The sequence below is a fragment of the Rhinatrema bivittatum genome, chromosome 2 (assembly GCF_901001135.1).
Source record: "Rhinatrema bivittatum chromosome 2, aRhiBiv1.1, whole genome shotgun sequence".
Lineage (NCBI taxonomy): Eukaryota > Metazoa > Chordata > Amphibia > Gymnophiona > Rhinatrematidae > Rhinatrema > Rhinatrema bivittatum.
Window position 1 is genome coordinate 5,879,499 of NC_042616.1, and position 142,133 is coordinate 6,021,631.

The 142,133-nt window shown below is 48.4% G+C and overlaps 5 protein-coding genes across 8 annotated transcripts; 2 read left to right on the forward strand and 3 right to left on the reverse strand.

The window, feature by feature from the left end:
• Positions 1–2,189: 2,189 nt before the first annotated feature.
• Positions 2,190–31,202, reverse strand: LOC115083449 (oocyte zinc finger protein XlCOF20-like). The gene is made up of 4 exons (XM_029587268.1): positions 31,018–31,202; positions 21,070–21,196; positions 16,936–17,052; positions 2,190–6,911 (listed from the first exon to the last, which is right to left on the reverse strand). The coding sequence occupies exons 1-4, from the start codon at positions 31,042–31,044 to the stop codon at positions 5,734–5,736; spliced, it is 1,449 nt and encodes a 482-aa protein (XP_029443128.1). The 5' UTR covers positions 31,045–31,202; the 3' UTR covers positions 2,190–5,733.
• Positions 31,203–44,928: 13,726 nt separating this feature from the next.
• LOC115083450 (gastrula zinc finger protein XlCGF64.1-like) lies at positions 44,929–69,110 on the reverse strand. 3 transcript variants are annotated; one of them, XR_003854339.1, is made up of 4 exons: positions 68,958–69,110; positions 67,045–67,171; positions 47,066–50,278; positions 44,929–46,973 (listed from the first exon to the last, which is right to left on the reverse strand). XR_003854339.1 is itself a non-coding variant. In XM_029587271.1 (3 exons), exons 1-3 carry the CDS (start codon positions 68,982–68,984, stop codon positions 49,314–49,316), a joined length of 1,116 nt encoding a protein of 371 aa, XP_029443131.1. In that variant the 5' UTR covers positions 68,985–69,110; the 3' UTR covers positions 44,929–49,313. The 3 variants fall into 3 exon arrangements, 2 of the variants coding, with proteins under 2 accessions (XP_029443131.1, XP_029443129.1); XM_029587271.1 differs by having other exon boundaries at positions 44,929–50,275; XM_029587269.1 differs by having other exon boundaries at positions 44,929–50,278.
• A 17,402-nt stretch (positions 69,111–86,512) lies between these two features.
• Positions 86,513–100,304, reverse strand: LOC115085998 (zinc finger protein 585A-like). Its single transcript, XM_029592578.1, has 3 exons — positions 100,293–100,304; positions 98,997–99,123; positions 86,513–94,186 (listed from the first exon to the last, which is right to left on the reverse strand). The coding sequence occupies exons 1-3, from the start codon at positions 100,302–100,304 to the stop codon at positions 91,629–91,631; spliced, it is 2,697 nt and encodes an 898-aa protein (XP_029448438.1). The 3' UTR covers positions 86,513–91,628.
• A 2,015-nt stretch (positions 100,305–102,319) lies between these two features.
• LOC115083447 (zinc finger protein 585A-like) lies at positions 102,320–122,938 on the forward strand. 2 transcript variants are annotated; one of them, XM_029587265.1, is made up of 3 exons: positions 102,320–102,470; positions 109,661–109,787; positions 116,980–122,938. In XM_029587265.1, exons 1-3 carry the CDS (start codon positions 102,444–102,446, stop codon positions 120,540–120,542), a joined length of 3,717 nt encoding a protein of 1,238 aa, XP_029443125.1. In that variant the 5' UTR covers positions 102,320–102,443; the 3' UTR covers positions 120,543–122,938. The 2 variants fall into 2 exon arrangements, with proteins under 2 accessions (XP_029443125.1, XP_029443126.1); XM_029587266.1 differs by having other exon boundaries at positions 116,983–122,938.
• A 10,823-nt stretch (positions 122,939–133,761) lies between these two features.
• LOC115085999 (gastrula zinc finger protein XlCGF7.1-like) lies at positions 133,762–134,754 on the forward strand. Its single transcript, XM_029592579.1, has 2 exons — positions 133,762–134,087; positions 134,253–134,754. Exons 1-2 carry the CDS (start codon positions 133,762–133,764, stop codon positions 134,752–134,754), a joined length of 828 nt encoding a protein of 275 aa, XP_029448439.1.
• Positions 134,755–142,133: the final 7,379 nt, after the last annotated feature.

Here is a 142,133-nt window from a genome sequence, read left to right on the forward strand (position 1 = left end):
TACCCCTCACTCCCTCACAGCTAAGGATCCTCTGTGCTTATCCCAGGCTTTACCTCTCACTCCCTCACAGCTAAGGATCCTCTGTGCTTATCCCAGGCTTTACCTCTCACTCCCTCACAGCTAAGGATCCTCTGTGCTTATCCCAGGCTTTACCCCTCACTCCCCCACAGCTAAGGACCCTCTGTGCTTATCCCAGGCTTTACCTCTCACTCCCTCACAGCTAAGGATCCTCTGTGCTTATCCCAGGCTTTACCTCTCACTCCCCCACAGCTAAGGACCCTCTGTGCTTATCCCAGGCTTTACCTCTCACTCCCTCACAGCTAAGGATCCTCTGTGCTTATCCCAGGCTTTACCCCTCACTCCCTCACAGCTAAGGATCCTCTGTGCTTATCCCAGGCTTTACCCCTCACTCCCCCACAGCTAAGGATCCTCTGTGCTTATCCCAGGCTTTACCTCTCACTCACAGCTAAGGACCCTCTGTGCTTATCCCAGGCTTTACCCCTCACCCCCCCACAGCTAAGGATCCTCTGTGCTTATCCCAGGCTTTACCTCTCACTCCCTCACAGCTAAGGATCCTCTGTGCTTATCCCAGGCTTTACCTCTCACTCCCTCACAGCTAAGGACCCTCTGTGCTTATCCCAGGCTTTACCCCTCAATCCCCCACAGCTAAGGATCCTCTGTGCTTATCCCAGGCTTTACCTCTCACTCCCCCACAGCTAAGGATCCTCTGTGCTTATCCCAGGCTTTACCCCTCACTCCCTCACAGCTAAGGATCCTCTGTGCTTATCCCAGGCTTTACCCCTCACTCCCCCACAGCTAAGGATCCTCTATGCTTATCCCAGGCTTTACCCCTCACTCCCTCACAGCTAAGGATCCTCTGTGCTTATCCCAGGCTTTACCTCTCACTCCCTCACAGCTAAGGATCCTCTGTGCTTATCCCAGGCTTTACCCCTCACTCCCCCACAGCTAAGGATCCTCTGTGCTTATCCCAGGCTTTACCTCTCACTCCCCCACAGCTAAGGACCCTCTGTGCTTATCCCAGGCTTTACCTCTCACTCCCCCACAGCTAAGGATCCTCTGTGCTTATCCCAGGCTTTACCCCTCACTCCCTCACAGCTAAGGATCCTCTGTGCTTATCCCAGGCTTTACCTCTCACTCCCCCACAGCTAAGGATCCTCTGTGCTTATCCCAGGCTTTACCCCTCACTCCCTCACAGCTAAGGATCCTCTGTGCTTATCCCAGGCTTTACCCCTCACTCCCTCACAGCTAAGGATACTCTGTGCTTATCCCAGGCTTTATCCCTCACTCCCCCACAGCTAAGGATCCTCTGTGCTTATCCCAGGCTTTACCTCTCACTCCCCCACAGCTAAGGACCCTCTGTGCTTATCCCAGGCTTTACCTCTCACTCCCCCACAGCTAAGGATCCTCTGTGCTTATCCCAGGCTTTACCCCTCACTCCCTCACAGCTAAGGATCCTCTGTGCTTATCCCAGGCTTTACCTCTCACTCCCTCACAGCTAAGGATCCTCTGTGCTTATCCCAGGCTTTACCCCTCAATCCCCCACAGCTAAGGATCCTCTGTGCTTATCCCAGGCTTTACTCCTCACTGCTAAGGATCCTCTGTGGTTATCCCAGGCTTTACCCCTCACTCTCCCCACAGCTAAGGATCCTCTGTGCATATCCCAGGTCTGACCCAGCATGGCAATTTCTTATGTTCTTATGTAATTTAGGAATCCTGCCGGGTACCTGTGACCTGGATTGGCCACTGTTGGAATCAGGATGCTGGGCTTGATGGACCCTTGGTCTGACCCAGCATGGCAATTTCTTATGTTGTTATGTAATTTAGGAATCCTGCCGGGTACCTGTGACCTGGTTTGGCCTCTGTTGGAATCAGGATGCTGGGCTTGATGGACCCTTGGTCTGACCCAGCATGGCAATTTCTTATGTTCTTATGTAATTTAGGAATCCTGCCGGGTACCAGTGACCTGGATTGGCCACTGTTGGAATCAGGATGCTGGGCTTGATGGACCCTTGGTCTGACCCAGTATGGCAATTTCTTATGTTCTTATGTAATTTAGGAATCCTGCCGGGTACCTGTGACCTGGATTGGCCACTGTTGGAATCAGGATGCTGGGCTTGATGGACCTTTGATCTGACCCAGCATGGCAATTTCTTATGTTCTTATGTAATTTAGGAATCCTGCCGGGTACCTGTGACCTGGATTGGCCTCTGTTGGAATCAGGATGCTGGGCTTGATGGACCCTTGGTCTGACCCAGTATGTCAATTTCTTATGTTCTTATGTTCTTTGGTCTCTCGCCCTCCTCTGGTTCATCTGATTTTTATTTGTCCCATTGCTGTCTCCCCGCCTGGAGCCTTTCCTAAGGTGCCCTGGGATTCTTGAGCATGGTTGGCTTTGTGGAAATGCAGGAACATCCGCCTCATTCACCACCAGAAGATTGGGACTGAATGACATTAGAGAAAAGGATGGATTCGGTGACTCGCCTGGAAGAGCTCCTTTTGGTTATTGGATAACCTCCTTCCGTTGATGGTGACCTGGGTACAGAGGAGGTGACACTTTATGGTGCCACAAATGCATCCTCGAAGATTCGGCTCTGGGGGTTTTCCTTGGCTTGGTTTCCAGCTCTTTTATTCTCCCTTTCGGCCTTTTCCATAGTCTCCTGGGTGCCCTGCCCCTCTTCCTTGTCTCTGATCTGTGTTGGCTGCTGTTGAGAGCCGTTTGATCTGCACGTCCTCTCTTCCCCAGCTCTCTGTTCTCTCTGAACCTTTTCTTTGGTGACCTTCAGTTTGTTATTTGAGATCTTTCTGTTTCGGCAGTGAGCTTTAGCCTGACGTTTTGGATCTTTCGTGGAGCTTTTGTTGTTCAGGCAGCTTGGAGGTCCTTGTCTAGTAGGGAAGGTTCACTTCATTTTTCATTCTATAAATCCTTTCCTTGATTGGCCATTCTTGCATTCTGGGAAATAAACTGTTCTGAGTAATGATGCTTACTGCACATGTTATCCAATTTATTTCCGTGGTATCCCTAGATGGTTCCCTCGTGTAGGTCACTAATGTCTTGCCTTGGGGGGCAGGTTTATCTTAGGTAGTGTCTCTCTCTCTGTGTCTCCGAGACACCAGCACACCTCTCCATCTCCACACTGTCCAGGAGCTCAGCTTTCCCTTCTTCTCTCCTGCGTTGGTTTCAGTCTCCTGTGCCTCACCCGTTACATCTTCCAATGGCTTTGGCTGCTCCAACTATTCTCTCCTGGGTCTTCCCTTTCTCTGTCTCCCTGTGGGAAGGTGATTTCACTTGTCCGTTGGTTTATCCAATTAAAGGTCTTACATTAGCACCGGTTACTTTTTGCAGTTTTGCCGTTGATATTATTGCCTGTTCCCTCCAGGTTTTGGCATGCTCTCTAGATTTATCACCCAGACATGGCCATCCATTCTCTTCTTTATACCTTCAGGGATCCATGTGACTCTATTCAGTCCCCCTAAGGTTTTAATTCTCTGCTCTGCCCCCTGCCACACTGGGTCCATGAGCAGGAGCCTCAGGGGCTGTAACTGTGCAAGGCTAGTCATCTTCATCCAGAGGAGACTGCACTATCCCAACCACTGTAATTAGCTCTAGGGCTGAGGCAAAGAGAGGACGTCTTGTGATCCCGGGCGATGTGCGGTCATTATGAACGACTTTTTGCTTCTTTTCATACTCCAGTGGCCATGGTCTCTTTGCTGAGATTTGGTGTAGATGTTACGCCATGAGGTCACCACAGGGAAGGTACTTGGCAAGGCTTGGTGAGAGAATTGTGCTCTCTTGGTGGGCAGCATCTTCCAATGGGCTTGTGTTTGCACACATCTGGAGAGGAATGAGCCTTATTGGTAAAGGCAGGGGATACTGGAAATGATCTCGCTCTCAGATTGACTGCTAGTGCATTGCACCAGAAAGTCTCCTTCTAGAGTTCCACAGGGCGTCATCCTAAGAGGCAACAAGTCAAGGTGCACTTGGAAGAGGGCCATCTTTGGGGGACCCCATGGGGTCCCATGCTGCTGTGAAAGCTGTATCCCTAACAGTATAATCCTCAGTCACCTTGGGCATGGAGCCAACACTGCAGGCACCTCCTATGGTTAATTCACTTTCCTAAGGTCAGCCCTGACTGCGACGTTCTTTCTACTCAAGTCAATGGGACCATTCAGTGATTTCTGCCGTATTTCTTCACCCCCATTCAGCCTTTAGTAAAATGAGGAGATTCTCTCTTTCCCTCTGCTGTACAGAACAGTCGCTGGATGCTGACACTTCTACCAGCAATGCCCTTCTTGCGTGTTTTTCTCCTTTACCACAATGTCTGCTTTTCTTGCATTGATCTTCTTAACGAATGGAATGGGAATGTTCCAGGTGATCACGACGTCTTCTTTCAGGCTCGTGGTGCCAGTGCTCTTCCGTCAGTGATATTGTAGCATTTACACAGTCTCCAGTGGATGAGCCCTGCCACCTTGTTGTGCCTCTCTGTATGGAAGGCTTCTTTCATCAGCCCCTCACAGCCAGCGACGAGATGTGTAACCATTTCCAGTTCTGTGCTACACACTCCTCGTTTATCTCTTTGACCATTCTTTTCCTGTCCTATGCTGCCATTATCCATCTCGCATCTTTACGCTTCCGTTTACGTCGCCTTACCCATTCCTCTGTCACACTCTGGGTCTACGTGCGGCTGCTGCACCAACTCTCTGTATTTACCATTTCTTTTTCCTCGTTTGCTGTTCCAGCGCATTAAAGAGTTTATTTTTCTTGTTTTGAAAGTTCTGCTGTGCTTTTGCCACCCGTGCTGGTGGGATTCTCACTTATTCAAGTTGAAGGATGGAGGCTGTTTCTGGCCATTCACTTTGATACTTTGGCTGTTTTTGAGTCTGGATCAGTTGATGCTGTCAGATATGCCTGGAGGCCTATGATGGTGGCTCTGTATGTGTAATATATTTCTATAAGATCTATGCCACCTGCAGCTCTTGGGACGTACAATCTCCATTTACACTGAGTCTTCTATATTAACTGTAGGGCATGGAGGAGTTTCCTTGTTCTTACATCCAATTAGTTGTGGTCTTTCTGGGGCCAGTCTACATTTCCAATGTAGTATAAAAATGCAGGAGTTATTCCTTGCTGTTAAAACACTTTTCAATAACACTTTCAGTCTCTTTTAGCACCCCTTTGCTAATCTTTTCTCTAAGTGATTTGTGCTGGGTTGTTGCACTTTCATCGACTCCTTAGAATTTAAAAACACACTCCTGCTCAAATTTCTTTATATTACAGTCTTCAGACACAAAGATGTTTATGGTTTTGCTTAATTTTGCTCTAAGGAAGATCACCTTACCACATTGGTCCAGGCCAAATGTCATCCTGATATCATCTGAGAAGTTCTTCGCTGCTCACAATTGTTCCATTAAACGATGATCACAGGAACTGTGAAGCTTGAAGTCATCTACAAACAGTAATTGCAAAATTACCTGATTCATTAATGTTGGGATTAAGGCTTAATCTGTAGCCCAAGATAGAGTTAAAAGTACTTGGTGAATTCCATGCCAGACAAAACCGAAAGTGGTAACAGGGAATCTTCCTGAAATATTCCTCGTTGGATCTTGATTTTAGGAAACATAAATTGACCAACGGAATGCAGTTTGCTACATTTTCATGGTGAACTTGATGTTTTCTATCAGTCCTTGCTTTAATTTGTCCATTTTCAAAGTACTTTATAGTCCAAGAGCGTGAATCCTCCAGTGTATTCTCAGATTTGTTATGTTACTGAAACTTTTACCACAATCAGTACATATAAATAACTGTTCTTCCATGTGGGCCCTTTTGTGTTTTTTCAGTGCTGATTTTAAACTAAATACTTTATCACAGTCAGTGCATGGAAGTAGCTTCTCTCCCATATGAGTCCTTTCGTGTCTTTTTAGCTGTGAATTATCACGGAATAATTTATCACAAATACTGCATTTAAATGGTTTCTCTCCTGTGTGGGTCCTTCGATGTATTTCCAGTGTCGATTTTTCTCTAAATCTTTTATCACACTCCGTGCATACAAATGGTTTCTCCCCTGTGTGGATCCACCTGTGCCTTCTTAGTTGTGATTTGTCACTGAATAACTTATCGCACTCAGTACATTTAAATGGTTTTTCTCCTGTGTGAGTTCTTTGATGCATTCTCAAATGTGATTTATATCTGAATAATTTGTTGCATTCAGTACATGTAAATGGTTTCTCACCAGTATGGATCCTCCAGTGTATTTTTAGAGATGTTTGGCGACTGAAGCTTTTGCCACAATTTGTGCATGTAAATGGTTTCTCACCCATGTGGATCTTTTGGTGCCTTCTCAGCTGGGATTTATCACTGAATAATTTATTACACTCAGTACATGGAAATGGTTTGTGTCCTATGTGGATTCTTTCATGCTTTCTCAGATATGTCTTGTGAGTGAAGCTTTTCTCACATGCAGCACATGTAAATGGTCTCTCTCCAGTGTGGGTTCTTTGATGCAAGATTAAACATGGCCTCTTATCAAAGCCTCTTCCACAAGTGTCGCACAAAAAGGCTTTCTTCCCTTTCTCATCTCTCTGGTGGGGCTCAGAAATCATTTGTTCACTATTACTTTGGAGGGGTCTCTCTGCTCTTGGCTGTCTCTGCTGGTCAGGGATGCTGGTGAGCTCTCTGTCACTTCTCCCCCACTCACTGACTCCATCCAGCCTGTTTCCCGCAGGGTCTGTGGGCGTCTTCTCTGATTCCTGCCGACTTCTCCTGGTTTCTCCCCAGTCAATCCCCTTGGACACCGTCTCACAGACACTTCCTAACTGGAACTGGAACTGGTTCTGAGGCATCGGCCAGTCTTCTGTGTTCTCCTCCCGCATCTCTTCCTGCTTGACCTCGTTATCTGCCGAATATAAAAAGAAGACATTAATCAGATATTATTGATTGTTGAATGTTAGTGGTGACCATGGATAAGACTGTCTGGGATCACACAATTGCCACAGGAGAAGAAGTGTACGTATAGACTGGTTCCCGAACCGGCCTGACTCTCTCCCACCTCTTGCTATCAAACCCCAGGAAGGCTGACTTCAAGAGGATGAGTGAGAGTGCTGAGGATAGCCCTGAGTGAGAGAAGCAAAGACCGAAGCAGAGAAAAGGAGATAAAACATTCCCTAGACAATGTGAGAGAGATGTGGGAAAAAAAGCAATGGGAGGTGAGAGAGAACGGGGGTGGTGAGGAGAAGGATAAATAAATCCTTTGGTTCAGCATGAATGGTAGAGGGGGGAAAGCAGATGGATGTGAGAAAGGAGCCACCATGAAGCAGTCCTGTAATGACTCAGACCCCCAGGCTGGGAGGCAGGACGGTGTGAAAAGGTATTTGACCTTGTGAGTAACAGGGTGAAGCACTGGAATGCACCAGAACTCTCCTCAATGTCTTAATACGGAAACGAGACCTGTGCCTTTAAGAACAAACATCCCCAGGGAGCTGCTGCTGCCGCCGTGGTTCAGATCTTGGTTGTTTTCCAGTTAAGTCCCGAGTTTTATAACATTTCTTTCCACCAGAGGTGGATCTAGACCGATTGGAGGCGAAGATACGGGTTCCAAGCTGCTCATTTCTGTAAACCCGGGTCATGGACGTGCCAGTGCCTGCCAGAACAACGGCTGAGACAGACAGAGAGGGATTCCTGCCGGTGCGGTCCAGCATGGGCCAGATCTCTCTCTCACAAGAAGGGAGAGATGCATCTCTCTGCGAGAACGGACAGCGAAGAAGTGGATTTCCAGCAATGGGCTGGGAACCAGTGAAGCCTGGGCTCGAATCCCACTTCCCGATATTAATGCCGACTTTCAGCATTATCCTAGCTAACCTAGCTGACCAAGTTTAAAGCAGGCGAAGAGCAGTCTTACAATAGCTGGATAAACTTATCTAAGGCAGCTGGCTGTATCCAGCCGTGCAGCCACACCACGGAAAACCTGAGATAAGTTAAGTTGGAAACGTTTATCCAGCCGCCCAGCAGCTGGGAATGGACTTCCCTACCTCTCACTGCCTTATGTTATTCACTTAGCTTGAACTGTAATGCTGTAAGCCATCTTGGGCATCGTTTGGAAAGGTCAGCTAGAAATGCAAACATTATTCTGTGAGTCTCTTCCTGTTAAAGCTGACAGCACGCACTGTGGGTCATAAGAACATGAGAGGTGCCCTGCTGGGTCAGGCCAAGGTCCATCGAGCCCGGCATCCTGCCTCCGACGGTGACCGGTCCGGGTCACAAGCACCCAGCAGATCCCCCAATACTTGTATCTCATTCCCAGGGATAAGCGCCGGCTTTCCTATGTCCTCCTGACCAATAACCGGATATGAACTTTTCCTTCAGGAGCTTCTCCAATCCTCTTTTGAACCCCACTACGTTAGCTGCCTTCACCACATCCTCTAGCAGCAGATCCCACAGTCTGATTGTGCGCCGAGTGAAAAAAAACAACCTTCCTATGATTTGTTCTAAATCTGCTAATTGTCAGTTTCCTGACCTGTCCCCTAGTCCCAGTGTTTGAAATGGTAAATAACTGTGTCCTATTTGCTCGTTCCACCCCACTCATGATTTTATAAATTTCCATCACATCCCCTCTGTCGTCTCTATTCCAAGCTAAAGAGCCCTGACCTGTTTAACCTTTCTCCATAAGGAATCCTTCCCAGCCCCTTTATCATCGTGGTCGCCCTTCTCTGTACCTTTTCTATCCCCTTTATCATGAGATGGTGGCGACCAGAACTGCACTCGGTACTCAAGGTGTTGTCGCGCCATCGGTCTATACAAAGGCATTGGGATATTCTCAGATTTGTTTTCTCTTCCTATAAAAATAATTCCTAACTTGCTATTTGCCTTTTTGACCACCACCGCCACACACTGAACTGAGGATTTCAACGTCCACAAGGACTCTGAGGTCCATTTCCTGGGTGGTGACTCCTAACTCGGAACCCAGCATCGTGCATCTCTGGTTGGGATGATTTTTCCCTACGTCCATCACTTTGCCCTTGTCCACATTAAATTGCATTTGAAATTTAGAAGCCCAATCTCCTATCTCTCCAACTCCTTCTGCAGTTCCTCACAATCTGCTAACTGTTGTTAACTTGAAACAATTTTGTGTCACCTCCCTCGTTATTCCTTTCTCCAGATCATTTATGAATATGTTAAACAGTACAGATCACAGTACCGATCCCCGATGCACTCCACTAACAACCTTCCTCCATTCGTAAAACTGACCTTTTAGTCCGACCCTCTGTTTCCTGCCTTTTATCAAAGTTACCAATCCACAAAAGGACACTGCCTCCTATCCCATAATCTCTCAATTTCCATGAGGGACTTTGTGAAACGCCTTTTAAGAATCCAAATATACTCTATCATCTGGTTCACCTTTATCCTCGTGTTTATTTATTTACATCCTCAAACAATCTAGTAAATGGTAAGGCAAGACTTCCCTTTACAATATCATGTTGACTCTCCCTCATTAAACCTTGTCTGTTTATGCAGTCAGTAATCTTGGTTTTAAGAATAGTTTCTACCATTTCGCCCAGCACTGACATCAGGCTCACGAGTCTATATTTTCCCTTGTTCACCCCTGGAACCCTTTTAAAAAATTGGAATCACCTCGCCCATCCTCCAGTCTTCTGGTCCCATGGCTGCTTTAAATGATAGGTTGCAAACCACCAGAAACAGGCCTGCAGTTTCATTTTTTTAGTTCCTTCAGAAATCTGGGCTGAATGCCATCTGGTCCCAATGATTTGCCATTCTCCGATTTGTCAATCTGCGTTATTATGTTCTCTGGTTTTATAGCGATTCCATCTAGTCACTCATTGTAATCGCCATCAAAAACTGTTTCCATTGTGAGTACGACTCCAACATCCTCCTCAGTAAAGAGAGAAGCAAGGAATTCATTTAGTGTTTCTGCTATTTCCTGGTCCTTCTTGAGCACCGCTTTCACCCCTCAGTCATCCAATGGCTCAACCGACTCCCTCGCAGGCTTTTTCCTTTGAATGTACTTTAAAAGGTTTTGCTTACTTGTTTTATATCAAGCTTCTTTTCAAATTCTCTCTTAGCCTGCTTAATTACTTTTTCATAATCTATCTTGCCAGTGCTTATGTTCTTCCCTATTTTCCTCATTTGGGTCTGCTTTTCATTTTTCTAATGATGCCCGACTGACTTTAATGGCCTCTTTTACCTCCCTATTAAACCACGCCAGCAGTCATTTGGACTTCCTTCTAACTTTTTTACAGCATTGAATACATTTTATCTGGGCTTCAAAGATGGCGATTTTAAACAATGTCCATGCCTCCTGCAATTTTTCAACCTTGTGAATTGCTCCTTTTAGTTTTTTGCTAACAAATGCCTTCATTTTAACATAGTGTCCTTTTTATAGTTAAATGATACTATAGTCTTTTTCCTTAGTGTTCACCCACTAGTGATTGTATCAAATTTAATTACATTATGATCGGAGAAAATTCTTTTTCACTCAACGCACAATAAAGCTCTGGAATTTGTTGCCAGAGGATGTGGTTAGTGCAGTTAGTGTAGCTGGGTTCAAAAAAGGTTTGGATAAGTTCTTGGAGGAGAAGTCCATTAACTGCTATTAATCAAGTTTACTTAGGGAATAGCCACTGCTATTAATTGCATCAGTAGCATGAGATCTTCATTGTGTTTAGGTTATTGCCAGGTTCTTGTGGCCTGGTTTGGCCACTGTTGGAATCAGGATGCTGGGCTTGATGGACCCTTGGTCTGACCCTGCATGGCAATTTCTTATGTTCTTATGATCACTGTTAGTACTGATGGTGTATAATGCATTTCCCTCACTCTTATAGAACAGAGAATGTAATCAGAGTCAGACTAAGCAGCTGTGTAAGGTCTGTAACTCAGGAGAGGGGTGTGTGGCGGATTGGAAGTCTGTCCAGCACCCAGGTCATTACTTTGGGTAACTGTTGATGTATCATTGCAAGGGAGATTTTCCCTGGCTGGCTATGCTGGCTGCAACAGCGGGGAATTCCCTGACAGCCCCCCACAGCCCGTAAGATCTGCAACCTTAGAGGTGAGCTGGGCTGGCTGTGAAACCTCTGCTGCTGTGTGTAATATCTGTCTGTTATTGTTAGAGCTGAGAGCGGGTATTACGTAATCTGACTGTTTGCAAAACTAAAAGAACGTGATCCAAGTAAAATCAAGCAGTATTTGAAAGCTGGGGGTGAGGGACTTTATCCAAGAATGGACGTGATCAGGCAGGAATGTTTAACAGAAGAAAGCATTGCACCTAAGGACATAAGAACTGATATTCTGGGTCAGACCGAGGGTCCATCAAGCCCAGCATCCTGATTCCAACAGAGGCCAATCCAGGTCACAGGTACCCGGCAGGATTCCTAAATTACATAAGAACATAAGAAATTGCCATGCTGGGTCAGACCAAGGGTCCATCAAGCCCAGCATCCTGATTCCAACAGTGGCCAATCCAGGTCACAGGTACCCGGCAGGATTCCTAAATTACATAAGAACATAAGAAATTGCCATGCTGGGTCAGATCAAGGGTCCATCAAGCCCTGCATCCTGATTCCAACAGAGGCCAATCCAGGTCACAGGTAACCGGCAGGATTCCTAAATTACATAAGAATATAAGAAATTGCCATGCTGGGTCAGATCAAAGGTCCATCAAGCCCAGCATCCTGATTCCAACAGTGGCCAATCCAGGTCACAGGTACCCGGCAGGATTCCTAAATTACATAAGAACATAAGAAATTGCCATGCTGGGTCAGATCAAAGGTCCATCAAGCCCAGCATCCTGATTCCAACAGTGGCCAATCCAGGTCACAGGTACCCGGCAGGATTCCTAAATTACATAAGAACATAAGAAATTGCCATGCTGGGTCAGACCAAGGGTCCATCAAGCCCAGCATCCTGATTCCAACAGTGGCCAATCCAGGTCACAGGTACCCGGCAGGATTCCTAAATTACATAAGAACATAGGATATTGCCATGCTGGGTCAGACCAAGGTCCATCAAGCCCAGCATCCTGATTCCAACAGTGGCCAATCCAGGTCACAGGTACCCGGCAGGATTCCTAAATTACATAAGAACATAAGAAATTGCCATGCTGGGTCAGACCAAGGGTCCATCAAGCCCAGCATCCTGATTCCAACAGTGGCCAATCCAGGTCACAGGTACCCGGCAGGATTCCTAAATTACATAAGAACATAAGAAATTGCCATGCTGGGTCAGATCAAGGGTCCATCAAGCCCAGCATCCTGATTCCAACAGTGGCCAATCCAGGTCACAGGTACCCGGCAGGATTCCTAAATTACATAAAACATAAGAAATTGCCATGCTGGGTCAGATCAAGGGTCCATCAAGCCCTGCATCCTGTTTCCAACAGTGACCAATCCAGGTCACAGGTACCCGGCAGGATTCCTAAATTACATAAGAACATAAGAAATTGCCATGCTGGGTCAGACCAAGGGTCCATCAAGCCCAGCATCCTGATTCCAACAGTGGCCAATCCAGGTCACAGGTACCCGGCAGGATTCCTAAATTACATAAGAAGATAAGAAATTGCCATGCTGGGTCAGATCAAGGGTCCATCAAGCCCAGCATCCTGATTCCAACAGTGGCCAATCCAGGTCACAGGTACCCGGCAGGATTCCTAAATTACATAAGAACATAAGAAATTGCCATGCTGGGTCAGACCAAGGGTCCATCAAGCCCAGCATCCTGATTCCAACAGTGGCCAATCCAGGTCACAGGTACCCAGCAGGATTCCTAAATTACATAAGAACATAAGAAATTGCCATGCTGGGTCAGACCAAGGGTCCATCAAGCCCAGCATCCTGATTCCAACAGTGGCCAATCCAGGTCACAGGTACCCAGCAGGATTCCTAAATTACATAAAAACATAAGAAATTGCCATGCTGGGTCAGATCAAAGGTCCATCAAGCCCAGCATCCTGATTCCAACAGTGACCAATCCAGGTTATAGGTACCCGGCAGGATTCCTAAATTACATAAGAACATAAGAAATTGCCATACTGGGTCAGACCAAGGGTCCATCAAGCCCAGCATCCTGATTCCAACAGTGGCCAATCCAGGTCACAGGTACCCGGCAGGATTCCTAAATTACATAAGAACATAAGAAATTGCCATACTGGGTCAGACCAAGGGTCCATCAAGCCCAGCATCCTGATTCCAACAGTGGCCAATCCAGGTCACAGGTACCCGGCAGGATTCCTAAATTACATAAGAACATAAGAAATTGCCATACTGGGTCAGACCAAGGGTCCATCAAGCCCAGCATCCTGATTCTAACAGTGGCCAATCCAGGTCACAGGTACCTGGCAGGATTCCTAAATTACATAAGAAAATAAGAAATTGCCATACTGGGTCAGACCAAGGGTCCATCAAGCCCAGCATCCTGATTCCAACAGTGGCCAATCCAGGTCACAGGTACCCGGCAGGATTCCTAAATTACATAAGAACATAAGAAATTGCCATGCTGGGTCAGACCAAGGGTCCATCAAGCCCAGCATCCTGATTCCAACAGTGGCCAATCCAGGTCACAGGTACCCGGCAGGATTCCTAAATTACATAAGAACATAAGAAATTGCCATGCTGGGTCAGACCAAGGGTCCATCAAGCCCAGCATCCTGATTCCAACAGTGGCCAATCCAGGTCACAGGTACCCGGCAGGATTCCTAAATTACATAAGAACATAAGAAATTGCCATGCTGGGTCAGATCAAAGGTCCATCAAGCCCAGCATCCTGATTCCAACAGTGGCCAATCCAGGTCATAAGAACCTGGCAAGATCTCAAACAGTAGATAGATCCCCCATGCTGCTGATGCCCCGCAATAAGCAGTGGCTTTCCCCAAGTCTACCTGGTCAATAACGGTTTATGGACTTCTCCTCCAGGAACCTGTCCAAACCTTTATTAAACCCAGCTATGCTGGCTGACTTCGGCAACAGCTAGAATGGCACAGAAACCTAAAACTCTGAATTGTAGAACTAAAATCTGCCCCCTGGGCATAAAAATTGAAGACAATTTAAGGAAGGCGCCATCAATTGTCCAGCGCAGGGTGTTGCACCTGAGACGTGCCATGGTTCTGCATCTCAGGACAGGATAAGTCACACAGGGGTCAAGTCACACAGGGGTCAAGGAAGAGTCCAAGGCAAATCAAGGACTCTAGGCTTGTAAGGGTGCTTAGATTCTATCAAGTGACTCTTTAAACATACTCTACGGATATCACCAGAAGGAATCTGTGTATTTTGTCACCTGGTGACTCTATAGAAAGTTACACAGCTATGAACTCGATTCATTTTGGAATAGCACAAGCTGCAGGAGGTGTAATGTGTAGCAATAGCCCCAAGGACCCTTAAGCAGACAGAGGAACCCGCATGTGTTATATGATTGACCCGATGTGCCCCCTGTCTGATAAGATAACAATTAAGCCCATTATAAAAAAAAAAAGAACCTAGACCCTAATGAGCTGAACAACTACCGACCCATATCAAACTTATCCTTCCTAGCCAAACTAACAGAATAGGTAGTCCTGAAACAATTAAATGAACATCTAGAACTAAACAACATTCTATACCCAACATAACATGGCTTCCGGAGACAACACAGCACCGAAACATTACTCCTCAACCTATCAAACACAGTCCTAAGAGGTTTCAACAAAGGCCAACAATACATTCTCATCTTACTAGATCTATCCGCAGCCTTTGACACGGACAAACATAAAACCCTAATACACAGATTATCTGAAATTGGTCTAACTGGAAAAACACTAAACTGGTTCATCTCTTTCCTCCGCAACAGAACATTTCAGGTAAACATTAACAACTCCCTCTCAGAATCAATTCCACTAGAAACCAGAGTGCCGCAAGGATCCGCCCTATCTGCCACACTGTTTAACATTTATATCCTACCGCTATGCCAACTACTATCGAATCTCGGCATCACCTACTATATGTATGCCAACGACATCCAACTAATCATCCCTGTAACAAGCACTGTAGAGAATGCCCTTAAACTCACAGCCACACATCTCAACAACATAAAAAAAAATCCTAAATCAAATGAAACTATGCCTTAACATGGACAAGACCGAATGTATACTACTTGAAAGAAAAAGCTCACTAAACCACCCTAATAACACAATTCAAATTGACAATACAATAATGAAACTGAGAGAAAAAAAGATCTTGGTATATGGCTCGATCCTGAACTGAGCTTCAAAAAACACATAGCCATGAAATTCAAAGATGGTTTCTACAAACTTTCTACAAACTACTTAAACTTCTAAAACCACTTCTAAACCAACCTGAATTCAGAACCATACTTCAATCCCTAATATTCACAAGCTTTGACTACTGCAACTCACTACTGTTAGGCCTTCCCAAAACAGCCACACACCCTCTCCAAATATTACAGAACGCCACAGCTAGAATGCTCATCGGTCACAAAAGAACAGAACACATCACCCCTGTACTAAAAGAACTGCATTGGTTACCCATAGAAAAATGAATAGAGTACAAAATGTTATCCATCATTTACAAAACCGTACATAACAACAAAACCAACTGCCTAAATACTATATTCCAAAAACATAATCCTCAATGAAACACAAGATCAGCTAATAATGCCCGACTAGCAGTCCCACCAGTCTCAACCGCAAACCTCACAATAGAGAAAGAGCAACCTCAATAGCCAGACCAAGTCTATGGAATTCATCACCAGAAAACCTAAGGCTACAAAATGACACAAAGCTCTTTAAAAAACTACTCAAACATGGCTATTTCAACAAGCCTACAAAGATGGCATTGGTTAAAATATGCACGCACTTCCCCACTATTGTAATGTGCATTTACCAAGCTCTTCGTAGACACATGAGCCATCTAATTCTATTGTCCACCCCCCACATCTCACCAGATGTTCACCAGACAGAAATGCACACCTTCTAGACTATTATTTATTTATTTATTTATTTATTTATTTTTAACTTTTCTATACCGATGTTCCTGTATAGAATACATATCGCACCGGTTTACATAGAACTGAACTGATGCCATGGGGCGGATACAATGAACATGTGGTACAATAAACATGAGAAAACAATGAACAAGTGGTACAGAAGGATGTACTGTAGTATAATAGAACCAAAGGGCTATACATGATGACATTTAAAATAATGTTTAGGAAGAAGCCGTCCTAACGGGAAGAACTAGAGTAACTGATAGATAACAGGTAGAGCTAGCTTAGCTAGCGGGCAAGTTCAAAGGGAAGAGATCAAACAGAAATGCATTAAGAGCGTTTGGCTTAAGGATCATGGAGGGACTGAGAGAGACTACTAGCAGCGTATTGATCAGCAGCTAGGTTGAGGAATTAATGTAGACTTTGGCTCCTGGTGTAGTTAAAGATCTGGGGGATCTATGGAGAGCAGGTATAGTTAAGAAGGTTTAGAGTCGAAGAACTAGACTATAATTGGACATGCCAAGGGGGGCCTCGGTGAGAGACTACCCAACCACTCCACTCCCCTCCTTCCCTCAAACCTCGTACCCCTCCATCTTCTCACTACATGTCACCCATGACTCCCCTCGAACCACCCCTATATCGACGCATTCCACGACACTCCTAACCAGTAAAACCCCATCATGACCTAATCAAGCTAAGAGACAATTAGTACTTAAAATGTTAAATAGAAAATGTTACAATGTTAAACGTTATATTGCTGTTAGTAAAGCACAATCTTTATCTGTTACCAATGTACAAAATTATCTGTTATGATTTACTGTAATACGTTGTTATATCTGTAGACCAGAGTGAAGGCTTGTACCAACCTTTGGTATATAAAAGCACACAAATAAATAAATAAATAAAAATAAAAAAGATAACAGGAATTTATTACCCACCTCTGTAGGACTGCGTAAACCCTCCATCTCCTGACTCCTGCGTATCCGGGACATGTGGATCCTCCTCTTGTTTGATCCTTGATAATATTTCGGGATTAAATATTCGATATTCTCTTTCTGGGGATACAGAGGAGAACTGAATCACATTCCCCTCTTGCATTTCCAAAGAAGGATCCCCCAGCCCCTCCCAGCCCTGCTGAATTTCCCTTCGGAGCCAGGGGGAGGAAACATGGAGGATGCAGGTAACCACTTCCGCAGGGTAACTGAGCGCGAGCCACCCAGTAACGGAGGAATCCTCTCGCCTGCCTCCAGATTCCCAAAGTCATGTCCCTCCGGGGCCTGCCCAACTTGTCGCTAGAGGTGCGAGTGCTGGGACTTAACAAATAAGGGAGTCAGAGAGCAGCAGGCGAGGATGGACAGCTGGGTTTGGTTTCTTGCCATCACGGACTCTTCTAACAGCAGTGTTGGGGAGCGAGGAGTTAAACTCCTCTATACACACTGAATCCAATAATGGCAGATCCCTCCCCCCCCCCCCCCAGAGCTGAGGATCCCCTGTGCTAATCCCACACTGCTTGTGCCACCCCCCCCCCATGAGGCTGTCCCAGCCACCCACCGGCCTTTCTGGGTGGGAAGATTTTCTAATGCGTCAAGACCTCATAATCTAGAAACTTCCTCTCCTATGAAAACAGTTTGCTTTCTGTGCCTTATTAATACTTTTGAGGTATTTGGATGTCTGCATCCTAGCTTCCCCTCTCTCCCCTCTCCATGGTATTTGTAAAGCACCCTCTTAGGCAGGACCTCCTCCCACCACGGGGTCCTTGGCCGAGAGTGAAATGCAGGAGATCCCTGGTGTTATCCTAAGAGGGGGGGGTCACTGCCAGAAGCCCTCCCTCCTATCCACACGATCAAGTCTCCCGGTGGTAGGGAGGGGAGAGCAGGGATATAGAGAAAGGGAAAGGGGACCTGTGGATGTCAATGCCACATTTATTTCCAACCCCAGCTATTCTGTCACGCAGTAACAATGTTTATTATGCCGCTTAAACCACTTGCAACACTTAAACTTTTCTTGTATCCGTTTCAGAACTTGGCAATCCAAGAACACAGAGAAGTACAAGGTTTTGCAGTAGCAACTTTTGTTTCAGTTATGTCTGCCTCGTTACTCTAACTCTAGGAATTGATTCATTGTGTCCCACTTATATCTGACTGGGTCACAAGGGAGAGCGTACTGTGTCTTCAGGAGCCTTCCTGGGTAAGTAAGTATGGTTTGCTTGGTTTTTTTTTTATATACCTTTCTTTCTGCTGTCTGTCTCTCTTGTGTCTTATCTTTCTTATCCCTTTACTTTTCTTTCACTGTCCTTTCCTCCCTGTTGTGTTCTCTCTTGTCCTCAATGACCGGGCCTGGATGTTGAGCTGGCGGGTTCACCCTTAACTTTACTTCAGGTCCTGGCAGTTGTTCCATGAGCTCGCAGCTAGAGGGCGCCGGCTGGAACTCTTGACACTTAGCTCTGTTGTTCCCCACTAGCCTATCTTAAACAAAATCAAAAAAAGAAGACTACCTCCCTGTACCTACAGATCTCCCGAAAACTAAACATGTACCCTAAGGTGTCGAGTCTTTGACGGCTTGTTGAACTTTTCTGCTAGCTACAAAAAACAAAGGATAATTGTATTCCCTAACTAATGCTGGTCGGGAAAAATAGGGCTGATTAATACACTTATGCCTGTTATTCTCTCCTCTTACAAACGTTTTCCTTTCTTTTTCTTCGGAGTGCTACCTCCTTTCTGCCATTTGAGGAAAGTGAGGTTGTATTTTCCCAGACTACGATTATTCTCCCTTGGTTCTGAGACTCTTTATTTTCACTTGAAATTTTCAAGGTAATGCGAAGCTAGCAATTTCCTATTCTGAGCCCTGTTCCAAGAAAGCTTTCCTTTCTAAACTTACATGCACGACACTCAGAACATGAACTTCAGCTTTGTGCTTTCCCCTCTCAGGGAGCCTCCTTGACTCACTCACTCTCTCAAACAGTATTTGATTAACAGTAATTTTTCTAGTTATCAAAGCTGACAATACTCAACCGCGGGTCAGCTGTCTTTTACTATTAAATGTAACTAACCTAAGCCTTACCTATTTGACTTTTTTTTAAATATAATTAAGGACCTCTCATTCACACCCTCACTCATTCCAGAGTGTTTAACATTGTTCCTGCCAGGTTTTACAATGTTTGAGCAGCTTTTACACTTTTTGGAGAGTCCTAGTGCAGAATCCCTTCTCCGTGACGCTTCAGCTCAGCTCTTTTTCAGATACTAAGCTCTCTGTCCTTCCGAGCTTCTCCATATCCACGCTCCGTGATGTCATCGGGTCTCAATTTTTTTTTATTGCTGGATGGGCATTCCCTTGTTAGACAAATGAAGGTCCTCCCAACCCCTTGGGTCAACTATTCCGGTCTTTGGGACATTCCCTGCATCTTTTTCCTCTTCTTTCCGGTGTTTAATAATTTTAATCGTACCTGGGCTTTGATTAGGCTTAGTGATGCTACGCCTGCCCCATCGCTGGATGCTTCTAAGCAGCTCTCGGATGTGGCGCCATCAAGCCCTTCGACGCCACGGCGGCCCTCGTTTTTCAGGAATGCTTAGGAACGGACGGATGCTACCATTTACTAAAAATGGTTAATTTTCACCTTATTGCGACTCAAAAGGCATTTTTCCTAGCGGTGAAAATATTTCCCAGGTTCATCCGTTTTCTCCGGTGCCACCCCGAATCCTTGCAGGGCTCCGTAGTTCTTCACATTTTTTCATTTTAAAAACTTATTTTTCCTGACCAGGTTAGGGTTGCCAAGTTCCCGTTCTAGGAACATCACCAAAATTCCCCTGTTTCGAAATGTTTTGGGAGGTTTTTAACCCCGAAATGGGCAGGGCTGGCATTTGGGCCTTTACCTCCTTTTAAAGCTGGCTTTGGAGCTGGGGAGGTGGGGGGGGGGGGGGTGTCAGTCAGCTGGGCCAGGGTCTTGCTACCTGGTCACAACCTTTGTTTTATTTACATTTTATTTAATTCCTGTAATTTTTAATAAAATTCATGGTACTCCCCCCCCCCCTCAGAATCGCAGGGAGCCCCCATGGCCTAGTCGGCTGCATCGTGTCGGGGGCCTCCCAGGGGTCCTCTGACCACTAGTAGTGCCACAGGGCGCTCACCGTACAGGTCGGCTAGGAATGTACAGGGGGAAGGAAACCAACAGCGGCGGCGATCCTTCTCTACTTCCCACACGGCAACTCTGCTTAGGCCTAAAAAAACGAATTGTCAGAAGTGTAATCCGAATTCAGGCCTCCCGGTTCCCAAGCCACTAATCGTAAGTAGGAAACTAGCGAGGGAAGACTTATAAAAACTGAATTATGTGCGCTGTAAATAGGGGTAACCCCATACATAAATAAAAACGGAGTAGTTCCCGGGTCCTGGGAGCTGGCTACGTCCCTGGAAGCTGGAGGCAAGGTGCAGGCAGGGTCCTGTGTGTGCGGCCACAGGACTTCTCGGGGCCACAGAGCTCGGGACGGGGCCCTGAGCAGGAGACAAGGGCCTGCATTGGCTGAAGCGGTTGTAGGCCGCAATGGCTGGGGAAGGAGCAGAGAGCTGATTTACCAGGGTAAACAGGTTTCTTACCCACGAGGCTCCCTTAGAAAATTGTCCCGTCCGCTCAGATGGCGGCTTTTTATGTTTCTGTCTCACTGCGGCAGTGTTTCCAGTTCATTTTCTAGGAGATGCCGATGGTTTCCCCAATAATTTTCTTCTCTCCCTAACACATTTACCCAGAGAAGGTTCGGGTAGGTAATTGTTGCTTCAATAAATCATTGGCTCCCTTCTTTATCCCTTAAATATTTTTCTCGTGAGATGCCACTGGCCCCTGGGTTTTGCAGCCCAGTGCTCTGTCACCTAAGCTGGAGGAAACCTGAAACAGATACAGGATTCATCCTACAGTGCCTCAAGTCCTGACCCCTCTGCTCCCAAAACAGAGAGAGGGCTGGGGGAAGGTCCTCGTTACGTTTTGAACTCATGAAAGTGGAGGAGACCCAGAAGAGAGGGAGAAATGGACCCTCAGTGACATCAGTCCCGCAGTCTGATAAAGATTCAGATGACGCAATCCTTACCCAGGGAGAGCAGGGTCTCGTAATTCTCCTTCATCACCTCCCTGTAAAGCTCCTTCTGCCCTTCATTTAAATACCCCCACTCCTCCTGGGAGAAGTGGACAGCGATGTCCTCAAACGTCACCCGCACCTGAAACACAAACCAGAAACCCATTCAGTGACACGTGGAGGGGGCCCAGCGTGCATCGGATCTCAGCCGGATTTATTCTCCTAATATTTTGAGATGGAGACAAGAGATGTCAGGAGCCCTCTGCCCCCAGGAACTGACCCCCCGCTGTGTATACCCTAGAGTGAGTTTTCTCATTGGATCCCAGGGTTTGCAAGTCTAACTGTGAAAAGATTCTCCAATAACAGAGACTGAGAGGATGAAAAGTCATGAAGATAAGCACCCAGGGCTTGCTCATCAACTCTCTCTTATTATCGTGTATTACACGTACAGAACTGTTCTCATAGGCGTCCCGCCATACTCGCTGCTCACCACCCGTCCTGAAATGAAAATCACTAACGCGGTTTAGGGGACATTCAGACCCTGTAAACTGACACTGCTACAATCTGACCCCAAATGCTCAATAAATAGTACAAATTAACTCTGAAAAAACATGATTTGTTTCATTACATTATTTAATTAAAAAAAAAAAAAAAACCCAAACTCCCAAATCCTTTATTTCACATGAACTCGCTTTTTTTTATTTTTTATAAACTTAGGAAAAAAAATCCCTTTTCTCAGGAATAAACTTTTTTCTTTTTTCAGTGACTCCGACAGACTGAATTAATTAATAATAAGACAAACGCATGGACATGAATATTATTTAATGAGCAAAATCAGAGCACAGCTTTGGGAATGTCCTGCACTCTTCGCACACTCAAGCCTTTTGATTTGCCTTCTGCTGCTCTGGGACAGAGAGCACAATGCGACCCTTTTTCCCTCTACACCTGCCGTGCTGGAGACTGGGAGTCTGTGGTCTGAAGCTCTGATTGGCCTGGTTACATTATTGGGATTCTGTAGTTAACTTGCATGGAGTGGCAGTTACTACCCTTAACAGAAGGCATGGGGGTAACCTGCACAGAGCGGCAGTTACTACCCTTAACAGAAGGCATGGGGGTAACCTGCACAGAGTGGCAGTTACTACCCTTAACAGAAGGCATGGGGGTAACCTGCACAGAGCGGCAGTTACTACCCTTAACAGAAGGCATGGGGGTAACCTGCACAGAGCAGCAGTTACTTCCCTTAACAGAAGGCATGGGGGTAACCTGCACAGAGCGGCAGTTACTACCCTTAACAGAAGGCATGGGGGTAACCTGCACAGAGCGGCAGTTACTACCCTTAACAGAAGGCATGGGGATAACCTGCACAGAGCGGCAGTTACTACCCTTAACAGAAGGCATGGGGGTAACCTGCATGGAGCGGCAGTTACTACCCTTAACAGAAGGCATGGGGGTAACCTGCACGGAGCGGCAGTTACTTCCCTTAACAGAAGGCATGGGGGTAACCTGCATGGAGCGGCAGTTACTGCCCTTAACAGAAGGCAGAGGGGTAACTGCATGGAGCAGCAGTTACTACCCTTAACAGAAGGCATGGGGGTAATCTACAGGGAGCAGCAGTTACTACCCTTAACAGAAGGCATGGGGGTAACTGCATGGAGCAGCAGTTACTACCCTTAACAGAAGGCATGGGGGTAACCTGCACAGAGCGGCAGTTACTACCCTTAACAGAAGGCATGGGGGTAACTGCATGGAGCAGCAGTTACTGCCCTTAACAGAAACATGGGGGTAACCTGCACAGAGCAGCAGTTACTACCCTTAACAGAAGGCATGGGGGTAACCTGCATGGAGCGGCAGTTACTACCCTTAACAGAAGGCATGGGGGTAACCTGCATGGAGCAGCAGTTACTGCCCTTAACAGAAACATGGGGGTAACCTGCATGGAGCGGCAGTTACTACCCTTAACAGAAAGCATGGGGGTAACTGCATGGAGCAGCAGTTACTTCCCTTAACAGAAGGCATGGGGGTAACCTGCATGGAGCAGCAGTTACTTCCCTTAACAGAAGGCATGGGGGTAACCTGCATGGAGCGGCAATTACTGCCCTTAACAGAAGGCATGGGGGTAACCTGCATGGAGCGGCAGTTACTACCCTTAACAGAAGGCATGGGGGTAACCTGCATGGAGCGGCAGTTACTACCCTTAACAGAAGGCATGGGGGTAACCTGCATGGAGCGGCAGTTACTACCCTTAACAGAAAGCATGGGGGTAACTGCATGGAGCAGCAGTTACTTCCCTTAACAGAAGGCATGGAGATAACCTACATGGAGCAGCAGTTACTGCCCTTAACAGAAGGCATGGGGGTAACCTGCATGGAGCGGCAGTTACTACCCTTAACAGAAACATGGGGGTAACCTGCACGGAGTGACAGTTACTACCCTTAACAGAAAGAATGGGGGTAACCTGCATGGAGCGGCAGTTACTACCCTTAACAGAAAGCATGGGGGTAACCTGCACGGAGCGGCAGTTACTACCCTTAACAGAAAGCATGGGGGTAACCTGCACGGAGCAGCAGTTACTACCCTTAACAGAAGGCATGGAGGTAACCTACATGGAGCGGCAGTTACTGCCCTTAACAGAAGGTATGGGGGTAACCTGCATGGAGCAGCAGTTACTACCCTTAACAGAAGGCATGGGGGTAACCTGCATGGAGCAGCAGTTACTACCCTTAACAGAAGGTATGGGGGTAACCTGCATGGAGCAGCAGTTACTACCCTTAACAGAAGGTATGGGGGTAACCTGCATGGAGCAGCAGTTACTGCCCTTAACAGAAGGTATGGGGGTAACCTGCATGGAGCAGCAGTTACTACCCTTAACAGAAGGTATGGGGGTAACCTGCACGGAGCAGCAGTTACTGCCCTTAACAGAAGGCATGGAGGTAACTGCATGGAGCGGCAGTTACTACCCTTAACAGAAGGTATGGGGGTAACCTGCATGGAGCGGCAGTTACTACCCTTAACAGAAGGTATGGGGGTAACCTGCATGGAGCAGCAGTTACTGCCCTTAACAGAAGGTATGGGGGTAACCTGCATGGAGCAGCAGTTACTACCCTTAACAGAAGGTATGGGGGTAACCTGCACGGAGCAGCAGTTACTGCCCTTAACAGAAGGCATGGAGGTAACTGCATGGAGCCGGCAGTTACTACCCTTAACAGAAGGTATGGGGGTAACCTGCATGGAGCAGCAGTTACTGCCCTTAACAGAAGGTATGGGGGTAACCTGCATGGAGCAGCAGTTACTACCCTTAACAGAAGGTATGGGGGTAACCTGCACGGAGCAGCAGTTACTACCCTTAACAGAAGGTATGGGGGTAACCTGCATGGAGCGGCAGTTACTACCCTTAACAGAAACATGGGGATAACCTGCACAGAGCAGTAGTTACTACCCTTAACAGAAGGTATGGGGGTAACCTGCATGGAGCGGCAGTTACTACCCTTAACAGAAGGTATGGGGGTAACCTGCATGGAGCGGCAGTTACTACCCTTAACAGAAACATGGGGATAACCTGCACAGAGCAGTAGTTACTACCCTTAACAGAAGGTATGGGGGTAACCTGCATGGAGCGGCAGTTACTACCCTTAACAGAAACATGGGGGTAACCTGCACGGAGCGGCAGTTACTACCCTTAACAGAAACATGGGGATAACCTGCACGGAGCGGCAGTTACTACCCTTAACAGAAACATGGGGATAACCTGCACGGAGCGGCAGTTACTACCCTTAACAGAAGGTATGGGGGTAACCTGCATGGAGCAGCAGTTACTGCCCTTAACAGAAGGCATGGAGGTAACCTGCACGGAGCGGCAGTTACTACCCTTAACAGAAACATGGGGATAACCTGCACGGAGCGGCAGTTACTACCCTTAACAGAAACATGGGGATAACCTGCACGGAGCGGCAGTTACTACCCTTAACAGAAGGTATGGGGGTAACCTGCATGGAGCAGCAGTCACTGCCCTTAACAGAAGGCATGGGGTAACCTGCATGGAGCAGCAGTTATTACCCTTAACAGAAACCATGGGGGTAACCTGCACGGAGCGGCAGTTACTGCCCTTAACAGAAACATGGGGGTAACCTGCACAGAGCAGCAGTTACTGCCCTTAACAGAAGGTATGGGGTAACCTGCACGGAGCAGCAGTTACTGCCCTTAACAGAAGGTATGGGGGTAACCTGCACAGAGCAGCAGTTACTGCCCTTAACAGAAGGTATGGGGGTAAACTGCACGGAGCAGCAGTTACTGCCCTTAACAGAAGGTATGGGGGTAACCTGCATGGAGCGGCAGTTACTACCCTTAAAAAATATATAGTCGGACAAACTAGATGGATCACTTGGATCTTTGCTGACATTTACTTTGTTTTTATGTTAATTTTAGTTTTAGAGGAATCAGGAAGATTCTTGATATCCTGAAGCTGTTCAAGCAGTCAAGGAGAGGTGGCAATGAAGATTTCTGAGGGTAGAGGTAGCACAGGGTTCAGGTGAGGTTAGTGGCTGATGACAGGGCAGACGAGCAAGCTTTTGTTTCCTGCAAAAAGCCACTTTGCTTCTAAGCAACGAGAAACAAAACTGATGAGCTTTGAGCAGACCTGGACCATTGGTCAAGCACAAATCAACCTGTTGCATTATCTCTGGAAGCAGAAGCGTAAATCTGATTGTAGTACTGAGTATTGTGCAAGTTAGTAGTGCATAAGAAAGGTGAGGGTACAGCTGGACTGCCTGCAAGAGTGCATTTGAACATCACTAGCTTTTTTTTTTTTTTTCAGAATTTATTTTATATTTATTGCAGTTTATAAATGCACAAGTATAGAAAACAATCAGATCCAATCATGTAATAAAACAAAAATTAATGTATTCTTTCATGAACCATCTTTGCAGAAAACCAGAAATCTTCATAAATACAATAAAATATAATTAATCATCAGAACAGGTGCAGCGCAGAGCTAGGGCAATTCACATTACAACTAACATGAAAAAAAAAAATTCAAATTCTGGTGTCATCTCAGCAAAAAATAACCCTCCGCTGCTATTTTGTTCCATTTACCATCACAACAGGTGATGGCAAATGGAACCTACTCTGAAGAGAGAATGGTGTTAAGTGGAGTGCCACAAGGATCGGTGTTGGGACCGATTCTGTTCAACATCTTTGTGAGCGACATTGCGGAAGGATTAGAAGATAACATTTGTCTATTTGCGGATGATACTAAGATCTCTTGCAAAGAAAGAGGCATCTAGAACCTTGCTATACAGTCACAGCACTGACTCTCAGGATTCAAACAACAGTATCCTTATGAAAAAGCAGCAATGCAAATACTACACCAGCTTTAGAACATTAATACGTCACCTACTGGAATAACAGAACAAGCTGGACTACTACTACAGCGAAACTACACACTAGCAGAAATACTGCATTTCTGTCACACACAGGCAAAACTGAGACTGACCCTCACCTAATTTATGTGAAAACTGTTTTATTAATTTTATAATAAACCAACATACATCTGGGAGACGGTTTAGTCTGCATCCTCTCCCAGCCAGTACTAAAACATATGTATAACAGTATAAACCATCACTTACTCCCCCCCCCCCCCCCAGAGCATTCTTCAAAAATTAGAGTCCAGTCCTCCATGTACTCTGCCAATCCCAGCTTGCCAAAACCAGTCCTCAGCCCGATCATGGTAAAGTGAAGAAAGTGATGAAAGTCACGCATTCACTAGCTTTTTAAATGCACAAGCCAAACGATTTGCAGTAATTAAATGAGACTGGGAAGTATTGTGTTACATAGCTAAACAAAACATTTTACTAACAATGTGGACTTCAAATGTCCCCCATAATCGGCAGGACCCCAAAACCCAGAAAGTGCTGAAGCGGAGGAGTGAATGGCCACAAGCCGACTCCCTGCATTCTGAGGAAGCGAAGGAAGGAGTGAGACTCCACCCGCACGCAGGCAGAAAGAAGCAGCAGAAAAAACCTTTAAAGGGCCAGGCCAGCAAACAAGGAGGAAGACAGCACTGAAAGCACAAACACAGCCAGAAATACAGAGACTGAAGAGGATCACCTGGGACCAGAGGCAGTGCAAGAATATTTGTCGCCCTTGGCTAACCTTTGGTCATTCCCCTCCTATCCCCAATTTAACTATTGGCAGTGGCCCCAGCACAGTGCTCCCTCCTATTGGTGGCAGTGGTTCCAGCACAGTGCTCCCTCTTACTGGCGGCAGTGGCTCCAGCACAGTGCTCCCTCTTACTGGCGGCAGTGGTTCCAGCACAGTGCTCCCTCATACTCCTGACAGTGGTTCCAGCACAGTGCTCCCTCTTACTGGCGGCAGTGGCTCCAGCACAGTGCTCCCTCTTACTGGCGGCAGTGGCCCCAGCACAGTGCTCTCTCCTATTGGTGGCAGTGGTTCCAGCACAGTGCTCCCTCATACTCCTGACAGTGGTTCCAGCACAGTGCTCCCTCTTACTGGCGGCAGTGGCCCCAGCACAGTGCTCCCTCCTATTGGTGGCAGTGGCCCCAGCACAGTGCTCCCTCTTACTGGCGGCAATGGCTCCAGCACAGTGCTCCCTCATACTCCTGGCAGTGGTTCCAGCACAGTGCTCCCTCTTACTGGCGGCAGTGGCTCCAGCACAGTGCTCCCTCTTACTGGCGGCAGTGGCTCCAGCACAGTGCTCTCTTCTCTGGTTGTAGTGGCTCTGATACAGCACCACTCTGGACCTCATGCTGCAGGATTTTGCTGTCCCAAAAATCTTGGCACTCTAGATGATTACTTAATGGAATCACCAGCACTGCCTGGGATGTTCTTATTCCAACAGATAAAAACCTCAGTGCCAAACAACCAGACATTGTAATAAAGGAGAAAAATGCAAGAACAGCCATGCTGATAGATGTGTCAGTATCCAGCGACTCTGCTGTACAGTTCAACATATGGAGAGAGGGATTATCTTGGAAGAGGGAAAGGACACTGTGGTCCTCGAGTGCCACAAACCTGGTGTGCTTTCAGGCATCCACGCCGATGATTCAGGAGATACAGTTGCATGCGTCACCTCCACACTGCATGAGAATGCATCTCCTGCCTATTCCCTGTGGACATCCCAAAATAAAATCCTGAACAGCATGTGGCATTTGAGGATTGACATTGCCTATCCTGAAGTATCAAAAGAAGCAAATCGGACGCCAAGAAAATGTAGCACAACGATTCAGAAATAGTGGCAACTGAATTTGGTGCCACTGGTCTGATTGAAAAAGCTTCCAAGTATACTTTGCTGCGTTCCCTACACGTGTGACATCCTATGAACTTTAGCAGGAAGCTGTCAGGCACAAGGGAGGGCATTAGCAGTAAATTTATAGATCAGGATCATGCTCAACATACTCTGGCTGCACATTTCTGTCAAGCTTAAGCACCAAACCAACTCATTTAGAGGCAGTGCCCTCCAGAGATTGAGATCACAACCACCGTGTCCAACACCCAGCTGCCCTATGAGTGCGGTTCACGCCCGTCGCTGTATGCAGAACACTAACCCTTTTGGAGACACTAAGCCAGAGAGAGACTCAGAGTGTCATACACCAGAAACGCAGAGATCCAGAACATGAAATAGTAATATAAATACTCACATGAAATATTACTGCACAGGAAAGCATGAAATGCTCTGAGGACTGGGGAAAGCTCACGGGACTGTTGGCTTTCTCTTGTTATTTTATATTAGCAACTTTAGTTCTGGCAAAACTATTTAACAGGCGATTTGATTATAGGACTGACTGCAGGGGATGACACATCCAGTAGCAGCAGCCCTGGCTGGAAGGGATGCGAGCCCACTGGCTGACATTTACATATGTGCTGGCGATGTGGCATCAATAGACTTTCTGGGATGGAACTGGCGTTACGGTTTCTCTTAGCCCATCCACTTGTTTGCTTGGGTTACTACTGAGGCGGCGTAACCTTTCCCTTGGCACGGATCAAGCTTCTGACCCACTTCCTGCAGATTTTGGGAAGTTGGTTCCTAGACTGGACTTTTGGAATTGCTGTGGTTCCAGCCTGGTGAGTGCTGAGAAGCAAAACTCTGTTCTCCGAAGTTACAACGGTGTCTGGGATCCCTACTGGAGCGAGAGCCATCAGACTATTCCCTATTTCTGCTTCTTGCTAACTTTCCCCTCCATTTTCTGCTTCTTCTCTTTTTCTCTGAGCAATATTAATTAAGTTACTATGCAATATTCCATATATACATAAATAGTGTTCCTGCTTGGATCAGTCAGTGAATAAGAAAACCTGAGCTGTAACAGAGCGCTGCCCTGAACCTCAGGAACATCTGGCTCTGCTACATCAGGAGACGTCACTGGGTGCTAAATCCTCACAGGAGATTTGCGCCCTGAGCACTAAACCTGTCTCCCATTCCCAGTTACTTTCACGGTCCACAATAGTTGTGCTGAGGGTTCATTTTAATGTAAAATTCTACTGTGCAGAGGTTGAAACAAAACCGAGCTCAGGAAGAAAAGGTGACAGAGAAGCTGAGAGCGTCAGAAAGCTGGACCAGCTGCTACTGTATGATAGAGAGAATAATAATAATCTCCTATTACAAATACCACCTTTCCAATTTTAGATCAAGGCAGTTAAAAATATGTTTTTATGTAGGATAAGTCCCTGCCATGAAGAGCTTACAATCTAAATGGGACAAAGTGACTTGCCCAAAGTCACAAGACATGGCACCGTCAGTGAGAGAAGTGGGATTTGGATTCTGGTTCACAGCCCCAGTTTTTTTGGTTTTCGTGCTGGCGGTGACCCATGCACGTGCCGGGGAAGGTTGCAGATCCCTCTGTAGCTGACCCTTTCCTCCCTCCCCTCATCTCCCAGCCACAATGCAGGAGCATGGAGCCATCCTCCAGCGCTTCGTCCCTCCTCCTCCTCTCATGCCTGTCCTCTCTCCGGGGTTGGCAGCTCAGTTTACAGATCAGCTGCTCGCATTCTGTGGTGAGAGAGAGCAGAGGCAGCAGCAAGAGAGGGGCCAGCAGCTCTGATCTCCTGCCAGTGGGGAAGCTCTGGGGAGGGTCACGACAGCTGCTCCACAGCCCATCAGGCCAAGTCAGGAGGGGGCAGTGGCGCATGACAGCACAGACCTCGTGCCACGAAAGCTGGCTCCGTGCAGCCCATTGCTATAACCACTAAAATAAAATAAATATGAGGGGAATTAAAGGCATGGAGTGGCTCAAGGAATATATTCAGTGTATGTGTGTGTGTGTGAGGGGAGGGGGCCAGTCCCAGGCTCTTTTCTTATGCTGCTGTATCACAGGCTGGATGGCATCACCTGGCACAACATCCCCTGCCCCCCTCCTGCCAGTCTCCTACCTGCTGAGCAGAAAGCCCTGCAGCCATTCTCCTGCCCCTTCTCCAGAGCAGGATTTCCAGCCCCGGCTCCCTCCCTGCACGGTCCCTGGGGTGGGGGATGGGATCAGTCCCAGGCTGCATCCCCTGCCCCCCTCCTGCCAGTCTCCTACCTGCTGAGCAGAAAGCCCTGCAGCCATTCTCCTGCCCCTTCTCCAGAGCAGGATTTCCAGCCCTGGCTCCCTCCCTGCACGGTCCCTGGGGTGGGGGATGGGATCAGCCCCAGGCTGCATCCCCTGCCCCCCTCCTGCCAGTCTCCTACCTGCTGAGCAGAAAGCCCTGCAGCCATTCTCCTGCCCCTTCTCCAGAGCAGGATTTCCAGCCCTGGCTCCCTCCCTGCACCGTCCCTGGGGTGGGGGATGGGATCAGTCCCAGGCTGCATCCCTTGCCCCCCTCCTACCTGCTGAGCAGAAAGCCCTGCAGCCATTCTCCTGCCCCTTCTCCAGAGCAGGATTTCCAGCCCCGGCTCCCTCCCTGCACGGTCCCTGGGGTGGGGGATGGGATCAGTCCCAGGCTGCATCCCCTGCCCCCCTCCTGCCAGTCTCCTACCTGCTGAGCAGAAAGCCCTGCAGCCATTCTCCTGCCCCTTCTCCAGAGCAGGATTTCCAGCCCCGGCTCCCTCCCTGCACCGTCCCTGGGGTGGGGGCAGGGTTGGGCTGTGCTGGATCAGGGCACTCAGCTTCTCTCCTGATGGCTACAAAGGGAAGCAGAAGGGAGGGAGGGAGGAAGGAGGAGGGGAAAAGAGTGTAAAAGAATGAGAGAAAGGGAGGGAGGAAGACTACGGAAAGCCATCTCTGACTGCTGCCCTCTCCCGTCCCCGCCCGGCACTGACAGCAGGAGCTGAGGCTGCTCACAAGGCTGCAGGATTCAGGATCAGCTGGGACTGCGCTCTCAGGAATATTGGGACCGGGAGCTCAGATTCAGACATTATCTGATTTATAGAAATAAAATCCGTCAACTCACAGTGCACTCTGGGAGCTGTAGTCCTTCCTAGGAAGGATTACTGTATGTAACTGTTACAGGGCACTCTGGGAGCTGTAGTTCTTCCTAGGAGGGATTACTGTATGTAACTGTTACAGGGCACTCTGGGAGCTGTAGTTCTTCCTAGGAGGGATTACTGTATGTAACTGTTACAGGGCACTCTGGGAGCTGTAGTTCTTCCTAGGAGGGATTACTGTATGTGACTGTTACAGGGCACTCTGGGAGCTGGGTTCCTTCCTGAGAAGGATTACTGTATGTGACTGTTACAGTGCACTCTGGGAGCTGTAGTCCTTCCTAGGAGGGATTACTGTATGTGACTGTTTACAGGGCACTCTGGGAGCTGTGATCCTTCCTAGGAAGGATTACTGTATGTGACTGTTACAGGGCACTCTGGGAGCTGTAGTTCTTCCTAGTAGGGATTACCTTATGTGAGTGTTACAGGGCACTCTGGGAGCTGTAGTTCTTCCTAGGAGGGATTACTGTATGTGAGTGTTACAGGGCACTCTGGGAGCTGTAGTTCTTCCTAGGAGGGATTACTGTATGTGACTGTTACAGGGCACTCTGGGAGCTGTAGTTCTTCCTAGGAGGGATTACTGTATGTGACTGTTACAGGGCACTCTGGGAGCTGTAGTCCTTCCTAGGAGGAGATACTGTATGTAACTGTTACAGGGCACTCTGGGAGCTGTGATCCTTCCTAGGAGGGATTACTGTATGTGACTGTTACAGGGCACTCTGGGAGCTGTGATCCTTCCTAGGAGGGATTACTGTATGTAACTGTTACAGGGCACTCTGGGAGCTGGGTTCCTTCCTAGGAGGGATTACTGTATGTGACTGTTACAGGGCACTCTGGGAGCTGGGTTCCTTCCTAGGAGGGATTACTGTATGTGACTGTTACCTGGCACTCTGGGAGCTGTGATCCTTCCTAGGAGGGATTACTGTATGTGACTGTTACAGGGCACTCTGGGAGCTGTGATCCTTCCTAGGAGGGATTACTGTATGTGACTGTTACAGGGCACTCTGGGAGCTGTGATCCTTCCTAGGAGGGATTACTGTATGTGACTGTTATGTGCACTCTGGGAGCTGTGGTCCTTCCTAGGAGGGATTACTGTATGTAACTGTTACAGGGCACTCTGGGAGCTGGGTTCCTTCCTGAGAAGGATTACTGTATGTGACTGTTACAGGGCACTCTGGGAGCTGGGTTCCTTCCTGAGAAGGATTACTGTATGTGACTGTTACAGGGCACTCTGGGAGCTGTAGTCCTTCCTAGGAGGAGATACTGTATGTAACTGTCACAGTGCACTCTGGGAGCTGTGATCCTTCCTAGGAGGGATTACTGTATGTGACTGTTACAGGACACTCTGGGAGCTGTGATCCTTCCTAGGAGGGATTACTGTATGTGACTGTTACAGGGCACTCTGGGAGCTGTGATCCTTCCTAGGATGGATTACTGTATGTGACTGTTACAGGGCACTCTGGGAGCTGTGATCCTTCCTAGGAGGGATTACTGTATGTGACTGTTACAGTGCACTCTGGGAGCTGTGGTCCTTCCTAGGAGGGATTACTGTATGTGACTGTTACAGGGCACTCTGGGAGCTGTGATCCTTCCTAGGAGGGATTACTGTATGTGACTGTTACAGGACACTCTGGGAGCTGTGATCCTTCCTAGGAGGGATTACTGTATGTGACTGTCACAGTGCACTCTGGGAGCTGTGATCCTTCCTAGGAGGGATTACTGTATGTGACTGTTACAGGGCACTCTGGGAGCTGTGATCCTTCCTAGGATGGATTACTGTATGTGACTGTTACAGTGCACTCTGGGAGCTGTGATCCTTCCTAGGAGGGATTACTGTATGTGACTGTTACAGGGCACTCTGGGAGCTGTGATCCTTCCTAGGAGGGATTACTGTATGTGACTGTTACAGGGCACTCTGGGAGCTGTGATCCTTCCTAGGAGGGATTACTGTATGTAACTGTTACAGGGCACTCTGGGAGCTGGGTTCCTTCCTGAGAAGGATTACTGTATGTGACTGTTACAGGGCACTCTGGGAGCTGGGTTCCTTCCTGAGAAGGATTACTGTATGTGACTGTTACAGGGCACTCTGGGAGCTGTAGTCCTTCCTAGGAGGGATTACTGTATGTGACTGTTACAGGGCACTCTGGGAGCTGTGATCCTTCCTAGGAGGGATTACTGTATGTGACTGTTACAGGGCACTCTGGGAGCTGTAGTCCTTCCTAGGAGGGATTACTGTATGTGACTGTTACAGGGCACTCTGGGAGCTGGGTTCCTTCCTGAGAAGGATTACTGTATGTGACTGTTACAGGGCACTCTGGGAGCTGTAGTCCTTCCTAGGAGGGATTACTGTATGTGACTGTTACAGGGCACTCTGGGAGCTGTGATCCTTCCTAGGAGGGATTACTGTATGTGACTGTTACAGGGCACTCTGGGAGCTGTGATCCTTCCTAGGAGGGATTACTGTATGTGACTGTTACAGGGCACTCTGGGAGCTGTGATCCTTCCTAGGAGGGATTACTGTATGTGACTGTTACAGGGCACTCTGGGAGCTGTAGTCCTTCCTAGGAGGGATTACTGTATGTAACTGTCACAGTGCACTCTGGGAGCTGTAGTCCTTCCTAGGAGGGATTACTGTATGTGACTGTTACAGGGCACTCTGGGAGCTGTGATCGTTCCTAGGAGGGATTACTGTATGTGACTGTTACAGGGCACTCTGGGAGCTGTAGTCCTTCCTAGGAGGAGATACTGTATGTGACTGTTACAGTGCACTCTGGGAGGTGTAATCCTTCCTAGGAGGGGTTACTCTATGTGACTGTTACAGGGCACTCTGGGAGCTGTAGTCCTTCCTGAGAAGGATTACTGTATGTGACTGTTACAGTGCTATCTAGAGGGCCGATGCAATACAGTGTGCTCAGTCGAGCTCACTGTATAACCCTTCTTATGGTTAAATATCATACACTATTTGCTTCAATTAATTTATTCAATGTAAAAACTTTGCTTACTTAGATTTGTTCAATGTAAAAACTTCTTTTATTATGTTCTATGTTCTATGTAAACCGCTATACTTTTTAGCGATAGTTACTGTTCTTTGTAAACCGGGGTGATATGTATACTATACAGGAACCTCCGGTATATAAATCATTTAAATAAATAAATAAATAAATAACCCGCAGTCGGACGCTGGGTAAACAGGTGCTAATCCACTCCCCAGTGCAATAGGAGGATTAGCGCCTATTTAACGCGCGGCTGACGGGGAGTGAATGAGATAGCGCTCATCACATGCAAATTCATGTGAATGAGCCTATTACTCATTCACTCCGAATGCAAAAAGATAAATGTGCGTCTCAGATATTAACGCCTGCCTGGAGCAGGCGTTAATAGCTGAGCGCAGGTAAAAGAAATACAGAAAAGCAGAAAAAAACTGCTTTTCTGTACTTCTTTTTTAAAGTAAAAAAAAAAATAAATAAAAATAACTCAGCACACCGCCGAGTTATGAAGGGCGACGCCGGTAAACTCGGCGGCCGTTTCCATTACTGGCAGACAGGCAGGTTACAAAAACAGAAGCCGAGTTTGCCGGCGTTGGTCTTCACAACCGGCAGCCGCGGCGCGTCAGCAAGGAGGCGCTGAGCTCACGCAAGCGACCCTGGCGCCTCCCTCCTAGCGCGACCCCCTAATTTACATATTGCATGCCGGCCCCCCCTTGCGGGCGCGTTAAGAAAGCGGGCGCTGACGCGAACCTTATGGCATCGGCCCCTGGGAGCCGTGGTCCTCCCTGGGAGGGAGTAAGGGCTGAGAGCTGCTCCTGACCTCTGCTTTTCTCTACCTCTTTGAATTTCGGGGGAGAGTTTTTCTTACCTGGCTTCCTTCTTCGCTTCGGAGACTAAGAAACTCTCTCTCTCTGTTGCTTTTCATTTCTGTTTTCTTTTTTCTTGAGAGGAGACCTCACGCTGCTCATTTCTTTACCCAATGTAAAGGCTTTTTTAATTCTGTCCTAACAGGAGTAGATATGGTATTGGATTTAGTTGTACTTGCCCCTTGGGGGGGAGAAAAATAATTGTATTTTGTATTTCAGTATGGTGTATTTCCATATATTGCTGTTATTTTGTTGCTTTTTTGGAGGAGGGTGGCATACATATTGAAAATGGAATGTAATATAATGCTCGCTTCTGATCAAGTACCTAGTCTCACGAGGTACTTGATCAGGTGCTTTTTTGGAGGAGGGTGGCATACATATTGAAAATGGAATGTAATATAATGCTCGCTTCTGATCAAGTACCTAGTCTCACGAGCCACACCCTGGTGATTTCTAGGAATACTGCAACCCCCCCACAAAACCTAGGGGTTACAAGACTCCAAGAAATGACACTTCCAAACTGAATGCAAAGAAAACTACTGGGATCACCCAGCAACTCACGTCTGTAGATCATTGGTCAGTCACAGACACAGAGCTAACAAACTAAGTCATTTATTAAGAAACAGTATAAAAAACAAATTCAACTTGCACATGACAAGAAAAACAGGCAAGGAAAACATTACTACTAATGGCTATTTATACACTGCTACAAGACTTATGCAGTGCTGTACAGACACATATGAAAAATAATCCCTGCTCAAAGAAGCTCACAATTTAGTCAAGAGAGGCACAGACAAAATAGAAGAGAAAATTCTTTTGTTTTCATAGAACGGTTACATTAGAGAGGGAGTGATCAGTGAGAACTGGGGTTAAAGTGTTAAAATCGGCCTAATAAAGTTGAGTTTTTAGGTGGGATTTGAACATGCTAAGAGAAGGAGAATAATGCACCAGCTCAGGATGACTATTCCAGGCATTCAGTGCAGCGAGATGGAAAGCACGGAGCAGAGACCTGGTGATGACAGAGATAGAAGCAGGTTGCCAGTTAAATGAAGTTTGGGAGGAGGGAGATAAGGTGGGAGAGATAATGAGGAGCTGTGGAGTGAACGTGATTGTAAGCGAATACACGAGGTAATCCTTTATCAAGAACAACTTGCGATACATAAAAGTCAATGCAGCACGTTCTAGTAGTTTAGATGCGAAAAGGTGGTGAGGGTGAGATGGGATGACATTTAGCAGGGCAGGAAGGATCCCAGTGAAGGGTTTTTGAAAGTGGCTTGACCGTGTCATGTTTGAAGGCAGCAGGAAGAGCTGACATGGAAAACAATGGACTGAGGATGTGACAGATGGGGAGGAAGGTGGCAGGGGAGATAAAACTGAGGAGGGGAGTAGGAATGGGGTCAGAGGAATAAGAAGTTAGTTTGGAGAAGGAGAGAAGATGGCCAGTGTTCTGTGATTTCAAAGGAGAAGAGGTGACAGGGCTAAGGGAAGGTGAGAGGTGGGAGAGACCAGATGGAGAATTCAAGAGTAATATTCCGAGTCTTGTTATGAAAGAAGTCAGCCATAGCCTAGGCAGAGTGAAGAGGGGCTAGCGGGTGGTGGTCTGAGGATGGAGTTGAGAGTAGAAAAGGTATGGTGGGGATTGGAGACATGGGAGATAGAGGAATATTGTTGTTTTGTTTGGTGAGAGCAGTGGCAGGCTGGAAGAAGGTGAGTATCCAAAAAAGTACAAACCTCTGCTTTATATAAACATGGTAGCACAATTAGTGCTTGTAAACACTACGGGCCCAACAGTCAGAGTTATGTAAGTTAGCTGGATAAGTCTATGCACGTTATACTGCAAAATATCCCTTTATTCAGCGCTAATTAGCCGGATAAGCTACATCCAGATATGTTAGACCTACTCTATGGCAAGTCTAATTTATCCGATTAACTTAACCAGATAAGTCTCAATATCGGCACTTTTCCGGTTAATTTAAGCAGATCTGTATCCCTGCCTCGATCCACCCATTGTCATCACCCAAGGCATCCGGCTAAGTAGCACTAAATATCGGCTGCTATGATTTGGATTAGACAGTGGAAGTTCGGCATGAGTCTGTCCACAGGAAGATGTGCGGAGCTGGGTTAGGATCCTGTCTGCAGCCCTGCACTGCTCCACCTTATTTATTTATTTAAAATCTTTTCTATACCGTCGTTTAGTAATGCACTATCACAACGGTTTACATATGGGCACATATATTTGGTTTGGTTACAAATGAAATTTACAAAAAGTACCATTACAATATCGGTACATGCTCATATAAAATAATGTATAAGAAATGTGGCATGGATCTAGTCCATGTAAATGATTAATATGGTAATCATACAAGGGTTATGCTTAAGCTGGAGTTCTCTAACTTAATTATCGAGTATAAAATAAAAGTTGTGGGACCACGCATCCAGTTAACCTTGTTCTGTGTTTTTTCATTCTCTGTTCTCATTATGAAAAGCTTTCCTGAATAGCCAGGTTTTTAGACTTTTTTTGAAAACTTTTGGGTCACTCTGTAATCTTGTCTCTAGTGGTAATGTGTTCCATAATGTTGGACCGGCCAAGGATAGTGCTCTCTCTCTAACTTGTGTTAGTTTCGCTGTTTTTACCGATGGGATTGTTAGTAGCGCTTTACTGGCTGATCTCAGATTTCTTTGTGGTACGTGTAAGCATAGCGCTGTGTTTAACCAGTCAGCTTTATCTTCATTGATTAGTTTGTGAATTATGCTGTTTTAAATTGCACTCTCTGTTCTATTGGTAGCCAGTGTAGTTCGGCCAGTGTTTGAGTAATGTGGTCTCTTTTGCTTTTGCCGGTGAGTATTCTGGCGGCAGAGTTTTGAAGGACTTGTAGAGGTCTTATTGTGGAGTACGGTAATCCCAGCAATAGTGTGTTACAGTAGTCAGTACTTGAGAAGGTAAGTGTTTGGAGGACTGTCCTGAAATGTTTCTGGGTTAATAACGGTTTCAGCCTCCTGAGGATCATGAGTTTGGCGTAGCCTTCTCTGACTTTCAGTGATATGTGGTGTTTAAAGCTAATTTCTGTGTCAATTATCACTCCTAGGTTTCGAGCTCTCTCGGCTATATCCACTTCCTGACCATTTTTGAGTTTGATAGGATTTTGCATGTCTGCAAACGACCATTCTATCTAAACTGGATTACTGCGATTCCCTTCTTTTAGGCCTCCCATCATCAACTATTAAACCCTTGCAAATACTGCAGAGCTCAATGGCGAGAATCATAACCAACACCCGCAAAAGGGACCACATCACCCCCATTCTAAAGGATCTGCACTGGCTTCCCATCCCTTTCCGCGTTCAATACAAAACTCTCACCATCCTACACAACACGCTTTACAAAGACAACCCTCCCTGGCTCGAAGAACCGCCACGTTTCCGATCCTCTAACCGCCCCACCAGAACCTCCCTTGCAGGCACCCTTCACACCCCAACCCTCAAAACTGCACACCTTACCCTCACTAGAGAAAGAGCCTTCTCCATTGCTGGCCCCTCCCTCTGGAACTCCCTTCCTACTGATCTCCGTCTAGAACCATCCTTACGCAACGTTTAAAAAGGCATCAAGACATGGCTTTTCAAACAGGCCTACCCAGATACTAACCAAACCTAGACAAGGCCCACCCTGCCTCGCAGAACTCGCCTTACAATATATTTATGTACATAGCTAGCCCAGTTACTTTATGTACTCTCCCAATGATGTAAATATAGTAAGTTTCTATAGCTATTTTGGTTCCTCTCCACTTTCTCCTCTTTACTTCGTTTCAGTATTCTACTCTTAGTCCCTCTCGTTCCCAGCCCTTCTTTTCTCCCTTTTCTTGCCTGCTCCCCTCACCCCACCCCCGTTAAATGTAATTTTCCTTTCTTTGAGTTAATTGTAAACCGGTGTGATGTGTTCTACGAATGTCGGTATATTAAAAGTTCATAAATTAAAAAAAAGTTCATACATAAATGTTTTTTCATTCTAGGTGTATAAATTCAGTTTTTTCAATATTTATCACTAGCTCCATTTTGTTTAGTAATTGCCTAATTATGTCTAGGTACATCATTGCTAAGTTTAGTGTTTTTTCAATTGTTTCGTCTATGGGCAAGATTAGTTGAATGTCATCTGCGTAGATGTAATGTGTTATACCGAGTCCTGCAAGGAGGTGGCATATGGGTAACAAATAGATGTTAAACAGTGTTGCTGATAGGAGTGCCTCAGGGCTCTGCACTGTCTTTAGTTTTATTTTATCTGATGTTGTGTTTTTTATCTGTACTTGAAAAAAATCTATTGTTAAGGTAGGATCTGAACCAGTCCAGTGTTTTGTTTTGCAGACCTATTTCTTCAAGCCTATTTATAAGTATGGAGTGGTTTACTGTGTCGAATGCTGCTGATAAATCCAATAGAATCATTATGTGTTGTTTACCACTATCAAATCCTCGTAGTACATTATCTGTGAGAGAGATTAGCAATGTCTCAGTGCTGTAGTGTTTTCTAAAGCCGTGTTATGAGGGATAAATTATGTTATTATTATTATTTATTTTTTTTTATGACTTCCCAGCCAGCTTTCTCCAGGCCATTTTTTGAGGGACCAATCCTAGATCAGAGCATTGGCTCCTTAACCGATAACACTACATATTAACCACTCCTAATCATCACCACCATGTTTCAGCTTTCTCCGGGCAACCCTTACAGCCCTGGCTGCCTGACACAAAGGGAAGTGTACAGGTATCAGAGACTGGACTGTAATTTGTAAGGGAAAGTAGCTCTCATTGGGGAAGATAACAGTTTGCAGGACATAACAGGAATCACAGTGACCCATGAAATTCCCCTCCCCCACACACACACTGCATCTCAGGGTAGATGCGCCTATAAATCCCAAATGCAACCCAACATTAGGAGGCCGTTCCATGCATCCACCCCCTCTCTGTAAAGAAATATTTCCTAAGATTATTTCTGAGTCTGCCCCCTTTCACCCTAATCTCCTAACCCCTCGATCTAGAGCCTCCTTTCCATTGAAACGATTCCCCTCCTGTGCATGGAAACCTCTGAGATATCTGGATGTCTGTATCATATCTCCCCTATCTCCCCTTTCCTCCAGGGTATCCTTGTTTAGATATTTAAGTCTCTCCCCCCATATGCTTTAGGATGAAGACCACTGACCATGTCAGCAGCCTCCCTCTGGAGCGACTCCATCCTGTTTATCTCCTTTTGAAGGTGGGGTCTCCAGGATTGTACTCAGTATTCCCAGTGAGGTCTCACCAGGGACCTGTACAGGGGCAGTGTCACCTCCCTTTCTCTGCTGACCAGTCCTCTCCCTATGCACCCAGGCATCTTTCTGGCTTTTACCGTCGCTTAATTCACCTGTTTGGCCACCTTAAGATCATCAGATAAGATCACCCCCAGATCCTGCTCTTCCTGTGTGCTTAGAAGAATTTCACCTTCAATACTGAACCTCTCCCCTGGGTTTCTGCGTCCTGAATGCATTGCTCTGCATTTGTTAGCATCAAATCTTAGCTGCCAGACCTTAGACCATTCCTCGAGGTTCGCTAGATCCCTCCTCATGTCTTCCACCCTGTACAGATTTTGGTATCATTGGAAAAGAGATAAACCTTTCCCGACAACCCTTCCATTATGTCGCTCACTAAAATGTAGAAAAGGACCGGTACAAGGTCCGATGCCTGAGGTGCAGCGCTGGTAACAACACCCTCCCCTCTGAGAAACCTCCATTTACCACTCCCCTTTGTCACCTCCCGTGCAGCCACTTTTTAACCCAGTCACAGTCTCTCTGGGATCCACACCAAGGGCGCACAATTTATTTATAAATCTTCTGTGCAGAACCGGGGCAGAGGCCTCGCTGACATCCCAGTGCCCTACGTCTCCTGATCCAACTCTTTCCTGATGCAACCCTCTGCTCACCCAATCACAGAAACCGATCCGATACGTCTGACAAGGTTTAGCTCAGGTAAAACCCTGCTGCCTCGGATCCTGCGATCCATCGGATCTCAGAAGCTGCGCTCTCCTCTGTTTTACCAGCGATTCCATTAGTTTGCTCATCACGGAGGTCAGACTGACGGGCCTGTAGCTCCCAGCCTCCTCCTTACTTCCGCTTTTATGAATAGGAACCACATCTGCTCTTTTCCAGTCCTCAGGAACTACTCCCGACTCTAAGGAAGCATTGAAAAGGTCACCAACGGAGCTGCCAGGATTTCTCCAAATTCCCTCAATACCCTTGGACGTCTCCCATTCGGCCCCGTCACCTTCTCTCCTTTGTTTAGTTGGCGCCTCACAAACACGCCGTTCTGAAAATCGACTGAGGTTTACCTCACTTCCAGTCTTGTCGTCATCTTCAGATTTGATTCTGATAGGACCAATGCTTAATCCATCAACAGGGCCCCTTCCGTGTCTTGGATGCAATTTTCAAAGTATTTGCAGGGATAAATAATGTGCGTCTGCCTGCAGCATAAAAGCAATGGAGGTAGATATTCAACAGGAAAACGCCTAACTTATCGGGGATATTCATCAGCACAGCTGTACTGCTGAATCTCCCCGAATACGTCGCTGGTTAGCGGGATGCGTTTTATCTGGATAACTTATCTCGTTGACTGAACCGGACTGAGCCAGCTACGAGGAAAGCGGGCGCTCAGTGCCGAGGCACCTCCTCCTGGGGTGCGCGATGCAATATGTAAATGAGGGGGGGGGTGTCACCTGCCCCTGGCGTCTCCTCGGCAGCGGGCACCCAGGAGAGGTCGGCTGCCCGCGGGTCAGGGAAACGGACGCTTGTTAACCGAGCATCCGTTTCCCGGACCTGACCGCCAGCACTCTTTTATTTATTTATTTTTTTAACCGTTTAAACTTTTGGTTCCTCCGACTTGTGCTATCGCCACGATATTAAGTCGGAGGATGTACAGAAAAGCCGGATTTTCTGCTTTTCTGTACGACCTTTCGGGGCGCTCAGAAACGAGGCGTTCGATTTCCGAGCGTAAACACACGCGGGTCGGGCGCACATTTTTTTTTAAGCATTTGGGGGCGAATAACTAATAGCCTCATTAACATGCATTTGCATTGTGACGAGCGCTATTAGTTTTGCGGGGAGGCTGGACGCGCTAATCCCCTTATAGCATAAGGGACTGTGGACGCGCGTCCAGCCACGGGTTAAACAGTGCGCTCGTCTGAACGCTCCGTGGTGCATCAGGCCCCTGTGTTGGCTGGATAAGTTGCCCCTCCCCAAAACACTCACGTCCCGCCCACCACTTAAGCCAGGGGAGGAGGAATAGCCTCGTGGTTAGAGCAGTGGACTATGAACCAGGAGACCAGGGTTCGAGTCCTGCTGTCGCTCCTTGTGACCTTGGGCAAGTCACTTTACCCTCCATTGCCTCAGGTACAAAAACTTAGATTGTAAGCCCTCTGGGGATAGAGAAATACCTACAGTACCTGAATGTAAACCGGTGTGAGATCTCAATTGAGATCGAATGTCGGTATATAAAAATAATAAATAAATAAAAATAAATAACTCCTTACTTATCCGGCTATAAAGGTCCGACGTTTGCCCCGTTAATGTGGGTGCAATTCGAGCCGCCTGGGGGGGGTTTACCACTCGTGCTTTCCACCTGCTTCATGGGGGTCTCTCTAAATCGTAGCTCGCCCTGAGCACGCGTCTGGGAGAATGATGAAATGAAAACCTTGCACCATCCCTTCTGGGCTGCAGCCACTGCCCTGTGCAGGTCATTACGCCAAGGACGCTCTGAGCTTCTCCACTGCTGGTTTTCAACTTCATTCCTCCTTTTATCTTCACCACTTCCTCCTGGATTTCAGCTGAGGCATCTCCCACCCTTTTTGCGGAAAAAAAACGTCTGATGTTGTTCCCTAGTCTACGCCCCTGAGCCCTGCACCATGGCCTTTGTGTTCTAGAGATGGTTTGCTTCTTCTGTCCGATTTATATCTTTGAAGCATTTAACGGTCTCGATCACATTCCTCTCTCTCTCTCCTGCTGGTTAGGGTCCTCCCTGTGCGCCCGAGCATCCCTCTAGCTATGGCCACTTAGCACAGTTTTGCTCCCTTGAGATCATCTGAAGCGATCACCCTGAGGCCTCTTCTCTCCTGGTCGGTGCCCATCCAAGGTGATAATGTCTCTGTCCCGGTCCCTGGTGAAACCTCAGCTGGAATATTGTGTCCCGTTCTGGAGGGGAATCCTCTGGCAGCGGTCCCGAGACACAACAACACAATGGTGTAGGGTAGGCAACAAACCGAGCACCCCAAAAGTCTGACTGGGAAGCTGCGAGGAAAGGGGGGTTTACAGGGATCGGATAATCTGAAGGTGGCCGACGACTTCAAAAGCCAGGATACTTGGCCACTTGAGAAAGATAACTAGCTAGCAGGAACAAGGCGGCGATGTCGCCCCTTACAAGTCTCTGGTGAAACCTCCTTTGGATATAAAATAGAGAAGGTCGAGCCAAAAGGCACCTTCTAAAATGTCCCAAATACGCTTCCCTGGAGAAAAGGAGGGAAAAGGCAGATAGGATAGAGATCGTTTAAGTATGTTATTGTATTTTTATTATGTTATTTGACTATTTTGTTATTTTGATTGTGATTATATCGTTTGTAACCCATTTTGATGTTTTTATGAATGGAAGGATATTAAGCTTATTAAATCATTTAAACTCAACCTATCTGAACCAGCCAACTATTGACCTATCTCAATCCTACCCTTCCTAGCCAAACTTATGGAAAAAATAATAAACACCCAACTCTCTGATCACCTTGAAAAACATAACATCCTATACCCCTTCTCAATTTGGCGTCTGCAAATTCCACAGTACTGAAACCCTCCTAATCTCCCTCACTGACACTCTCCTAAAAGGCATGGACAATGGGCACTCCTACAGCCTTGCAATGCTTGACATCTCCTCTGCCTTCGACACCATCAGCCACAAGAGTCTTCTAACCCGCCTCTCTGAAATTGGCATCACTGGCACCGCCCTTCGCTGGCTTGAATCAAACCTCCATAACAGATACTACACAGTCAAAATCGGTAACAGCGAATCTGAGCCTATTAATTTAACTCGAGGGGTTCCCCCAAGGCTCCTCACTATCCTCCACCCTTTTCAACATATACATGCTGCCTCTCTGCCACCTTCTATCCAGTCTAGGACTCACCCATTTCATCTACGCAGATGATGTTCAACTCCTTATCCCCATTACCGATTCCATCTCCAAAACCCTCAAAATCTGGGAAACCTGTCTCTCATCTATCACTCTCCTCCTCTCCAGTCTAAACCTCTCCCTCAACTCCTCCAAAACTGAGCTTATTATTATTTCACACAACCCCAACACATTGAACACAACTGACATCAACAGCCTCCCCCCCTTCAACCCCCTTCTCCCAACACGTAAGAAACCTTGGCCTAATAATAGATTCCCTACTCAACCTCAAAAAATTCATAAGCTCCACCATTTATTTATTTATTTATTTTAAGTTTTTTTATACCGATTTTCCTGCATAAAATGCATAATCAAACCGGTTTACAATGAAACAGAATGAGCAGGAAGTAAAATTCCTTAGTCTAATACATTTAAACGTCAATAATGAAATAATTTTAAACAAAGCAAAAAGCTAAATAACATTAATAAAAGTTAAATTATTAACATAAACATAAATATAATTATATTAGAAGGAGCACAAAGGTTAGCATGAAGGGGAGCACAAAGGGGAAAACACCTTTGTCACGCCCGGCACGCAACGCCTGGTGTAATCGCGCCCTTAATCGGGTCGCCGCTGGCTGGTCGTCATGACATCGGGGGGGGGGGGGGGGCGAGTCTTCACATCGCTGATTTTCTCTTTTAACATCTCAGTTCATTTTTACTATTTTTTTGTGTCTTTTTCTCACATGATGTAGTTTTCTTTAAGTGCCCGAAAGAATGTTACTATAAACTTCATGTCCTCAAAAAACTTAAAGCCCTCCTCCACTTTAATGACTTCCGCACTGTGCTACAGGCCATAATATTCTCCATATTAGATTATTGCAACTCCCTCCTGCTAGGTCTCCCTTCCTCCACCATCAAACCCCTTCAAATGCTACATAATGCCACTGCTAGAGTTCTCACTAACACTTGCAGGAAAGACCATATCACCTCCATCCTCAGAGACCTCCATTGGCTCCCTATCCCCTATAGAAGTCGTTACAAGAATCTCACTATCATACACAAGACACTTCACAACCCTGACATACACTGGCTCAATGACTCACTACACTTCTACACAGCCAATAGACCCACCAGATCTGCATACAATGGCACACTGCACATACCTTCCACTAAACCCACCCGTCTCTCTAGCACAAAAGAAAGAGCACTCTCCAGAGCTGGACCTTCAAATCGGAATGCTATGCCACCTGACCTACGGCTCGAACCCTGCCACCACAAATTAAAAAAAACAAAACAAACTAAAAACCTGGCTCTTCGAACAAGCATTTATAATCCAACCCCACCTTACACTCATATGTTTCAACACCCCCACATATGCCTCAATACCCCCCTTCTCCACCCCCATGTTATATTGCTTTATGTTACATCATATTAAATTATACTTCCATATGTTGCCTTAAATTGCATTATATTGCTCTGTCACATTATAAGCTATATTATTTTGTTATATTTTTATTATATTATATCCTAATTTTTTGCCCTATATTCATGTTCTTCTTTAAATGTAATGCACAGTTACGGTTTTGTTATACTGTTTCCTCCACGTGTTACTTGTAAACCGATGTGATGCTCTGCGAACGTCTGTATAGAAAAACCTTAAACTAACTAAATAAATAAATCTAATTTAAATACCTTCAACGAATAAACATAGAGGAAGCCGGCCTTTCTCAACAGAAGGGAGCAATCATGGGCTGAAGGTGAAAGGGGCAGACTGAGGCATATAATCTAAGGAGATATTTCTTTACATAAAGGGTAGTGGATGCATGGAACGGTCTTCCCGAGAGGAAGGACTGCATCGGAATTAATGAAAATATGAGACATGCACAGGGGGTTTCCAAGGGAGAGGAAGGGACTTTAAAGCTGAGCAGGAGGTCTGAGAGGGCAGGCTGGATGGGCCCTGTGGTCGTTATCTGCCCTCAGGCGCTCTATCTGCACTGAATCTTAACTGATAAGCATTAGACCGCTCCTTGAGTTTTTTGGGATCCTAGCCTCTTGTTCCACTGAGAAATGTTTGCCATCTCTTTGAGGTATCTGAATGTCTCCATCATCTCGCCCTCTCGCTCCTCTTCTCTGTTCCACATACTTAGGGCTTTGCGTGTGGACCCTAGGCCTTTTCTGGCCTGCTTGTACTCTGTGACTTTGTGGAGCTGGGACAATGCTCCAGCTCAGGTCTTACCAATGACCTTTACAGAGGAATTATTCCCTGCTTTCATTCCATTGGTTAAGCCTTTTCCTATCACCCCAGCCTGTCTCTGGCTTTGGCTCACTCCTTGGTAAAAGTATTTCACTGCCTTGAGATCTGATACGATCACCCCAAGCACTCCTCCCTCCATGGAGGATAACAGCATCTCACTCCCATCATGTACTGCTCCCTCAGATGTCTGCATCCCACTGCATAACCCTGCAAGTGTCGCATCGCTACTTGGTTGTTGGACCTCTTGACCACTCCTCAAGCTTTCCTACATCACTTCTCAGTCTGTCTACTCCATTAGGAGGGTCCACTCAGATCTTAGTGTTATCTGTCAACCTCTTGACCACTCCTCAAGCTTTCCTACATCACTTCTCAGTCTGTCTACTCCATTAGGAGGGTCCACTCAGATCTTAGTGTTATCCGTCAACCTCTTGACCACTCCTCAAGCTTTCCTACATCACTTCTCAGTCTGTCTACTCCATTAGGAGGGTCCACTCAGATCTTAGTGTTATCTGTCAACCTCTTGACCACTCCTCAAGCTTTCCTACATCACTTCTCAGTCTGTCTACTCCATTAGGAGGGTCCACTCAGATCTTAGTGTTATCTGTCAACCTCTTGACCACTCCTCAAGCTTTCCTACATCACTTCTCAGTCTGTCTACTCCATTAGGAGGGTCCACTCAGATCTTAGTGTTATCCGTCAACCTCTTGACCACTCCTCAAGCTTTCCTACATCACTTCTCAGTCTGTCTACTCCATTAGGAGGGTCCACTCAGATCTTAGTGTTATCTGTCAACCTCTTGACCACTCCCCAAGCTTTCCTGCTTAGTGTCATCTTCTTCTAGTAACCCTCCTGCAATACCTTCCACTAAGATATTGAGCAGAGTTGGTCCCAGAGCAGATCCTCAGGCACTCTACTCATTCCCACCAATATTTATCATTCTATAGCATCACTAAACGTACACAGCACTGTACACTCACAAGAAAGCCTCTACTCCATGGAGCTTACAATCTAGTCGAGACCACGTATACAGGAAAAATAAGAGGCTTTGGGAATTTTGTTGTAGAAGACTGGAAAAAGCCAAGAAGGTTAGAATGAGGAGAACTGGGTGGTGGAATTTTAGGCTCCCTTTCTCAGCGTGAATGGCATTTATCACTCACACATGCCTAATTCAGCCCATCACCTTGGCTCCCATCTCTCTGAAAGCTTTGGTGAAATTAAAATAAGCTGCACTCAGTGCATGACCGTCTCCAGTCACCCAATCAAAGCAACTGCCACGATCTCCCTCTGGTAAGTCCATTCTGTCCGAGATCCTACAACCTCCTGAATTCTAGATACTTCTCTATCCTTTCCTTCAGTAGAGTCTCCATTAATCTCACCGCTGAAGTTAGACTAATAGGCCTCCTCTCTGGTTCCATTTGATGAAGAAAGGCAACATTTGTCCTTGGTCAATCCCTTACCCAAAGGTCTGTTGAGCAGATCCTTGAGAGGAGCTGTCAGAACCTCTCCGAGTTCCTTTAGTGTCCTTGGTGTGTATCCCATCCATCCCTATCCCCTTGTCCACTTGCGGCTCTGCTACTTCCGATACAAACTCTCTCTTCTGTGAATGACAACATCTCCCCCTCCTTCCGCCATCCCTCCTTCAGTGAATATTTCTGCTCATTCCTTGTCCCCCTCCGTTCTTCTCTCTCTGATATACCAGAACGCCTTCCCAGCTGTTTTACCTCCGAGTAGCGTTTCTTCCACTCCTGCCTTTCCTATCCTGATTTACTTCCCCTGTGCTCCTCTTGGCGAGAAACTTTGTGCTCGCTGAATGATTGGACCTTTGACCTTCCTTTTTCCGTCACCTCTATTTCTTCTTTTATCGACCTTCCTCCTTGCTCTAGCCTGCTGCTGGTCCCACCCTGCCAGTGCCCCATCAAGGTCCTCCTTCTCCTATCTTAATAAAGCTGGCATTGCCCTTCTGCTGCTCCTCTCCAGGCTTCTCTTTCCAGAGCGGCGCTCCGCTGGTTTAAGATAAATATCACTAACATACTTCTTTGCGTTTGATTGTCCAAAAAAGGGATCTTAAATTAGCATCAGCTATTTGTTGAAGCTGCTCTCTTTTAACGCTATTGCCTGTTTAGATATAAATACTGAGTTTATTACTCAGACACAGCACTATGTTCTCTCCTTTATACCATCAGGGGTCCATGCAACTGTACCCAGTCCTCTTAATTTTTCAATTATCCACTGTGCTGTCTCCTGCTGCACAGGAACAGCGGCACCATGGGCTGTTAACTGCGGCAGGGGTTCTGTCTTCTCCTGAAAATTTGGCCCTGTCATTACCAGCATCATTAGCCCTGGTACTGAGACTAAAAGGTGGGAACGTCTTCATCCTGGGTAATCTGCACCCAATATAGATTTGCCTTTTTGCCTCTTTTCATACCTCAATAGCAGCGCACGTCTGGCTGAGATTTAGTCCAGATGTTGTACAACAGGGTCACCAATTGAAGGTACTCAATGAGACTTGATGAGAGAAATTTACTCTCTTCAGTTATCTTCTCCCTCTTCGGACCTCCAGGGTGGGTTCTCCAGTGTAATCTCAGATTTTTGCTTTGATTGAAACTTTACCACACTTAGTACATGAAAACGGATTTGTCCTCCTGTGGATCTTACGGTGCCTTCTCAGCTGCGATCTATCTCCAAAAAACTTATCACAGTCAGTACATTTAAATGGCTTCTCTCCTGTGTGGGTCCTTTGATGAGTTTCTAGGGTTGATTTTTCTCTAAACCGTTTGTCACACACAGTGCATGGAAAGGGTTTCTCTTCTGTATGGGTCCTTTTGTGCCTCATCAACAATGATTTAGCAGTGAATAATTTATCACATTCACTGCATTTAAATGGTTTCTCTCCCGTATGGCTCCTCCAGTGTATTGTTAGATAGGTTTGGTTACTGAAGCATTTGCCGCACTCAGTACATGTAAAGGGTTTTTCTCCTGTGTGGGACATTTCATGCCTTCTCAACTGTGCTTTTTCAGTGAATACTTTATCACAGTGCAAACACTGAAATGGTTTCTTTCCCATGTGAATCATCTGGTGCCTTCTTAGATATCTTTTATGTCCAAAGCTTTTATCACATTGAGTGCATTTAAATGGTTTCTCTCCTGTGTGGGTTCTCTGGTGCAATAATAAGCTATACTTCCTATCAAAGCTTTTTCCACAGGTGTCACACAGAAAGGATTTCTTCTCTTTCCCGTCATTCTGATGGAGCTCCATATTTTGGAAAGGTCTCTCTGCTCTCAGGTATCTCAGGTACTCGGTGATATTCGTGAGCTCCCTGTGGCTTCTCTCATATGCAGGGACTCCATCTGGTGAGTCTGCTACGGCTCCTCTCTGCTCCTCTGATTTCGGATGGCTTCTTCCAGTGTCTCCCTTCTCTGTCCTCCAGGAAACAGTCTCGCAGCCATTTCCTGATGGTCTCGGGATCCGGCCCAGCCCCATTAGACATTCATCTCTCTTCTCCACCGTTTCCTCCGACATATTTTCCTGCGTGGCATCATAATCTACTGGACATAAAAAAAGAAGAAGATGTTGATGGATTAATGACCATGGAAAGCTGCCCATTGTCCAGGAATCAGGCACTGTCAGTAACCATCTATCAACATACAGCCCCCTGTGCCAGTCCAAGTGTCCCCCACCTCCCGCTGTCAGCCTCCTGTATCTGCCTGACTCTCTCCCCCACTCCCGCTGTCAGCCTCCTGTATCTGCCTGACTCTCCCCCACCTCCCGCTGTCAGCCTCCTGTATCTGCCTGACTCTCTCCCACCTCCCGCTGTCAGCCTCCTGTATCTGCCTGACTCTCCCCCACTCCCGCTGTCAGCCTCCTGTATCTGCCTGACTCTCTCCCACCTCCCGCTGTCAGCCTCCTGTATCTGCCTGACTCTCCCCCACTCCCGCTGTCAGCCTCCTGTATCTGCCTGACTCTCCCCCACTCCCGCTGTCAGCCTCCTGTATCTGCCTGACTCTCTCTCACCTCCCGCTGTCAGCCTCCTGTATCTGCCTGACTCTCCCCCACTCCCGCTGTCAGCCTCCTGTATCTGCCTGACTCTCTCCCACCTCCCGCTGTCAGCCTCCTGTATCTGCCTGACTCTCTCCCACCTCCTGCTGTCAGCCTCCTGTATCTGCCTGACTCTCTCTCACCACCCGCTGTCAGCCTCCTGTATCTGCCTGACTCTCTCCCCCACTCCCGCTGTCAGCCTCCTGTATCTGCCTGACTCTCTCTCACCTCCCGCTGTCAGCCTCCTGTATCTGCCTGACTCTCCCCCACTCCCGCTGTCAGCCTCCTGTATCTGCCTGACTCTCTCCCACCTCCCGCTGTCAGCCTCCTGTATCTGCCTGACTCTCTCCCACCTCCTGCTGTCAGCCTCCTGTATCTGCCTGACTCTCTCTCACCCCCCGCTGTCAGCCTCCTGTATCTGCCTGACTCTCTCCCCCACTCCCGCTGTCAGCCTCCTGTATCTGCCTGACTCTCTCTCACCACCCGCTGTCAGCCTCCTGTATCTGCCTCTCTCCCCCACTCCCGCTGTCAGCCTCCTGTATCTGCCTGACTCTCTCCCCCACTCCCGCTGTCAGCCTCCTGTATCTGCCTGACTCTCTCCCCCACTCCCGCTGTCAGCCTCCTGTATCTGCCTGACTCTCCCCCACTCCCGCTGTCAGCCTCCTGTATCTGCCTGACTCTCTCCCCCACTCCCGCTGTCAGCCTCCTGTATCTGCCTGACTCTTTCCCCCACTCCCGCTGTCAGCCTCCTGTATCTGCCTGACTCTCTCCCCCACTCCCGCTGTCAGCCTCCTGAATCTGCCTGACTCTCTCCCCCACTCCCGCTGTCAGCCTCCTGTATCTGCCTGACTCTCCCCCACTCCCGCTGTCAGCCTCCTGTATCTGCCTGACTCTCTCCCCCACTCCCGCTGTCAGCCTCCTGTATCTGCCTGACTCTCCCCCACTCCCGCTGTCAGCATCCTGTATCTGCCTGACTCTCTCCCACCTCCCGCTGTCAGCCTCCTGTATCTGCCTGACTCTCTCCCACCTCCTGCTGTCAGCCTCCTGTATCTGCCTGACTCTCTCCCACCTCCTGCTGTCAGCCTCTTGTATCTGCCTGACTCTCCCCCACCTCCCGCTGTCATTCTCCTGTATCTGCCTGACTCTCCCCCACTCCCGCTGTCAGCCTCCTGTATCTGCCTGACTCTCCCCCACTCCCGCTGTCAGCATCCTGTATCTGCCTGACTCTCTCCCACCTCCCGCTGTCAGCCTCCTGTATCTGCCTGACTCTCTCCCACCTCCTGCTGTCAGCCTCCTGTATCTGCCTGACTCTCTCCCACCTCCTGCTGTCAGCCTCTTGTATCTGCCTGACTCTCCCCCACCTCCCGCTGTCATTCTCCTGTATCTGCCTGACTCTCCCCACTCCCGCTGTCAGCCTCCTGTATCTGCCTGACTCTCCCCCACTCCCGCTGTCAGCCTCCTGTATTCTGCCTGACTCTCTCCCACCTCCCGCTGTCAGCCCTCCTGTATCTGCCTGACTCTCTCCCCACTCCCGCTGTCAGCCTCCTGTATCTGCCCTGACTCTCTCCCACCTCCCGCTGTCAGCCTCCTGTATCTGCCTGACTCTCTCCCCACCTCCCGCTGTCAGCCTCCTGTATCTGCCTGACTCTCTCTCACCTCCCGCTGTCAGCCTCCTGTATCTGCCTGACTCTCTCCCCCACTCCCGCTGTCAGCCTCCTGTATCTGCCTGACTCTCCCCCCACTCCCGCTGTCAGCCTCCTGTATCTGCCTGACTCTCTCCCCCACTCCCGCTGTCAGCCTCCTGTATCTGCCTGACTCTCTCTCCCACTCCCCGCTGTCAGCCTCCTGTATCTGCCTGACTCTCTCCCCCACTCCCGCTGTCAGCCTCCTGTATCTGCCTGACTCTCTCCCCCACTCCCGCCCGCTGTCACCTCCTGTATCTGCCTGACTCTCCTCCCCCACTCCCGCTGTCAGCCTCCTGTATCTGCCTGACTCTCTCCCCCACTCTCCCCGCTGTCAGCCTCCTGTAGCTGCCTGACTCTCCCCCACTCCCGCTGTCAGCCTCCTGTATCTGCCTGACTCTCTCCCACCTCCCGCTGTCAGCCTCCTGTATCTGCCTGACTCTCTCCCACCTCCCGCTGTCAGCCTCCTGTATCTGCCTGACTCTCTCCCACCTCCCGCTGTCAGCCTCCTGTATCTGCCTGACTCTCCCCCACCTCCCGCTGTCAGCCTCCTGTATCTGCCTGACTCTCTCCCACCTCCTGCTGTCAGCCTCTTGTATCTGCCTGACTCTCCCCCACCTCCCGCTGTCAGCCTCCTGTATCTGCCTGACTCTCCCCCACTCCCGCTGTCAGCCTCCTGTATCTGCCTGACTCTCCCCCACTCCCGCTGTCAGCCTCCTGTATCTGACTGAGTCTCTCCCCCACTCCCGCTGTCAGCCTCCTGTATCTGCCTGACTCTCTCCCACCTCCCGCTGTCAGCTCATAAGTAGCGAGCCTCGTTATCTGAATTGTAGCTAAGGATAACGCACGTCCTCAATGCCCCAGGGCGTACGTCTTAAAGAAACCGACTGGGCCCAACTAACCTAAAAAGCCAAGGGGAGGATGGGACGCTAGCAGGGGGCCAATCGGCCGTCCCAGCACTCCTGGGGGGCTGCCGTAATAAAATAAAAAATATTTTTACAACGCTTTGCGTCGGCCTCTCCCCCATAAACTTTAAAACCACTTCCCAGGAGGTAGGGCCCCCCTCTCCCCCAAGCCTAGGCCCACTGTCGGGACAACCCCTGGTGCATACGACGGATGCCCTGGTGGTCTGAGGGGGTCCCCACGCGCCCGTAAGCTCTGAGCCGGGCAATGGCGCCTGCCGCTCCTACCGTGCAACTGAACAAGGACATTTCCCAGCCGGCCGGCGCCATTTTGGATCATTGCCCCTGCCGGCCTCGCCTCCTGAGGTGGCTGGTGGTGGTGGTGATTTTAAAGTTTAAAAGGTCAGAGGTTGGGGGGCAGGGCCTGCCCGAAGCAATTACATGAAAAATTATAATTGTTTATAAACTCGAGCTGCCTCCAGGGATGCTGCGGGGGGGGGGGGGGTCTGTGGAGGCCCCTGAAGCCTTTTGCTGTAAGTTAGGGCCCCTTTAAGACCTGGTGACCCCCACAGTCCCTGGGCTGCCAGTCTGTGAAATTTAGGGGCTTTCCAATGCTGCGGTATTTCTGTTTTTTACTGCCGAGGAAAACGCGCGCTATTTACAAAGCGGCAGAGCCAAGTGCCGACCGTCTGTGCGTCCCGCACTTGTTTCCCCCTCCAGGAAAATCAGCGCGGTTGAATGAACGAGTCCCTAGGTTTGTGCCTGAGAAGGGAAGGGGGGAAGTGACTTGCCCAGGGTCACAAGGAGCGGCGGGGGGGAGGTTGAACCCCTGGCTGCCCTGGTTTGCAAGCCACCGAAGGACTGGAGGAGCCTGGACGTGGGCAGAGAGATGGAAGAAAACTGCCGTCAAGAGCGGGAAAACCCATGCAATCGCTACCGAGGAAGAGATAACCTGAAACAGGAAGGTCACAGGATGGAGCCGCAAAAGGAAGATCCTATCAGACCTGAGGGAGATAGATAGATATTTATTATTTAGACCAGAGAATACACATCAGACCAGAAAAAAATAGAAAGTGGATACGATACGTAAGCACCACTCAAGTAAGAGAGCACTGGATGGTGATATAAGTGAACAGGATGTCGCAAAACCCCCAAATGCACCCAACAGACCTCTGTGATCGTGAGCATCCACGGGAGAGGTCGGTGGGCATCCCAGTACCTCGCTTTCCAATTTCCCCCTAGAGAGACAGGTAAAGCTTTTCAAGAATGACAATTCCTAAGGGCAGCTCGCAAAGGCTTCGTCAGAGTTAGAGACCTTCCATGGGCCATCCCTCCATAAGCCCAACAGGCTCACACCGGAGTCATGGGAACGTCTACGGCACAGGTGGCCTTTTACCGGGGTCTTCACATCTCCCCAAAAGGCAGAGACCATGGGGCAGAGCAGGCGCCCTGACGTCCACTCCCCCTCCAGAATAAGGGGGGAGGCAGAGTTTGAAAATGTAGTGTAAAAGCCAAGACCCCTAGAAGCCAAGTGGAAGGAACTGCACCATAAGCTCGATTTTCCTAGAACGCACAGACAGACATCGAATGAGATGCCAGCCAGATTCGTCTAAGGAAAGCCGGAAACTCTTGTTCCATCTCCGAATCGGTGAGAGCAGCCTGTCTGGGAGGTGAGCTGAACCGCTAAGCAGCTTTTCTAAAGGACTTGGGGCATGAAGAGAGCCATTTCACTAAAGCCTTTCGGAGTCGGAGACAGATACGGTGCGTGCACTTATCTGCGTGAGAATTGTCACTAGGTCTTTAAAGGAGACCATTTTGCTTTCTTCTATATCTGCCAAAAGATCCGCATTCCATTTCCTTGCCAGCGGCTTTTAAGGAGCTGGTGATTTAGATCAAAACCATTAAAACGTGGTTCTTTCACCACAGGCTCGAAATTTTAGTGCTTGCCAGAAGGACACTATCTGAAGGTCTTCCAGTCTTCCATTCTGAAGGAGTAGAAAATCCATCACCTGGAGGTGTCAGGGACCCAGGAGTCCAGCTCGATTCCAAGCTACCCAGGAACCAACACGTGCACAAAACTGTGGAAGCAGGTTATATTATAAGCTCAGAACCTTACGGCAGTTAAATCCTTATTTAAAATGTGTACATAAGAAGATAAGAAATTGCCATGCTGGGTCAGATCAAAGGTCCATCAAGCCCAGCATCTTGATTCCAAGAGTGGCCAATCCCGGTCACAGGTACCCGGCAGGATTCCTAAATTACATAAGAAATTGCATGCTGGGTCAGACCAAGGGTCCATCAAGCCCAGCATCCTGATTCCAACAGTGGCCAATCCAGGTCACAGGTACCCGGCAGGATTCCTAAATTACATAAGAACATAAGAAATTGCCATGCTGGGTTCAGATCAAAGGTCCATCAAGCCCAGCATTCCTGATTTCAACAGTGGCCAATCCAGGTCACAGGTACCCGGCAGGATTCCTAAATTACATAAGAACATAAGAAATTGCCATGCTGGGTCAGACCAAGGGTCCATCAAGCCCAGCATCCTGATTCCAACAGTGGGCCAATCCAGGTCACAGGTACCCGGCAGGATTCCTAAATTACATAAGAACATAAGAAATTGCCATGCTGGGTCAGACCACGGGTCCATCAAGCCCTGCATCCTGATTCCAACAGTGGCCAATCCAGGTCACAGGTACCCGGCAGGATTCCTAAATTACATAAGAACATAAGAAATTGCCATGCTGGGTCAGACCAAGGGTCCATCAAGCCCAGCATCCTGATTCCAACAGTGGCCAATCCAGGTCACAGGTACCCGGCAGGATTCCTAAATTACATAAGAACATAAGAAATTGCCATGCTGGGTCAGATCAAAGGTCCATCAAGCCCAGCATCCTGATTCCAACAGTGGCCAATCCAGGCCACAGGTACCCGGCAGGATTCCTAAATTACATAAGAACATAAGAAATTGCCATGCTGGTTCAGATCAAAGGTCCATCAAGCCCAGCATCCTGATTCCAACAGAGGCCAATCCAGGTCACAGGTACCTGGCAGGATTCCTAAATTACATAAGAACTTGCCATGCTGGGTCAGACCAAGGGTCCATCAAGCCCAGCATCCTGATTCCAACAGTGGCCAATCCAGGTCACAGGTACCCGGCAGGATTCCTAAATTACATAAGAACTTGCCATGCTGGGTCAGACCAAGGGTCCATCAAGCCCAGCATCCTGATTCCAACAGTGGCCAATCCAGGTCACAGGTACCCGGCAGGATTCCTAAATTACATAAGAACATAAGAAATTGCCATGCTGGGTCAGATCAAAGGGTCCATCAAGCCCAGCATCCTGATTCCAACAGTGGCCAATCCAGGTCACAGGTACCCGGCAGGATTCCTAAATTACATAAGAACATAAGAAATTGCCATGCTGGGTCAGACCAAGGGTCCATCAAGCCCAGCATCCTGTTTCCAACAGAGGCCAAACCAGGCCACAAGAACCTGGCAATTACCCAAACATTAAGAAGATCTTCTGCTAATTCTACAGATGCTCTTTTTTTTTTATTTTATTTTACAAATATTGATTATTGCAATTCTTTACTCTTGGAAGTACCAAAGAATAGAGGGGGGGGTCAGATGATGCATCCGAGTTGAGCAGACACCGATCTCCGCTGCTCCCAACCCGGCCCTTTCTAGCCACGCCCTGACTCTTTTCTGAGCACAACTGCAGGTGCCCAGAATGGCAGAAAAAAAACTGCGAAGAAATCACTGCCCAAGCCGCGGAGGAATCAGAACCTTTGGGTGAAAAGACCTTGCAGGCATGCAGTGTCGGAGAAGGCGTCCGATGAGGGACGTATGCTGGATGCAGTCCTTCTGGTCCACACTGCAGAAGCAGTCAGAGTTGGGGGGAAAAGAAATACATACTCGCATGGACATGAAAAGTGGCGCCTGCTGTTGATCAGGTAACCCGGCTGGTTTCCACCCGTTTAGATAATGGAACCGAACGTGTGGAAGAAGTCGCGTTTTCCCTGACCACCGCGTGGCAGCGCCCGAAGGTACCGGAGCAGCTGCACAAAACGCACGCACGAGAAGCAAAACGACTTAGAAAATCGAAGCAGGAGGAATCATTTGAGAATCATCAGCTCGCCTGAAAAAAAAACAAAACGGAAGGCTCGGATGCTGTGACGTTTCTTTCCAATCGGACACCAAGGCTTTTATATATATACATAGGGGGCAAAGAATCTATTTTCCGGGAAACGCGGCTGATGGTCAGAGGAAGCAGATGGAATATATGGAGGGGCAACATTATTTGTGTCTTTTCTTTTAGAAAAAGGACAAAGAATTCCTTCTGGATAAGTTCTTTAAAAAATAAAGATTTACTATTCTGCGGGCAGGTGGTTTTCGTTTTCCCCTGATGTCTCCAAGCCCACTCAGGCAAGGAGAAGACAATCCTTAGCCTTGGAAAATAAAACCTTGGAATCAGGGGCAGCCTTTTATCTGAAATATCCTAGGAAGCGTTTTATTCATTTTCAAGGAGAAAAAAAAAGTAGGTCTTTTGGGAAGCTTCACGCCTGGAAATACTTTTGAGGGACAGACGTGAGGTGGAATTTGGGTAAAGCCTCGTCAGTAGTCGAAAAGCCAGATAAAACAGTAGCAGCAGCCTCTCCTCCCTGAGACTATGCGTTGTCGGATAAGTTTCTTTTTCGGCTCCCCTTATTATTGTATAAAATGTAATCCTTGTGTTTTATGTTTCGAACGGGAATTTAACCCTGGAGTTTGTTTAAATTCTAAGTTGTTGCGCTGAATCGCCTGTATTGTGCACAGAAATGTGATTTGTAATCATAGATGAAATATTTAATAAAGAGCAAATTATTAAAAAAAAAAACCCAACCCTTCCGTCATGTCGCTCACTAAAATGTTGAAAAGGACCGGTCCAAGGTCCAATCCCTGAGGCGCAGCGCGAGTAACAACCCCCCCCTCCTCAGAGAAAACGCCATTTACCACTGCTTTCTTTTGATTTTACAGAGAGAGGGGTGGGGGAGTGGACGCATGGAACAGACTCACAGTGGAGGTGGTGAAGATAAAAACAATATCTGAAGTCAAGAAAGCGTGGGATAAACACAGGGGACCTCTCACCAAGCGATGAGAAGGATGATGCTAAATTAATTGGGGACCTCTCACCAAGCGATGAGAAGGATAATGCTAAATTAATTGGGGACCTCTAACGAAGCGATGAGAATGATGATGCTAAATTAATTGGGGACCTCTAACGAAGCGATGAGAATGATGATGCTAAATTAATTGGGGACCTCTAATGAAGCGATGAGAATTATGATGCTAAATTAATTGGGGACCTCTCACCAAGCAATGAGAAGGATGATGCTAAATTAATTGGGGACCTCTAACGAAGCAATGAGAATTATGATGCTAAATTAATTGGGGACCTCTAACGAAGCGATGAGAATTATGATGCTAAATTAATTGGGGACCTCTAACGAAGCAATGAGAATTATGATGCTAAATTAATTGGGGACCTCTAACGAAGCGATGAGAAGGATGATGCTAAATTAATTGGGGACCTCTAACGAAGCGATGAGAATTATGAGGCTAAATTAATTGGGGACCTCTAACGAAGCGATGAGAATTATGAGGCTAAATTAATTGGGGACCTCTAACGAAGCGATGAGAATTATGATGCTAAATTAATTGGGGACCTCTAACCAAGCGATGAGAAGGATGATGCTAAATTTATTGGGGACCTCTAACGAAGCGATGAGAATTATGAGGCTAAATTAATTGGGGACCTCTAACGAAGCGATGAGAATTATGATGCTAAATTAATTGGGGACCTCTAACCAAGCGATGAGAATTATGAGGCTAAATTAATTGGGGACCTCTAACGAAGCGATGAGAATTATGAGGCTAAATTAATTGGGGACCTCTAACGAAGCGATGAGAATTATGAGGCTAAATTAATTGGGGACCTCTAACGAAGCGATGAGAAGGATGATGCTAAATTAATTGGACGGACGGGCAGGTAATGGATGGGCCGCACGGTCTTTTACTGCCGTCGCGTTTCTTTTTTTTTTTTTTGATTTATAGCTTTTATTGGCATGAAATAAAACAACTGTGCACCATATACTAAATGCAATACAACCAGAATTGAACAGTCAATGCTATTGTGCTGTATAGCTGAGAGCCATTTTACGCGAACCCATCCCCTTGATATCCCCACCCCCCCCCCCCCCCCCCCCACCCCTAGAGTAAGCTAGCATAGACCACATGAATATATGGTAAGCAATACACCTGCTATCAGACATCAAAGAACACATAAGCTTGATAAATGAAAAAACTCTGTGGCAGAACAATAGCCCTGCAGTGATAGGAAGTCCCATTGGATTCCGCCCTCCCGGGGCGGTAACAGAATCACTAGGCCGCACCAGTCTTGTAATCGTCCATTATAGTTCACTACTGAGCAGTAGACATTCGGAGCCAGTGTTCATAGCGGCCCCAGATCTTATGAAAGTTCTGAGTCGATTTATTGCGAAATGCTGTAACCTTCCCCAGAGTGTGCGTGTGAAGAACCAATGCTTGAACTGTAGTTAACGTGGGCACGCTGGAATCCTTCCAACACCGCGCTATAGCACATCTGGTCGCGGTGACCACATATTTAATAAAATAGTTATGAAATTTTGATCTGTCTTGGAGTTCATCATTCAGTAGCGCTTGTGCTGGTGTAAGTTGTATGCTGCCCTTCAAAATCGTAGATATCCACGCCGATATCAATGTCCAAAGCTGTTGTAATTTGGGGCATTGCCACCAAAGATGGAGAAAAGTACCTCTGTCCTGGCAAAGTTTCCAGCATAGCCCCTGTGTGTTTGGCGCATAATGTTGAATAAGACTTGGTGTGATATACCATCTGTAGTATAATTTGTACCCATTTTCAATGTGCTGGGTGGATATAAGTCCCTTCCTTAATCGTTGAAAAATCCGCAACCAGTCCTCCTTCGTCCAATCACATTGTAAATCTGATTGCCACGCTTGTATATGAGACGCAGACATATCAAAGTCATCGCTTAATAAGCCATATATATTAGAAATATGTTTGTTAACCCTATGTGCATGTCGACACATACTCTCAAAAGATGAAATACCCTTTACAAGGTCAGCTTCAATCCGCTTTCTAAGGAAAAAGTGTCTAACTTGGAGATAGCGAAAGAGATCTGCAGGCCCCAACTGGAATTGGCGGCAAAGGGTATGGAATGTTAGCAGACCCCCAGGGGACCAAATATGGGACCATTGTGAAATACCCTTATCGAGCCAGGGCTTAAACGCTGTCGGATTGCCAGCAGGTCGAAACTCCCTGTGATAGAATAAATGTGTGCTGTGGAAGAAACTTTGGGAGCCCACTAGGGTTTTCTTCCACCGGTCCCATACTGTTAGGGTAGTTTGTACAGTCTCGGGTAGGGGCGATCTAAGGCACCTGGAAACCTTGGTCTGCCATAACAATGCTGTGATAGGAAAAGTACCCATCATGGCCTGCTCCATGCGCACCCAGGGTTTGCTCTGTTTGATGTCATGCCACTCTATGGCCGCTTTCAAATGGGCCGCCCCATGGTAACGGGCCAGACTGGGCACCCCCACCCCTCCTCTATATCCAGGCAAGAACAACGTCTTCAGAGCAATCCTGGGTCTTTTCCCTGTCCATAAATATTTGTTTAGTCTCTTTTGCCATTTATCCAATAACTTTACAGGGATAGCAATGGGTAATGTCTGCATTAAATACAGAATCCGGGGCATGATGTTCATCTTTAGTACTGCTAATCTCCCCAGCCAGGAAATGTGATATCTATCCCACTCTTCTAGGTCTTTATATATTTTCCCCATAAGCGGTATATAATTTAATTGAAAGAGATCATTCTCTGCGCCCAGATAGACCCCCAAGTATTTTAACTTGCAATTAGCCCACTTGAAGGGAAACTCCCTTGCAATTTGGCCAATCAAATCTGGGGAGACATTGACATTTAACAATTCCGACTTTTCCCAGTTGATCGAAAACCCCGATACACTACTAAAGGTTGCTAATTCTCCAGAAAGTGCCCGCAATGATGTAAGGGGGTCAGTAATAGTAAACAGAATGTCATCTGCGAAAAGAGACATTTTAGAGGAAAAATCTCCAACGCTCACTCCAGAAATCAAGGGATTGTTCCGGATGCGATGAGTGAAGGGCTCCAGGAAGAGTGCAAACAGCAGTGGGGATAATGGACACCCCTGCCTGGTACCCCTCCCAACTGCAAACGAAGAGGAATACCCCCCATTAATTTTTAGACAAGCGGATGGTGCTTCATATAATTTTTGAATCCAGGTAAGAAACTTGTCTCCCAGATTAAATAAGCGCAAGGTATGGAACAAAAAGGGCCAATGCACATAGTCGAAAGCCTTTTCGGCATCTATGGCTAACAAAAGCAGTGGAATGTGTTGCGAGCGGGCCCATCCCATGATATCAACTGTTTTGCGGACGTTATCCGACGCCATGCGGCCCGGGATAAAGCCTGATTGATCGGGGTGAATCAATCCGGGCAAGGAAACATTAAGCCTGTGGGCTAAAATTTTGGCTAGAATTTTCATGTCTAAGTTAATTAAAGATATGGGGCGATAAGAGCCACATACCGTAGGATCCCTGCCAGGTTTCGCCAGCAGTGTCACCCCTGCCATATTATCGTCCGGGGAGATCGAAGCCGTCCCCTGCAGAGAATTATATAATGAAACCAGCGGAGGCACCAGTAATCCCATAAATTTCTTATAAAAAGAGGCGGTATATCCATCGAGCCCTGGGGATTTGCCTATTTTCATGGATTTAATGGCCCAAGTCACTTCTGCAGCAGTGATATCCCTAGATAGAAATATTTGAGCCTCAGGGGTGACCTGCGGTAAAGTAGAATTTTGAAAGTAGGCTTCCAGCTCAGCTTGGTTTATGCTGGTCTGGGGAGCATAGAGTTCCGTATAATAACGGAGAAAGCGCTGCCGAATATCAGTATTGGAGGTTAATATCATTCCACTGTCGTCCTTTAATTTAACAATGTTATTCTGGGCCTGACGGATCTTTAATTTTCGGGCCAACTGTCTGCCCGCCTTGTTGCCTCCTTCATAATATTGCTGCTGACTACAAATTAACTTGTGTGCGATTTGGGCCGCTTCCAGATCCGCCAAATGCTTGCGTAACGTGTCTATTTGTATTAATATATCGGCCTCTCCTGTAGCGGAGTGCGCCTGCCCCAGCTGCTGCAATCGCATTAAAGTATCAAGCTTATCTTGCTGTTTGCATCTCTTTACATAGGCGCCCCTGGCAATAAGTTTCCCTCTCACCACCGCCTTCAGACAATCCCACAGGGTAGTGGGAGACGTATCCGGGATGTCATTTAACTGTAAATACTCCTGAATGTCCCCGTACAACCGAGTACAAAATTCCTCATCGTCAAGTAGACTATCATTAAGTCTCCAAAATTTGCGTCCCTTATCATACCCAGAGAAGTGGAAATCCACAAACACGGGTCCATGATCAGACCACGTGATGGGGCCCAGGGACGGAGCTAGAACCTGATTACAGCAGCCCTTATCTACCAGTAAGTAGTCAATACGAGAGTAGGATTTATGCACCCTAGAAAAAAAGGTATAATTCCTGGATTTGGGGTGCCAAACCCGCCAGACATCTACGAGACCGTGGTGTCGTAAAAAACGCCGAAAGGCCTGTCGGTCCGTTCTTCTAGTGGAAAAGGTAGTGTGGGAATTATCTAAGCGAGGGTCCATCGTCAGATTAAAATCCCCTCCTAGGATTATATGACCTTCGCCCCACAGATCTATAATCTGAGACAGACCATCCATATAGGCGCTCTGCCCCACATTGGGTGCATATGAACTAATCAGGGTGAACTTCTCCCCTCCCACAGTGATAACCAGTAATAAGTACCTGCCCTCCGGGTCTGACCGGCATAACAATTCTTCATATATCAGATCCTTGTGCATAAGTATTCCCACTCCTAGATATTTATGAGCCAACGGCCTTGCAGCCCAATATTGTCTAGGGAAGCTTGGGTGTTTAAGTAAGTACTCGTATCTTCTCTTTAAGTGAGTTTCTTGCACGAAGGCTATCATGGTATGATGGAAGTTCAAGTCATCAAAGAGGGATTGCCGCTTTAAGGGTGAATTCAGTCCCTTTACATTGAGGGACATAATGTTAAAGTTGTCATGTGAATGATTCATAAAAAGCTAGTTTCCCAATGGGCCGCCCCCGCGGTCCCAGCCACTGTATTAATCTGGCTTGTCTGCGCTCCCCTGTGTTCCATGAGTCCATTATATGAGAAACTCGGTAATAGCCGCCATCCTCTAGCTTCCTCCCCCCCCCCCCCCCCCCCCCGCTCTCCCACCTCCCCCACAGCTTGTTCCCTGTCCCAGGGACACGCTGTCTGGTTAAGGGAGGAGTCGATCATCCCAGCAGTAGTCCTCCCTCAACACCATCAGATATGCTTAAGAGAACAATATTTGACAACAGGACATCTCTAACTTATTAGCTGTCTATTACAAACCCTTGTGCCACAACTTTAGAACAGGCAGAAACCCTAATTAAACCTTAGTTAAACAAGCTTAATAGATATCTTTGAGATAAGCCTCACAAACAGGATCCCAGGCCTCAGTCCCACGAGCGATGACCCAGCCGGGACATTTCAACGCATGTGAGTCCTGAGATGGCAAGAATCCCCCGTATTGACTCCATCTCGCTCATCAATCCGAAGCTCAGCGCTGTGTAAGCGAATCAGGGTGGCGCCGCAGCCTTCTATCGCCTCTGGTCACTCGTTGCCATCTCGGTGGCCCCTCCTGCCGAACTGGTGGTTTTGGGGGGACAGGTAAACCCGAAATCTCTGGGTATCCTGCATCCCGCAGAAAGTTGGAGGCCTCTGCCGGCGTTTTCGCCCGATGTGCTACGCCCTTCAAGGTAAAATTAAGCCCAAATGGAAATAGCCATCGGTATCGAATATTTTCTTTTCTGAGGAGGTCAGTGACCGGTTTAAAATCCCTCCGTTTTTTTATTGTTATGGGTGAGAGGTCCATAAATATCATGACCTCATGTCCCTGCCACTTCCAGCTGGTTTGCTGCCGCGCTATGTTAGCAATTCTGTCCTTGATAGCATATTCATGGTAGCACGCTATAATGTCTTTAGGCAAATTATTAACCCGGGGGCCAAAAACCCTGTGGGCTCTTGCTATTTTTACCTCCTCTGGCTCTGAAGAAGTGGTTCCCGCGCCTGAGGCCAAAAGCATGGCGCTGATCTGTGCCACTGTAGTTATGCAGTCTGCATATTCCGGACCCTCCGGGACGCCTCTGAAGCGGAGATTCTGCCGCCTGGACCTATTTTCTAAGTCTTCCATCTTGTCTTGCAGGCGTTCCATTTCGTCCTGTATAGTATGAATTTTATCTTGCTGCTCCTTGAGGTCCGCACTATTTGCTTCTGCTCTGGTTTCAACCTCAAATATCCGGCGGCCATTTTCAGCAATATCCTCCTTGAGCTCCTCTATGGAGGACATGATGGCCGCGGTTTTCGCCGCGATTTCAGATTTAATTTCTTCGACCCAACCCTTCATCTCCGATTTCGTGGGGATCACGTTTTCGTCGGTAGGGTCGCCCGTGGCCTTCGCTCCGATATCCGCCGCCTCATTCCCCACCCCCGCCATGATTTCTCCTGGGGCCTCACCTTCTTGCGGCAATTTGCTGTACGAGAATTTTTTTAAATCCACCGTTTTTCGCCGGTGAGACATCTGCCGGCGAGCCCGATGTTATTAGGAGTGGTTGGGCAATAAATCGCCGGTCAGAACGCCCGATGTCAGTGGCTTTGGCTGGTGTCGAGGGAGAGACCCAGATTTAGTCCGCCATCTGCCGGGATGACGTCACATCCTCCTCTACTGCCGTCGCGTTTCTCTAAGATTTGTGCGACAGAAGAGGTCGGTATCAGGAGGAGGGGGGGGGGGGGGGGGGAGACAGTGGAACCTCCTGATCCAAGATTCCCCGCCTTCCTTTCCCCTCCTCCCTCCCCATTTCCTCTGCCTCTCCCCCGAGATCCTTTTTCCATATTCCTCTTCAGAAATCTCATCTCCCCCTTCTTCCCCAACCCCAGAACCGATCAATAAGATTTCCTTCCTCTCCCCCTCAAAACACTATTTGGGTATAACAGCAATTTAAAAAAAAAAATGTCTTTCCTTGTGATACTAATTAGTGTTTCGGTATTTTTACAGTTTCACTGACATTGGTAGTTTAGCCACAGTGCCTGGCACTCGGGGAGGTCTATAACGCGCGCCGGTCCCCGAGTCCCCTCCTCCTTTCTGTGCCTCAGAGAGAAGAGCGGATCCGGGCCGGCAAGGCACTCGTTTCAATCCCCTGGGACGGCAGAGCGTGGGGAGGGTCCCAGTTCGTAAAAGGAAGCCAGGGAAGCAGGGGAGAGATCGCGTCAGGGGAATCGAGGCGCGAATGTCAGGACGAAACCTTCTCTCGGGGAAGCCCAGCAGAATGAAGCCGCTCGCGCGGGAAGACGACCATTTATTTCATCGAGCCAAACCTAAACGAGCACCATTTGAACGTATAAATCCACGCGCTCGCCCGCACAAGCGCGCTGCACGTTTCGTGGGACCGGGTCTGCCCGGCAGGCTGCAGGTTCTGGCGGTAACCAGACGTCCGGCTCTGGTTGATGCGGTTACGTTCGTTGCGGAGGTCACATTCGTTCGCGATACGATTCTGGCGTCCAATTTAGAGCGTGAATGGCCAGAGCAGAACATTTAGCCGATAGCCCGCGTGGACTTGCGTTGCCTCCTCAGAGCTTGCCATATTCTGCTCAGGACCATCTCCTTCTCCCAGCGAGGCGCGAGGCCCATCAAAACGAGAAGCTTTTCCTATCACGGGACCAAGCTTATGCTATAACTTTCCCCAAGGTCAGCAAGGCTCGAAACCAATGATTGCGCTATCGGAAGGCCTGGTAGCTCCAACCACTGTTTTACTAGCCACAGGTGTGGATTAAGGAGCAGGAAGAAGGTTACTGAACTATTGTATTGGGTTTTTTTTCTAATTAATGCATTACAGAGACTGTTTTGATATTTTATAAGGCATATTTTATATTGGATTTCAGAGAGGTGAAACTGGTAAATCACGGTCAGCATCTGTGACGCACGCAAGCGAATAAATACGTCCGCGTGCAGGAAACCCCGGGAGGCTGGAGGTTCGGGCAGCGGCCATGCCGCTCTTCCTGGTTATTCACATCGTCGACGTCACGGGGGGGGGGGGGCACAGAGGAACAAAGTTTAGTATTTTATAGGCTTCTCCAGCCAAGACGGGTTCAGAAGAAAAGAGCGAAGGCAGAAAAGACCGTCCCAGACAGGGCGAGATCTCGCGGGTGGTCACGGCGTGGGCTGGCAGTGGGGGGGCCGCATCCCCCTCGCACCGACCGCACGGCTCAAGGGTTACTCTTCTGCTGCCGTCCACTACGTGGCTCCTTCAGCCCTGACCCTTCCCACTCCCGTCCTAAGGCAGAGGGAGGGGGCTGGCACGGGTCCAAGACGCCGGAGTGGGGGGGAGACCCATGAAAACACGACCCTGGGTGAATCGGCCCCGGGCTCTGCTAAAAAAAAAAACAAAACGCAGATAACGCAGTCCTTACCCAGGGAGCTGAGGGTCTCGTAATTCTCCTTCATCACCTCCACGTAAAAATCCCTCTGCCCCTCATCCAAACACCCCCACTCCTCCAGGGAGAAATAGACAGCGATGTCCTCGAAGGTCACCGGCACCTGAAACACAAACCAGAAACCCATTCAGTGACAGACGTGGAGGGGGCTCAGCGTGCACCGGATCTCAGCCGGATTTATCCTCCTAACGTTTTATCATGGAGGATGGGGATGCCAGGACCCCTCTCCCCCGGGGATCTGCCAGACTGCTCCCCCCCCCCCCGGCACGTGGCACCCAAGGTCCAAGTCTTAACAGAATCCTTAATCCCAGAGGGACAGAATATCAAGGGTCACTGCCTGGACAGGTCGGGGCATCATACACGACCCGCAGCAGATCCGCCACCCGGGTCATCACCAACACCTGGTCCTGGTCCTTCTGCAGCTGTCACGGCGCTAAATCCTGACGGGGGCAGGAAGGCTTCTGTGCCCGGGGCAGTAACAGCTTCTTTCCATATCCACAGGTCAGGTAATGGTGCCCTGTATTATTTATAGGTTTAAGCCCATATTATCTAATGAGTCACAAAACGGGAAGGGAGAGAGCGGGAGAGCTGAAACTGGTGAAACCAAACAGAAACCGAGACCGCTGCACTGCGAGGGAGGAGAAGCAGGAAGAAGAGCCTGAGGGGCGGGGGATGGGATCAGTCCCAGGCTGCATCCCCTGCCCCCCTCCTGCCAGTCTCCTACCTGCTGAGCAGAAAGCCCTGCAGCCATTCTCCTGCCCCTTCTCCAGAGCAGGATTTCCAGCCCCGGCTCCCTCCCTGCACGGTCCCTGGGGTGGGGGATGGGATCAGTCCCAGGCTGCATCCCCTGCCCCCTCCAGTCTCCTACCTGCTGAGCAGAAAGCCCTGCAGCCATTCTCCTGCCCCTTCTCCAGAGCAGGATTTCCAGCCCCGGCTCCCTCCCTGCAGGGTCCCTGGGGTGGGGGATGGGATCAGTCCCAGGCTGCATCCCCTGCCCCCCTCCTGCCAGTCTCCTACCTGCTGAGCAGAAAGCCCTGCAGCCATTCTCCTGCCCCTTCTCCAGAGCAGGATTTCCAGCCCCGGCTCCCTCCCTGCACGGTCCCTGGGGTGGGGGATGGGATCAGTCCCAGGCTGCATCCCCTGCCCCCCTCCTGCCAGTCTCCTACCTGCTGAGCAGAAAGCCCTGCAGCCATTCTCCTGCCCCTTCTCCAGAGCAGGATTTCCAGCCCCGGCTCCCTCCCTGCACGGTCCCTGGGGTGGGGGATGGGATCAGTCCCAGGCTGCATCCCCTGCCCCCCTCCTGCCAGTCTCCTACCTGCTGAGCAGAAAGCCCTGCAGCCATTCTCCTGCCCCTTCTCCAGAGCAGGATTTCCAGCCCCGGCTCCCTCCCTGCACGGTCCCTGGGGTGGGGGATGGGATCAGTCCCAGGCTGCATCCCCTGCCCCCCTCCTGCCAGTCTCCTACCTGCTGAGCAGAAAGCCCTGCAGCCATTCTCCTGCCCATTCTCCAGAGCAGGATTTCCAGCCCCGGCTCCCTCCCTGCACCGTCCCTGGGGTGGGGGATGGGATCAGTCCCAGGCTGCATCCCCTGCCCCCCTCCTACCTGCTGAGCAGAAAGCCCTGCAGCCATTCTCCTGCCCCTTCTCCAGAGCAGGATTTCCAGCCCCGGCTCCCTCCCTGCACCGGTCCCTGGGGTGGGGGATGGGATCAGTCCCAGGCTGCATCCCCTGCCCCCTCCTGCCAGTCTCCTACCTGCTGAGCAGAAAGCCCTGCAGCCATTCTCCTGCCCCTTCTCCAGAGCAGGATTTCCAGCCCTGGCTCCCTCCCTGCACGGTCCCTGGGGTGGGGGATGGGATCAGTCCCAGGCTGCATCCCCTGCCCCCCTCCTACCTGCTGAGCAGAAAGCCCTGCAGCCATTCTCCTGCCCCTTCTCCAGAGCAGGATTTCCAGCCCTGGCTCCCTGGGATGAGGGCGCTCAGCTCTTTTCCTGTTGGAGGAAAGGGAAGAGGAAGTGGGATGGAGAGTGTGGGCAGAGCATTGTGGGGGTTGTAGTTCTTGCCAATGCTTTGTGCAGGAATAAAGATGGTGGAAGGCATTGACAAGCAGGGCCCTGACTCGGAAGGGGGAGGGGAGCAGTCACCCAGAGCCCCACCCCCGGAGTAGCCCAACCCCCTCTGCGTCGTCGACTCTGCAACCAAGGCCCCGCCCCTAAGGAAAGAAGAAGCGGGCAGGGGCTCCCCGTGCGGTGCAATGCCAGAGAAACAGAAATGCATTTCCCCTGCTTCCTGCCAGGGTTTCTCCCTTCAGAGCTCTCCTGCTGCAGCCTGAGGGGTTTCTCATGCATTCCTACTGTTTGCTGGGCTCCCCATGCAGTGCAATGCCAGAGAAACAGAAATGCATTTCCCCTGCTTTCTGCCAGGGTTTCTCCCTTCAGAGCTCTCCTGCTGCAGCCTGAGGGGTTTCTCATGCATTCCTACTGTTTGCTGGGCTCCCCATGCAGTGCAATGCCAGAGAAACAGAAATGCATTTCCCCTGCTTCCTGCCAGGGTTTCTCCCTTCAGAGCTCTCCTGCTGCAGCCTGAGGGGTTTCTCATGCATTCCTACTGTTTGCTGGGCTCCCCATGCAGTGCAGTGCCAGAGAAACAGAAATGCATTTCCCCTGCTTCCTGCCAGGGTTTCTCCCTTCAGAGCTCTCCTGCTGCAGCCTGAGGGGTTTCTCATGCATTCCTACTGTTTGCTGGGCTCCCCATGCAGTGCAATGCCAGAGAAACAGAAATGCATTTCCCCTGCTTCCTGCCAGGGTTTCTCCCTTCAGAGCTCTCCTGCTGCAGCCTGAGGGGTTTCCCATGCATTCCTACTGTTTGCTGGGCTCCCCATGCAGTGCAATGCCAGAGAAACAGAAATGCATTTCCCCTGCTTTCTGCCAAGGTTTCTCCCTTCAGAGCTCTCCTGCTGCAGCCTGAGGGGTTTCTCATGCATTCCTGCTGTTTGCTGGGCTCCCCATGCAGTGCAATGCCAGAGAAACAGAAATGCATTTCCCCTGCTTCCTGCCAGGGTTTCTCCCTTCAGAGCTCTCCTGCTGCAGCCTGAGGGGTTTCCCATGCATTCCTACTGTTTGCTGGGCTCCCCATGCAGTGCAATGCCAGAGAAACAGAAATGCATTTCCCCTGCTTCCTGCCTGGGTTTCTCCCTTCAGAGCTCTCCTGCTGCAGCCTGAGGGGTTTCCCATGCATTCCTACTGTTTGCTGGGCTCCCCATGCAGTGCAGTGCCAGAGAAACAGAAATGCATTTCCCCTGCTCTCTGCCAGGGTTTCTGCCTTCAGAGCTCTCCTGCTGCAGCCTGAGCGGTTTCTCATGCATTCCTACTGTTTGCTGGGCTCCCCATGCAGTGCAATGCCAGAGAAACAGAAATGCATTTCCCCTGCTTCCTGCCTGGGTTTCTCCCTTCAGAGCTCTCCTGCTGCAGCCTGAGGGGTTTCCCATGCATTCCTACTGTTTGCTGGGCTCCCCATGCAGTGCAGTGCCAGAGAAACAGAAATGCATTTCCCCTGCTCTCTGCCAGGGTTTCTCCCTTCAGAGCTCTCCTGCTGCAGCCTGAGGGGTTTCTCATGCATTCCTACTGTTTGCTGGGCTCCCCATGCAGTGCAATGCCAGAGAAACAGAAATGCATTTCCCCTGCTTCCTGCCAGGGTTTCTCCCTTCAGAGCTCTCCTGCTGCAGCCTGAGGGGTTTCTCATGCATTCCTACTGTTTGCTGGGCTCCCCATGCAGTGCAATGCCAGAGAAACAGAAATGCATTTCCCCTGCTTTCTGCCAGGGTTTCTCCCTTCAGAGCTCTCCTGCTGCAGCCTGATGGGTTTCTCATGCATTCCTACTGTTTGCTGGGCTCCCCATGCACTGCAATGCCAGAGAAACAGAAATGCATTTCCCCTGCTCTCTGCCAGGGTTTCTGCCTTCAGAGCTCTCCTGCTGCAGCCTGAGGGGTTTCCCATGCATTCCTACTGTTTGCTGGGCTCCCCATGCAGTGCAATGCCAGAGAAACAGAAATGCACTTCCCCTGCTTCCTGCCAGTGTTTCTGCCTTCAGAGCTCTCCTGCTGCAGCCTGAGGGGTTTCTCATGCATTCCTACTGTTTGCTGGGCTCCCCATGCAGTGCAATGCCAGAGAAACGGAAATGCATTTCCCCTGCTTCCTGCCAGGGTTTCTCCCTTCAGAGCTCTCCTGCTGCAGCCTGAGGGGTTTCTCATGCATTCCTACTGTTTGCTGGGCTCCCCATGCAGTGCAGTGCCAGAGAAACAGAAATGCATTTCCCCTGCTTCCTGCCAGGGTTTCTCCCTTCAGAGCTCTCCTGCTGCAGCCTGAGGGGTTTCCCATGCATTCCTACTGTTTGCTGGGCTCCCCATGCAGTGCAGTGCCAGAGAAACAGAAATGCATTTCCCCTGCTTCCTGCCAGGGTTTCTCCCTTCAGAGCTCTCCTGCTGCAGCCTGAGGGGTTTCTCATGCATTCCTACTGTTTGCTGGGCTCCCCATGCAGTGCAATGCCAGAGAAACAGAAATGCCTTTCCCCTGCTTCCTGCCAGGGTTTCTCCCTTCAGAGCTCTCCTGCTGCAGCCTGAGGGGTTTCTCATGCATTCCTACTGTTTGCTGGGCTCCCCATGCAGTGCAGTGCCAGAGAAACAGAAATGCATTTCCCCTGCTTCCTGCCAGGGTTTCTCCCTTCAGAGCTCTCCTGCTGCAGCCTGAGGGGTTTCTCATGCATTCCTACTGTTTGCTGGGCTCCCCATGCAGTGCAATGCCAGAGAAACGGAAATGCATTTCCCCTGCTTCCTGCCAGGGTTTCTGCCCTCCAGAGCTCTCCTGCTGCAGCCTGAGGGGTTTCTCATGCATTCCTACTGTTTGCTGGGCTCCCCATGCAGTGCAATGCCAGAGAAACGGAAATGCATTTCCCCTGCTTCCTGCCAGGGTTTCTCCCTTCAGAGCTCTCCTGCTGCAGCCTGAGGGGTTTCTCATGCATTCCTACTGTTTGCTGGGCTCCCCATGCAGTGCAATGCCAGAGAAACAGAAATGCATTTCCCCTGCTTCCTGCCAGGGTTTCTCCCTTCAGAGCTCTCCTGCTGCAGCCTGAGGGGTTTCTCATGCATTCCTACTGTTTGCTGGGCTCCCCATGCAGTGCAATGCCAGAGAAACAGAAATGCATTTCCCCTGCTTCCTGCCAGGGTTTCTCCCTTCAGAGCTCTCCTGCTGCAGCCTGAGGGGTTTCCCATGCATTCCTACTGTTTGCTGGGCTCCCCATGCAGTGCAGTGCCAGAGAAACAGAAATGCATTTCCCCTGCTTTCTGCCTGGGTTTCTCCCTTCAGAGCTCTCCTGCTGCAGCCTGAGGGGTTTCTCATGCATTCCTACTGTTTGCTGGGCTCCCCATGCAGTGCAATGCCAGAGAAACAGAAATGCATTTCCCCTGCTTCCTGCCAGGGTTTCTGCCTTCAGAGCTCCCCTGCTGCAGCCTGAGGGGTTTCTCATGCATTCCTACTGTTTGCTGGGCTCCCCATGCAGTGCAATGCCAGAGAAACAGAAATGCATTTCCCCTGCTTCCTGCCTGGGTTTCTCCCTTCAGAGCTCTCCTGCTGCAGCCTGAGGGGTTTCTCATGCATTCCTACTGTTTGCTGGGCTCCCCATGCAGTGCAATGCCAGAGAAACAGAAATGCATTTCCCCTGCTTTCTGCCAGGGTTTCTCCCTTCAGAGCTCTCCTGCTGCAGCCTGAGGGGTTTCTCATGCATTCCTACTGTTTGCTGGGCTCCCCATGCAGTGCAATGCCAGAGAAACAGAAATGCATTTCCCCTGCTCTCTGCCAGGGTTTCTCCCTTCAGAGCTCTCCTGCTGCAGCCTGAGGGGTTTCTCATGCATTCCTACTGTTTGCTGGGCTCCCCATGCAGTGCAATGCCAGAGAAACAGAAATGCATTTCCCCTGCTTCCTGCCAGGGTTTTCTCCCTTCAGAGCTCTCCTGCTGCAGCCTGAGGGGTTTCTCATGCATTCCTACTGTTTGCTGGGCTCCCCATGCAGTGCAATGCCAGAGAAACAGAAATGCATTTCCCCTGCTTTCTGCCAGGGTTTCTCCCTTCAGAGCTCTCCTGCTGCAGCCTGAGGGGTTTCTCATGCATTCCTACTGTTTGCTGGGCTCCCCATGCAGTGCAATGCCAGAGAAACAGAAATGCATTTCCCCTGCTCTCTGCCAGGGTTTCTGCCTTCAGAGCTCTCCTGCTGCAGCCTGAGGGGTTTCCCATGCATTCCTACTGTTTGCTGGGCTCCCCATGCAGTGCAATGCCAGAGAAACAGAAATGCATTTCCCCTGCTTCCTGCCAGTGTTTCTGCCTTCAGAGCTCTCCTGCTGCAGCCTGAGGGGTTTCTCATGCATTCCTACTGTTTGCTGGGCTCCCCATGCAGTGCAATGCCAGAGAAACGGAAATGCATTTCCCCTGCTTCCTGCCAGGGTTTCTCCCTTCAGAGCTCTCCTGCTGCAGCCTGAGGGGTTTCTCATGCATTCCTACTGTTTGCTGGGCTCCCCATGCAGTGCAATGCCAGAGAAACAGAAATGCATTTCCCCTGCTTCCTGCCAGGGTTTCTCCCTTCAGAGCTCTCCTGCTGCAGCCTGAGGGGTTTCCCATGCATTCCTACTGTTTGCTGGGCTCCCCATGCAGTGCAGTGCCAGAGAAACAGAAATGCATTTCCCCTGCTTCCTGCCAGGGTTTCTCCCTTCAGAGCTCTCCTGCTGCAGCCTGAGGGGTTTCCCATGCATTCCTACTGTTTGCTGGGCTCCCCATGCAGTGCAATGCCAGAGAAACAGAAATGCATTTCCCCTGCTTCCTGCCAGGGTTTCTCCCTTCAGAGCTCTCCTGCTGCAGCCTGAGGGGTTTCTCATGCATTCCTACTGTTTGCTGGGCTCCCCATGCAGTGCAATGCCAGAGAAACAGAAATGCATTTCCCCTGCTTCCTGCCAGGGTTTCTCCCTTCAGAGCTCTCCTGCTGCAGCCTGAGGGGTTTCTCATGCATTCCTACTGTTTGCTGGGCTCCCCATGCAGTGCAATGCCAGAGAAACGGAAATGCATTTCCCCTGCTTCCTGCCAGGGTTTCTGCCTTCAGAGCTCTCCTGCTGCAGCCTGAGGGGTTTCTCATGCATTCCTACTGTTTGCTGGGCTCCCCATGCAGTGCAATGCCAGAGAAACGGAAATGCATTTCCCCTGCTTCCTGCCAGGGTTTCTCCCTTCAGAGCTCTCCTGCTGCAGCCTGAGGGGTTTCTCATGCATTCCTACTGTTTGCTGGGCTCCCCATGCAGTGCAATGCCAGAGAAACAGAAATGCATTTCCCCTGCTTCCTGCCAGGGTTTCTCCCTTCAGAGCTCTCCTGCTGCAGCCTGAGGGGTTTCTCATGCATTCCTACTGTTTGCTGGGCTCCCCATGCAGTGCAATGCCAGAGAAACAGAAATGCATTTCCCCTGCTTCCTGCCAGGGTTTCTCCCTTCAGAGCTCTCCTGCTGCAGCCTGAGGGGTTTCCATGCATTCCTACTGTTTGCTGGGCTCCCCATGCAGTGCAGTGCCAGAGAAACAGAAATGCATTTCCCCTGCTTCCTGCCAGGGTTTCTCCCTTCAGAGCTCTCCTGCTGCAGCCTGAGGGGTTTCTCATGCATTCCTACTGTTTGCTGGGCTCCCCATGCAGTGCAATGCCAGAGAAACAGAAATGCATTTCCCCTGCTTTCTGCCAGGGTTTCTCCCTTCAGAGCTCTCCTGCTGCAGCCTGAGGGGTTTCTCATGCATTCCTACTGTTTGCTGGGCTCCCCATGCAGTGCAATGCCAGAGAAACAGAAATGCATTTCCCCTGCTTCCTGCCAGGGTTTCTCCCTTCAGAGCTCTCCTGCTGCAGCCTGAGGGGTTTCTCATGCATTCCTACTGTTTGCTGGGCTCCCCATGCACTGCAATGCCAGAGAAACAGAAATGCATTTCCCCTGCTTTCTGCCAGGGTTTCTCCCTTCAGAGCTCTCCTGCTGCAGCCTGAGGGGTTTCTCATGCATTCCTACTGTTTGCTGGGCTCCCCATGCAGTGCAATGCCAGAGAAACAGAAATGCATTTCCCCTGCTTTCTGCCAGGGTTTCTCCCTTCAGAGCTCTCCTGCTGCAGCCTGAGGGGTTTCTCATGCATTCCTACTGTTGCTGGGCTCCCCATGCACTGCAATGCCAGAGAAACAGAAATGCATTTCCCCTGCTCTCTGCCAGGGTTTCTGCCTTCAGAGCTCTCCTGCTGCAGCCTGAGGGGTTTCTCATGCATTCCTACTGTTTGCTGGGCTCCCCATGCAGTGCAATGCCAGAGAAACGGAAATGCATTTCCCCTGCTTCCTGCCAGGGTTTCTCCCTTCAGAGCTCTCCTGCTGCAGCCTGAGGGGTTTCTCATGCATTGCTACTGTTTGCTGGGCTCCCCATGCAGTGCAATGCCAGAGAAACAGAAATGCATTTCCCCTGCTTCCTGCCAGGGTTTCTCCCTTCAGAGCTCTCCTGCTGCAGCCTGAGGGGTTTCCCATGCATTCCTACTGTTTGCTGGGCTCCCCATGCAGTGCAGTGCCAGAGAAACAGAAATGCATTTCCCCTGCTTCCTGCCAGGGTTTCTCCCTTCAGAGCTCTCCTGCTGCAGCCTGAGGGGTTTCTCATGCATTCCTACTGTTTGCTGGGCTCCCCATGCAGTGCAATGCCAGAGAAACAGAAATGCATTTCCCCTGCTTCCTGCCAGGGTTTCTCCCTTCAGAGCTCTCCTGCTGCAGCCTGAGGGGTTTCTCATGCATTCCTACTGTTTGCTGGGCTCCCCATGCAGTGCAATGCCAGAGAAACAGAAATGCATTTCCCTGCTTCCTGCCAGGGTTTCTGCCTTCAGAGCTCTCCTGCTGCAGCCTGAGGGGTTTCTCATGCATTCCTACTGTTTGCTGGGCTCCCCATGCAGTGCAATGCCAGAGAAACAGAAATGCATTTCCCCTGCTCTCTGCCAGGGTTTCTGCCTTCAGAGCTCTCCTGCTGCAGCCTGAGGGGTTTCTCATGCATTCCTACTGTTTGCTGGGCTCCCCATGCAGTGCAATGCCAGAGAAACGGAAATGCATTTCCCCTGCTTCCTGCCAGGGTTTCTCCCTTCAGAGCTCTCCTGCTGCAGCCTGAGGGGTTTCTCATGCATTCCTACTGTTTGCTGGGCTTCCCCATGCAGTGCAATGCCAGAGAAACAGAAATGCATTTCCCCTGCTTTCTGCCAGGGTTTTCTCCCTTCAGAGCTCTCCTGCTGCAGCCTGAGGGGTTTCCCATGCATTCCTACTGTTTGCTGGGCTCCCCATGCACTGCAATGCCAGAGAAACAGAAATGCATTTCCCCTGCTCTCTGCCAGGGTTTCTGCCTTCAGAGCTCTCCTGCTGCAGCCTGAGGGGTTTCCCATGCATTCCTACTGTTTGCTGGGCTCCCCATGCAGTGCAATGCCAGAGAAACAGAAATGCATTTCCCCTGCTCTCTGCCTGGGTTTCTGCCTTCAGAGCTCTCCTGCTGCAGCCTGAGGGGTTTCTCATGCATTCCTACTGTTTGCTGGGCTCCCCATGCAGTGCAATGCCAGAGAAACAGAAATGCATTTCCCCTGCTCTCTGCCAGGGTTTCTGCCTTCAGAGCTCTCCTGCTGCAGCCTGAGGGGTTTCTCATGCATTCCTACTGTTTGCTGGGCTCCCCATGCAGTGCAATGCCAGAGAAACAGAAATGCATTTCCCCTGCTTTCTGCCAGGGTTTCTCCCTTCAGAGCTCTCCTGCTGCAGCCTGAGGGGTTTCTCATGCATTCCTACTGTTTGCTGGGCTCCCCATGCAGTGCAATGCCAGAGAAACAGAAATGCATTTCCCCTGCTTTCTGCCAGGGTTTCTCCCTTCAGAGCTCTCCTGCTGCAGCCTGAGGGGTTTCTCATGCATTCCTACTGTTTGCTGGGCTCCCCATGCACTGCAATGCCAGAGAAACAGAAATGCATTTCCCCTGCTCTCTGCCAGGGTTTCTGCCTTCAGAGCTCTCCTGCTGCAGCCTGAGGGGTTTCTCATGCATTCCTACTGTTTGCTGGGCTCCCCATGCAGTGCAATGCCAGAGAAACGGAAATGCATTTCCCCTGCTTCCTGCCAGGGTTTCTCCCTTCAGAGCTCTCCTGCTGCAGCCTGAGGGGTTTCTCATGCATTCCTACTGTTTGCTGGGCTCCCCATGCAGTGCAATGCCAGAGAAACAGAAATGCATTTCCCCTGCTTCCTGCCAGGGTTTCTCCCTTCAGAGCTCTCCTGCTGCAGCCTGAGGGGTTTCCCATGCATTCCTACTGTTTGCTGGGCTCCCCATGCAGTGCAGTGCCAGAGAAACAGAAATGCATTTCCCCTGCTTCCTGCCAGGGTTTCTCCCTTCAGAGCTCTCCTGCTGCAGCCTGAGGGGTTTCTCATGCATTCCTACTGTTTGCTGGGCTCCCCATGCAGTGCAATGCCAGAGAAACAGAAATGCATTTCCCCTGCTTCCTGCCAGGGTTTCTCCCTTCAGAGCTCTCCTGCTGCAGCCTGAGGGGTTTCTCATGCATTCCTACTGTTTGCTGGGCTCCCCATGCAGTGCAATGCCAGAGAAACAGAAATGCATTTCCCCTGCTTCCTGCCAGGGTTTCTGCCTTCAGAGCTCTCCTGCTGCAGCCTGAGGGGTTTCTCATGCATTCCTACTGTTTGCTGGGCTCCCCATGCAGTGCAATGCCAGAGAAACAGAAATGCATTTCCCCTGCTCTCTGCCAGGGTTTCTGCCTTCAGAGCTCTCCTGCTGCAGCCTGAGGGGTTTCTCATGCATTCCTACTGTTTGCTGGGCTCCCCATGCAGTGCAATGCCAGAGAAACGGAAATGCATTTCCCCTGCTTCTCTGCCAGGGTTTCTCCCTTCAGAGCTCTCCTGCTGCAGCCTGAGGGGTTTCTCATGCATTCCTACTGTTTGCTGGGCTCCCCATGCAGTGCAATGCCAGAGAAACAGAAATGCATTTCCCCTGCTTTCTGCCAGGGTTTCTCCCTTCAGAGCTCTCCTGCTGCAGCCTGAGGGGTTTCTCATGCATTCCTACTGTTTGCTGGGCTCCCCATGCACTGCAATGCCAGAGAAACAGAAATGCATTTCCCCTGCTCTCTGCCAGGGTTTCTGCCTTCAGAGCTCTCCTGCTGCAGCCTGAGGGGTTTCCCATGCATTCCTACTGTTTGCTGGGCTCCCCATGCAGTGCAATGCCAGAGAAACAGAAATGCATTTCCCCTGCTCTCTGCCTGGGTTTCTGCCTTCAGAGCTCTCCTGCTGCAGCCTGAGGGGTTTCTCATGCATTCCTACTGTTTGCTGGGCTCCCCATGCAGTGCAATGCCAGAGAAACAGAAATGCATTTCCCCTGCTCTCTGCCAGGGTTTCTGCCTTCAGAGCTCTCCTGCTGCAGCCTGAGCGGTTTGCTCATGCATTCCTACTGTTTGCTGGGCTCCCCATGCAGTGCAATGCCAGAGAAACAGAAATGCATTTCCCCAGCTTTCTGCCTGGGTTTCTCCCTTCAGAGCTCTCCTGCTGCAGCCTGAGGGGTTTCCCATGCATTCCTACTGTTTGCTGGGCTCCCCATGCAGTGCAGTGCCAGAGAAACAGAAATGCATTTCCCCTGCTTCCTGCCAGGGTTTCTCCCTTCAGAGCTCTCCTGCTGCAGCCTGAGGGGTTTCTCATGCATTCCTACTGTTTGCTGGGCTCTGCATGCAGTGCAATGCCAGAGAAACAGAAATGCATTTCCCCTGCTTCCTGCCAGGGTTTCTGCCTTCAGAGCTCTCCTGCTGCAGCCTGAGGGGTTTCCCATGCATTCCTACTGTTTGCTGGGCTCCCCATGCAGTGCAATGCCAGAGAAACAGAAATGCATTTCCCCTGCTTCCTGCCAGTGTTTCTGCCTTCAGAGCTCTCCTGCTGCAGCCTGAGGGGTTTCTCATGCATTCCTACTGTTTGCTGGGCTCCCCATGCAGTGCAATGCCAGAGAAACGGAAATGCATTTCCCCTGCTTCCTGCCAGGGTTTCTCCCTTCAGAGCTCTCCTGCTGCAGCCTGAGGGGTTTCTCATGCATTCCTACTGTTTGCTGGGCTCCCCATGCAGTGCAATGCCAGAGAAACAGAAATGCATTTCCCCTGCTTCCTGCCAGGGTTTCTCCCTTCAGAGCTCTCCTGCTGCAGCCTGAGGGGTTTCCCATGCATTCCTACTGTTTGCTGGGCTCCCCATGCAGTGCAGTGCCAGAGAAACAGAAATGCATTTCCCCTGCTTCCTGCCAGGGTTTCTGCCTTCAGAGCTCTCCTGCTGCAGCCTGAGGGGTTTCTCATGCATTCCTACTGTTTGCTGGGCTCCCCATGCAGTGCAATGCCAGAGAAACAGAAATGCATTTCCCCTGCTTCCTGCCAGGGTTTCTCCCTTCAGAGCTCTCCTGCTGCAGCCTGAGGGGTTTCTCATGCATTCCTACTGTTTGCTGGGCTCCCCATGCAGTGCAATGCCAGAGAAACAGAAATGCATTTCCCCTGCTTCCTGCCAGGGTTTCTCCCTTCAGAGCTCTCCTGCTGCAGCCTGAGGGGTTTCTCATGCATTCCTACTGTTTGCTGGGCTCCCCATGCAGTGCAATGCCAGAGAAACGGAAATGCATTTCCCCTGCTTCCTGCCAGGGTTTCTGCCTTCAGAGCTCTCCTGCTGCAGCCTGAGGGGTTTCTCATGCATTCCTACTGTTTGCTGGGCTCCCCATGCAGTGCAATGCCAGAGAAACGGAAATGCATTTCCCCTGCTTCCTGCCAGGGTTTCTCCCTTCAGAGCTCTCCTGCTGCAGCCTGAGGGGTTTCTCATGCATTCCTACTGTTTGCTGGGCTCCCCATGCAGTGCAATGCCAGAGAAACAGAAATGCATTTCCCCTGCTTCCTGCCAGGGTTTCTGCCTTCAGAGCTCTCCTGCTGCAGCCTGAGGGGTTTCTCATGCATTCCTACTGTTTGCTGGGCTCCCCATGCAGTGCAATGCCAGAGAAACAGAAATGCATTTCCCCTGCTTCCTGCCAGGGTTTCTCCCTTCAGAGCTCTCCTGCTGCAGCCTGAGGGGTTTCCCATGCATTCCTACTGTTTGCTGGGCTCCCCATGCAGTGCAGTGCCAGAGAAACAGAAATGCATTTCCCCTGCTTCCTGCCAGGGTTTCTCCCTTCAGAGCTCTCCTGCTGCAGCCTGAGGGGTTTCTCATGCATTCCTACTGTTTGCTGGGCTCCCCATGCACTGCAATGCCAGAGAAACAGAAATGCATTTCCCCTGCTTTCTGCCAGGGTTTCTCCCTTCAGAGCTCTCCTGCTGCAGCCTGAGGGGTTTCTCATGCATTCCTACTGTTTGCTGGGCTCCCCATGCAGTGCAATGCCAGAGAAACAGAAATGCATTTCCCCTGCTTCCTGCCAGGGTTTCTCCCTTCAGAGCTCTCCTGCTGCAGCCTGAGGGGTTTCTCATGCATTCCTACTGTTTGCTGGGCTCCCCATGCAGTGCAATGCCAGAGAAACAGAAATGCATTTCCCCTGCTTTCTGCCAGGGTTTCTCCCTTCAGAGCTCTCCTGCTGCAGCCTGAGGGGTTTCTCATGCATTCCTACTGTTTGCTGGGCTCCCCATGCAGTGCAATGCCAGAGAAACAGAAATGCATTTCCCCTGCTTTCTGCCAGGGTTTCTCCCTTCAGAGCTCTCCTGCTGCAGCCTGAGGGGTTTCTCATGCATTCCTACTGTTTGCTGGGCTCCCCATGCACTGCAATGCCAGAGAAACAGAAATGCATTTCCCCTGCTCTCTGCCAGGGTTTCTGCCTTCAGAGCTCTCCTGCTGCAGCCTGAGGGGTTTCTCATGCATTCCTACTGTTTGCTGGGCTCCCCATGCAGTGCAATGCCAGAGAAACGGAAATGCATTTCCCCTGCTTCCTGCCAGGGTTTCTCCCTTCAGAGCTCTCCTGCTGCAGCCTGAGGGGTTTCTCATGCATTGCTACTGTTTGCTGGGCTCCCCATGCAGTGCAATGCCAGAGAAACAGAAATGCATTTCCCCTGCTTCCTGCCAGGGTTTCTCCCTTCAGAGCTCTCCTGCTGCAGCCTGAGGGGTTTCCCATGCATTCCTACTGTTTGCTGGGCTCCCCATGCAGTGCAGTGCCAGAGAAACAGAAATGCATTTCCCCTGCTTCCTGCCAGGGTTTCTCCCTTCAGAGCTCTCCTGCTGCAGCCTGAGGGGTTTCTCATGCATTCCTACTGTTTGCTGGGCTCCCCATGCAGTGCAATGCCAGAGAAACAGAAATGCATTTCCCCTGCTTCCTGCCAGGGTTTCTCCCTTCAGAGCTCTCCTGCTGCAGCCTGAGGGGTTTCTCATGCATTCCTACTGTTTGCTGGGCTCCCCATGCAGTGCAATGCCAGAGAAACAGAAATGCATTTCCCCTGCTTCCTGCCTGGGTTTCTCCCTTCAGAGCTCTCCTGCTGCAGCCTGAGGGGTTTCTCATGCATTCCTACTGTTTGCTGGGCTCCCCATGCAGTGCAATGCCAGAGAAACAGAAATGCATTTCCCCTGCTTTCTGCCAGGGTTTCTGCCTTCAGAGCTCTCCTGCTGCAGCCTGAGGGGTTTCTCATGCATTCCTACTGTTTGCTGGGCTCCCCATGCAGTGCAATGCCAGAGAAACGGAAATGCATTTCCCCTGCTTCCTGCCAGGGTTTCTCCCTTCAGAGCTCTCCTGCTGCAGCCTGAGGGGTTTCTCATGCATTCCTACTGTTTGCTGGGCTCCCCATGCAGTGCAATGCCAGAGAAACAGAAATGCATTTCCCCTGCTCTCTGCCAGGGTTTCTCCCTTCAGAGCTCTCCTGCTGCAGCCTGAGGGGTTTCTCATGCATTCCTACTGTTTGCTGGGCTCCCCATGCACTGCAATGCCAGAGAAACAGAAATGCATTTCCCCTGCTCTCTGCCAGGGTTTCTGCCTTCAGAGCTCTCCTGCTGCAGCCTGAGGGGTTTCCCATGCATTCCTACTGTTTGCTGGGCTCCCCATGCAGTGCAATGCCAGAGAAACAGAAATGCATTTCCCCTGCTCTCTGCCTGGGTTTCTGCCTTCAGAGCTCTCCTGCTGCAGCCTGAGGGGTTTCTCATGCATTCCTACTGTTTGCTGGGCTCCCCATGCAGTGCAATGCCAGAGAAACAGAAATGCATTTCCCCTGCTCTCTGCCAGGGTTTCTGCCTTCAGAGCTCTCCTGCTGCAGCCTGAGGGGTTTCTCATGCATTCCTACTGTTTGCTGGGCTCCCCATGCAGTGCAATGCCAGAGAAACAGAAATGCATTTCCCCTGCTTTCTGCCAGGGTTTCTGCCTTCAGAGCTCTCCTGCTGCAGCCTGAGGGGTTTCTCATGCATTCCTACTGTTTGCTGGGCTCCCCATGCAGTGCAATGCCAGAGAAACAGAAATGCATTTCCCCTGCTTTCTGCCAGGGTTTCTCCCTTCAGAGCTCTCCTGCTGCAGCCTGAGGGGTTTCTCATGCATTCCTACTGTTTGCTGGGCTCCCCATGCACTGCAATGCCAGAGAAACAGAAATGCATTTCCCCTGCTCTCTGCCAGGGTTTCTGCCTTCAGAGCTCTCCTGCTGCAGCCTGAGGGGTTTCTCATGCATTCCTACTGTTTGCTGGGCTCCCCATGCAGTGCAATGCCAGAGAAACGGAAATGCATTTCCCCTGCTTCCTGCCAGGGTTTCTCCCTTCAGAGCTCTCCTGCTGCAGCCTGAGGGGTTTCTCATGCATTCCTACTGTTTGCTGGGCTCCCCATGCAGTGCAATGCCAGAGAAACGGAAATGCATTTCCCCTGCTTCCTGCCAGGGTTTCTCCCTTCAGAGCTCTCCTGCTGCAGCCTGAGGGGTTTCCCATGCATTCCTACTGTTTGCTGGGCTCCCCATGCAGTGCAGTGCCAGAGAAACAGAAATGCATTTCCCCTGCTTCCTGCCAGGGTTTCTCCCTTCAGAGCTCTCCTGCTGCAGCCTGAGGGGTTTCTCATGCATTCCTACTGTTTGCTGGGCTCCCCATGCAGTGCAATGCCAGAGAAACAGAAATGCATTTCCCCTGCTTCCTGCCAGGGTTTCTCCCTTCAGAGCTCTCCTGCTGCAGCCTGAGGGGTTTCTCATGCATTCCTACTGTTTGCTGGGCTCCCCATGCAGTGCAATGCCAGAGAAACAGAAATGCATTTCCCCTGCTTCCTGCCAGGGTTTCTCCCTTCAGAGCTCTCCTGCTGCAGCCTGAGGGGTTTCTCATGCATTCCTACTGTTTGCTGGGCTCCCCATGCAGTGCAATGCCAGAGAAACAGAAATGCATTTCCCCTGCTCTCTGCCAGGGTTTCTCCCTTCAGAGCTCTCCTGCTGCAGCCTGAGGGGTTTCTCATGCATTCCTACTGTTTGCTGGGCTCCCCATGCAGTGCAATGCCAGAGAAACGGAAATGCATTTCCCCTGCTTCCTGCCAGGGTTTCTCCCTTCAGAGCTCTCCTGCTGCAGCCTGAGGGGTTTCTCATGCATTCCTACTGTTTGCTGGGCTCCCCATGCAGTGCAATGCCAGAGAAACAGAAATGCATTTCCCCTGCTTTCTGCCAGGGTTTCTCCCTTCAGAGCTCTCCTGCTGCAGCCTGAGGGGTTTCTCATGCATTCCTACTGTTTGCTGGGCTCCCCATGCACTGCAATGCCAGAGAAACAGAAATGCATTTCCCCTGCTCTCTGCCAGGGTTTCTGCCTTCAGAGCTCTCCTGCTGCAGCCTGAGGGGTTTCCCATGCATTCCTACTGTTTGCTGGGCTCCCCATGCAGTGCAATGCCAGAGAAACAGAAATGCATTTCCCCTGCTCTCTGCCTGGGTTTCTGCCTTCAGAGCTCTCCTGCTGCAGCCTGAGGGGTTTCTCATGCATTCCTACTGTTTGCTGGGCTCCCCATGCAGTGCAATGCCAGAGAAACAGAAATGCATTTCCCCTGCTCTCTGCCAGGGTTTCTGCCTTCAGAGCTCTCCTGCTGCAGCCTGAGCGGTTTCTCATGCATTCCTACTGTTTGCTGGGCTCCCCATGCAGTGCAATGCCAGAGAAACAGAAATGCATTTCCCCTGCTTCCTGCCAGGGTTTCTCCCTTCAGAGCTCTCCTGCTGCAGCCTGAGGGGTTTCCCATGCATTCCTGCTGTTTGCTGGGCTCCCCATGCAGTGCAATGCCAGAGAAACAGAAATGCATTTCCCCAGCTTTCTGCCTGGGTTTCTCCCTTCAGAGCTCTCCTGCTGCAGCCTGAGGGGTTTCCCATGCATTCCTACTGTTTGCTGGGCTCCCCATGCAGTGCAGTGCCAGAGAAACAGAAATGCATTTCCCCTGCTTCCTGCCAGGGTTTCTCCCTTCAGAGCTCTCCTGCTGCAGCCTGAGGGGTTTCTCATGCATTCCTACTGTTTGCTGGGCTCTGCATGCAGTGCAATGCCAGAGAAACAGAAATGCATTTCCCCTGCTTCCTGCCAGGGTTTCTGCCTTCAGAGCTCTCCTGCTGCAGCCTGAGGGGTTTCCCATGCATTCCTACTGTTTGCTGGGCTCCCCATGCAGTGCAATGCCAGAGAAACAGAAATGCATTTCCCCTGCTTCCTGCCAGGGTTTCTGCCTTCAGAGCTCCCCTGCTGCAGCCTGAGGGGTTTCTCATGCATTCCTACTGTTTGCTGGGCTCTGCATGCAGTGCAATGCCAGAGAAACAGAAATGCATTTCCCCTGCTTCCTGCCTGGGTTTCTCCCTTCAGAGCTCTCCTGCTGCAGCCTGAGGGGTTTCCCATGCATTCCTACTGTTTGCTGGGCTCCCCATGCAGTGCAGTGCCAGAGAAACAGAAATGCATTTCCCCTGCTCTCTGCCTGGGATGGGGGCATCTACCTCCCTTCAGAGGTAGACGGTTCGATCGGTCTATTGCAAGGAAGTTGCGCCTCCATTCCTTTGATGCACCTGGCATGTTTGTCAGCAGAATCAAGCCCCAGCATCTTTTGATTGGTACCATGCTTCAGATCAATACCCAGTTTCGATCTCTCAGAGCTGGCATAGAATATTGGTGCCCCAGGCATAGTAAAATATTTCAGCACCTTCATTGTAACCTCATGCTTTGGCATTGAGAGTCGAGCCACATGCTTGTGTGCCTTTCCTTCGGTGCTAAGTTTCCACAATGTGTTATCAGCACCTTGCTTCTGCATCTTCTCATCAGCACTAGTCTTGGAGTCTTTTTTTTCTCCAGCTTTATGTCCATGCCGACTTTAAGCACTGGAGGTTTGGCACCACACAAAAGGCCCTTCGGCTCGCCAAAACGTTTTTGGCACTGTTGACTCTGCATGAGTCTTCTTTGCCTTTGAATTGGCACCAGGGGTCTGCGCCATCTTGTCCATTCACGCCTTAACCTTGGCACTGATGTTCCCTGATGCACTGCTGGCACAGAGCTTGCTATGGGGGTATGGATTGGTGTGGATTGCTCCTTGAGATGGATCCCACGATGGAGAGCCAGGGTCACTTTCAGCAGCACAAACTTGTGTGGAGGAAGATGCATGGCCCCCACTAGGGCTGCTAATTAAAACCACAATCGGGAAGAGGGTGGGAGAATGTTGGGACAAAGCACAGTCCCTGATATCTGATCTTGGTGGCCTGTGGCGCTTCTGAGAAGTGGGCAAATCAGGAAACCTCCTCTTGGCCTGTTTGGTCTTTGACTTCAGGGATCCATATTAAGCTTAAGTTCCCGGTAGCATTGCACATGGGTGGTAAGGTTCTGCAAGCCTTGAAAGTGATGGAATCGTGGTCCGGATCCAGGCAGAGTAGTGTTGATCCCTACTGCCATATTTTTGAAGCAATGGGTGTAGAGCTTGAAAGGACATACAACCTTATGAGAATGACAACCTTCAGACATGACGACAAGCAGCGGCAATTTCGAGAGAGCAAGTACCCTACTGTTTGTGATGTTGGACAGAAAGAGACTGAGTGAGGAGGGTGAGGCTTATGCAGCGGCTGTTGGTGCAAATCTATTGCACATGCTCAAGATCATTCTAGAAGAATGAGCTTTGAGAGATCAGTGCCCAACTCGATGGCATTGGATGACATCACCCATTAGTGTGACTATTATCCTACCTGTCCACAAAAAAAAAAAAAAAAGGCCATTTCTGGACATGTGGCTATGACCTCTTCCTATGATGTAATCAAAGTGGGCAAAAGGGGGCAAGGCTGAACCCAGAAATGAAAACGGATTTGGTGAAGGGCCAGAAAATGGGCTGGGCTTAACCTGGAAGTGGATTGACTGGAAGATCCAACCTGTCAACAGGAGTTTGACAGGTAGCCTTCCCTAAATATTAAAGAATCCCTTTTCCCTCCCCCCCCCCCCCCCCCGAAAAAAAATATGGACACACAAGAGAGGTCAAGAAACTGACTTTATTTGTATAAAGTAAATACACATTTTCATTAATATGCAAATAATCCACAAGGTTTCCAAACTTTTGGCACAGAATGTATAAAACAAAAGTGCCATAGAATCTACATGCGGGCTGCGAGTAAATATTCCTCTCTCGACATGACATTTAACACAAAGCTCGGAATCAAAACGTTTAGTTGGATTCCGTAACTATATATTTCTAATTTTTGAGCAAGCAGATTACTCCCGCGCCTTTGCCTTCCAGCTCAACTGGAAATCTGGCACAATGAGACTTCATTCCCAACTACCCAGGATCTCAAGTTTCATTTCTATTCTGCCTTTCCCGACTGGTCGGCCATTTCAAAACGGATTACAACAGAGTGGCCCTCCGACTCGTTTACTCCAGTCGTTGCTGGGATGGACCTGGACCATGCTCCATGGGCTCCTACCAGTCCCTGAATCCAGCCACTAGTTATCACCCTTAAACAAAGAACAGAGCTCCCTCGCGGGGGCCGTGATCACCGCCTCTGCTGCCTGGGGGAGAGAAGACCTGAAGCGGGAGCGGATGCCAGGCTCGTGCTGGATGCCTGCAGGATCTCTAACTTGATTTCTCGAAGGATGGGAGCTGCCGTCATGTTAGAAGGGTAGCTAAATGTGTTTTTATAAATTCTCTGCTGAAATTTCTTCAGATTATTTCCATTTATTTCCTTTTCTAATCATCTCTGTGAGCTTTATTTATTTATTTAAATTCTTTTAATATACCGATACTCAAGACAAGGTCTTATCGTACCAGCTTTAATTTCAAGTGTTTCCAATCGAGACCTATTTTTGCATAATTTCCCCTACTGAAATTGTATGAAATGCTGGAGTTGTACATTATACGTTATTAGCCAGCTCTTCCTTTGACAGCATAGATATTGCATTTCTTTTTCGCTGTTAAACTTCATTAATTCATGTTTAGCATAGGAATTCTGTGGTGATAGTTCATATTGTTTTATGGAAACGGCTTTGATTTACGTTGAAAAGTGCTCTAATAAGAAAATAAGCTAACCAAGCCCTCTCATGAAGTCAATTTCTGCTCCCTCATTTCCTGCAAAAAATATTCCATTTCTCTTTAATTTGCTCCGAGAACAAAATGGGTGTCTTGAGGTTGTGTAAATCCTGCCATCTATGGAGTCTCCATGCACCTGACTGAACACGATAAGATACCATTGGTCCCCCTGATGCAGCTCGGGTGCGAAACACGGCCGTGTCGGGGGGGTTCCCCGTTCAAGAAGTGAATTGTTAGCTGAAAATCCTTTTTTTTGCCTATAATTAAATAAAACTGGTGGTTTCGCGTATTGAAGAAGGCCTTTATCCATTTTGTGAGCCACTCCCTCTTCTTCCTGCCTTGACTTGCAGGTGTGCGCTGTTTACTCCGCCTTTCTGCCGGTAAACTTTAACGTGAATGATCCCAAACGGTTCCAGACCTTTTATTGAGCTCAGTGAGCAAAGTTTGCTACCGGACCCAACCCACTGGAAACTACCAAAGATGACCTGCACCGTTCTACAGTCTTAAATCTGCGATGGCAACACCTCCCTTTTTCCTTAACCGGAACTCAATTTAGTGTAACTAATTCTTGCCCCTTTCAAGTTCCCCATGAGCCTTACGATTAGGTTTGAAAACAATTAACGTCTTTGGTGGTTTATCTAACGGTTGACAATCACCCTCTTGACCAATCTGCATCTTCTGGCAAGGAGAAAGGTTAGGTCTTTCCATTTTCCCTAACACGTCTCCCTTTACCCAAATGTATAAGATTCAGCTTCGACAGTGTGGCTCAGATCACGTGCAATCCTCGTTCCAAAACACATTAAAGGACTTGGAGCCCGGGTGACAGGAAAACACCCAGGCAGTGAAGAGTTTTAAGAGCCACACGTCAGCCCTGCCAAAAAAAACAGATTTTCATCCCCGAACAAACAACCTAAACCACCTGAAATATGTCCTGCAGCGAAGAGGCCCAAATCCCAATAAAATGGCAGCTTGGGTTTAACTCCTTCATTCCAGAAAAAAAATAAATCAAAATTCTCGTCACTCAATGTCTAAACGGCTCCAAGGATGAACGAGGTGGCAGCGGCGCAACAAATATTTGATAGCCATCTGCCAAGCACTAGGCCTGCTGGCGGAGCAGAATACAGAGTGTGTTTCCTCGCACTGTCCTTTCCTTCCAGATGGATGCATGACAGAGATTAAATCAGCCCAGGTAACGCTGGCATCCTCCATTCTTAACGAGCGAGACAATGGCTGGCAGTTTGATACTGGGAGGAATTGGGCCGTCAGCTGCCGCTCAGTCCATTTCGTTGCCTTGTGCTTGCAGAAAACTCGCCGATTTTAGTCTATTCAAGCACATTCAGAAGAAGAGTTTTTACATTTTGCTTGACTGGAGAAGTTCGCCCCATGTGATTCCAGGTCTCTCTCTCTCTTCTTGGAGAATTCGAGTTATTAATTTCTGGATTCTTTTCTCTCAGGAGGGCAACGTCTACGCTGCATCTAAATATAAAAGCACAGAACCGCCTAATAATGTTAAATTCTGCCCCGAGTCCATCTGCACCCGGTGCCCTTGCCTGGAATCCGTTCCATGTCGGTTTCAGAAATGGCTTTCATTGTCCCTGGAGAGCAAGTCCCCAGGAGGGACATATCTATGTAGTGCTGCTGTCAGGGGCACACTGTACCCCACTGCTCCGGAGTCCATCTGCTACACGCTAGGAAGGAGGGTGGAGAAAAGAGAAAACCAAAACAAAACAACACTGTCCTGGAGAAGGAACGTCTTAGGGGCGGTCCCGCACTTGCTGGCAACTGGGGTGTAGCCTCAGCCCCATGGACAGGATGGGGCACAGCTGCTCTCTCTCTCTCTGCCATCTTAGGTGCTGGCCTTGTTGATGACCCACAAGCTGGTTGAAACGACTCGTGCTGCAGCTCGTCCTTCACTCTCCAAATAACTTGCTTAAGCCGCCAAAATTTCACCTCTGGTCAGTATCCTACCCCCCCCCCCCTGCCCAGGATCTGTCTGCAGCGAGACCCTTAGATTAAGGGATGGGAATCAGAGAAAAAAATCACAAACAAGGTCTTAGTGTCAAACTGCAACTCCACTCCGCAGCTTGAAGACTTTCAACTAGCACAAGGAGAAAGCTTCCCTTCTGAGCAGGTTCTGGGACAGGCAGAGGCCACTGCGGAGAGACCTAAGGCAGGTAGCTCGGTACAGAGCAGCGTCCCCTCTCTGTGAGCTCAGCGGAAGGGCGGCCGTTACTCGGCTTTGCAACATAACCCGCTTAGAGACGTCGTTCACCAATCTATTCCTCACCACTGGGCCCCCATCTCGGTCTCAGGCACCTTCGTTTTTCGCAGTAACGTTTCCTGTTTTCCACCACCATCCCCCCAAGGACTGCTACAAACAGGCCAGGTTTTCAGGAGACCCACAGCGAAGATGCAGGAGGTTTGCTTGCGTACGGCAGGCACACTGCATATTCACTGGGAATATATCCCGAAATCCAGACCTGTCTGCGGCACTTGTGGTCCGAAGCTGCCTACGCCTGTGTTACAATATCTGTCCATAAACCACCCTCTATCAGGCACCAGTACGCTACACTCCCTCTCAAATAGACGAAGTACAAACGAGCCCATTCCCTCCTTAGTCATCACATGGCTGCAGTATTTCTCTTTTTATCTATTGGAATGGATCAGGTGATCACAACTTTTTAATTCCCTACAATGCTCTGAGGCTCATGATCCCAGTGTTTGTTGGGTAGGTCGATGTTATAGTGTTACACAGTCTCCAGTGGATGAGCCCTGCCTCTCTGTATACAGGGCTTCTGACGTCAGCTCCTCACACCCAGCTAGGGATGTGCATTCGTTTCATCCGTTTCATATACAAGCATGTAATATGAAACATTTGAAACATATGAAACGAATGCACATCTAATTGACATGTAATGGGAAACGTATGAAACGAATTAAAACGAATGAACATTCCTAGCGATGTTATATTGTTACACAGTGTCCAGAGGATGAGCTGTGCCTCTCTGAATACAGGGCTTCTGACATCAGCACCTCACACCCAGCGATGTTATAGTGTTACACAGTCTCCAGTGGATGAGCCCTGCCTCTCTGAATACAGGGCTTCATGCATCAGTACCTCACACCCAGTGATGAGATGTGTAACTATTTCGTACTGTTTTACAGAATCTGCATTTGTCTGATTTTCTGTTTTTTTCTCTGCTGTCTGTGAGCTATCTTGCCCGTAGTCCACTGTCCTGTGGTGTAATCCATCTCTCTTCTTTAGGCTTAAGTTCACCTCCTGTGGACAATTCCTGGTGTCAGGTTTTGAACCATGTTTGGTTGCTAAAGTAACTCGATGCTTAACTAAGTTACCTATTCAGAATATTACAAAATAGCTGGGTGTCTAACTATGGGAACCGACCTTCTCCTCAACCCAGGACTGTAAATATAAAAAAAACAAAAAACAGACCCCCAAAACCAAACCGTTTAGATAAGGAGCACTATCCTACAGGTAAGCAAGCTTCTAGAGTTCACCGGATACAACCTAAGCAAGGGCTTGCCAAGCCTCTGCTGGTAACTCTACAGCCAATCACATTTTCACAATACTCACAATGCATATGCACAAGATTTAAAATGCATTAATTTTTATTCTGCCTTTCATGTAAACTTGAAAGCAGATTACATTCAGGTATGCAAACTTCTCTCCTGCATGTCCTGATACCCAGACCGACTGTAGGCTTACCAGGACAGGATCGGGGACAGTGTCCTATTCAGAGTGTAATTCTAAGAGCTGGGGAGATTGGATGGGCCTTTATTTCTGGCATCTGTGTTGTTTTTTTCTCATTCATTGTTCCAGCTCTGTTAAAGAGTATTTTTTTCCTCTTGTTTTGCAAATTCTTTTGCCTCTCTTCATGCGTGCTGGGGAATTCTCACATATTTCTTCCATTCTTTGGAATTCCTATCAGTGTTTGAGGCTGCAGATGGCACCCCGTTCACATTTTGAATATTTTTAGGTTCAACCTATTTCAATAAGATCCAGACCTCCTGCAGCTCTTGGGCTGTCTCAGCACACACACTGGTTCTTAGAAATTAATTCGTTAGGCATATTCCTATGTGGACTCTTTCGTGCTTTTTTAGTGAAGATTTATATCTGTAAAGCTTATCACACTCAGTGCACTTAAATGGTCTCTCCCCTGTATGGCTCCTTTGGTGCCTTTGCAGATGTGGTTTCTTACTGAATAATTTATCACACTCAGTACATTTAAATGGTGTTTTCCTTGGGGCTCTCTCCCCAAATTGTATCTTTCCTATATGGATGCTTTGGTGTTTTTTCAGATATGGCTTCTGGCTGAAACACTTTTCACACTCAGTGCATTTAAATGGTTTCTCCCCGGTGTGTGTCCTTTGATGTGTGTCCAATGTTGATTTTTCTCTAAATCTTTTGCCACATTCACCACAATGAAATGGTTTCTCTCCCGTGTGGATTCTTTGGTGTTTTCTCAATTGCGATGTATCTCTGAATAATTTATCACACTCTGTACATTTAAATGATTTTTGCACTGTGTGGATCTTTTGATGTTTTCTCAGCTGTGATTTATCTTTGAACAGCTTACCACACTCAATGCAAGAAAAAGATTTCTCTCTTGTATGGATCCTCAAGTGTATTCTGAGATAGGTTTTCAGACTGAAGCTTTTTCCACATTCAGTACACAGATATGGTTTCTCTCCTGAGTGGATCCTGTGATGTCTTCTGAGATGTGATTTGTCATGAAATAATTTATCACAATTAGGACACTTAAATGGTTTTTCTCCTGTGTGGATTCTTTGATGGGTTTCCAGGGTGGATTTCTCTCTAAACCTTTTATTACACCCAGCACATGTGAATGGCTTTTCTTCCATGTGGATCCTCCAATGTATTCTCAAATTTGATTTGAGACTAAATGTTTTGCCACACTTGGCACATAAAAATGGTCTCTCTCCTGTGTGGCTCCTATGGTGCCTTACAAGCTGTGATTTAACACTGAAATATCTGTCACATTCTGAGCATGGAAATGGTTTCTCTCCCATGTGGATACTTTGATGCCTTTTCAGATATGGCTTATTGATAAAACCTTTATCACAATCAGTACATTTGAATGGTTTCTCTCCTGTATGGGTTCTTTCGTGTACTTCAAGTGTTGATTTATCTCTAAATCTTTTATTACACACAGTACATGGAAATGGTTTATCTCCTGTATGGATCCAACGGTGCAATTTCAGCTGTGATTGATATCGGAAAATCTTTTCGCACTCAGTGCATTTAAAAACTTCCTGTACCATGTGGCTCTTTTGGTGTTTTCTTAGCTGCAATTTATTTTGGAATAAATCTTCACACTCAGTACATTTAAATGCTTTTTTCCCCATGTGGATCTCTTGGTGCTTTCTTAGATATGTTTTTTGACTGAAGTTTTTATCACATTCAAGACATTTAAATGGTTTTTCTCCCGTGTGTGTCCTCTGATGTATTTCCAGCGTTGATTTTTCTCTAAATCTTTTATTACAGTCAGGACATGGAAATGGTTTCTCACCAGTGTGGATCCTCTGATGCTTTTTCAGTTGTGATTTATATCTGAAACATTTATCACACTCACTACATTTAGATGTTTTCTGTTCCATGTGAACCTTTTGGTGCTCTCTCAGCTGCGATTTATCTTTGAATAAATCATCACACTCAGTACATGTAAATGATCTCTCTCCTGTGTGCTTTCTCCAGTGTATGCTTAGATTTTTTTTAAAACTGAAACTTTTACCACACTCACTACATAGAAATGGCTTCTCTCCTGTGTGACTTCTCCAGTGTATTCTCAAATACGTTTTGCGACTGAAGTCTTTGCCACACTCTTTACATGTAAATGGTTTCTCTCCTGAATGAGTCCTTTGATGGGTTTCCAGTGTTGATTTTTCTCTAAATCTTTTATCACACTCAGTACATGCATAGGGTCTCTCCCCCAGGTGGATCCTCCAATGTATTCTCAGAGATGCTTTCTGACTGAAACTTTTGCCACAGTCACTACATGGAAAGGGTTTCTCTCCTGTGTGGCACCTTTGATGTCGGCTCAGTTGTGATTTATCACTGAACAATTTATCACACTCAGTACATGGAAATTGCTTATATCCCATGTGCATCCTTTGGTGCTTTTTTAGCGTAGTTTTGTGACTGAAGCTTTTATCACAATCAGTACATTTAAATGGTCTCCCTCCTGAGTAGATTTTTTGGGCCAAAGTTACACGTGATTTCTTATCAATGCTTTCCCCACTGATGTCAAATAGAAAGGTTTTCTCCCTCTTCCCCTCTCGCTGGTGGAAATCAGAACTTGTTTCATCACAGGTATTACTTTGGCAGTGTTTCTCTGCTGTCAGGTAGCTCTGATGCTCGTGAATGTCTGCGATCGCTCTGTAATTTCTCTCAGATACAGTGCCTCCATCCAGTGACTCTCCTGCAGGCTCCTTATCTGCTTCCTGATGACACCTTCTAGTTTCTCCCCTCACAGTTCCCTGTGAAACAGTATCAGAACCAGGTCCTGGTTGTCTCGAGATCAGGCCCAGTTCCATAGAACATTCTTCTCGAGTCTCCTTACACTTCTCTTCCTGTGTGACTTCATTATCTGCTGGATATGAAACAAAGAAGAAGGTGTTAATCATGGACTGTTGACCATGTTGACCAACCTTTGTTAGGGTAACATAGGATGAACTCCTCTGCTGGCCGGACCCTCTTCCACCTCCCACCGTCAGCTGCCTGCACTATCATGACTTTTTCCTGCAGATGACGCAAACATCTGTAACTGAATAGAAGGTAGCATCATATAAACTAACCAATTTATTGAGGCATGAGCTTTTGAGGACAAGAATTCACTTTATAAATACAATGGAAATAGTAGAAAAATGAAAAAATATATATATTTGAAAAAATGTGGAAGTAGGGTTAAGGATTTGAAAATTGAGCGTCAACACTAAAAGTGTAAAATCTTACAACACCCCCTCATCAACCACATATCAATTAAGAGGGCAGAAATTGGCAACAGGAAAGAGCTGGCAGTGACCATTGCAGCTGGCCTGAAGGTAGCCAGTGAGCAATAAAGCAGCAGGCTAACAGCATGCTTGAGGTATCACCAGCTGAGGAGGGAATATGGCGCTCGCGTAGGGTACACTAGTGAGATCCCATCCCGAGTACTACCTTCAGGTCTGGAGGCCAAACCTTCATAAGGACATTGATTGGCTGGAAGTGCTAAGCTGAGCAGGGCCCAAGACATGAATCCTGCATAGTAAGGCTGACACTGTCCTGATGGGGGGAGGACAGTGAAAGTCGAACATTTAGCAGGATCCACAAAAGTGAAATGTTAGATCACGAGGCCACGATATGAAGGCGGAGACAGGAAATTCTCCTTTGCCGAGAGGGTGGTGGACGTCTGAAATACGCAAGCAGCAATTTAAACCCGTCTGGGACGCAATGGGAGAAGCATTTTTAGAGTAAGCCAGCTGGGTAGATGGTCTTGGGTCAAATCCGTCTCCTCCACAACAGCTAAAACCGTTCCAGCTCTCCCGGTGCGCGCACAGGCCACTCGCCTGTGTGTGTGATTCAGTATTTAAATTAGTCGGCCGGCGGTAGAAACGGGCAAAAGGAGGCGCTAGGGACACTAGTGCATCCCTAGCGCCTCCTTTTTGACAGGAGCGGCGGCTGTCAGCGGGTTTGACAGCCGACGCTCAATTTTGCCGGCGTTGGTTCTCGAGCCCGATGACAGGGGCTCGGAAACTGGATGCCGGCAAAATTGCGCGTCCGGTTTTCAATCCAATAGCCGCCGGCCGACTTCAAATTTTTTTTTTTTTTAACTTTTTTTACTCTTCGGGACCTCCGACTTAATATCGCCATGATATTAAGTCGGAGGGTGCACAGAAAAGCAGTTTTTACTGCTTTTCTGTGCACTTTCCCGGTGCCCGGAGAAATTAGCGCCTATCTTTGGGTCGGCGCTAATTTCTGAAAGCAAAATGTGTGGCTTGGCTGCACATTTTAGTTACTGAATTGCGCGGGAATACCTAATAGCGCCCTCAACATGCATTTGCATGTTGAGGGCGCTATTAGGTTCGGCGGATTGGATGTGCGTTTTCTGCCCCTTACTGAATAAGGAGTAAGGGAAAACGCGCGTCCAAGGACAGGTTAATGGTGTGCTGCGTCAGAGCGCACTGTACTGTATCGGCCTAAATGTGATTCAAGCTGTTAGCATTGTCGTTCTATATTAACTGTTTCTTTATTGTTACCCCGAAGCTCTAAGGTTAATCGCTGTTATAGTTGCTCCTCTGATTTTTAATGTATATCGTTGTTATAATTGTAAACCGCAGTGAAGGCCGACACCAATACTTCGGTATATAAAAACATACAAATAAAATAAATTGTACACAGTATTCAAGGTGGGGTCTCACCATGGAGCGATACAGAGGCATTATGACATTTTCCGTTTTATTTGTCCTTTATGAGGTTCTCTTCCGCTCCCCCGAAAGCTCAGCCTAGAAATGGATGGCCTACATTGTTTAGGATCCTTAAGCCTGCCCCTTAAAGATTCTTGCTCCCCCTCTACTTCGATCTTCCGGCAACCTCTGGAGCTTCCGGCAACCTCTGGAGCTTCCGGCAACCTCTGAAATCTTTTACCAAGTTTTCCAGTTCCTCGGCAAATAGCAAAACGGCCTTTGAAGGGCAACCTATTCAGGCAGGCTTTGCAGACTGAATCCGCAGACCCAGGAGCACGGCTGCCACTGGCACGGATGGGGGGGGGGGGGGTTATCCTAATTAGACATTACAGAGTCCCTGCCGCAAAGGCTGCTCCCAATTCTACCTGGGCGGCAGCCGAGCCCGCGTTCGTGGCTGCTTCCTCCAGGTTAATGCACCACTGCTGTAGCCGCCTCACTGGTGGCTCCAGCTGCATAACCCCCCACGTCCTGCTGCCTGCAGGGACAGGCGAGCCGTTTCGGAAGACCTCGTTAAGAGGGATACTAGCGTCCCGTCCTGCGCATCCCGGAAGGCCGGGCACTGGAAGAGCAGCTTCCTTTGTTACGGCTGCTACGGAGCCGTCTGGTTTTGGAACTTTAAAAATCCCGTTCCCGCTCCCCTTACTGAGGTGGATACAACTTACCTGTAATATGGCGGGCCCTCAGGGCTGCAGCTGGAGACTCATTTCTCTAATAGCTGAAAGGCGGGAGAAAGCTCGAGCCGGTTTCCTAATTCCTTGGAAGATCAGATTTCCTTCTCCTCTTACCTGGGCTCAGCGCTTAGCGGCTGAGTACAGAGACGGTCTCCAGCTACGGGGGGGGGAAGAGGGCTTTGACCGTCACTGCCGCGCTCGGCTTCCTGCACCCCCGCTGCCTTTCAGCTGCTTCAGCAGCAAAGTCCACGCCGGGAACCGGCTACCGGACCGAGGCACACGTCTGAGGGATCTTGGAAATCGCCTCAGGAATTCTCAACTGGGGGTGGGACCTTTAGGTATCACCGCAGGAGAGCGGGGCTCGATCTTTCGCCCAATTTAAAAGTAGAAATTCTTCTTCCAAAAGGTACAGCGATCCCCATAAGGAGAGCACATCAACATCTGCTAGGAGACGGAGAGATACTAGAGGGCCGAGGTCAGAGCAGGGGAGTATCTAAGGTGATGTCATCTCTGAAACCTGACTCAGTCTCCATCTGCTGGCAGGGGAGCACAATCCATTGGTCCTGAGTCCATTTGGCTACACGCCAGGAAAGCAGGACTTCTCCGACTAAGTGGTGGCCACTGAATATTTTGCTAAGTTCAGCGGCTGCCACTTAACTAGATAAGTCACTTATCCAGCTAAGTAAATAGCCAAATAGTCAATGGGCAGATTGAGGCAGGGCAACTTATCTGTTTCTCTAAACAGGAGAAGTGCCTGTATTCAGCCTTAACTGGTTAAGTTAACCGATTAGCAGGCCGATGCAGTAAAAGCTGCGGGAGAGCTCTGACTCGCCCACTATGAATCGCCCGCTCTCCTGTGCGCGAGATTCAGTATTTAAATTAGGGCCCGCGGTAAAAAGAGGCGCTAGGGTCACTAGCACGTCCCTAGTGCCTCTTTTTGGACAGGAGCGGCGGCTGTCAGCGGGTTTGACAGCCGACACTCAATTTTGCTGGCATCGGTTCTCAAACCCGCTGACAGCCACGGGTTCGGAAACCGGACGCTGGCAAAATTGAGCGTCCGGTTTTCAACCCGCGAGCTGATTTAAATTTTTTTTTTTTTTAATTTTTAATTATTTTTTACTTTCGGGACCTCCGACTTAATATCGCCATGATATTAAGTCGGAGGGTGCACAGAAAAGCAGTTTTTACTGCTTTTCTGTGCACCCTCCTTTGGGTGCCTTTGGGTAGGCGCTAATTTCTGAAAGTAAAACGTGCGGCTTGGCTGCACATTTTACTTACTGAAATCGCGCGCGAATACCTAATAGGGCCATCAACATGCATTTGCATGTTACGGGCGCTATTAGTTTCGGGGGGGTTGGACGCGCATTTTCGACCCCTTACTGAATAAGGGGTAACGCTAGCGCGTCGAAAACGCGGGTCCAAACGTGGGGTAACAGTGCGTTCCACCGGAGCGCACTGTACTGTATCGGCCCGTAAGTTAGATCTGCTCGACGGGAGCTCTGAAGTTATGCACAGATAACTGAGGTGGTTATATTCAGCAGCACAGTCGCGCTGCTGAATATCCTTTTTAAGTTATCCGGATAACTTAGATATCTTTGAGAACCGGGCCCAACAATTCCGTAGCGTTACTTGACATACGCAGCGCTGTACGAAAACACGCAAAAAAAAAAAAAAAAAAGACAGTCCCTGCTCCATAGAGCTTACAGTCAAATCCAGACAAACAATTGTTAGAATTAGTTAGCCAGGCTGAACCTGGACCAAAAGGCTTAGGATTTAAAAAAAAAAGTTTAAAAGGTGGGTTTTTAGATACGTTTTAACGAAGGCGAGCGAGGGAGCACGGCCCATCAGCTCAGGGAGTCTGTTCCAAGAACACGCTGCAGCCAGGTGGAAAGCACGGAGTCGGGAATCGGGGGGCAGAGGAGAAGGGCAAGGAGAGGAGGGACTCGCATGATGAGGGAGAGCGCACGAGGAGGGTGCAGGGAGAGATGAGAGAGGAGAGGCAGCGAGGAGCTGGGTGAAGAGACGGAGCCAATGCAGTGATGTGTGACGTGTGTGTGACGTGTGTGTGACGTGTGTCTGTGTGTGTCTCGATTTAAGGGGCAGAAAAGGTGGAAGAGACACACGGTGGTCCCACTGGGCTTCAGTCCTGACCGTCCCACTCCCATCCTAAGGCAGAGGGAGGCTGCGACGGGCACTTGTGTCTGGAATCCATTAGCATGGAGGAGACCCAGAAAAACGTTAACTCGGTCTCGGCGTCCACTAAAAACGCAGATCACTCAGTCCTTACCCAGGGAGCTCAGGGTCTCGTAATTCTCCTTCATCACCTCCCTATAAAGCTCCTTCTGCCCTTCATCTAAATACCCCCACTCCTCCTGGGAGAAAGAGACAGAGATGTCCTCAAACGTCACCAGCACCTGAAGCACAAACCAGAAACGCTCAGTGACACGTGGAGGGGCTCAGCGTGCATCAGATCTCAGCCGGATTTATCCTCCTAACGTTTTATCATGGAGGAGGGGATACCAGGACCCCTCTCCCCCGGGGATCTGCCAGACTGCTCCCCCCCCCCCCGATGTGCGTGCCCCCGAGAGCGAGCTTCCTCTGTGGACCGCGAGTCGCACGTCTAACGGTGAAAAGATTATTTAAACATCAGACGCACAGAGCACGGAAAGGCTGTGATCAGTGTCCCAGCGCTTCTCCCAAAGTCCCGGCCCTGAGGAACTTACACCGCCCCCCCCCCCCCCAAAGCCCCGCCCCTGAGGAACTTACACCCCCCCCAAAGTCCCACCCCTGAGGAACTTACACCGCCCCCCCCCCAAAGTCCCGCCCCTGAGGAACTTACACCGCCCCCCCCCCCCCAAAGTCCCCCCCCTGAGGAACTTACACCGCCCCCCCCCCCCCCAAAGTCCCGCCCCTGAGGAACTTACACCGCCCCCCCCCCCCAAAGTCCCGCCCTGAGGAACTCTACCACCCCCCCCAAAGTCCCACCCCTGAGGAACTTACACCGCCCCCCCCCAAAGTCCCCCCCCCGAGGAACTTACACCGCCCCCCCCCCAAAGTCCCACCCCTGAGGAACTTACACCGCCCCCCCCCCCAAAGTCCCGCCCCTGAGGAACTTACACCGCCCCCCCCCCCCAAAGTCCCGCCCCCTGAGGAACTTACACCCCCCCCCCCCCCCAAAGTCCCGCCCCTGAGGAACTTACACCGCCCCCCCCCCAAAGTCCCGCCCCTGAGGAACTTACACCGCCCCCCCCAAAGTCCCGCCCCTGAGGAACTTTACACCGCCCCGCCCCCAAGTCCCGCCCCTGAGGAACTTACACCGACCCCCCCCCCCCCAAAGTCCCGCCCCTGAGGAACTTACACCGCCCCTGAGGAACTTACACCGCCCCCCCCCAAAGTCCCACCCCTGAGGAACTTACACCGCCCCTCCCCCACCACCAATCACTTTCACCCCCCAGATATTTCAATCTTCCAAGGAAGCTCCCCAAAACCTGCGGCCAGAAGGCTGCTCAGCCCCATCTGATCCAACCACTGCCAATTACATGCGAGATGACAGAGTTATCAACATACCGAATGATGAACGTACAGGGATGAGCATCCTTATGAGGGAAGCGAATAGAGGTGAACACCCCAGGGCTCCGCAATGCGGGGACCTGCACCCCACGGGAGCTCTATCCCCAACTCTATAATCTGCAGAGTCCAGAGCTGTGCAGAGGTTGAATACTCCTGGGGCCCTCCCTGCACGGTCCCTGGGGTGGGGGATGGGATCAGTCCCAGGCTGCATCCCCTGCCCCCCTCCTGCCAGTCCCCTACCTGCTGAGCAGAAAGCCCTGCAGCCATTCTCCTGCCCCTTCTCCAGAGCAGGATTTCCAGCCCTGGCTCCCTCCCTGCACGGTCCCTGGGGTGGGGGATGGGATCAGTCCCAGGCTGCATCCCCTGCCCCCCTCCTGCCAGTCTCCTACCTGCTGAGCAGAAAGCCCTGCAGCCATTCTCCTGCCCCTTCTCCAGAGCAGGATTTCCAGCCCCGGCTCCCTCCCTGCACCGTCCCTGGGGTGGGGGGATGGGATCAGTCCCAGGCTGCATCCCCTGCCCCCTCCTGCCCCCCTCCTACCTGCTGAGCAGAAAGCCCTGCAGCCATTCTCCTGCCCCTTCTCCAGAGCAGGATTTCCAGCCCCGGCTCCCTCCCTGCACGGTCCCTGGGGTGGGGGATGGGATCAGTCCCAGGCTGCATCCCCTGCCCCCCTCCTGCCAGTCTCCTACCTGCTGAGCAGAAAGCCCTGCAGCCATTCTCCTGCCCCTTCTCCAGAGCAGGATTTCCAGCCCCAGCTCCCTCCCTGCACGGTCCCTGGGGTGGGGGATGGGATCAGTCCCAGGCTGCATCCCCTGCCCCCCTCCTGCCAGTCTCCTACCTGCTGAGCAGAAAGCCCTGCAGCCATTCTCCTGCCCCTTCTCCAGGGCAGGATTTCCAGCCCCGGCTCCCTCCCTGCACCGTCCCTGGGGTGGGGGATGGGATCAGTCCCAGGCTGCATCCCCTGCCCCCTCCTGCCAGTCTCCTACCTGCTGAGCAGAAAGCCCTGCAGCCATTCTCCTGCCCCTTCTCCAGGGCAGGATTTCCAGCCCCGGCTCCCTCCCTGCACCGTCCCTGGGGTGGGGGATGGGATCAGTCCCAGGCTGCATCCCCTGCTCCCTCCTGCCAGTCTCCTACCTGCTGAGCAGAAAGCCCTGCAGCCATTCTCCTGCCCCTTCTCCAGGGCAGGATTTCCAGCCCCGGCTCCCTCCCTGCACCGTCCCTGGGGTGGGGGATGGGATCAGTCCCAGGCTGCATCCCCTGCCCCCCTCCTGCCAGTCTCCTACCTGCTGAGCAGAAAGCCCTGCAGCCATTCTCCTGCCCCTTCTCCAGGGCAGGATTTCCAGCCCCGGCTCCCTCCCTGCACGGTCCCTGGGGTGGGGGATGGGATCAGTCCCAGGCTGCATCCCCTGCCCCCCTCCTGCCAGTCTCCTACCTGCTGAGCAGAAAGCCCTGCAGCCATTCTCCTGCCCCTTCTCCAGAGCAGGATCTCCAGCCCCGGCTCCCTCCCTGCACGGTCCCTGGGGTGGGGGATGGGATCAGTCCCAGGCTGCATCCCCTGCCCCCCTCCTGCCAGTCTCCTACCTGCTGAGCAGAAAGCCCTGCAGCCATTCTCCTGACCCTTCTCCAGAGCAGGATTTCCGGTTCCCAGCCCGGGGAGGGGAGGTGTTCAGGATTTTGCCAGCTATTGGTTGCAGGGTCTTGCTTTCCTCCCCCTGCCATAGCGGGTCAGCCAATCAGAGCTCCCGCCAGCACTGGACTACACTTCCCACAATTCCCTGTCCCTTTATGAAGAATCAAGGTATCAAATTCAAGAACCAGGAAGTCGGATTTGAACCCACGACTCCATCAGGAGTCCCAAACACAAATCACAGAGAAGAAGGAAACCTTCAGATCAGCTCCTCTGACCTCTCAGCCATGGAGGCACCGTCCCTGTCCCTTCATGATGAGAAAAGGCACCGCAGCACTACATTTCCCGGAGTCCTTATGCACAGGTAACGGAAGTTCTTCCATTGGTGATGTCACTTCCTGTTGGAGGGGGGGAGCCGTGCTGAGAGCCGGCAACATTGGAGAGAATCTGAGCGCGCTCAGCAAGCAGAGGGCAAAGCTGCAGCCACCCCAGGGAGGGAGCCGGGGCAGGACATCCTGCTCTGGAGAAGGGGCAGGAGAATGGCTGCAGGGCTTTCTGCTCAGCAGGTAGGAGACTGGCAGGAGGGGGCAGGGGATGCAGCCTGGGACTGATCTCATCCCCCACCCCAGGGACCGGTGCAGGGAGGGAGCCGGGGCTGAAAATCCTGCTCTGGAGAAGGGGCAGGAGAATGGCTGCAGGGCTTTCTGCTCAGCAGGTAGGAGGGGGGCAGGAGGGGGGCAGGGGATGCAGCCTGGGACTGATCCCATCCCCCACCCCAGGGACCGGTGCAGGGAGGGAGCCGGGGCTGGAAATCCTGCTCTGGAGAAGGGGCAGGAGAATGGCTGCAGGGCTTTCTGCTCAGCAGGTAGGAGACTGGCAGGAGGGGGCAGGGGATGCAGCCTGGGACTGATCCCATCCCCCACCCCGGGGACGGTGCAGGGAGGGAGCCGGGGCTGGAAATCCTGCTCTGGAGAAGGGGCAGGAGAATGGCTGCAGGGCTTTCTGCTCAGCAGGTAGGAGGGGGGCAGGGGATGCAGCCTGGGACTGATCCCATCCCCCACCCCAGGGACCGTGCAGGGAGGGAGCCGGGGCTGGAAGTCCTGCTCTGGAGAAGGGTCAGGAGAATGGCTGCAGGGCTTTCTGCTCAGCAGGTAGGAGACTGGCAGGAGGGGGCAGGGGATGCAGCCTGGGACTGATCCCATCCCTCCCACCCCAGGGACCGTGCAGGGAGGGAGCCGGGGCTGGAAATCCTGCTCTGGAGAAGGGGCAGGAGAATGGCTGCAGGGCTTTCTGCTCAGCAGGTAGGAGACTGGCAGGAGGGGGGCAGGGGATGCAGCCTGGGACTGATCCCATCCCCCACCCCAGGGACCGTGCAGGGAGTGAGTCGGGGCTGGAAATCCTGCTCTGGAGATGGATGATGTGGGAAGGGAAAAGGGAGGGCAGGGAGGTAGAAGATCCTGGATGTGTATATACAGTATAGTATTAAGACCTCTCTGCAGAATTTAATTCCTGGTTCAGTGCCTGAGAGATTCCCGCAGGTGAATCCTCTGTGTCTCTTTCAGGTTTTCTGCCATTCTTTTACTGTCTTGCCTCTTTCCATCCAGTAAGCAAATCTATAAGTCCACCCTTTTTGCAAAGAAATATTTTTGTTGTTCTGAGTCTCTTGCAGTGTAGGGTTGCACGCTGTCCAGTTTCATGGAGAAAAATAAAGGTTAACTAAAATAAAATAAATCCCTTATTGTCCATGCAAGACCAGTGTGGGGGGGCCATGTCCCCCCACACTGGTGGGGGGACATGGCCCCCCACCAGTGTGGGGGGCCATAGCTCAGTGCCGACTTCACTCCACCGAGGAACGCCTGGGCCTGCCTTCGGCTCCTCAGTACTTCCACTACTGGTGCGGCAGAGGAAGAAGCTGGGCTCTGGCAGAAGACGGCCCTGGGGGCCGAAGCCAGGGCTGAGCTGAGAGCAGGCTTTTTGGATGGGATGACACTCGTGTGCTGGCTGGCTCTTCCTTCCCTCTCCGATCTGGCGTTCCTCCCTTCTCTACGGCGGACTTCCGCCTGCATGGAGATAAATAATCGACATCCTCGGCAGGTATTTCGCCCAAATCAATCTGGCAGAGTGTTGAGCTGACACCAGAAACCGAGATAATTGAGACTTTTTAGCAAAAATGAATTCACCATCATCATCATCGTCCCCAGTAAACCCTTCTCCGACTGTGTTGCTCAGACCTTTAGGAGAAGATGTCAGTGAAACAGTCGCCGATATTGGTTTATCTACCCCACTCATCTGGTGACTTTCCTCGTTGCCTGAAACAGGCGTCCACCCAGCCTTTATTAAAAGGAGGGAGGGTTATCGTTTAAGACCACAGTCGGATGATAGAAAACGATCCAAGTGTATTAGCAAATCATAGGCCAATCTCGTCTTTGCCAGCCCTGGCGAAAATAACAGAATCTGTGGTCTCAACCCAGTTGACGGCTTTTGTTGAAGAAAACGCGATAATTGATCGTTTTCAACTTGGTTTCGGAAGACTGCATAATCCAGAAGCTTTGCTATCGTCGCGTTTTGACAACAGTGATCCGGGACTTCGATATCGGCAGAGAATATGCTCCGGTTCTTTTAGATTACCTCTGCTGCCTTTGACGCACCTGGATCACTGAATCTTGCTATCACGTTTAAACTCCTTGGGCATTTCAGGAACCTCCATAAGTGCTTCACTCCTTTTCTATCTGATAGATCCCAGCAAGTCAGGTTGGGGAACCTGGGCCAACAGGAATGCCGCGAGGATCTGCCTTGCCTGCTCCTTTATTCAGTATGCATCTTGCGGCAATTTGGAGAAAAACCAGGCTGAGAGCCACGGCCCAACCCCTCTAATGCTCCAGAAGTCCTGGCCTCTAGCTCGGGAGAAGGCACACTCTGCGTGGCTGCAGTCGAGCTAAGGCCCATTAGCTGATGTGAGCAAGGGAGGGAGAATCTAGTAGCCCTGAAGTGCCAGGGAAGCGAATCGGATTTGGTCGGGGACAGAAACCCCCCTTACAGGACATGACATAGCCGCACACTTGGCTGATGTTCTTGTACAGACATGTTTTGAGTGGATATCTCTTCTGGCAGAAGCAACCTCTGTCCTTCCAGGTGGCAGGTGAGGCACATCTGGGAGTAGATTCAGATCAGCTCGGTGAAGCTCCAAGACAAACAAAAATTCTTTAGTCAAAAAAAAAAAAAGAGAGAGAGAGAGAAAGCAGAAGCCTGGGGGGGTTTGAATGTCATGATAGAACCATGACCAACATCTAGTATCCTGTATGTGTTCCTGCCTGGAGGTTCCTGCCTGGAGGTTCCTTGGACTGAGATCTGAAAGTGCACGTAGGGGGTGCTCCTTCAGCACTTCTCCCGCCCAGAGGGATTCTTCTCCAGATGATCCCATCCATTCCTTTTCACAGTCTTGAACTGTTGAAAGAACCAGGCTACGTAGTCAGGATTCTTAGTTTCAGGGGTTACTGGCCATGGTGGTGCGAAAGGGGACATGTGGCAGACCTGACTTCGAGTTTGGAGGTCCAGTTTAAGGAGGAGAAGACAATGTGTCCCATTGAAGGACCTGTTCGATCTTGCCCTTCCACCAGAGATCATCGGGATGAAGGCAGAATCCGCAAATCTCACAGAGGGGCAGAGACTGGCTCTAGCTTTTTATACAGTCAAGGGACACAGTCACAGAAGCACTCTCGCCACTGGCTCAGATGGGACACTTTCTTCCCTGGAGTCAAGAATGCAGGTTCTCTGCCGCAGGAGGTCTCCTCAGCTTGGAAGCGGAGCTTCGTTTTCAAGGGCTCTGGTCTCCCTTCCCTCAAGTCTTGTTGAGTTGAGTCTCTTGCTAGTCTTCTTGATGGCCTTTGCTAATTTGAAAGGAAAGAATATCTCTGTACCCAATATTCCCTCTTTTTGAAGGGTAATGTTTCATGTCTATTAAAATCAGGCTTTCCTCACTTATGAAGGAGAAAACATTGGCCAATAAAGGCGAGAAAAGTCACAGCCATTCTCTAGTTCATTTGAGATGCTTGTAGGTTACCAGTTTTCTTTTTAGATAGGTCTTTAATGTACTCTGTTAAAGTACAGTGGTTTCGAAGGCATTGATTTCAGGAGCAATCAAGGAGATGAATGTTTCGGCCTGCTCCAGCAAACGTTTACAGGTCCCAGAAGGTTGGCGAGCCCACTCGACCAGGGGCTAAGAATCTTCTCAGGCTGAGTCTTTCCAGTGGATAATGGAAGAGCAATGCCCTTGCCTCCAATGCATCTCTGCCCTAAGCATCTCAGTGGGGAGAGGCTACCCCTTGAGCTTGAGGCTCCTGCCCGGTCTAGGTGGAGCTTTGGTGCAACTGGACTGGTCTGGCATGGATGATAAGGTAGGTGAAATTTTAAACTCGCCTGTTAATTTCCTTTCCTTTAGTCCTGCCAGACCAGTACAGAGCCCACCCAGGGAAGCTGTGGAGATCAAAGGCTCTGTCAGACAAGTTCATAAAAGTTCCTCCACCAATATATACCTTCACCTTAAACCCTTAATAAGAAGCTTCGTATTTTACTCAGCTTAATTCACACTTATCTTCAAATAGACAGTCCCGATGTGGTAGCCACATTTGATGTGCAATCTGATATTCAGGGAATCCAATATTCAAAGCAATCTACTGATGGTCCAACCCAGAGGATTTTAAAAAAATGTTTTTCATGTGATCTGAGTATAACACGAAGCTCATTAAAGGTTTACGGTGTAGCTATATATATATATTGTTTGACGAAGTTCAATCATCGCTTACCTACGGTGGTTGTGTTTTCTAAAGTTCAGAAAACACAACAGTAATTAAGTTGTTGCCCACTCTGAAGGTAGTTGGCCTAATCATGACCTTGGTGTAGGGATTGTCTGATTCCTTGGTTAATGACCATAGAGTGAAGTTTCTTCGCTGCATCAGGTTTTTGGTTGTGGTGGTGATTTGGTAATTTAAATCAAACAATTGCCTTTGGTTGTCTTAGCTTTTGACATCAGATACTGAAGAACCAAAGGCAGCACCAGACCCCCCTCTAAGGGGAGTGAAGTCAGCTTTGAGCTTTTTTTTCCCCTCTGTCTCCATCTGCTGGCAGGAGGAGAGCATAACCCACTGGTCTGAACTGGTTGTTTGGCCGGACGAAAGGAAACGAACAGGTAAGTTTAGATTTCACCATGTATAAGGTGCTACCTTTTATTGGACTAACTTAATATATTTCTTGACTAGTTTTTGGAAATTAATTCTCCCTTCCTTGGGTCAGAATAGAATGAGCAAAAGATGACGTTACCAGAAAGAGAGGAGTCGGGAGGGGAGAAGCTAGGGGAAGAGAGGGAGGGATGAAGGGGGGGGGGAGGGAGTGAGGGGAGAAGGGGATTAAGGAGGAGGGAAGGACACTGTAGTGGAAGAAACATGTTTGGAGATTTCTGTTTTTCTTTGAAATCACAATGTGAGTAAAAGAGCTTTGTGGCCGCAGAAACCTGTTCTAAGTGTAAAGGGCACTTACGTTGAAAGTGTGGCTGTCAGAGAGCTGATTGTGCCCCTCTGCAGCTCCACTCTTCTGGTGCTCCTCGGCTGAAAGCTCGCCTGCTCTTCTAGCCGGATTGTGAGGAGATGTTTGCAGAGGAGCATTGGCCGTTACTTTTGCTTCGAAAACGACAGAAAAGGTCCTGTGGATGTTTGCCGCCGGCCGGGCAGTTTTATAGTTTGCCCCCCCCCCCCCCGGCTCGCACAGCTCTCCCTGCCCGGTTAGGATTTGGCACAGCGGGTTTCAGTATAACGGAACCAGATCTTCCCGATGCTCCGGGTCGTCGCCTCTCGACCAGGGACACGTGGAAGCCTCTCTGGTGTTACACGGCCGTGGAGGAAGGGAGCCCGGACCGCAGGGGACAACCGGCTGCCACTGCCCCGGGAAAAGTCGGCCTCGCTTTACATTGCTGATCTCCCCTGCCTTCTGCATCGCGAGGGGGAGGGGGCAGATAGAGGGAGCAGGCAGGACCGGGCCAGTGAGTAGTCTGTGCTTCCTTTCCCTGCAGCAGCTGCCGCTGCCACCTCCTGTCTCCCTATTGCATGAGCTTCCTGATTGGAAAGGCAGAGCTGCATGGGGTAGGAGTATGAGGTGCACTCTCACTGGCCCCTTGGCCAGTCGTCTCTTGGGAAGAATGTTGTGGGGTGTGTGTGTGTTGGGGTTCAGGGTGTCGTAGAGTTGTGTGTTTGGTGGTGGATGGGTGTATGAAGGTTGGTTGGGTCTGTGTGTGCAGCTGGATCAGTTGGCGCAGGGGCTGACTGTGGGTGTGTTGGGGTTCAGGGTGTCGTACAGTTGTGGGTTTGGTGGTGGATGGGTGTATGAAGGTTGGTTGGGTCTGTATGTGCATCTGGATCAGTTGGTGCTGGGGGTGACTGTGTGTGTGTATGGAAGTGAGAGTGTGGTGTGAAGGGTTTGGGCATTGGGTGTGAGTATGAGTGAGTGAGCAGGTGGAGTTTGAGTGACTGGGTGGCCAGGATATGATTGAGTAATGATAGATTGATGTTCCCATGGTCAGTTGTCTCTTGGGCAGTGTTGTGGTGTGTATGTGTGTTGGGGTTTGGGGTGTCGTAGTGTCGTAGAGTTGCGTGTTTGGTGGTGGAAGGGTGTATGAAGGTTGGTTGGGTCTGTGTGTACATCTGGATCATGAAAGTGAGAGAGTGGTGTGAAGGGTTTGGGCATTGGGTGTGAGTATGAGTGAGCGAGCAGATGGAGTTTGAGTGACTGAGTACTTGACAGATTGATGTCCCCATGGCTTTTGACGTTCCCTTAGAGAGCCCCTCTCCCCGGTTTCTCCTGTCATATTATTTTCTCCGTCCCCTCTCTGCTTCTCCAACAGTTTCCCACTCCTCGCGCCCCCTTTATTATCCCCCCCTCACCCCAGAGGATTTGGTTTTCTGTAACAGTGATGGTGTCTGGTTGCCAGGTCTCCAGCTTGCGCGGAGTGTCCTTTGGTAGCCACCGTGGCAAACGTTTGCCCACATCCCTGAATGCCATTCTTGTAGTCCTCTTCCATGGCTCACAGACCCTGGCTTCCCTGTGAACTGAGCTGCACATAACGGGCCTTGTGGCCTGCGGCTCGGCCACACCTATGGCACTGGCCATGTGTTAGGCTACGACCGAAGGACACCATGACAGATGGCCTAGTATATTGCAGATACTTTGTGCATGTTATAAAATGTTGTGTTAAATACAGACACATCTCAGGGCTGTACTCTACATACCTCTGTTTAAGTGTGCCGAAAACACTCCCTGTACTATAGTTTTGGTCATTTTGATGTGGGTGGGGCAGTGTCATCTTGTAATATTCCCTTCTCCCCCGATCTCTCCTTGAGGTGAGAGCCATTAACTAACGTAGGACGTCCGGCACCCCCTCCATTCCTCCTCGGCTCCAGACTGGTGTCATGTTGTTGGGGAAGAGACCAAGCAACCCCAGCACACCTGCCTTCAGGTATCCCTCGTCATGCCTGGTTCTGCCACGCCATTGTCGCTTCCTGTTCGGCTTGCTCGGACTTCAGCGGTTGCCCGTGTCCGGCGCGGGCTTAGGGTGGTTATTTGGCAGCTGGAGCTGATGTTTCCATTGGCGTTTAATGTCACAATGAGACGCACAGAGAGTGTTCCTTGTGAATTTTTGGGGGAACCTGGCGCGGTGCACAAGATCTCCTCCCTCGTACTGACGAATGCCTTTTCTGGTTTTGTGTTTCAGGCGCGGGTGACGTTTGAGGACATCGCTGTCCACTTCTCCCAGGAGGAGTGGGGGTATTTGGATGAGGGGCAGAAGGAGCTGTACTGGGAGGTGATGAAGGAGAATCACGAGACCCTGTTTTCCTTAGGTAGGTATTGCGTTACCTGCATTCTTAGCAGACCCCCGGGGGCTTATTCGTGACAGCTCCGTGGGTCCTTCTCCAACTCTCAACGTAATCTTGGAAGGGTGCCAGCCCTCCCTCTGCCTTAGGATGGGTGCAGGAGGGTGAGGAGGACTGGGGAGCGGCGTTGCCACCAATCCTGTGCCTCCTTCCAGGTTTCTCCCCTTGGGGGATCAGCGACGGCTCCGAGCAGCAGTGCGGCAGAACCTGGGGACCAGAGAAAGGAGCAAATGATTTATGGAGGGGGCTCCCCAAGTGCACTACCCGACCCTGCCCTGCGGAAATGTTTCATGGACCTGAGAAAAATCATTGGGAACCCGTCAGCCATCTCCAGAGTCGCACAATGTCCCAGAAACCTTAAAGGTCTGAACGGACAACTTAAACCAGCCGCCCTGCATGAAAAGAGTCATGTCCTGTGCGGGCCTAGCGCAGATCCCTGCGCTGCCCTGTGCTCTGTGGCCCTGGGAGGAGTTCAGGGGAAAAAAAAAACACCCTGTGGGTCAGGGATGGGGCCACGGGGGTGGGGAGGGAGAGGCAGGAGCAGGAGGGGATCGGGGGGGGAGAAGGCCTCGTCTGGAGGATTGTGATCAGTTCTGGAGGCCGGGCCTCCAAAAGGTTATAAATCGGTGTGAGGGGGTCCGGGCTAGGCCCACCAAAACCATGCAAAGTTTACATTGTAACCCTTATTATTATTATTTCAACATTGACACAGCACCAGGAGAAGCCTCATGGATAATAGAGCAGGGGCCTACGACCCAGGGAACCCAGGGTTCAAATCCCCCCCCCCCCGCCCCCCCTCCGTTGCCTCAGGTACAAACTTAGATTGTGAGCCCTTGGTTGACTGCCCCCCTCAACCAAAAAGTGGGGGGTGCCTGAGCCATTTTACCCAGTGTCTCGGTCAATGTCGGTGGCCTGCGCCGGCGTTCCCAGGTATCGGGGTTCGATTCCCGGCTCGGAGCTTTGGTTTCTTTGCTTCGTCTGCCGGGAGCACCTGTCATTGCACAACAGCGACACCTAGTGGCCAGATTGAGGGCTCACAACTGTTTATTTGATATCACCCTTCACATTTATTTGTTTAAAATACCTTTATGGCCTGCCTCCCGCAGCACCAGCCATCCTAAGCAAACAACAGAATCACATAAATAATATAAAACAATCATAAAATAACTTGCAAGCATAATAAATGTTCTTGAACACAATTAATGTAAATCGAGTTGTAAGTCTACTCAAAGAAAGGGTGGCTCGTTTTTCTTTTTCTAAAAAGCTTAAGATGCATTGCAGCTGGAATTTCTGTAGGTGAAACTGTTCATGAAACAGGACTAATGACAGATCGAGTTTGTTGACATGAAGACACAAGTGTTCACTTCTTTGATGGATAATGTTACAAGTAAACCTCTGAGAGCGCAATAACATCAAAGCAAGTTTAAAAAAAAACCAAACAAACCTCTAAACTCGCCTCTCTCCACTCTGGACATGGTTAAAAAAAAAGTCTGCATCTTTCCCCACAGTAACAGTAAACAGCTCCCTGCCTCAATCTGCGCTTCCTCACAAGTTCTCGCTCTACAAGGACTACAACTCCCCCTCTGGTTTCTGGCTCGCCTCATGTATTGAGTGCGGAGCCATGATTTTCAGTGTCTCTGTAAAGGAGTTTGAGCCCTCCCTCCTTCCCTAACACCAGCGAACAGGCAGGAAACCAAACCTGCTTGCCCCTACGTCTAGTTAGCAGCACCTCGTCTGCTCCGCTCCGCAGAGCTTCCTTATAGAAAGGCCCCAGGGGGAATCCATCACTCGCACCTCTAGAAGCAGTAGGGAGAGCCCGGAGAAGCCTGACTTTGGGATTGGCCTCCACCACGATAAGTTTGCTGAAGAAGGCAACAGCTGCTTGTGTTACAGACTTGAGTACATGCTCCACTCGTAACCTGTTCAAACCTTTTGTGTCCTGACGGCAAAGAAAAGAAAAATCCGATGGACAACAGGAGACGGGACTGTGTGTGTGTCCAGCTCTCTGTCTGCCTTTGTTGCCTTGGACCAAGCTGCTGGGGGGAGCGGTCACCAACCTACCGCAGCCTCTTGCCCCCTCTCATTGTTAAGCAATGGGGGATTTTTTGGGAGGGCCTATCCTCTGAAAAGACCGACCTGACGTTTCTGGCTTTCAATCTGGTGCAAGACATTCCCATTTCTTGCCAATTTTGGTAACCTTCTGTCCCTTCGGCAGAGAGTTATTCCCCCCCCCCCCCCCCCCAGACTGACCGATAGGCCCGGACCCCTTTTACACGATTCGTTCTAATATAGACTTGTACAAGAGGGTGGTGAGATTCTTCTGTTACATGTTGAATGCATGCTGTGGGGCGGGATGGTTTTTCCACTTGTTTCGGTACATATCTAACCCCTGAAAAAAAGGTTCTGGGAGGTGCAATTCCCTATTGAACAAAGCACTTGCCCACAGTAGATGAATATCGGTCGGTCTCTTGGATTTTGCAGGGTGGTTAGGTGTCAAAACCCCGCGCCTTGCCTGAAGTATTGTAATCATCGGTCCATAATCCTGGAGATGTTGGTTTTCTGAACTGCTGCAAGTTCACATCAAACTGAATCAAATAAAACTCTTAACGTCAACGTGGGACTTAATTCAGCAGAAGCGATCTTCTTTCCTAAGAAAATCTCCTCCTGTGCAGACACGAATCCCATGCTCAGTGTCCGGGTGGCTGGTGTCCGACATGACACTTGTTTCGTGCAGGGACAGGAAACTCGTTACAACTAGAGACAAATAAATGTTCATTCATGTGTTGCAGCCGAAGGCCGAGGTAGCTATGTTTCTGCACGAGTTCATCCCATCAGCAGTGAGTCTACGGGACGTCGCTGCTATTAAACGCCGGCCGTGGTCAAGTAGGATTATGCAAATTGTTTGAATTTTTGTGGTTATCAGCCTAGTTTTAAATGTATTTTACCTGTACTACAGTTGTTATTTTTCTGTCCATTCTATCTGTAGGTATTTCAGTTCTATTTGATTATGAAAGAGGTTTTATATTGCGATAATCATGATATGTTTTATGTTTTTCGATGACTGGTTTTGTGAGCCACCTTGAGTGAATCTGTTTCTAAATGTGGTGTAGAAGATCAGTAAATACATGAATGAAGTGCATCATGTGGGAAGGATCTCCCTGCAGGTCGGCAGTTCCAGCGGTCACCCAAACCCCTGCCTGCTTATAACCAGCGAAGCTTGGTGTTGTCTTCGTGTAGCGCCATGGATACCTCTGTACAATGATGTCTCTTTCCCCATCAAATCTATTATTGCTATGCCTTCACGCACCTTTCTTTTTGATTTCCAAATGGAAACTTATTCCATGTGCATTTACACTGGTGATTTGTGTGGATGGAGGATTGGAGGTGAATCTGTATAAAATCCAAATCTGCAGGTACTGCTTACACCCCTACCACACAGGAGAATGCCTGTCTATTGCTTGGATAAGAGTAAGCTGGCAATATATGGGGCCCAGGTCAGTCTGCCCAGCTGGATCACTCTGCAAATGGTTCTCCCATTGTGTCCCAAGGGTGTTGAAATTTTTCTACACTTCGGGATACTCTCACCTCTGCTACTTGCTTATTCCAGACATCCACCACCGTCTCAGCAAAGGAGGATTTCCTTTCTCCACTTTTATGTCATGGGGTCTTGATCTTATATTTCATTTTTATGGAAAACACCATATTTTACTGTATCCTGTTAAATATTTGACTGTTTCTATCATGTCCCCTTTCCCTGAGTGAATCTCTTTTTTTTTTTTTTTTTTTTAGCAACTTAAGCCTGGCTAGAGGATTGGTGTTGCAGACCCTGTAGTAGAAGATTAGCCCAGTGAATATGTAAATGGTCAGAAGGGGTCACTTTTAGCTACCACAAAACATTTCATGTCTCTGCTACTAACATAAAGGAAATAGTCACTTATGCACAGCAGCGAAAGAAAGGGAGTTGGGGTTGAACATGAATATGTTAGACAGATCTAAGTTTAGCTGGATCAGAAGTCCTATGAAATTACATGGGACATGTGGTGGACAGAACCACAGCAATGATACCTGGGGGGGTGGAGCAAAAGTTGCTGAAAAAAGGCTGTGAGAACAAAATAACGTGTGGCAATGACTGGGGCCGATCCTGACCTAGCCAGGCATCCCCTGGAGTCGGATGAGTCATTCATGTATCTAGAACTGGCTAGAGCTACTTAGCAACCAAAAGGGTATCCACTCATGAACTGGATACTGACAACGACAAGCTAAGCTCTGCCCACAACAACATGTAAAAGCAGCAGCATGGCGGCCCAAACCAGGAACATCATAAAGGCAACAGCGAGTCCCCAGTACCAAAGACATTGCAGAGAGTCCCTGCAGCAAAGAGGCACATCCTGCTAAAGACTTTTCCAGTTGGCCAAAAGACATCTGATACAACTAAATTTCAGGTAATACAGATCTTAGATGGGTTTAGATATTTCTCTGACCAGCTTCACAGGGTAAGCAATGAATGTGGTGAACTTGTACAATAAAATTTACATGGATTCCATTATTTTTTTTTCCTCTTCATTTTGGATCTGCTAAAGCGGGGTCTGAAGTTGGAGGAAAGGATCCCTAGGGGCCCCAGCTTACATTTTGAACAGTGGGCTAAGAGGCCAGGGTTCAAAGCCCACTGATGCTCCTGTGATCTTGGGTAAATCACTTCACCCTCCATTATCTCAGATTGCGAGCTTTCTGGGGACAGGGAATGCAACTCACCTTGAGCTACCAATGAAAAGGTGTGAACTAAATCTAAACAAATAAGTATTTTTAGAATCTCTTCTCTGTACCACTTCCACCCTCTCAATGTCCTTATGAAAGTTTGGCATCCAGAACTGAACAATGTACTCAGGGTGGGGTCTCACTACTGATCTATGCAAGGGCCATTTTCCTAGCGTGTAGCCAGATGGACTCAGGACCAGTGGGTTATGTGCTCTTCTTCAGATTTCAAAGCTGACGTCACTCTAGATATACCCCTGCAGTGACCTCAGCTCTTCAGTATCTCTCCGTCTCCTAGCATATGCGGACACTATCCCACACACTAGCACAGTATTAGGAAAATTACAGCAAGATGACAAAAGATACCTTAAAGAAGATCGAGCCCTGCTCTCCTGTGGTGATACCTAAGGGTCCCTCTCCCAGTTGAGAATTCCTGAGGTGATTTCTGATATCCCTCAGAGGCTTGCCTTGGTCCGATAGCCGATTCCCAGCGTGGACTTAGCCCCCAGAGTGGCTGAAAGGTAGCGGGAACATAACCGAGCGCGATGGTGAAGGTAAAACCCTCTGCCCCTGCAGCTGGAGACCATCTGGCACACGATCGGTAAGCGCCGCGACCAGGTAAGCAGAAAACTTTAAATTCAGGTCTCCAGAGTTCGGATTGCCATACTGATTCCTCCGTCCGGCGAGGTAACAAGGGAACACCGGTCGGGTTGAGCAGTCCTTGTTGGGCTAGGCCTCGATCTGGTGCAAGGGTCCACACATGTGGAGACCCTTGGGCTCCATCTTCCCTTCTCGACCGGCAGTACACGCGGGGCAGGCCGGGCGGCCGTTGCGCCTAACTTGTGAGCATCTAGTACAGACGCGCGCACAGCTGAGCGCACTCCGTGCACATAACTACACGCACAGCCGTGCTTACAATGACACGCGTGCATTGAAGCTCATTATCTGTGCACCTAGACGTAGAGGCAATGGCACCAGCATTAAAGAAGGCACAATCTTTGCACAGCCTGCCACATAAGAGCTGCGCAGCCTGAACTGGCGTCCTGCCTGTGTCAGTATTGTGAAGAAGCCCAGGGGGATCCAAAGCCTGGTCCCTCACTGTCTGAGGATGGTTCCAGAACTCCTACATACGATAGCTCCCCGGACCTATGCAACTCCAAGATGGCTTCTTCACAAGAGGGCACCTCAGGGGCCCCTACTTTGACTCCCCCTGGGATTAATATGGACCCAAGGACCTTTTCCTGGTTAGAATTTTTCCAAGGACTACAAGCCTTCGTTCAGGCACAGTCAGCCCCGGCTGTGTCCCGAGCTCAACCCCTGCTGGAAGCACAAGATCCTCCCAGCCCTACTCAAATGCCTTGAGACCTGCCTCGGCTAACCCAGAATTTCCCTAACAGGGACCTGGACACCTCCATGGAAGAAGGAGAAATCCCTCCAGGCCTGGAACCATACCAACCCATGCTTTGCTTTTTCCACAGGGATGAATTACCAGCCCTGGTTTCCCAGACTCTGAAGATGCTGGGTATTCCAGGCATGGACCCTTTGGCGGAACCAAAGAAGAACCCCCATCCTGGTGTCCCTTCGTAAAGCCTCATGCTACTTCCCAATGATGAAAGCCATCCAGGAACTGATTGACCTGGAATGGGATGCCGCGGGGGTCAGCTTTAAAGGGGGTCGGGCCTTGGAAGCCTTTTACCCTCTGGAGCCAGCAACCAAGGAATGTCTGCATTTTCTGAAAGCGGACGCCATGGTCTGTGCCGTCTCAAAGCGAACAACCATTCCCGTTGAGGGAGGGGCTGCATTGAAGGATACTCGGGATAGACGATTGGAATCCATTCTTAAGTAGACCTTCGACCCAACAGCAATGACACTGCAGATTGCTTCCTGCTGCGCACTGGTGGCACGTTCCTGCTTACTCCTGCAGCAGTCTTCCTGACGGACGCAATCTCCGATCTGGTGCGTACCTCAACCTCTTTAGTGTAGACAGATGGACTCAGCTTTCTGCCCTCAGCTGCCGCATGAGTGTCAATAGTTCTCCTGTGGGCTCTGGATCCCAAGGGATTACTGGTAAGTGTTCATCCAGTCCCTAGATTGGGGTATCTAGATTTTTAAGTGAGTTCAGTGTTTCTTGTTGGTTGAGTTCAGTTATGGTTGCCTGTTTTTAATCAAGTTTTTTTTCTAGACTGTCTACAGTGGCTTTTGCAGAGAATACTGGCAGGCTGGGGTCACTGCTGGAGTATATGTACTGTGACGTTAGCTTGCTCCACCTCCCTGCTGGCAGGGGAGCATAAACCCACTGGTCCTGAATCCATCTGTCTGCTATAAGGAAAACAAAATTATCAGGTAAGTAATTTCTCCATTTTCCTTGGTCACTTATACATGATTAATGCTTTCTTCTTAAATCCAGTAGATAATGAACTCACACTGGGAAAGATGAAGGAGGAAATGCAGGAAGAGAAGAGGGAGGAGAATCGAGAAGAATGTTCTGTGAAACTGGGACTGACCCTGAGACCATCAGGAAATGGTTCTGATAATATTTCCCAGGTGACTGAGAGGGGAGAAACTAGGAGAAGTCATAAAGAATCTGTAAAGAAGGCGAGAGATCCTGCAGGAGACTCACCAGATGAAATAATTAAATGGGAAAGAAGTGGCAGGGAGCTGACAAACCTCTCTGGGCACCAGAGATGCCCGAGAGCAGAGGGACCCTTCCAAAATAATAGTGATCAAATAACTTCTGACCTCCTCCAGAGACACCCGAGAGCAGAGGGACCCATCCAAAATAATAACCGTGATCAAATGACTTCTGATCTCCTCCAGAGACACCCGAGAGCAGAGGGACCCTTCCAAAATAATAACAGTGATCAAATGACTTCTGACCTCCTCCAGAGACACCCGAGAGCAGAGGGACTCTTCCAAAATAATAACAGTGATCAAATGACTTCTGATCTCCTCCAGAGACACCCGAGAGCAGAGGGACTCTTCCAAAATAATAACAGTGATCAAATTACTTCTGACCTCCTCCAGAAAGCTCTGAGACCAGAGAGACACTTCCAGAGTAATAACAGTGACCAAGTAACTTCTGATCTCCACCAGATACACCTGAGAACAGAGGGACCCTTTCAAAGTACTAACAGTGACCAAATGACTTTTTACTTCCACCCTAGATACCTGAAAGCAGAGAGACCTTTCCAAAATACTATCGGTGGTGAGATGACTTCTGATACCTACCAGAGACACCTGAAAGCAGAGAGACCCCTCCAAAATACTAATGGTGATGACATAACTTTTGATGTCTACCAGAGACACATGAAAGAGGAGAGACCCTTCCAAAATACTAGCAGTGATGGAATGACTTCTGACCACCACCAGAGACACCTGAAAGCAGAGAGACCCTTCCAAAATACTAGCAGTGATGGAATGACTTCTGACCACCACCAGAGACACCTGAAAGCAGAGAGACCCTTCCAAAATACTAGCAGTGATGGAATGACTTCTGACCACCACCAGAGACACCTGCCAACAGAGAGACCCTTCCAAAATACTATCGGTGATGAGATGACTTCTGATGCCTTCCAGAGACACCTGAAAGCAGAGAGACCCTTCCAAAATACTAATGGTGATGACCTGACTTTTGATGTCCACCAGAGACACCTGAAAGAGGAGAGACCCTTCCAAAATACTATCAGTGATGAGATGACTTCTGATGCCTACCAGAGACACCTGAAAGCAGAGAAACCCTTCCAAAATACTAATGGTGATGACCTGACTTTTGATGTCCACCAGAGACACCTGAAAGAGGAGAGACCCTTCCAAAATACTATCAGTGATGAGATGACTTCTGATGCCTACCAGAGAAACCTGAAAGCAGAGAGACCCTTCCAAAATACTAATGGTGATGACCTGACTTTTGATGTCCACCAGAGACACCTGAAAGAGGAGAGACCCTTCCAAAATTCTAGCAGTGACGAAATGACTTCTGACATCCACCATCTGAAAGCAGAGAGACCCTTCCAAAATAGTATTGGTGATGAAATGACTTCTGACATACAGCTGAGACACCTGAGAGCAGAAATGCCCTTCCAAAGTATTAGCAGGAGTCACATAAATTTTGACCTTCACCAAGGACACCTGGGAGAGGAGATGGCCATCCAAAATATTAACCGTGATCAAATAATTTTGGATCTTCACCAGAGAAAGGGGAAAGGGAAGAAATTCTTTCTCTGTGACACCTGTGGAAAAATATTTGGTAGGAAACATCATTTAATATTGCACCAAAGAATTCACTCTGGAGAGAGACCATTTCACTGTATTGAATGTGATAAGAGCTTCAGTCGCAAAACACATCTGAAAAGGCATGAAAGGATCCATATGGGTGGGAAAATATTTCCTTGTAGTGAGTGTGATCAAGTATTCAGTGATAAATCACAGCTGCGAGAGCATCAAAACACCAGCACCAGTGACAACATTCACCAGAGAGAGGGGAAGGGGAAGAAGCGCTTTTTGTGTGACACATGTGGAAAAATCTTTGGTAGGAAAAATCATTTAATATTGCACCAAAGAATTCACTCTGGAGAGAGGCCATTTAAGTGTATTGAATGTGGTAAGAGCTTCAGTCGCAAAACATATCTGACAAGGCATCAAAGGATCCACACAGGAGAGAAGCCATTTGCTTGTACTGAATGTGATAAATTATTTGGCGATAAATCACAGCTAGGAGAACACGAAAAAACACACACTGGTGAGAAACCATTTGCATGTACTGACTGTGATAAATGCTTCAGCCACAAAACTTATTTGAGAAAGCACAAAAAGATTCATATGGCAATAAAGCCATTTATTTGTACTGAGTGTAATAAATATTTCAGTGATAAATCACAGCTGAAAAAGCATGAAAGGATTCACAAAGGGGAGAAACCATTTCCCTGTAGTGAGTGTGGTAAATTATTCAGTGTTAAATCACAGCTGAGAAGACACCAATGGATCCACACTGGAAAGAAACCTTTTCAATGTACTAATTGTAATAAATGTTTCCGTGACAAATCGCATCTGAGAGTTCACCAAAGGGTTCATTCTGGAGAGAAACCATTTAAATGTACAAAGTGTGACAAATTATATAGTGACATACTTCAGCTGAAGAAGCATCAAATGATACACACAGAAGAAAAACCATTTCGGTGTAATGAGTGCAGTAACCTCTTCAGTAAGAAATCACAACTGAGAATTCACAAAAAGACTCACAAGGGTGAGATACCATTTCCATGTCATGAGTGTGATAAAATTTTCAATTATAAATCAGAACTGAAAAGGCACCAAAGAATCCATACGGGAGAGAAACCCTTTCCTTGTTCTGTATGTGATAAATTTTTCTGTCATAAGTCCCAACTTACAAACCATCAAAGAATACACACAGGAGAGAAACCATTTTCATGTGTTGAGTGCCATAAATTATTTAATACCACATCAAATCTTAGAATTCATCAGAGAATCCACACTGGAGAAAAACCATTTTCATGTACTGATTGTGATAAATTATTCAGTGATAAATCGAACTTGAAAATTCACCAGAGGGTTCATACAGGAGAGAAACCATACAAATGTACTGAGTGTGATAAAGTATTCCATTATAAAACAGGGTTGAGAAATCACCAGAGGACCCACACCGGAGAAAAACCATATAAATGTACAGAATGTGACAAATTGTTCATGGATAAATCACATCTGAAAAGGCATCAACGGATTCATACAGGAGAGAAACCATTTTCATGTAGTCAATGTAATAAATTATTCAATGATAAATCACTACTGAGAAGGCACCAGCAGATCCACACGGGAGATAAACCATTCAAATGTATTGAGTGTGGTAAAAGCTTTCATCGCAAAACAAATCTAAATAATCACCAAAGGATTCACCAAAGGGACAAAAGGGGTCAGGGAGAACAACTGAATATTTCTCCTGCCAAGTTTCACTGAGAACCTTCTGGTCATATCCCCTTTGCATTGCATGGAAAAAAAAGTGGAATTTCTAATGTCTTTAAATATCTTCTAGATGAAATTTCAGCAGGGCGACCACTACTGCTGAAGCATGAAAAAAGAAGCAAATAGACTAATCCATACCCAGCTTTAGCTTCAGCCCTAGGGGTAATGATGGTGCTGGCGATTAGTTCTGAATCTTTAAATGAAGACAATACCCCGGGCTACTGAGGAAGTTATGGGGAACCTGTTCATGGACCCAGTGTAGCAGAAGAGAGCCCACAACACCTAATTTAAAAAAAAAAATTGAGAAATTAAGAAAAATAAACAGCTATGTGCACCAATAATATATCATTATTTCTAGGCAATAAATTCTGGAATCCCATCATCATCAGGCAGAGGCAGCAAATACTATGAATGGAAAATCTACAATTAACTGCTGCAAATTTGAGATCTCTAATTGAAAAAAAAAAATCAGAGGTGTACGTAAACAACGAATGATACTGCAGAAGAGAGGCACCAGAAAAGCTGTAGAAATTTGGAGGAGGTAATGGGTGAGAGACCAGCGAGTGACAAGGGTCCAACACGTGAGGATGAGAGCAGTGCAGGGCTGACGCAAGAGGCAGAATCGAGAAGGGAAAGCAAATAAAGAGAGCGGGAGACTGAAGATCTGGTAGATGAATGAGCTGCTGGACTGTGAGAGGGGATGGACAGCTGTTCTCACCTCCCCAGAGTAAAATGCGTGATCAGTAACAGCCGCCATGCCGTAGCCCGCATAAAGGGATCACGTATCGATATCGCAGAAATAGTTTGGATACAATATTGTGCAGCAAAACTCATTACTGATAAAGAGTCCTACCGACACGGACACAGGAGGAAAGGAGGCAAACAACTTTATAGAAAAAAAATATAAAATCACTGCGTCACCGGTAGATGATTTCCTGAAAGGATTCAGGACACCAAAAAATGAGAGAGATGCAAACCGTCAGGCTGAGACATGCTGCACTAACAGAAGCCTTTAAATTCATGCACGCCGATTGAAAAAAAAAATTGTAAAATAGCAGAAGCACAAAACCTGCGGAGACGGGAAGAAAACAAAAAAAATAAGAGGACAGCAAAACAAAAACATTTAGGCGGAACCCAGTGCAATCCTACCAGGAGCCACCAACCAATGCTGAAACAGAAAAGTTCTGGAGAAGTCCCCACGAGCACAACAGAGAAGTAAAAAATTGGAGACCCAGCTTATGGGAGAGCATGGAAAAAGCATAGATCAAAACTACAGAGTGGCCTAAAGTAACAAGAGAAGAAAACCCTGGACCTGACGAAGTAGTCAGACATTAACGTCCCCCCATCAAGACCCGGCAAACTGCAAAAAATGGGAGAGCCAGAATGAACACCACGAGGTCTAGCAGCAGGAAGACTGCTTCTCCTTCCGGAGGGAGACCCAGGAAACTGATCAATAACACCACAGCCGTTCACTGCGATAGGAGCAGACAGGATATACAGTCCCATAGAGGTTAATCACATGGTGGCAGGAGAGGAGCATACGGAAGCATGGGCCAGTTAATACTGAGTAAAGTCGTCAGGAAGGTCAGAATCTCAGCATGCCACGCATAGATTATCAGCAAAACTTTTGCATGGGATCCCAAACTCTTAGATAATAAATTGCCTTGAAGTGTACAGACTGGCTCCTGGATTGATCGAGTTTATCAGGTTTTCCGATGGACAATTTGTCATTCCTAAGGTCAAGATCCAGCAAGGGATATTTCGGGGAGATTATCTTTCACCTCTCTCACGTTGCCTGGCACTGTGAACCCACTGAATGTTCTTAATAAATCTTTGGGCTAAGGGTTTCATCTTAATTCCAGAGACACCAGAATACCCGGATCCTGTTGCACTCACTGCCTGTGGCTGACTTGAAGCTTTACAGCTCCTGTGATCATCGTTCAGCCGAGCGACAGTGAGTAAGTGAAGAGTTTGCCCTAGACAAATGTGCTGAAGTGAGCCTGAAGGAAAATTTTAGACAAAACTGAAAACGTCTCGCTGATCGAGGCCCATAATATAAAAGGATCTCGAGCATGGGTCGGATATAAATATCTGGGAGCGGATGCAGGCACAACAATCCAGCAGAAATCGCAGAGCAAAAAAAACCAAACCAGACTATGGTTCTTAAACCTGCTGGAATTAGTTTACAAGGCTCTAATCCCGTTAGCCCCAGCTGTATTTTTACTGGGATGCACTAGTGAAATACATTTGATGGTGGTTCTAGCTTTGGCTGTTTTTTCCATGATTGTCCTGAATTAGAAAGAGTTGAGTGCCAACCTACCCTGCCCCTGAAGGCAGGTTGAATGGTGGATATACTGAATATCCTACCTAAAAAAAAAAAAAAAAGCCAGTGTATGTTGAAAAGGGCTGGTAACTTTGGAGAAAATGTGTATAAACTGTGAAAATGCAGTAGGAATGCTCTGTTTACTGTCTGTGCAAACTGACCTGCATTATGTAAAAATGACACGGACTTTCTATTTCATTTTGTTGTATTTATGCAGAAATTCAAAACAATAAATACATTTATAAAAAAATATATATTGAGAAGTGCTTTAACAGCATGGAAATCGATACAAACTATCAACCTTTTTACAGTCCCTACTCATTTATGCTGCTTTGCAACAAAAGAAAACTCCTCCTTGCCCACCAACCAATTTATTAAGCTTATGTGATTTTATTATGTTTTTAATTTATTTTATTATGCTATGTTCATATTTTTATTGTACATTGCTATGAGGGAGTATAGAGAACTCCCTCAGACCACCTTAATGGATAGAGCAGATTAGTCTCACCCAGTTCCCCCTTAAAATTGAGACTCACAGGGAATTGCTGGATGAAGGCAGGAGCCCTTCACTGGAATATAAGGCCTCAGGGCCGAGAAGGGTTAAGCAGGCCCCGGGGAAGAGAGTGAGTCCCACCATATGAGAAGACCTGCTACGTTTAAGGTTTGAGAGTGACAGTTGTTAAGACCTGCTAGCTTTAAGTTTGGAACTTGCCTGAAGTCAAGGAGAACTGCCTACCACTGACTGTTTTGCTTTGCACTATCCTTTATGATTTGTGAGATACCTGAAGCCAAGGTGAGCTTCCTAAGTTTTGTTTAGCTGTGCACTGCCCTTTCCATTGTTTTCACTGTAAATAAAGTTCACTTAAGCCAGAGTCTGCCTCCTGTTTTCCTCTGGCTGTCCCCAAGCCACTACCGCTCAAGTTACCACATATGGTGGCAGCGGTGGGATCTTCTTGGTTAAGTCCCCACACCTGAAGCAAGAGGAAAAGAAAAAAAAAAAACTAACCCTACAGAGTTTTGTTTTTTTTCTTTTTCCTGGAGCCTCCCAGCTCTACTCCCCCAGCTTTGCACAACAGGCCAAGGGGGCTATCCCCACCTGTATAGTTGAGGGGGTTAAGTCGTGAATAAGGGCCAGATAGGCCAGCAGGTTTTTTTTTTTTGTTTTTTTCCCTGCTGTCCTCCCCGGAGAGATACATAACTGGGTGGTAGCTCAGTAAGGAGGGAAGATTGAGCAAGTGATGCGCAGGTCCTTACTACTGGCTAGCAGCAATTACAAAATGCCCTGCAAACGCAAATTAATCAGCAGCAGGCATTGTGAGAGCAGGTGACGCAGCAGCATATGATCCAAATGCAGAAAGCCAAAGCTGGGCAAACAGCCGTAACCAGTCTACCTTCGCTGCCACTGACGCTCCTTAGGATGAACCCGGGAGAATACCCGGATGGCTTCTTGAAAACCTTTTGAGCGCACAGCATGGCTGGCAGGGTGGCCAGAGGATAGGTGGGCTACCTATCTGGGGAATCTACTCACCGGGCCTAGTCAAGATGCCAACCAGACAGCCAATGTGGAAGGGAGAGCCACCTTACCTGGAAGTCAAGGCAGCTATTCTAGGGAGAGTGGGGCTCAGCCCAGAAGCCCACTGACAGAGATTTCAGCGGGGAATCCTGCAGGCTGGAGAAAACCCTAGGAACCCATTCCACAGGCGTAAAGACGCCGCCTGGAAACCGGAGTGGAAGAAGCCAAAGCCGTTCTTCTGGAACAGTTGCAGGACAAGCCGCTATTGGCAGTGGCTTTGCTGACACCTTAGCCTTATGGTTGGAAAGGCCCTAGAAGTAGCAGAGGCCTATCATCGGGCCCAGATGACGATGTCTGAATCGCCATGTTTCCGAGAGAAAGCCCTAGAGGACGGTGGAGTCCTAAGACTCGGAAGTCTCGACTGTCGGCATCGCAGGTCCAGTCAGACTTTTTCACTTCACCTGCAGTCCTCAGTTGGACCAAGCATGCTTCAGTTGTGGAAAAAGGGGGTATGTTGGCAGGGACTGTCCCTGGAAGGAAGACGAGGCAATGGACATTAAATCTGTGACCCCACCCTTTTGTAACTTTGTGGGGGTCTCCAGCCAGGGAGTTTCTACATTCGTGATCTCGGACAAGCTAGATGTTGTTCCAACACAAGCATCAGTGGACTCTGGGAGTGTATAAACGTTTGTTTGGCAAGACCCGGTGAAGTTTGTCCAAATTTACTACAGCAAGGTAGTAACCCTGGCATGTGTTCATGGAGACCATCAACAATATCCCACAAGCAGGGTACGACTGAAGACGCCTGCCAGCCACGATTTGGTTCAGGTTGGAGTACTCTCTTGGCTACCTTACCCTGTGATCATTGAACGGGACTGTCTCAGGTATCTCTGGGACCAGCTTACAACAGGTTTGTCCAGCTACAACAATGAAGACTTGGAGTTTCCAGAAATCTTTCCATTGGATGACCCTGATCTTTTCCATTAAGACTCCTAAGTCCCGGGGGCACCTACACTGCTAATCTAGAGGCAGCTAGGGAGGAGGGTGTGGAGTTGGAGGAAGAACAACCCACTCACCCATAATGTCCTACTTGGCCCTTTGGTGGGCTGTTACGGGTTCAGACCATGCACGCTGGTATCCTGCCCAGGGGCTCTGACCTGGGAGGCTAATCTCATATAAACACAATTACTGGGATTATACCCGGGGGCTTGAACCCAGGTATAATCCCAGTAATTGTGTGTGTTTATATGAGGTTAGCCCACCAGGTCAGAGCCCCTGGGCAGGATACCAGCGTGCATGGTCTGAATCCGTAATGTGGGCTTAGAGGGAGGATGAATCCTTTAAGTGGGCCAGCAGCATATACAATGGGTGGACACAGCTTACAGCAACTGTTCTTCCCTATTTTCTGATGAAAGGGGATTTTACTGAGAAGTGTGGAAGGGGAAGTAATAGAACAACTCCTGGTTCCCAAATCCAACATAAGAACATGCCATACTGGGTCAGACCAAGGGTCCATCAAGCCCAGCATCCTGATTCCAACAGAGGCCAAAACCAGGCCACAAGAACCTGGCAAGTACCCAAACACTAAGTAGATCCCATGTTACTGATGCCAATAATAGCAGAGGTCATTCCCTAAGGGCTGGATTTTAAGACGTATGCGTGGACGTATATTTGTGTGCGCACCCCGGCTCGCACAAATGTATGCCCGATTTTATAACATGCACATGCCCGCTAAGCGCACAAATAGCGGTCTGCACGCACATCATCGGCTCTCCCGGCACGCACATCTACACGCACAGATGAGTTTTGAGCCACTCCACGCTCACAAATCATGGCACCGTCGGCCAAGAAAGCAAAGGGACAAGCCCTCTGACCACCCTGCCACCTGAGAGCTGCGCAACCCGAAGTGGCTCAGCCCTGGGCCTGCAGTGTGCAGAAACTCTGGGGGAACCGAAGCAAGGCCCCCCCTCAGCCAGTAGAAGATTCCGGGTCCACCAATGATAGTACCCCAGACCTCTATACCTCTGGCTCGGCCCCTCCTCACCTCGGGGAACTCCACTGGATTCAATATGGACCCAGGCACCTTTTCTGGGTGGAATTCTTCAAAGGGCTGCAAACCTTTGTCCAGGCGCAATAGGTACCACCTGTGACACAGGCACAGTCTCCACCAGAAGAGCAAGACCTTCCAAGCCCCTCTCGGATCTCCCGAGATGTGCCCCTTCCGGGCAAAAGCCTCCCCCTAGGGGACACAGATACCTCGGGGGAAGAGCCAGATGCCCTGGAGGAAGGGGAAATCCCTCCAGGGATGGAACCATACCGAACCATGATGCAATTCTTCTCCAAAGATGAGTTACCAGATCTCATGTCTCTGAGCATGAAGACGCTGGCCATCCCTGGCGCAAGTACCACAGCAGAGCCAAAGATGAACCCAGTTTTGATCGGTCTCCGCCAGGCCTCATGCTATTTCCCAATGCTGCAGGCCGTTCAACAACTGATTGACCTGGAATGGAATGCCCCGGAGGCCAGCTTCAAAGGAGGACGGGCCCTAGAAGCCCTATACCCCTGGAACCCACAGCCAAAGAATTCCTAGGGTTCCCAAAAGTGGACGCCATGGTCTGCACTGTCTCGAAGCGCACTACTATCCCAGTCGAAGGAGGAGCTGCACTCAAGGATCCCCAGGACAGACGTTAGGAATCCATCCTTAAACAGTCATTTGATGTCGCAGCAATGTCCCTGCGGATCGCTTCCTGCTGCGCCGTTGTGACACGTGCCTGCTTGCTTCTCTCCAGGGACGCAACCACTTCCGCCAAAACATTAGAACTGGCAATATCCTTCCTCATGGATGCGTCCTCTGACCTGGTGCGCACCTCAGCCAGGGGCGTCTCATTCATTGTGGCAGCCAGAAGGCAACTATGGCTCCGAAATTGGTCAGCCGACGTGACCTCCAAGTCTAAACTCATGAGAATGCCTTTTAAAGGATCCCTCCTGTTCGGAAGCAAACTGGAGAAGTTAGCCAACAAATGGGGTGAATCCCCAGTACCTCGGTTACCGGAGGACAGGAACAAAAGAAACCAGTGCTCCTCTCCCTGAAGAACCAAGGGCAGAGGAGCCCAGCGTTTTAGACCGTACAAAAACACATACCAAGCACCTTGCCCCGCGGGTAGGGGTCAGTCCTTTCAGAACAGACTCAACAAGAGGGGAGCCAGCTCAGGTACAGGCCCCAGCTGCACCCCACAATGAGAATCAACAGACCCATCCACCAAAGATGGGTTGAGATAACGTCGGACAAGTGGCTCCTAACCATCATTTGAGAGGTGTATTACCTGGACTTCCACAGCATCCTCCAGACAAATTTGAGAGATCACCGTGCCACTCCCTCTCCAAGAGGACGGCAGTGGAAACCACACTGACAAAACTACTCAGTCTAAAGGCGATAACCTTGGTGCCCAAGCACCAACAAAATACTGGCCACCATTCCATCTATTTTATCGTCCCCAAGAAGTAGGGAACGTTCCAGCCCATCCTGGACCTCAAGACTGTCAATCGCCACCTGAGGATACTGCACTTCCGCATGGAAACCTGCGCTCAGTCATAAGGGCAGTACAACCGGGAGAATTCCTAATCTCACTGGATCTATCCAAGGCCTATCTCCACATCCCGGTCTACCTCGACCATCAGCGATACTGGACTGTCATTACCAGTTCCAGGCACTACCCTTCGGACTAGTTACTGCTCCTCAGACATTCACCAAGATCATGGTGGTAGTGGCGGCGACACTGAGGAAAGAAAGAATCCTTGTACATCCGTATCTGGACGATTCGCTGATCAGGGCAAAATCTCCAGAGGAAAGTTACCAGGCAACCACCAGAGTCAAGAATATACTGCAGAATCTCGGGTGGGTCGTCAACACAGCAAAGAGCTGCCTGAAGCCCTCCCAATCGTTAGAGTACCTGGGAGTCCGGTTTGATACCAAACAAGACAGGGTTGTTCTTCCCCCTACAAGGAGAAGGAAACTGATGGACAAATTACGAAAATTGTTGAACTATGCTCGCCCCAAGGTATGGGACTACCTCCAAGCTCTCGGTCCCATGACATCAACCCTAGAAGTCGTTCCATGGGCTAGGGCCCACATGTGCCCATTTCAGCGTTCCCTACTGTCACGATAGAACCCGATGTCCCAGATCTACTCCATTCGCCTCCAGCTAACGGCAGAGGTTTGGACCCATCTCCAATGGTGGCTACAGGAAGACCATTTGAGCAAGGGAGTAAGTCTATCCCCACCGATCTTGATCCTGCTCACCACGGATGCGAGCCTGCAAGGGTGGGGAGCCCACTGCCAGGAACTGACAGCCCAGGGGCAATGAGGCAAAGAAGAGTCGGGATGGTACAAAAACCAACTGGAAAGCCCGAGCAGTCAGACTAGCCTGCCTACAATTCGGTCACAGACTCTGGGGCGAATCTGTCAGAGTCATGTCGGACAACACCACAACGGTTGCCTACATCAACCGCCAGGGAGGAACCAGAAGCCAACAGGTGTCTCTGGAAATAGACCCCCTAATGGCGTAGGTGGAAGCAAACCTGCAAGGGATCTCAGCCACCCACATCACGGGAAAAGACAACGTCACTGCAGACTACCTCAGCAGAGAGAGCCTAGACCCAGGGGAATGGACGTTGTCGACCACAGCCTTCGAGTTGATAGTAAACCACTGGGGAACCCCAGCCATGGATCTCCTGGCAACCCAGTCCAACGCCCAAATTCCCAAGTTCTTCAGCCGCAGACAAGAACCGAAATCCCAGGGAATCGATGCCCTCGTCCAGACCTGGCCACAGGAAGACCTGCTGTATGTCTTTCCCCCACAGCCACTACTGAGCAGGGTCATCCACAAGATATAACACCACAGGGGACTAGCACTTCCAGTGGCCCTGGTCTGGCCAAAAAGGCCATGGTAAGCAGACTTGCGAAGACGTCTTGCGGGGAACTCTCTGCCTACCTCCACACCAACTTGATTCTCTCTTATGGTCTAGCCATTGAGAGGACTCGCCTGAAGAAGAGCAGTTATTCTAAGGCAGTGATTGACACCTTGCTCCGAGCACACAGGTTTTCCACTTCTCTTACTTACATACGAATATGGAGAATATTCGAAGCCTGGTGTGAGGATCGCGACATCCTTCAGCAGACAGTCAAAATCCCCATGATCCTGGAATTTCTTAGGACGGATTGAAGAAGGGGTTGTCTCTCAACTCCCTCAAGGTTCAGGTGGCCGCGCTGCCCTGCTTCAGTACCAAAGTGAACGGCATCAGTCTATCATCCCATCCAGATGTTTCCCGCTTCCTGAGAGGGGTCAAGCAAATCCGACCACTCCTAAAGTGGCCGGTGCCCCTATGGAACCTCAATCTAGTACTAGACTCCCTAGCGGGAGCTTTCTTCAGACCTACACGCGGTCTGTCACTACGGCTCCTGACCTTGAAAGCTGCATTCCTAGTGGCAATATGTTCAGCCCGTCGCATCTTCGAGCTTCAAGCACTATCCTGTCGGGAACCGTTCCTCAGATTCACACCGGGATCCATACAGCTTCGCACTGTCCCCTCCTTCCTCCCGAAGGTGGTTTCTCATTTCCATCTAAACCAAACCACCTCGCTGCCATCTCCAGACAAGCATAAGGACTCATGCCTTCTTCGCCATCTTAAGTCGGCAGACTCCTAGTCCGATACTTGGAAAGATCAGAATCCGTACGAAAGACGGACCACCTATTCATCCTTCACAGCGGGAAGAAACAAGGGGAAGTGACCTCACGGGCAACTTTAGCCCGCTGGATCAAAAAAGTAATCAAGGTGGCCTACGTAGAGGCAGGGAAGCCTCCACCTCTACAAGTCAAGGCCCATTCCACAAGGGCCCAGGCAGTGTCCTGGGCAGAAACCAAGATGATGTCATCTGTCGGGTGGCGACATGGTCCTCCATACACACCTTCGCAAGGTTCTACTGCCTGGATGTCCAGGCCAGGGAGGACACATCATTTGCAAGGGCAGTACTAAGTGGGCCACGGGCAGCCTCCCACCCGGTTCTGGAGTAGCTTATGTACATCCCATTGGTCCTGAGTCCATCTGCTACACACTAGGAAATGGAGAAATTACTTACCTGATAATTTCGTTTTCCTTAGTTTAGACAGATGGACTCAGCATCCCACCCACGGCTGCTCCAAAATCCGGAAACCTCGGGTGACAATCCCCAAGAATAAGACAAGCACAGGTAAGCCAGGTCTTACCCATAGTTCAAGACACCCATAGTTGCCGGGTGTTGGCGGTTTTTTCGGTTGAGTGCACTGGCGATCTCCAATTGGAAATCAGTTCAACCAGTCCTAGTTAATCAAGTTAGCCAAGTTAATCAAGTTATTAAAACACACATATAGCCACAATTGCTTTTCGAGGAGAATACTGAAGAGCTAAGCTTCCTGCACGGGTATATGTAGGCTGACGTCAGATTGAAATCTGAACCTGTCTCCCAACTGCTATCAGGAGTACACTATACCCATTGACCTGAGTCCATCTGTCTACACTAAGGAAAACGAAATTATCAGGTGTTAGGGTTTTGAGGTGTTTGGTGGATTCTTAGATGCTGCAGTGATGGCCACTCCCTCGGGGAGGAGCCCTGCAAGGAACTGCAGTACCGGGCTAGACTCAGATGCACAAACACAGAGTCTTTATTGTACAGCTTGTAGAGTTCACCAGAGGTGGCAGTAGTGAGTAGATTCCTGCAGCAGCAGTCTTGGGTCCTCGGCTGAGGAGACCCGTCCCACAATGTTGGTGTAGGGAGCTCCGATGTAGATTTCCAATGAGGAGCTGTAGGTGAGACAGACTGGTAGATGTTAGATTACTCACAACTCTTGTAGCTGTAAATGTAGAGCTCCCAGCAGATAGAAGTAATGATTAGCAGGCACCAAGGTAGACAGCTCAGGCCCACAAGGAGCGAGTACCTGGATACTGGATAGGTACCTGGAAAGAAGAATAGGGCCCCCGAGGAGCAGGTACCCAAGTTAGTAGAACCCCGGAGGGTAGAGAGAGCGTCCAGCAGCAGCAAGAAGCGGCAGACAGCTTAGACCGGATGAATCCAATCCTTGCTAACTCAAAATCAGTCAGCAAATGGGCAACCTAAATACCCGGATATTGTGACGTTACTCAAGGGGGACGCCCTCGAGGTTTGTGCCAATGTTGGAATAAAGACCCTAGGAGGCCCTCAGGTGAATCAAGGCGGAATGCATTACCATAGCCGTTCCGGGGATGCCGGGGAGTGCGGGAAGCAGACGCGACAGTCACCATTTTCCCGAGGCTGGTGGAGAAAGTGAATATTGAGGTAAGGCATGTGGGACGAAGCCGTCTGAGTCTGACGGATGCAACATCAGGTAAGTAATTTTTCCATTACCTCACTCGTCGTATTCCTTTCCAGATCATTTATAAATATATTGAAAAGCATTGGTCCAAGTACAGATCCCTGAGGCACTCCACTGTTTACCCTTTTTCACTGAGAAAATTGTCCATGTAATCCTACTCTCTGTTTCCTGTCTTTTAACCAGTTTGTAATCCACAAAAGGACATCGCCTCCTATCCCATGACATTTTAGTTTTCTTAGAAGCCTCTCATGAGGGACTTTGTCAAACGCCTTCTGAAAATCCAAATACACTACATCTACCAGTTCACCTTGATCCAATTGTTTATTAACTCCTTCAAAAAAATGAAGCAGATTTGTGAGTCAAGATTTGCCTTGGGTAAATTTATGCTGACTGTGTCCCATTAAACCATGTCTTTCTATTTGCTCTGTGATTTTGATCTTTAGAATAGTTTCCACTATTTTTCACGGCACTGAAGTCAGGCTCTCTGGTCTATAGTTACCCGGATCGCCCCTGGAGCCCTTTCTAAATATTGGGATTACATTAGCCACCCTCCAGTCTTCAGGTATAATGGATGATTTTAATGATAGGTTACAAATTTTAATTAATATATCTGAAATTTCATTTTTTAGTTCCTTCAGAACCCTAGAATGCATACCATCCGGTCCAGGTGATTTACTACTCTTTAGTTTGTCAATCTGGCCTACTACATCTTCCAGGTTCACAGTGACTTCATTCAGTTCATCTGACTCATCACCCCTGAAAACCATCTCCGAAACTGGTATCTCCCCAACATCCTCATTAGTAAACACAGAAGCAAAGAATTCATTTAGTCTTTCTGCAATGGCCTTATCTTCCCTAAGAGCCCCTTTAACCCCTCAGTCATCTAACTTTCTAACTGATTCCCTCACAGGTTTCTTGCTTCAGATATATATATTTTAAAGTTTTTATGAGTTTTTATCTCTATGGCCAACTTCATTTCAAACTCCCTCTTAGCCTGCCTTATCAATGTTTTACACTTAACTTGACAATGCTTATGCTCTTCCTATTTTTTTTCAGATGGATCCTTCCAATTTTTGAAGGATGTTTTTTTTGGCTAAAATAGCCTCTTTCACCTCACCTTTTCACCATGATGGTAATCGTTTTGCCTTCCTTCCACCTTTCTTAATACATGGAATACATATGGACTATGCTTCTAAGATGGTATTTTTAAACAGTGTCCATACTTGTTGTAGACTTATACCCTTTGCAGCTGCACCTTTCAGGTTTTTTTTCTATTTTCCTCATTTAATCAAAGTTTCCCTTTTGAAAGTTTTGCACAAGAGCCATGGATTTGCTTACTGTCCCCCTTCCAGTCATTAATTCAATAGTTATATGTTATGATCATTATTGCCAAGCGGCCCCACCACCGTTACCTCTCTCACCAAATCCTGCATTCCACTGAGAATTAGATCTAAAATAGCTCCCTCTCTCGTTGGTTCCTGCCTGTGGTGATCTTAACCCGTGCCTCAGCACAGGAAGCTGACAGCAGGAGCTGGGACACATATTCTGAGTGGCTGTTGTGTGATCTCTTGCCATGGGTAGCATTTTATAGTCACTAATACATGTTTAATGGTTGCTTTTTTACATCCAGCAGGTCATGACGTAGTGCAGAAAGAGAAGAGAGAGGAGAATCAAGAAGAATGTCCTATAGTACCAATCCTGAAAGACTTGGGGGGGGGATGTTTCCCAGGGTCCTGAGAGGGGAGAAATTAGAAGTAATCGGGTATCAGATAAGCTGAGAGACCCTGCAGGAGACTCGCTGGATGGAGTAACTGAGTGTGACAGATGTGACCGGGAGCTCACGGACATCCCTGAACACCAGAGAAACTTCAGAACAGAGAAATCCTTCCAAAATACTAATGGTGATCAAAAGACTTCTGACCTTCACCAGAGAGAGGGGAGAGAGAAGGAATCCTTTGTGTGTGACATCTGTGGAAAATGCTTTAATTGGAAATGCCATTTTACATTGCACCAATAATTCACTCAGTAGGGGCACCATTTAAATGTAGTGAATGTGATAAATGCTTCAATTACAAATCATCTCCAAGAAACCATCAAGAACTGCACATGGATGAGAAACTATTTACTTGTACTGAGTGTGCTAAAAGCTTCCGTAGTAAAGCACATCTGAAGATACATTGGGGGATCCATGTGAAAGAGAAACCATTTAAATGTGCCAAATGTGGGAATCAATTTAGAGTTAAATACCTTCTCAGAAGACATGAAAGGATCCACACTGAATATGATAAATGTATCAGTCACAGAGGCAAACTGAGAGTGTAGGAAAGGATAGATAGGGGAGAGAAACAATATACTTATTTCAAATCTGATAAAAGCTTCAGTAATAAATCTGAGCTAAGAAAAAGAGAGAAAATCCACACAGGAGAAAAACAATTTAAATGTTCTGAATGTGATAAATGTTTCAAACGAAAATATGACCTAAGAATACTTGAAATAATCTATACTGGAGACAAACCATATAAATGTTCTGAATGTGAGAAATGTTTCAGTCAGAAAGGCCACCTGCAACGCCATGAAATTTCCCACAAGGGAGATAAACCATTTAACTGTTCAGCATGTGATAAAAGCTTCTGTATGGTATCTGACTTAAAAATACATAAAAGAATCCACAGTGAAGTGAAACTGTATAAATGTTCTGAATGTAATAAAAGCTTCCAGTATAAATCTGACCTAAAAATACATCAAAGAATCCACACTGGAGAAAAACAATTTAAATATTCTGAATGTGATGAACACTTCATGTATAAATGCAACCTAAAAATACATGTAAGAATCCACACTAGAGTGAAACACTTAAAATGCTCTAAATGTGATAAACTCTTCCTGCGTAAATCTAAACTAAAAATACATGAAAGAATCCACACTGGAGCAAAACAGTCCCGAGAGAAACCATTTAAATGTGCTGAATGCTTCATGTATAAATGAAAACAAAAAATACATGAAAGAATCCACACTAGAGAGGAACCATTTAAATGTTCTTAATGTGATAAACTCTTCTTGCATAAATCTAAACTAAAAATACATGAAAGAATCCACACTGCAGAGAAGCCATATGAATGTTCTGGATGCGATAAACGTTTCACTCAGAAAGGTAACCTGCAATTGCATGAACTGACGCACATACACCCACCAAGAGAGGAATCATTTAAATGTTCTTAATGTGGCAAAAGCTTCAAGTATAAATCTCTCCAAAGACTACATGAAAGAATCCACGCTGGAGTGCCACTGGCCTGATTAAAACAAAAGAATTTCCTAGCACACCTTGATATGTTGCCTAAAAAAAAAAGTACACTGTATGAACTCCAGAAGGAGGCTTTCTTAAGCAAAAAGTAAGTACTAAGAAGGACATTTAGAAGTAAATGAGATCATTCCCAACATACCCTGGTTTACGGGTGAGGTTCATTCCTCTCAAGGTACACGCAAATTAAACCCATTTAGAAAAACTGCCCTGGAACTGTTTTAAATGTACAGTGTGGAAAAGTGTTTACAGAAAATCAACACTTAAAAGACATGAAAGGATCCATATGGTAGAGGAACCATGTTCATGTATTGAGTGTGATAAATTATTCAGATGTAAATCAGACCTAAGAGAAAAAAAAAAGTATCCACGTTGAAGATAAAACATTTAAATGTAGTGAGCAGAACAGATTATTCAAATACAAAGCAGCTCTAAGAAAGCATTTAACAAATCCAAAGGAGGGAGAAGCCATTTAAATGTACCCAATGCGATCAAAGCTTCAAACACAAAAGAAATTTGAGAAAACATTAAATACATGGGGAAAAAAAAACATTTAAATGTTGTGAATATCATAAACTGTTCACTGACAATTCAGGACTGAGAAGGCACAAAAGGATGCGTATGGAAAAGAAATATTTTGCATGTTCTGAATGTGATAAAAAGCTTCAGGCAGAAAGCAACCCTCACATGCTACCAGAGAATCCAAACAGAGAAAATATGCAACAGTATTTGCAAAAACAAGAAAAAAAACCTAAGTAAGACCAGCACACAAGGGAAAACAACTGGCAAATTCACAAATACAGCAGAAGATACAAAGAGTTACTTCAGCATTTAATGGTAGATTAAAACCTGACACAGAAATGACTAAGGATAAGTGAACATAGATCCAGAGATGAGAGATTGATCATTGCAGTAGCGGACAATGAGCTATAGACAAGATGATTCACAATCTGCATAGAAGAAAAAGGTAAAAGAGATGAATGCAGATTTTGTAGCAGAGAGCTGGAAACTGTTACACACTTTAACACTGGATGTCAAGTGCTGATGTTAGAAGACCCATCTACAAAAAGGCACAATAAAGGTAGCACAGGCTCATCCACTGAAAACTGTGAAGCACTATAACATCACTGGGATCATGACCTGAGAGAGCTGCAGAGAAGGAAGAAATTGTGATCACCTGGGACATTCCCATTTGTGTATTCACAATTCATTTCTAACCATTAAATCCCAGAAAGGACTCTCTGAGATTGGATGGATGTATCCAGACGGTGAGGGTAATTATCTTATCAGAGTTTGTGGCCACTTCTTCCTTTAAGAAAAAAAAAAACATAAAATACACCTCAGCCTGACAAAATTTAACATTATTCCAATGATAATTTTGGGCTACATTGTTCCAATTGAGGACATTAATTAACATTTGCTCATGCTTCAATGGTATTTTCTTGAAGAATACCAGGTCATCCAAGTACAGTAGCACTTCTAATAGTTTCATGTCCTCCTGTCCTCTCCATTAATCTTTGGGAGGTAGCTGGGGCCCCTGTGTCCCCCTGGGAGAGTCAGTTGAACTATTAAACCCTAATATATATATATATATATACACAAAAGGCTTTTGGCAGTCGGTCACACGGTTGTGTCTGTCTGTGGCCACCAGGTGGCACCCTGAACAGTGGAAGGTATACTGTGCAAAGACAGTATGCTCTGTCTGCAAAGCCCTGCCTCTCAGGCTCACACACAGGATCTGCCTTTCACACAACAGGCTCTTCTCCCATTTTATTTATTTATTTATTTAAAAATTTTGTATGTCGTCATTCGCAAGAAACATCACAACGGTTCACATCATAGAATCATAAAATCATAAAAGCAACAATAAATTCTGGTAGTTAAAATACAATAAGATATTTAAACAAAATAAAGTTATTAATAAAAGGACGGGTAAAAAAAAAAAACAAAAAAACTTAAGAATAATCGCTTATTCGTCGCAGAATGATGAATCCAGCGAAAAAGGGGGTGGACCTGCGGAAGGCCACAGCAGTTCGCGCCCTGGTGGTGCGATTCCGCCGGCCGCAGCCTTTCATGCAAATAGCGCCACCGTGAAAGGAGGTGCTATTCGCCGCTCTGCTGCCGGCGATAATGTTCCTCACGTTATCGCCGACTCCTCCCCTCCAGCTAATTAACATTCTATCGCACGCGATAAGGCCCTAATGCATATGATAAACGTTTAGGAAACTAACCCCCTTAATTTGTTAATGCATTAAAAGATTAGTTATCTTTTCCACTTTTTTTTTTGTCAGTTCAAATCTTTATTGAAGTTTTTGTATAAACAGGTATAAGAGGAAACTAGAAAGAGGAAGGGGACCTTTCATAACAGGGAGAGACACAAAATACAGCAACATCAATCAGACACAATCATTGTCTAAAGAAAGTCATAGGAGACCTACTGATAATGTACAAAAGAGTAGAGTGAAGGCCAACCAGTGTGCTGGAGAGAAACAGTATTACGGTAATTGTCCAGTTTTGTAAAGAAATCTTCTACGGTCGTCCACATAGCCTCTCTCATAATGACAGTGCAGTTGTGCACATAAGTTTGCAAACCCCAGGCAGAATTTGTAAGACGTGTAGCATTTTAAGAAAACACGAGTGATCAGACAAAACACGTCTCTATTATTTTTAATGTGTTTCAAATGAAACTGTTACGCATCCAGAACAGCACAATCATTAAACAAACCATAGCAATAAAGGAAATAATTCCCTTCATTCTTAGTATTGTGTTTTGCTTCCTTTTGCATCAATGACGGCTTGCAGTTATTTGGGATAACTGTGAATGAGTCCCTTTATTTTCTCATGGGGTAAAGCTGTGCCCATTCCTCTTGGCAAAAGCCTCCAGATCCTGTAAAATCTTTGGTTGTCTCGCATGAACTGCACGTCTGAGTTCTCCCCGACGTGGCTCCATGACGCTGAGGTCAGGAGACTGCGATGGTCGCTCCAAGAACCTTCGCTTTCTACTGCTGCAGCCGCTGGAGGGTCGACTTGGCCTTGTGTTTCGGATCATTGTCATGTTTGAAAGTCCAAGGGCGCCCCATGCGCAGCTTCCTGGCTGATGAATGCAACGCCTCCTCCAGTATTTTCTGATAAGATGCTGCATTCCTCCTGCCATCAATTTTGACTAAATTCCCTGTGCCGCTGTAGCTCACACCCCCCCCCCTCCCCAAAACTGCAGAAATCCACCCCCATGCTTCACAGTAGGGATGGTGTGCTTCTCTTCATAACGTTTATGGTTGTGATCAGAAAGTTCGATTTCAGTCTCATCGCTCCAAATTATTTAGTTCCAGAATTTGGAGCTTCTCTAGGTGCTGTTTGACATATTGTAAGCCAGCTGTCTTGAGGCGTTGGTGCAGCAATGGCTTTTTCTCTAGCAGCTCTACCATGCAGCCCATTTTTGTTCAAGTATCTCCCTATTGTGCCTGCTGAAACACCCACACCACTTTGTTTCAGAGAAGCCTGTAGTTCAGAAGAAGTTGCTTGTGGGTTTTTCTTGGCATCCCGACAAATTTTCCAGGCAGTTGTGTCTGAAATCTTTCTTGGTCTACCTTGGTATTAACGGAACCCATAATTTTCCACTTCTTGATCAGAGTTTGAACAGTACTGATGGCATTTTCAAATCTTTGGATATCTTTTTACATCCTTTTCCTGATTTATAAAATTGAACTACTTTTGCTCGCAGATCTTTTGACAGTTCTTTTGCTTTCTCCATGCTTCAGTAACCACAAAAGACAGTGCAGCCCTGGATGAAATGCACAAGGGTTTCTCAAAGGCTAAGAAACTCATTGACTATACCCACAGACAATTACAATCAAACAAGGTACAGGTATGGATATCTACCCTTCATTGTCATTTTAACCTGTGTGTGTCAACTTTGTATATTATCAGCTTAACCATTCAAGGGTAAGCAAACTTTTGAACAGGACCATTTTATTATTTCTCTTATTGCTATGGTTTCTTTAATCATTGTGCTATTCTATGATGCATAATAGTTTAATTTCAAACACATTAAAAATAACACATGATTTTATATTACGTCTGTTATTTTTAATGTGTTTGAAATTAAACTATTATGCATCATAGAAAAGCACGATGATTAAACAAACCATAGCAGTAAGAGAAATAATAAAATGATCCTATTTTATTTTCTTGCACAAGCTGTTAGTTTAGGGCTGTTGGGGGGTTAATGGGGGATTATCTACAAATTTGCTGTTGTCTTCTCTTAAGTTTTTGTCTCTTTTTATTTTTGGTGGTTGCTTCTGTTGTATTATATGAAAACCTTAATAAACATTTTTTTTTTTCAAAATATAACAGACATGTTTTGTCTGATCCCTCGTGTTTTCTTAAAAGCTTCACATCTTACAAATTCTGCCAGGGGTAAGATGTAAACTTATGATCACATCTGCGCAAACAGACAGTGCGCCACTAAAAAGTTACATTTAAGTTAGCTGTTGGTTTTTTTCCATTTAACACCATTTTAAGAATGATAGCAACAAAAAAAAAATCCAATAGTTTTCCTTGTGGAGAAGATAGAGGAGACTGGACAGCAAAGGATTTTAAAATGATATTTTAAGACAAAGGACATGATACATTTTATCTTGTGGGAGATCATATTCCAAACATCATGCCAGAAAAGATTAGCGATAGGGAAGATGGAAAAGGCTGCTTTAGGGGTTCCACAGGACCAGCCATTATTAGTAGAGATGCCAGCTTAAGCATAGTCCATGGTGTCCAGATAGCACAGGTGAGCCAAGAAGAACATAGATTGAGTGGCATGAGAGGAGAAAGAAACTCAAAACGGCTTGTCCCAAAACAAGGTCCATGGGAAATCCATCAGAGAGTGACAAGTCATGCACCCAGAGTTTTTCTAGACCAGTGCAACATTTGAAGGAAGAGAATTTAAAATGCTTATAAATGTGGGAAGCAGTATGACCATGAAGAGTCACAGCGAAGCAGATTTGTTGCGTGTGCCGGCCGCGGCAGGGCCCGCAGCTAGGCCCTCTTACCCTCATTTGCCTGTTCCAGCGTCTGGCTCCACTTTCCTTGCGGCCATAGGCCGCCGCCTTCGACCTGCTCCTGACTCTGCAACGGACATGCATGGTCCGCAGGGAGACGCCGCCATCCTGTGCTGTGCCCCTCCCTAGGCGCACGTATCTCCTCTTCCTTTAAAGGGGCCGTGACGGGAAGCTAACCCGTGGCCCCGGATGATGAAGTCACTGGGTCCCAGTATATAAGGCCAGGCCCAGCCTCAGTTAGTTGCCTTTGCAACACGTCTCCACACTGGTCATGTACTACGTTGCCTCCTTTGGTGATTTCTTCATGTTCCTAGTTCCTGTCTTGTCCATGTTCAGTAGGGTGGTCGGGCAAAGCAGAGGTCCGGCTTCCCATGACCTTAAGGATCCACAAGGATCATAATTATTTACCTTTGGCTCTATAATTTGTACCAAATTTTGTGTATTATTCATTGAGCTAGCTAACAAGGAGATAGATTTTTCACTGCCACAGTGTGGCACTGAAGGGTACGGGCTGGGAGAGAGTGAGTGTTATTTCTTTAGGGTAACATACTTTCATTTGTTAAAGAGTTTTCCTAACTTATCTTAAAATTATATATGTATGAAAGAAATGATTGTTGTTCTCTATAATAATAATAATAATAATAAATAAAAAAACAGTTACAGAGTGGCAGCGACGGGTCCGGGCTGGGAGAGAGTGAGTGTTATTTCCTTAGGGAAACATACTTTCATTGCTTAAAGAGTTTTCCTAACTTAGCTTAAAATTATATATGTATGAAAGAAATTATTGTTGTTCTTATTAATAATAATAATAATAAATAAAAAACAGTTACAGTATGGCAGTGAAGGGTCTGGGCTGGGAGAGAGTGAGTGTTATTTCTTTAGGGAAACATACTTTCATTGCTTAAAGAGTTTTCCTAACTTAGCTTAAAATTATATATGTATGAAAGAAATGATTGTTGTTCTCTATAATAATAATAATAATATATAATAATAATAAATAAAAAACAGTTACAGTGTGGCAGTGACGGGTCCAGGCTGGGAGTGAGTGAGTGTTATTTCTTTAGGAAACATACTTTCATTGTTTAAAGAGTTTTCCTAACTTAGCTTAAAATTATATATGTATGAAAGAAATGATTGTTGTTCTCTATAATAATAATAATAATAATAATAATAATAATAAATAAAAAACAGTTACAGTATGGCAGTGAAGGGTCTGGGCTGGGAGAGAGTGAGTGTTATTTCTTTAGGGAAACAAACTTTCATTGCTTAAAGAGTTTTCCTAACTTAGCTTAAAATTATATATGTATGAAAGAAATGATTGTTGTTCTCTATAATAATAATAATAATAATAATAATAATAATAATAAATAAAAAAACAGTTACAGAGTGGCAGCGACGGGTCCAGGCTGGGAGAGAGTGAGTGTTATTTCTTTAGGGAAACATACTTTCATTGCTTAAAGAGTTTTCCTAACTTAGCTTAAAATTATATATGTATGAAAGACATGATTGTTGTTCTCTATAAGAATAATAATAATAAATAAAAAAACAGTTACAGTGTGGCAGTGAAGGGTCCAGGCTGGGAGAGAGTGAGTGTTATTTCTTTAGGGTAACATGCTTTCATTTGTTAAAGAGTTTTCTTAACTTATCTTAAAATTATCTATTAGATAAATGAGGCTTGACCGACGTGCCGCAAATGCGCAGTAGAGAGCAGCTCTACTGCGCATGTTCGGGCGAACACGTCGGTCAGAGCAGAGTGTCAGCTCTTTGAAAACATGGCGGCGGCGGCGGCGAGGAGCAGTGGCGGAGGAGCGCTAGCGGCGGCGAGGAGCGGTGGCGGTGGCACACGTGAGGGAGGGAGGGACCTCCCCCGGGGATCTTCCGTTTGTGACTGAGGGGAGGGGGAGGAGAGAGGGAGGGAAACTAGAGGTGGGAGGTGAGAGGGAGAATAGTGGGTGAGGGGAGAATGAGGGGGAGGGAGGAGAATGAGGGGGTAGGGGGAAGGAAATGGACCG

Bases quoted from the DNA above. Each gene is read 5' to 3' on its own strand.
- LOC115083450 (XM_029587269.1), bottom strand. From the start codon at position 68,984: ATGGCTGCAGGGCTTTCTGCTCAGCAG. The intron at 67,172-68,957 runs GTAGGAGGGGGG...TTTGTGTTTCAG, and splicing joins CAGGGCTTTCTGCTCAGCAG to GTGCCGGTGACCTTCGAGGA. The intron at 50,279-67,044 runs GTAAGGACTGCG...TTTTATGTCCAG, and splicing joins CGAGACCCTCAGCTCCCTGG to TAGATTATGATGCCACGCAG.
- LOC115085999 (XM_029592579.1), top strand. From the start codon at position 133,762: ATGCCATTTTACATTGCACCAATAATTCACTCAGTAGGGGCACCATTT. The intron at 134,088-134,252 runs GTAGGAAAGGAT...ATATGACCTAAG, and splicing joins CACAGAGGCAAACTGAGAGT to AATACTTGAAATAATCTATA.
- LOC115083447 (XM_029587265.1), top strand. From the start codon at position 102,444: ATGGCTGCAGGGCTTTCTGCTCAGCAG. The intron at 102,471-109,660 runs GTAGGAGACTGG...TTTGTGTTTCAG, and splicing joins CAGGGCTTTCTGCTCAGCAG to GCGCGGGTGACGTTTGAGGA. The intron at 109,788-116,979 runs GTAGGTATTGCG...TCTTAAATCCAG, and splicing joins CGAGACCCTGTTTTCCTTAG to TAGATAATGAACTCACACTG.
- LOC115085998 (XM_029592578.1), bottom strand. The intron at 94,187-98,996 runs GTAAGGACTGAG...TTTCATATCCAG, and splicing joins CGAGACCCTGAGCTCCCTGG to CAGATAATGAAGTCACACAG.
- LOC115083449 (XM_029587268.1), bottom strand. From the start codon at position 31,044: ATGGCTGCAGGGCTTTCTGCTCAGCAG. The intron at 17,053-21,069 runs GTAAGGATTGCG...CTGTATCCCCAG, and splicing joins CGAGACCCTGCTCTCCCTGG to AAAGAGAATATCGAATATTT. The intron at 6,912-16,935 runs GTGGGTAATAAA...TATATTCGGCAG, and splicing joins GTTTACGCAGTCCTACAGAG to ATAACGAGGTCAAGCAGGAA.